General features: G+C 39.1%; 3 protein-coding genes across 3 annotated transcripts in view; 1 reads left to right on the forward strand and 2 right to left on the reverse strand.

The window, feature by feature from the left end:
- LOC133026692 (putative ferric-chelate reductase 1) overlaps positions 1 to 6,266 on the forward strand; it is a 17,698-nt gene extending 11,432 nt beyond the window's left edge. Inside the window, 8 exon segments of the mRNA XM_061093612.1 lie at positions 716 to 823; positions 1,775 to 1,890; positions 2,313 to 2,399; positions 4,907 to 4,998; positions 5,523 to 5,581; positions 5,721 to 5,864; positions 6,080 to 6,099; positions 6,180 to 6,266. Coding sequence (XP_060949595.1) covers positions 716 to 823; positions 1,775 to 1,890; positions 2,313 to 2,399; positions 4,907 to 4,998; positions 5,523 to 5,581; positions 5,721 to 5,864; positions 6,080 to 6,099; positions 6,180 to 6,266 — 713 coding nt within the window.
- A 2,156-nt stretch (positions 6,267 to 8,422) lies between these two features.
- Positions 8,423 to 86,578, reverse strand: cubn (cubilin (intrinsic factor-cobalamin receptor)). The gene is made up of 67 exons (XM_061094226.1): positions 86,457 to 86,578; positions 86,149 to 86,269; positions 82,670 to 82,765; positions 82,148 to 82,186; positions 81,962 to 82,063; positions 80,255 to 80,358; positions 79,601 to 79,727; positions 78,737 to 78,905; positions 73,288 to 73,419; positions 72,648 to 72,743; positions 70,533 to 70,657; positions 69,715 to 69,907; positions 68,628 to 68,746; positions 67,434 to 67,668; positions 65,660 to 65,841; positions 65,104 to 65,266; positions 64,059 to 64,249; positions 62,229 to 62,385; positions 61,359 to 61,534; positions 59,490 to 59,655; positions 57,684 to 57,909; positions 56,355 to 56,485; positions 55,308 to 55,497; positions 54,957 to 55,117; positions 54,000 to 54,181; positions 52,775 to 52,931; positions 52,131 to 52,318; positions 51,138 to 51,297; positions 49,394 to 49,575; positions 48,645 to 48,813; positions 46,253 to 46,434; positions 45,237 to 45,393; positions 44,419 to 44,535; positions 44,216 to 44,329; positions 43,952 to 44,080; positions 43,686 to 43,818; positions 42,388 to 42,593; positions 41,669 to 41,850; positions 40,939 to 41,131; positions 39,111 to 39,308; positions 38,841 to 38,987; positions 38,420 to 38,610; positions 36,882 to 37,050; positions 36,152 to 36,323; positions 35,508 to 35,686; positions 34,488 to 34,697; positions 33,731 to 33,871; positions 32,850 to 33,034; positions 30,991 to 31,162; positions 30,426 to 30,629; positions 28,156 to 28,305; positions 27,270 to 27,391; positions 26,860 to 27,085; positions 25,374 to 25,561; positions 23,521 to 23,677; positions 23,092 to 23,241; positions 22,673 to 22,858; positions 22,058 to 22,187; positions 21,398 to 21,615; positions 20,929 to 21,128; positions 20,635 to 20,797; positions 18,796 to 19,004; positions 12,045 to 12,189; positions 11,616 to 11,797; positions 11,045 to 11,210; positions 10,186 to 10,421; positions 8,423 to 8,619 (listed from the first exon to the last, which is right to left on the reverse strand). Exons 1-67 carry the CDS (start codon positions 86,576 to 86,578, stop codon positions 8,512 to 8,514), a joined length of 10,878 nt encoding a protein of 3,625 aa, XP_060950209.1. The 3' UTR covers positions 8,423 to 8,511.
- Positions 86,579 to 93,221: 6,643 nt separating this feature from the next.
- trdmt1 (tRNA aspartic acid methyltransferase 1) lies at positions 93,222 to 117,103 on the reverse strand. The gene is made up of 11 exons (XM_061093902.1): positions 117,014 to 117,103; positions 116,158 to 116,267; positions 110,710 to 110,786; positions 104,051 to 104,122; positions 102,942 to 103,007; positions 101,849 to 101,918; positions 101,664 to 101,741; positions 100,046 to 100,356; positions 98,559 to 98,616; positions 96,338 to 96,467; positions 93,222 to 93,947 (listed from the first exon to the last, which is right to left on the reverse strand). The coding sequence occupies exons 1-11, from the start codon at positions 117,084 to 117,086 to the stop codon at positions 93,847 to 93,849; spliced, it is 1,146 nt and encodes a 381-aa protein (XP_060949885.1). The 5' UTR covers positions 117,087 to 117,103; the 3' UTR covers positions 93,222 to 93,846.
- Positions 117,104 to 118,472: the final 1,369 nt, after the last annotated feature.

Here is a 118,472-nt window from a genome sequence, read left to right on the forward strand (position 1 = left end):
CAATAACAGTCAAAGCCAGAGAGTTCAGAAAAGTTAAACACTGGAGTGTTTTTACTTTGAAATGGGTTCAGAAAATGTTTTAAATACGTTTGTGACATAGACAGATACACATTGTGGTTCACAGCAGAATAAACAGAGAAATATCTGTTGAATTTATGTCACAAACATAAATGGTTGCAACACTTTCTGTATGTGTTTCAAAATAAAAGCACTCCAGCGTTTCTGTTGACGAATCCATTCTTTTGTTTCAAAACGTTTTTTTCTATTGTGAAATATTTGCAGGAGCGGAAGATACACGGCTATATACTGTATAGTACTGTTATTTTATACAAGGAAATAGTCATATTTATGGCCATATTCAAGGCAAAGCCAATGTCAAAACATTGTGCTGCAGTAGCGGCTCCTCTGCAGAACATACTGTTGAACTGAGAAGCTACATATTGTGCATTGGACAGATTCTGTAAATGTGAATTAATATTATTGTGATTATTGTTCATTGAATAGATAAAGTTGCATACCTGCCTTTGTTTGCATATAATTATGCCTGTAGATTCAGCAATTTAACAGAAATTGCAAAAAATAATAAATATAACCATAATGAGTTGGTTTTTTGTAAAATACTGTTTTTTTTATAAAATACTTACTGTACAATTCTCAATTTTAACAAAAAAGTAGAAAAGAATACTCATTAGTCTATTTTATGTTTCTTCTTCAGGAGAAATCCAATTCCATGCAGCTACCTTTATCAGCACTGACAAGATAGACATCTCCAGACCTCAGATTGTAGGAAAAGCTGGATGGTCTTGTGTCATCAAAGCACATGGTGAGATCTTGCCCAGATGGATGTATACTAACTATAAACATACCCTTTGTTCTGTGTCCTGTCAGCAACATGACCTAAGAAATATGTGTCAGAGAAATTGTGACAGTTCATATTTTAATTTATATTGTGTATTACTACAAATGCTGTTGAGCCTTGGACTTCAGATTCAAGATAAACAGCCGCTACTTAACCAACCAGACAAAGTGGTGGAGGACAAGAACAGACAAGGTAATGACTAATGATAGATGTGGTAATCCCAGTGGACAGTAATATTAGGAAAAAGGAGCCCGATAGTAAGTACCAAGGACTGGAAGAGCAACTACACCTATTAAAGGTAAACTTTTTTTGACTCATATTTCACTGTAACTGCAGTCTAACGCAGGGTTAAATAACGCGGAAGCGCCCGGAAGATAATTAAAGATGGGGAAATTTCATCATGTGTGGTCAAAAATCAGGGAAATTAAAGATCCAGGAGAACAGCGGGGATATCAAAAGTATCGGATGCATATTTAATCAGATATATAACATATAATATATCATTTTTATAGTTTAATATTTTCAGTGTGTTTTCTGGCCCTATCCGCTCGCGGCGCTTCCCAGCGCTTCAAGATTGGAGGATGATGGTGTGATGTTACTGCATTGGTTAACATTGCATGTATCACTTCATGATAAATCAGCCTTTTTTGGCACCCTCTCGGTAACCGCCTATGTCGCCTTTGCCAGGAGCCGCCCCTGGCACATTGCATTGACTGTTTAGTTGTTTTAGATAGAAGTTCATTTCATCTTTTAGACAGAACTTAGACAAATGACTGCAATATGTGATAAAAACACAGTTTATGGCTGTGTATGCACCAGTTTGTATCAAATAGATGGTTGAATCTGATCTGACAGACGGACAAACAACCAGGAAACATAATAGATATAGATATTGATAGAACTCTTTGGTTTCAGGAGCACTAATGCTGATAGCCTGGATGACCACAGGATCAATAGGAATGATGGTAGCCCGATATGTGAAAGGAGTGACCAAAGGACACAACCTGTGGGGCAAAGATGTCTGGTTTCTGGTGAGACTTAAGTTCTTTATTAGTCCCTCGGGGAAATTTGCATGAAAAGGGTCTATTATATATGTAGGCCATGATCAGCTTGCCTTTTCAGGATGAGAAAAACCATGAAAACTTAGAATTATAAAATAAAATAGCATTTCAGTTTGCTACAGGTTGATCTTTTCTGTGAGATCTGAATAAAAATATTATAATACAGTAGGACAACCCTAATTCAAACAACAAACTAAACCATCTGATTTTATATTATACTGTGATTTTAAATTGTTTCTTGTTTTTACTAATCAAACTATCATGTAATTATTCTACGAAATTAACAAACCGAATCACCCCTAACTCATAATGCACAATTGAGCCTGCACATCTACTGAGTTCTCTACAGTAGCATATGTTTGACTTGACTTTGACTATTTGTGTTTCTCCAGGTCCATGTAGCAGTGATGTGTGTTACGGTAGCAGCCACAATCATTGCCTTCATCCTCTCATTTTCACATGTCAAGGCCTGGTCTAAAGTCAGTGTACCAGCTCTACTGGGATTCATAATTTTTTTCCCCTCAGCATCAAATAATTGAATCTGCTTATCATTGAAGGGCATTGCCATCACAAGGAATTGGCCTTCACTCAATATTATTGTTGCGGACTGAACAGGAACTGGACCTAAATGCATGACTTAGTCAACATCTTCTCAGTGAATGAAAGGTAGCAAAGAATCGACTTTAAATCACAGGTTGATGGTGGTAGACCTAGATCATCTTTGATGTGTATGATGAGCTTTGTGTTTTGTGCTGCGTGGTCTGAATGAGCAGAGTGTTTTTGTGGAGGAAGCCAGGAGAGCGCTCGCTGACCAATCAGGCAGGAAAAAGGCAGGATTTCAATAGAACAGACTGGCAAGCAGGATAAAGGTAGGGTGGACAGGCTGGCAAACTAATTGGCGGAACTAGTTCTTAAGAATTTGTCTTTGAGACCGGCAAAGACAGAGGGTGTGAGTACACTGGTAAAGTAACACACCCAACCATTGTGTGGGCCTCACGACAGTCTCACCTTGAGTATAAATTTGGCTGAGACTGGTTAATCTGTTTACATCAAACAGCTTTTCTTCAGCCATTAAGGAGCCAGTGAGTCCAATAGTTTAAACAGCTGATCCTAATCTGGAGTTACCATTTATAACATTCAATTTTGTATAGGGTTCTCCTTTTAAGACTATGACTAGTTGTTTAAAGGTGACGCGTGATGTAGTCTTTGCCTCACTGGGCCTGTCCAGTACCACAAGCAAAAAAGCACATTTCCTTAAATTTGAACTATAATCATCAGATACTGCATCATGCGTAATGGTGCACCACAGGTCTCATTATCGCCAGAGGAAGAAAAATTTTAATTTTTAACACAAAACTTTTTTTTGTAGAATTGTAATCTTACGAAAAACAGTGTATCTTTCTGTCAAAGCAGTTCATCATGGAACAGCCCGAGTCGAAACTGCTTTCTCTAGTGCACAAATTAATGCTGGGAGTGACGCAATTCAGTTATGCGTGCAACGTAATTGTAGCATTGAGGTGTTGTAACCACCATTCAAGGAGTAAGTTTGCTAAATTGTGCAAGAAAACACGATATCACACAAAAGGACCCATTATGAGCGTAAGTGATACAAACTTCCCCAAACATTTTTTCAGGTTCTGGTCAGGTCTGTTTGGTTACTTGTCAAATGGTATGACCGCATGTATACGTTCATAATTTATCTTGATTGTAAAATAAGTATTTATTATCAGGAAATATTATTAAAATCCTTACATCAAGACCATGTTTCATGTTTCATGTAGAAATACACCAAACAATGTGCAAACTGCTGCAAACCCCATTTACCACTGTTGAAGTTTTTGCTCCAGCTGTCTCAGTTGCTCTGGGCACTTGCAGTGTCCATGTGTGGTCGCAGCTGCAGCAGAGAGCACATCAGGATGAGCTCAGGTCAGGTCAAAATTCATCATGTAACGGACTGCAGCCATGTCATTTTATTTATTGCCAAATTATTAATTGTTAAATGTTCTTCATGAAGGGCCATGGATTCAATATGTTGCACAACCTTGGTGAGAGGGTCCTCCAACTATCCACTTATTGAATGGTGACAGGTCCACGATGGGTCTTGACCTGCCCGGCTTTTTGGGAATGGGTCCGAAAGCCCTGGCTTTTCTGATCCCGGGGAACTCTGGAGATTGCATTTTCACTAGGAGTCCTGTAGCTTGGCCCAGAGAGCGAGACACTCTTCTCGAGATAACAGGATTGTCTCCAGCCTGTCCATCCAACTGTAGAGTGAACATATGTGCTGGCACTCTGAAAGCAGATGTGCATTTGTTTGTCTCGCCACTGTTGTCGTGGAGACAAGCCAGGCCTCAGCCAGTGTCGTCCTTGCCCGAGTCAGTTTTTTCTCCGTGGCAACCCAGTAGGGGCTCACACCGAAAAGGCTGTGCAGCTGTCTCTGGTGAGCACATCAAACATCCACTCACCCCCAGAGGAGACATGTGACATGACTCAATAAGACTCTGTTCATGGGAAGGCTCATAAACATGACAAGAGGAGTATTTACATGTGATTGTGTGACAGGACAACATTGTTGTTGTCATGATATGAAACCGTGCTGCCTGTTAACCATCCACAGACACATCAACAGCCACGGGCACAGACAAAGCTACAGCAGGGAGGATGCTTTTAGAAGATGCTGGTGTTTGGTACTTAAAAGGGTTCCGTGTTAAGAACTCACAAAGAACAATTGCTGCAAGGGGCAGAGTCATCCGACTCCAAGGCCTGATTAAAGAGGGTGATGGCGTAGTATCTGTGTAATTACTTGCTTGATATTAAACTTTCTCAGTCTTATGCTTTTCAAAATGCTTCCTTTATTCTGGGCTTATATTCCTCAATTACTATGCAGATATATTTTGTAGCCATCTGAACCAAGCACTGGAAATAATGTTAGGTGTATGTGTGGTATCGCATGTCAGTGACAGTCAGTGTTGCTTTGTTCTGTTTGCAGGGAGCCCATCCAGTGTTGGGCTGCATTGTTATGATCCTCTCATTCCTCCAGCCCGTACTGGCACTGATGCGTTGCGGACAGCAACATCCACTGTACGTACCATGTTGTGTGTGTGTGAGAGAGAGAGAGAGAGAGAAACAGAATCACACACTTTATTCAAGCTAAGCACACTTCAACCTCACCATGCCTGGTTGGATGGCTCTGTCTTAACACACATGAATAAAAGAGAAGTTTTGGGTTTGAACCCTCATGGTTGAATGAACTTAATGAAAGTTGCTTTGGATAAAAGATTCAGCTAAATAAAATGTAATAATAAGTAATAAGAGCAGGTATGTATGCCGGCTGAGTTGAATGCCTCTATGTGTTTAATAAAAAAAAATACATAATTATGCCTGTGTGCAGAGGATTGTTCAAACTTTTGGGCAGTGCTGTAGTGGTGCCTGGAGAAGTGGGTATACTCTCCTAACTAACCAACCTGAGTAAGGCAGGGGATTTGGTTTGCAAGACACAAATGTATGGTACTCACCACAGACGATTTAGAAGTATGCGCTATGCTGATTGAATTCTATAGTCAAATACACTCATTTATTTAATATGTTTCTTCTTTTCTTGACAGGAGATTTCTGTTCAAATGGTCCCATTCTTTAAATGCGGTGGTTATAAAAACTTTGGCTGGTAAGCTTTTGTCTTTCATTTTGCATTGACAGACATTTTATATTCTCCTTTGGTACACTCTGTCAAAGGATATTAATTAATTAAACTATATACAAACTGACAACACCTAAAGTGACTTATTTTATGTGACTTCACACAGTGGCAGCCATATTTACCGGTCTGAAGTTGATTGATAGCACACTGGACCGTTGGCTGATGAAAGTGATGGGTGGTTTTGTTGGATGGGAATCTTTGTGCTACATCCTCCTGGAGGTGCATTTAAATTGCACTGTCAGCAATACAGGTAAACACTTTTCTTGACCTGTAATTTAGTATTATTATTTGTTGTGTAGCCTTTGGTGGGGGGAGCATGGGAGTAGATCATATGTCAGTAAGATATTCAAGGGTCCTTTTTGTGTTGACTACGCACACAATTAAATGTAAATTATTTAATGCGGAAAATGTGGATTTTAAGTATCTTGTAGTAGCTTTAACTTTGGCATTTTCTTTGGATTACAGATACTTTGAAATCGAAAAAGGTAAGATAAAATGCCAACAAATCCCAAAAATATACAGACCACACTGCTGATTTCTCATATAAATTGCATTGTTTTAACAGATACCAGTCATCCTGCTGATGGTCCTATTCTGTCTGGGAAACTGTGCTTTTCTTGTGGCACTGTTGGTTGGAATTGGGATGTCATAGGAAGAATCATGATACATCAAAAACATAGTACTGCAGGATTTCTATTGTTTTTGCACTGGGGCATGAAGGGTGTTGGGTGTCATCCATACTGAATGGATCAGAGGTTATAAGAAAACTTTGGCATCTTAAAAGTGACTGTGCTGTCATGATCATTATGTGGCTCATTATTAAATTATGTTGTCTCTTGTATTTCAAATAAGTTCCTGGTGACCAAATCTTTTTGTGCCTGAAATGTTATTTAGTTAATAGTTTCAGTGAATGTTAAATCATTTGAAGTGCGCACCATGGTGAAAAATTCCACAATGGTAATAGACTATGCAGATTATATTGATTCAAATCGAATAAGCTTACAATAGCACATATCACAATTCTCTTGGGCATTGCTCCAGTGACAATCATTTCTATTAAAAAAATTATCTTTTGTTCTAACCTTTTCTGAAAGAGTAGATGAAAGACAACTTGCTATGAGATCAGCATGCAAGTCTAAATAGTACATTTTCATTGGCGACCTCCAGAAACACTTTAAAAATTGAGGAGCAACAGAAGCGCTATTAATGGTTCATACCTCCCTAATGCAGCAGACAGTCCTGGCCTGGCTTCAGGCCGGACTGAGCCAAGGTGTGGAAAGCAAGCCTGTGACCTCCAACTCTCAATTCCATAAAGTCTGGGTTTTCCAAACTACGCAAATGAAACGCTGAGCAATAAATCATTCAATCATTCAAAAAACTCTATTTTAAGGATGTATTGAATGCAGCACACACTGCACGTTGAATTTCAACCCTCCACTGTGCATTCTTCCATCACATGCACAGATAATTCCCAGCATCCTGCACACTACAGCAGGGCTTTTGAGGCCTGCTGTAGTGTGCAGGACTAGTCAGGTAAATTTCGATGATATTACTGAGGAAAATATATTAGCATGCTGATTGAGGATTGTTCATCTAGCCTATTTCTATTCATTTATCCATCAATTGTAAAATATTTTTACAGACGAATCCAATTGTTTGGCTAACTATTTATATCTCTGGCATTGCATTAGTGTTTTTTTTACAAACTTTTTTCTAATCTTATTCTACACAACAATGCCACGTGCACTATCTCATGTGTGGAGACATGTCACCCCATCCAATGTAGAAGGAAAGTCTGTGTACATTTGGAAATACTGTGCAAAGACCTATGTTAAGAAAATATGCAGAAGCATATAGTCAAGTGTCCAAAGTTTCCTCAGGGCTCAAATCAGCCTATGACAAAACAAAATGATTATATTTATGTCTGTATATGACAAGGTAAATACAGTTAGTATAAATTACCCACAACATTTCCAGTTTATTCCCGTTAATTCCCATATATTCCCGTATATTCCCTTTAATTCCTGTTAATTCCCATGGAAAGTTTCCAACTTTGTATATTCCCGGAATTTTGCAACCCTACATAGGAAACACATTTTTATATTTGTGTCCATTACCTATTTAATAACAAGAAGTTTTGGCATTGGTTGATCTTCTCAAGGTCCATTTTAGTCTTTAGAAACTATTTTTCTGTATGATAATTAAACTTTAATAGTTTTTAAGTATGAACAATGCTTGAATGAGTTTGTAAAAAAGTCTGTCTCTCTAATGTGATACCATTCCACTTTTTACAATGTTTCATAAGTTGTGTATGCATATTGAGCTATCTGTGTGTCATACTGGTTAGGGTTAGGAGAAAGTCGTGCCATTAAATTATTTTATTTGTGTGTTATTCACCCTTGTGTGATACCAGGCTGGTCTCTACCGCAGGTCAGTGGGGTTGCTGCAGCATCCACTGTATATAGTACTGGTAAATGTTTTTTTCTTTGACAGTACAGTTTTATATTCAACCATTCACACACACATTCATACAGTGCATCTCTTAGCAGCACTTTCTTGTTCTATGGGGGGCAATTCAGAGTTCAGCATCTTGCCCAAGGACACTTTGCCATGCAGAGTGGGAAGACTGGGGATCGAACTACCGACCTTCAGGTTGGAGGACGACCGCTCTACCCCTCAGCCACAGCTGCCGTTGTTAGTAAAATAACAACATTTAAAAGAATTGAAATTGCAAATGATGAAGTGACCACATTATTATACTGAATCATGTATTTATTATAACAGAATGTATTAATTATCAACATCAGTTTGGTCAAAGATAAATGCACAGTATGATTAGTTCATCGTGTGTCTCTGTGTCTGTGTCTGTGTCTGTGTGTGTGTGGAAGGGAACTCTCTCAGCTGCTCCAAGTGAGTTTGAACCCTGAAGGCAGAGTGGAATACTCGGCTTGGAAAACGATGTAGACTTGATGGGAGGAGGCTGTGAATGGTGCGATGTTGGTTTCCTTAGGAAACAACAGAGAGACAAGTAGTAACTAGTAACAGGCTTCATACTATCAATCACACATATTGTAGACAAGTATCTCTAAACCTTTTGTTTAGAGATACTGTTACTGTAATTTATACTCTATAACTTTCAAACAGATAAGGGTTCCAAAACTTAATATATGCACTTATGTGAATCATTTGGTTAATATAATGTCCATAAATGGACACACAATCCATCTTTCTGTTTTGACAGTTTAGCTCAAGTATATGGATAGTTTGTGCATAGAAGTCCACATGTACATACACTTTTACTCTCTTCATTATTCAACGGTGTGTTTTTGGTGTAACATGCAAGAAACCTTTGAGGGCCATCTCCTATTTAGGGATGCCCACATGTGGAAAGAAAAGGTGTGTTTTGGCTCAATAAGCGCCTATTGAGATCTTTAATGAAAGCTTTTGTTGTGGATAGCCTCACTCTTGCGGTGCATTTAAAAGTGGACAGTGTTTCTCATTAATTACTTTTATTGCAGTGGCCTGTCATAGTCTAATATGTCTGGCCATAATTTCATAATGATCTACATTGTTTTTACGCAACTCATAATAACATAAAAGATGTTTAACTGTTTGCTGCTTCTTTATAAAGCTGTGCACAGAGCCCCTCATATTTGCTTGCTCTCTTCGAAACATACTGATGTCAATTAGCCTGTGAAGCATCAAAACAACCTTAAAGTTGTTACCGTCCTTTGAAATCAAATCCTTGTCAGTCAACTCTTGTCTTGTCGTGATCAGAATCCAGACTAATCACTGATATTAAGTATTTTACAAATAAGGGTTTAACAGAGAAACTTTGTAAGTTCAAATGTTTATTTTTCATTTAGTGGTAATTTTGTATTTTTGCATGTTTATAAGTAAAGTTAATATATTAAAAGATCTTATGAATTGAGAGGCAGAAGTCCTTTCTTTTTTGAAGGCAAGAAGCAGGTCATACAAAGAGCAAAACGATATGATACTAACCAACTTACCACTTATAAATATATAAATGAGTGGTTATTTAAGGGTGATTCAATGAATATCGATGGAACTCAGAATCCTGTTAAGCTTTAAAAAAATATGTATATAAGTATGATTTCAGCCTCCTTTTAGCTGACTACAAGCTGTTTTGCTTTTGCTTTTTTGGTAATTAATGCATCAAATGATGTTGATGGAACGGTTCTGTTACAGATGTTAGTCAACAAAAAGTTCCGTACAGTGTGGCCATTAAAGTGTATTGAAGTGAGGCTCAGCTCATTCAAATCCTAATGTATCATTGGCTAACCTTCGCCTCCATTCACTTGCAATTAGTGTGAACGAGGTGGAGGATGAAACATTTGCTTTCTGTGGCAATGCAAATTGCAGTGCGGCTTCAAGTTGAGTTCAACGTTGGTGAACCTTGACCCATGATATTTGCTTCACATTCACAAGTGTGACCGTGTCCTTAACTTGAAGACATCCCATTTTTATGGCTGTTAATCACTAATGTAAATATCATTCTTCAGTCTGCTCCATTACAGCTGAGGTTGTGACTGCTTGGATAGGTTACATACCACTCCACAGTAAGGTCCAACAGGCAGCGAGGAGGTGTCTGGTCCATCATACAACTTCAAGAAGTTACTCTGGCAATTTCCAATGTCATCAATACTGATCTGGGCAAAGATGATCGTCACCACACGTCCTCTGGATGCCTTAATACTCCATTCACAGTGGGTATTGTTTGGATAGGTGCCAGGGTAATTAGGACTTGCGAATGAGCCGTGGTCTCCAGACAGATTACCACCACAACCTAATACAAATTAGACAAAGATGCTCAAGCTAAAGAAGTGGTAGGGTAAGTTAACATCAAGTCATTAACCAGCTCTACTGTTTAAGAGCAATACTATTACAAGCATTAATAACCATAGAAAAACAAAAATGATCTAACGTAATAATAATCTCTAAACACAAAAGGCATATAAAATAAAATCCTAGGAAATAAACAATCTGCAATCCACTGGTAGACAAGTAGAAATTAAATTATGTTTTTTTTCTAACCTCAGATCTAAAGCTGTTAAAGATTAAATAGAAATAAACACAATATAAATAGTATGTATTAAACTGCAGAATTTGAAAGATGTAAGTGATTAGCAACTAGTGTTGGATCTCAAAGAGGTCCTTGTAAGGTCGATTAGTATTTCTTTGCTTTGATTTTGAAAATTCATTCAAGGCAAATCTTTTCCATCCGTCGTTTGAGTGCCTCCTAACCCTTAACCTATTGCTTTATCTTTAACTTGGGTCATATTTTTATTCAGTTTCAGATATTTATATTGCTAGCAGAAACAGTTTTCCTTTTTGGTTGAAATTACAGCTCTCAATGTATGTATTTTTCATGGAACATGTGAAATACTTTGTAAAACAGTAGATTCTGACCGTGAGGCGAGGATGTCCATGTGACCTCAAAGCCATCTCGTGCGCTGGAGAAGTCACTCTTGAAGCGCAAGTAGAGCAGATTTGACTGTGGAAAGATGGGGCTGGGCAGGGTGCTGCCACAGAACCGACCAATCAGTGGCGAGTCTGCTGTACTGCCGTTACGGATCTGGGACACAAGGATTTGTGATTTACTGAATAACCGACACATCACATATAAAGCCCACAATAAACAAACCCCATTATATTATTTAAGAGGTCATGGCTCCCGATTATCCCACACGATGGCTTCACCCTCTAAATACAGCCTCAATTGTGGTTCCCATACTCTATAAGAGTAGAATATGAGGTAAATCTTCAACCAAAGGCTCCTCTACTGTGTAACCATCTCCCAGTTTGGGTTTCAGACACAGACACACATTTTGCATTGAGCTCTTCTCTTTTTGGGTAAATGTGTGCGTGTTGTTGAGATAAACAAAATCCTCTCAAGTGAGGAAAGTATGGAAAACGTGCAGATCCTAAAAGTTGAATGTAGTTAATATGTGTGTGTCTGTCCATTTGCTGGTTGTTTTACCTCCAGAAAGTCAAATCCACAGTTGCTGTGGCTCTCAACATCAAAACTGTTAAAGAACAGTGAGATGGAGTTGTTCTGTGGTGCTTGCAGGATGATGGTGCAGTCCACGTTGTGGGGGTAGATGTCCGGCCAGCCTGGACTCTTTAGGTAGCCATATTCTTGTTCATAGGTTCGACTACAGCCTAAAAGACAACACCATAGTCAGAGCTCCTATTAGGAACTTGGAATTTCAGTACACATTTTTTTAATCTGTTGATTATCCAGAGAAAAATGTACTGAACTGTTAGAGGAGAAAAGACAAACATCATATGATGTTATTTAGTACTTTCGGTGACCAAACCTTTCAACAGAGGTAGCACTGTTACAACAACATTCACTAAATTAAAAAAATATTCATAGGACTCCAACAGGTAGACTATGTGTACGTACTGGCGATCTGATAGGTGAAACGCAGGCCATTTCCTGACATGAAGCTGTCAGATTTGAAATACACATGGAGTGTTCTGGTGTTACTGTAGAAGTCTGGTGGATGACCATCAGATGCACAGAACTTGAGTGACTGGCCATAGTCTCCCTGGAAAAAGAGGAAACAAACAATGAATGTGATTGAGGTAAATTAGATTGCTTAGAAGATCAAAGGGATCCATTGGAAAAAATGTAATATAAAATAACTCTAGTGATGTTTTTGTGTAATCATCTAAAATATACAAATTTATGTTTTGTTAACCCTAGAATGGGCACTTTATATTTAAATTAGATTAGATTTCTTTATTTATCCACACAACGGGGAAATTCACTTGTTACAGCAAATAAGAGTAAAGAAGCACAATAAAAAAAGATCACAATATGTACACTATTAAACTACACGTAATGAAAGTTCAGAAACAAACAAACAACCTGCAAAACAGACACTGTGCAAAGCAGGTACTGGGGAGAAAGTGGAATGATGTAAGTGTTATTGTAATGAAAACAAAAATATTATAAGTAATATTGCAACAGTAGTGACCATGATACAGAAAATAATTAAAAAGTAAGTGACCATAATATAAATAATACTACAAGATAGCATGATGGAAATATAAATATTGCAATGTAACCATTATAAGTGACCATGATATAAATATAGATGTAAAGTGTTAAATATTATTGTGCATGGTAGTGATCTGAGTAAAAAATAAAAAATAAATAAGAAAAATAAAAATACAAATACAGCTATGGTGAGAGGTTGAGTGGAGATAGAGATAATAGACAGGGACTACAACATTATCAGGTGGTGCTGGTGTTGTAGAGCCTGACTGCAGCCGGGATGAAGGACCTGCGGAACCTCTCCTTCTTACACCGTGGGTGTAACAGTCTGCTGCTAAAGGAGCTGCTCAGGGACCCCACATTGTCATGAAGGGGGTGAGAGGTGTTGCCCATGATGGACGCCAGCTTGGCTAACATCCTTCTGTCCCCCACATCCTCAATGGAGTCCAGAGGACAGTCCAGGACAGAGCTCGCTCTTCTTATCAGTCTGTTGAGCCTGCTCATGTCTCTGTCCGTGCTACCCCCCCTCCAGCAGACCACAGCGTAGAAGATGGCTGAAGCCACCACAGAGTCATAAAAAGTCCTGAGGAGAGCCCTGCACACTCCGAAGGACCTCAGCCTCCTCAGCAGGTGGAGGCGGCTCTGGCCCTTCTTATAGAGGGCATGTGTGTTGTCAGACCAGTCCAGTTTGTTGTTGAGGTGAACACCCAGGAATTTGTAGTTCTCCACCACCTCTATGTCCAATCCCTGGATGTTCACTGGTGTTAAGTTGGATGCTTTTTTCCGGAAGTTCACGATCATCTCCTTCGTCTTGCTGGTGTTCAGCTGAAGCTGGTTGAGCTCACTCCAGCTGACGAAGTCTGTGATGACCGCCCTGTACTCCAGGTCATTCCCCTCAGGAACACATCCAACGATGGCTGTGTCATCAGAGAACTTCTGGATGTGGCAGTGGGTGGTGTTGTGAGTGAAGTCGGAGGTGTAGAGGGTGAAGAGGAAAGGGGAGAGCACCGTACCCTGAGGGGCACCTGTGGTGCAGAGCACCACGTCAGACACACAATGAGCGAGCCTCACATACTGTGGTCTCTTGGTGAGGTAGTCCGTTGTCCATGCAGCCAGGTGTTGGTCCACTCCCACGTTCTCCAACTTCACTTTGAGCAGTGAAGGCTGGATGGTGTTGAATGCACTTGAGAAGTCAAAAAACATGACCCTCATAGTGTTCCTGCTGTCCTCCAGGTGTAGCAGGGATCTGTGCAGCAGGTAGGTAACTGAGTCGTCCACCCCAATCCCAGGCTGGTAAGCAAACTGCAGGGGGTCCAGCTGTGTGCCCACCAGCAGTCGTAGGTGTCTCAGGATAATCCTTTCCATCGTCTTCATCAGGTGAGATCTTCCACAGTGCTGGGACTTTCTCCAGGCTCAGGCTTAGGTTGAACAAATGCCCTAAATACTTAAATTTACATCGGGAGCGAGTCCACTTTACAGACGCCGCTATGTTTTTTACAGTAGTGCAAACTGGACAAACTACAGCTTTTGAGTTTTTATGACAACTGAATGCTACCAAAGGTTCTCTTTCATGTTTTGAAGGGGTGGGTGAGGTGAGGGGTAGTCAGCTGCAATATGCACATTCACCACTAGAGTTCACTAAATTCTACACACTGAACCAGCTCTCTGCTCCCCTTTTTTTTTTTTATCTAACGTGATTGGCCGATCCTCCTAATTTCTTTACAAAAACACCCCATCAAGAAAAAAAGGGGAAAATTATTACAGATTCAGCTGCAAATAATGAGGACAAGCTTATATTTGCTGCTTATCCTGCTCTTGTTATACAAAAAACAGAGTTGGCTAATTAGATCTGTTGTAAGTAATGTATTTTACTGCTTTCCCTGTTGGCAGTGATATACTGTGGACAACGATGGGGGTTTGAGGCCTAAAACATCTCTGAAATATGTAAACGTATGAAAGGTACCACAATCATTCAGACACAATGGGCCTCATTTACTAACAGTGCGTACGCACATATCTGTGCTCAAACCGTGTGTATGAACATTTGACGGACAAATCTGGGATTCATCATAATGTTCCTACTTAAATTTGTTCATACTCTGGGAATACATTTTTTACTTTCTCAGACCATGCGTACGCACAAATGTTGAAGGCCCGTTTAAAAAAAAATTTTGTTAACACACACCCTTTTAACTAAATGCATAGTATATTAAAACTCCATTTATTTAATTAATAATAGTAGTTGGGAGCAATATAAATTTACTAATGCATTGACCAAATATATTAAATAACTATGAAATTGATGCCGTTGTTATGGTTATACACACACACACACCATTTCCTGCTGCATGTTCAATCAATTAATACATTTTTATTTGTATAGCCCATATTCACAAATCACAATTTGTCTCATAGGGCTTTAACATGGTGTGACATCCTCTGTCCTTAACCCTCAGCAAGAGTAAGGAAAAACTACTAAAAACCCTTTTAACAGGTAAAAATTTAAAATACCTAGAAACCTCAGAGAGAGCCACATGTGAGGGATCCCTCTCCCAGGAAGGACAGAAGTGCAATAGATGTCAAGTGTAGGAAAACATCATCGGGATTAAAGTTTTTAGCAGCATCGATGAGGGTAAACATTTTTGAAGGATATCTTCAATACTATATGTCAAGCAGTCCTGCTTCAGTCATAGTCTCTGGTCGGCAGCCAGCAAGATCACGATCCAGCATCAGGATGGGATCCACTATAGTCCACAGTCATTGTCCACTGCTGCCTGTTAGGATCCATCATCAGCTGCCGCCTCGGCCGTGGTCCACCACCATCCGATGCCAACACGACAAAGGATCCGCTATTCCCACTATGATCAGCCGGCACGATACAGAATCTACCAAACTGGATTCCCCTGCATAGACTGGGAGAGAGGTCGGGTGGTGCAGTTGGGAACTAAGTGTGTTAAGGATTGTTTTGCTTCTTATGCCCAGAGGCCGTCCCTATTCCCTGTCTCCCCTGAGCAGGTAACCATGGATCAGTATGTTAGCAAGTCTCTGGCGGCAGGAATCATCAGATCCTCTTTGTTGGAGCTGGATTCTTCTTTGTAGGCATGAAGAATGGTTCACTTCACCCATGCATCGACTACAGAGAACTCAACCGCATCACGGTTAAGAACAGATACCCTCTTTCGCTAATGGCATCTGCCTTTGAACTGTTGAAGGGCGCAAAGGTTTTCACCAAACTCCATTTATGGAACGCTTTATCATTTGGTTAGAATCAGAGAAGGTGATGAGTGGACAACAGCTTTCAACACTTCCAGTGGTCACTATGAGTATTTGGTGATGCCTTTTGGCCTTACTAATGGACCTGCGATTCCCAAGCTTTGGTCAATGAGGTACTGAGAGATATGCTTAACAATTTTGTTTTTGTATATCTGGATGACACTCATATTTTCCCAAAGTGCTACAGAGACTCCTTGAGAACCAACTTTATGCTAGGCTGAAAAATGCGAATTTCATGTCCCCTCCACATCATTCTTAGGTTGTTATAGCTGAGGGTGAAGTTAAAATGGATCCCAGTAAAATCCAGGCGGTTGCTGATTGGCCAGTGCCAAGCAATCGCAAACATGTACAACATTTTTAAGGGTTTTGCTAATTTCTACAGACGTTTCAAAAGACATTTTAGCACAGTAACCTCTCCTCTCCATGATTTCACCTCTACCAGGGACTCCTTGAGCTTCCTTTTCTGGTTTGGACCGACCACAAACATCTTGAGTACCTTTGTTCCCCCAAAAGACCCAGACAAGCTAGATGGAACCTCTCTTTAACCGTTTCAACTTTATTGGTACATGTCAAGCCAAATGCCATGTCTTGCATGTTTTATCCTGACTCTTCTCCCAAGGCTCCCATTCCAGTTCTAATTGTGTGGTGGGAGTAGTCTCCTGGGAGATGGAGGAGAGTGTGATTCGTGCCCAAGAGAACCTGCAGGTTCCTGATGGGTGCCCAGACAATCGCTTGTTTGTGCCTCCTCAGCTTCATTCCGAGGTAATCCACTTTCCATTTTCTCGTCATCCAGGAATCAAGCGCACCTTAGTCAGGGTTCAGGCAACGTTTCTGGTGGCCTAGCATGGAAAGGAGATCATGGAGTACGTGTCGGCCTGCCCTACTTGTGCCAACTGCAAACCCTCTCACCAGGCTCCAGCTGTTCAGCTCCCACTACTGGTCCGACATCGCCCTGGATTTTGTAACCGGGTTACCTAATTCTGAAGGTAATACCATTATACTCACTATCATTGAACGATTTTCGAAGATGGCTCATTTAGTTGCCCTGCCCAAGCTTCCCTCTGCCAAAGAAACCGCGGAGGTGATCTTGTCCCACGTCTTTCGCCTGCATGGATTCCCCAGAGACATCGTTCCGGACCGGGGCTCCCAGTTCTCTTCACGATTCTGGAATTCTGTAGTTGGGTTGGGTCCAAAGCCAGCGTCTCATCCGGTTACCATCCGCAATCAAATGGACAGACGGAGAGGATGAACCAGGAGCTGGAGACGGGACTTCGATAACTGGCCGCACAGAATCCCTCATCCTGGTCCAAGCAGCTCTTCTGGGGTTGAGTATGCACATAATTCACTGCCTTGTGTATCCACTGGATTTTCACCATTTCACTGTGTCTTTGGTAACCAGCCTCCTCTGTTCCCGACCCTGGAGAAGGAAGTCACTGTTCTGTCTGCCCTGTTGTTGATTCTCTGTTGCCGTAACACGTGGTATAGAGCCCGCCAGACATTATTAAAAGCATATACAACATATAAGAAGTTTGCAGAGCTCTCATGCTCCAGAGTACAGGGTGGGGCAGAAGGTTTGGTTGGCTACTAAGGACTTCAACTTCGGCCCCTTTGCAGTGTCCATGTTTTCACTCCTGTGGCTGTAAAATTAAAGCTACCTAAGTCTCCCAAACACGGTGTTGAGTCTATAATCTGCAGGAGGAACTCTTCTGTCTATAGTAGTGTGTGTCTGTGTGTGTGTGCGTGTGTGTGTGTGTGTGTGTGTGTGTGTGTGTGTTCATTTCTGTCCCTCTTCACACAAACTGATAATCAAATGTATTTAGTTATTAATCGATGTCGGATCATGACTCCAGATCGCTCCCGTCACTTTAACCCTGATGTCCTGACTGTCCGCGTCAAGTTACATCTCGTGTTTTGTAGTAGGTTTAACATTCAAACAAACACAAAGTAAACGTCAGTCCTGTACGTGTCCAAATAACTTGTAATCAGTGCTGGTGTTTATTGTTCAAGTGCAAAGTGATGCAGGTCAGAGGAAGCAGGGGGAAGCAGACTCTAACAGAGGCTGGACCTTAAATGTGCGTCTGTCCTGAAGCAGCTGTGTTAGAATTATTCAGCGGAGTCCACCTCAACGTTGCGATGCATCCAAGAGACATGTCCACAGCTCTAGTGCTCAGCTCTGTTCAGGACACAGCATTCAGCGCCATTATTCAAGCCCAGGTTTATTTTTTTTTAAAAACATTGTCACTCTGGAGGACACGCTCCATAAAAGTGTGTCTTTTGCATCTTCCAACTCAAACGCCTTCTATTTCTGCTGTTGTGAGATTCTATAACTTCAACTGTTCAGCACACCACTCTCTTCATGACAAACGGATGTCCTTATATGGAGAAATAGAGGAGTGGCAGTATGCTAATTGCAGAGAGCGGCGATGCGCCTATCCATTTAGAAAGATTCTGATTCACATACATACGCATGGTGGTGAGAACCAAATCACACGTCAGGAATCCGGCGGCGATTTGCGCACATACTTATTTTCTACGGCGAGTAAGAACATATCTGCGCACATGTTAGTAAATGAGGCCAAATGTGGGTACATTTTTCCGGCGGGCTTATCATTGCTCAGCAGCTCGATGAAGGCTACAGGATTGGTAAATTGTGTGTTGTGCTCTTTTTTTAAGGTTGCTTTGCAACTGCGCCTCTCCCCCCAATAAATTGTATTGTATATCATGCTCATTCAAAATGGCAAAAAAAAGTTACAGTTTCCAACTCGGCTTGATCTAGAGGACCTATATAAAGAGCAGTGTTGTTTAAAGGTTATTGACCAAATTACAAAACTGGGGTTGTGTAGATTCAACACCTTCTGGTACAGTCACTGTCTTTACTCACCATAGGCCAGTCCCTCATCTCCAGGAAGTTTGTGGAGCAGCTCTGGCTGGGTTGGAATGCAAAGTTCTGGAATGACAGCTGGATCGTTTCCTGGGCTGGAGCATCCAGGATCCAGCGGCAGGAGGTGTAAGGAGGATAGGCATTGGGGAAGGAGGGTGAGGTCAGGGTCTCCATGGTGGTTGATGCATTCAGAGTCCCGCCACAGAGCACTGGTGCAATGCAGACACATTGAGAGGTTTGGTAAACAGTGTGGTTTATAAATCTATATACATAAATACTGCATCACTGACTTTAGACCATGTTTTAGTTGGTCGAAAGCAGAATTGCTTTCCACTCTCAAGATTGCAGTGTGCCAGATGGGATATTCACAACTGTGTCAATCTTAAATGAGCAAAGATACTCACATACTCAACCATTTTTGACAATGACTCCTCAATTAATTTGTCACTGCTTCTCCCTTTCTCTATTAGACATTTTCTTATGTATAAATACTTTAAACATTGACCCACTTCTCCATTTTGTTACAAACTATTTCTTCTAATCAATTGTAAATATGTTATTTTGTTGATGTGTTCAGTTACAAGTGGCATATATTGCACTTCTGTCCGTCCTGGGAGAGGAATCCCTCTCATATGGCTCTCTCTGAGGTTTTTTCTATTAATATATAGATATATATATTTGAAGTTTTTGTAAAGGGGTTAAAGGCACAGGATGTCGGACTTTGTTAAGCCTGATGAGACAAATTTAGATTTTGTGAATATGGGCTGTACAAAAAAAATTTGATCTATTTTGGTTATTTATTTTTTTTAAATACTGGACCATGTAAAACAGTTGAGTCATACCTTCAAATACAACAGTCAAATTCACTTAGAGCTTTACAAGTTTTATTTCAAATATTACCATTAACTTAAGGACTGCCTTAGGGCCAATAGAGAAAATAAATAAAAATGTGCCCTATTATTGTATAGCCCCTGTCAACTGCACATAAACTGACAGATTAAGGAATGTATGCCACTAAGGCTACTTTTAAACAATAAATAAAAGGTAAATTAAATAGCATGAATAAAAGTTTACTTAGAATATAAACTTTGAAATAAACAAAAAGTAGGCTATGCTTCACTGTTGTTTGCATGTAGGATATGCAAAGCTAGTGCTTGGGTATGTTTAGATTATTGTGCAAAAACAAGAGCTGGTCAACATGCTCTGGGGTGAGGTTGCTCCTTCCCCCCATATATCCACCCTTATAAAACCAATAAATATATGTGTTTTTTTAAAAATTTTAAAAAAAGATTTGGGAGGCAGCGTGGCGATTTAAAAATAGTCATTCACAAGAATCGCGATTCGTAACTGAATCGATTTTTCCCCCCATCCCTACTTCCATCCCTACTCACTACTAATATTCACTTTACTACATCAGTACATACTTCAAGCTTTCCTACTGTACTGAAACTTTGGTGTTGTCCATCAGTTGTCGGCACCTTTGCAGGATACTTTTCAATACTAATAAGTATTGAATAGCAATATAAAAATTACCAACAACAGGATGAAAATATCAGTTTTTTTTTACGTCATGTATTCAATATAAGGTGATTACTGTCATTACAATTATATATTCCCCCAAAAAATGTGACAAAATACAGGACTATAACACAATCCAGTATGTCGACTGTGTGACTGCAAGATACAAATCTGTGTCAAAATTTGACATATTCAACATGTATGTTGCAGCTTGATGGTTGCTCTTCTTGTTTACCACAGCAAAATGGATTTGAACAGGCAGGAAATAGAAGGGGAGAACAATTCTGACAACAGAGAGGGAGAGAAGAAGAAGTATCTTACATGGAACAGCTCTGTAGGTAGCATTGAAGCCTTGAAGCTGCACAGAGCTATCCGTGACAAAATGAATGGTCAGGAAGTTTGCACTCGAAATAAAAAAGGCAGGAATGGAGTTTCCGCAAAATGTCCCAACTAGAGGGAAATTAATATTGTCACCATCATACACCTGGTAGAGATAAACAAATGTTAATGAGAGTAACGGTCAAAGACATAGCATAGCATATGTCGTGTGATAGCCAGAATTAATTTAAATGATGTTTCAATGAAATAATATCACAATGGCTGAGAGTTACACACTTTGACATAATCATAACGGCAAGGAGAGGAGTTCTCCAGCTGGAAAGAGTTGAAGGTCAGGTTGATAGCCCTGTTGACTGGCATCTCAATGGTCCACAGGCAGTCCATCCTTGGCTCATAGCGTCCATCCAGGTTTGGATCTGGAGAACCAAACATGCCCAGCGGCATGGACAGGTAGCCACCACATCCCTGTGCTGCACCTGTAGGCCATTGAGTAACAAACACTAAACTCTATTCTTAATATCTGCTATATTATCTACAAGTGGCAAGTCAATGCTGCTGTACTGAAACTGTCTGAGAGGCTCAAATAATTGAATAAAAATACATATAACCACAAAAGTCAAAATCTAAATACCACAATTTCTACATTACATTTCCTTAGCTTGTAGTTTATTGTGTGACAGAATAGCTGCAGAACCAAAAAAACTTCATACTCCAATGGCATCACAAATACAAAACATACACCTACCAAGTGTCTCACTGTAGGTAGCTCTCCAGCCAATCCCATTCACTGAGGCATCTGTCCTAAAGACAATAAATAACTGGTTGGTAGAGGAGCGCAGATTGGGTGGTAGCACTGCACCACAGTATTTCCCCAGCAAGGGCGACAGGGTGTCCTGTCCATCAAAAACTGCCACAAAGTCATAGCGACAGGAAGAAGATGCCTCCAGATGGAAGGTGTTAAACCTATGGAGATTGGAAAAGGAAAGCATGAAGCACTGGGAGGAAACACTGCTAGGCTTTAGATCTATTTAAGGGTATTACAAGCTCAAAAATCCTGATTCAGAGTCAAAGAGTGACAAATTACTAAAATGACCCTATGACCCCTTTTTTCTATGGTCACTTCTCTGTTCTCCTTGTCCCCTCAGTCTCTCTGCCCTCTTCCTTTCTCTTAACATGGCTCATAGATTCATCAATATCAGTGTAGTCTGGAGTTTATATTGGCCTCTAAGAGGATAAGACTTCAACATTTTAATGTGATGGATATAGATGGATTACACATCCCTACATCCTTCCACAAAAATGACAACATAATATCCTTGTTAAGGTCACTGCCATTGCGCTGGTGGGCCACAGTCTGCAAAAAAGTGATTGTGGTGTGATTTCAGTATAGTCTCTATAGTCTTACTTGAGATCCACCACTCTGTCTGTCGGGACCATTATATGGTAGGTACAGTTGATGTTGTGGTGGTAGTTGGTCATGGAGAGTGCTGGACTGCTCACTGTTCCCATAGTGCTGTTGAAGAGACCACCACATGCTGCAGACAGACAGACACAAACACACAGACACACATTTAAATCTGTGAGAGGGACAAGTTTTTTGTTGCTAAATTAAAATTTTGAATGTTAATATTTCATTTGTAGTGCAAATTAAATTGTTAAAATGTTTACGGTTTTATTTACTTTTCGGCTAAAATCATCTTTAGGGAAAGCAAAATAAATAAACAAACATAAGTTGAACTTATAGAAGAAAGTATTGCTGCCTGCTAATAACATATCTGCTTTAACAGTTATCGTATTTAATTTCATTATTATTAAATGTCATATTGCTCATGCCTGACAGAGACAAGTTTTGGTTACATTGCAACATTACACTGTACAGCTGTAAACAACATGATAACAACATTAGCCCTTAACACACACTTATTGCTGCAATGTTGAGGAGCTGAAACCCAAGAATTTGAATCTTTTATACAGGTATAATGTAACAATAAATCTAACAATATTTTTCTCTTTTACTCACGAATGGCTCTGTATTCTGCCATGAAGCCACTGTAGTTAATCACAGAGTCAGAGTAGAAATGGAGTAACATGGGACCAAAGGTGGAGAAGGACCCTGGGATGTTTGTGCCACACAACGTAGCAATAGGAGGGCCACTTGTAGCCAGGCTGTAGATCTTCAGCCCATCATACTGACAGGTAGAGTGTGCTAAAAAACAGACAGGCTTCATAGTCAAACAACTGCCCGTTGGTTGTCAACATGAGTGAGTACAAACATCTACTTTTGGTTCAATGTCCCAAGGTTGGTCCAGGGTCCCAAGGCAAACAGGCAGATCCTAAAGTTCCCTTTTGATTTATGCATATTGTTTTATTTTTTTGTCCTGTTTCTCACATCTGAAGGTGATTCTGTGTGTATATATATTGTTAATCCAAAACACTTGCCTTCAACTTGGAAGACCTGAAAAATGACGACGACCACTGTCTGTTCTCCAGCATCTATGGTGTAGTTGCAGTTGGACCTTTCAGGGTAGTCAGCTGGATAATTTGGAGAAACTACACGTCCGTTGGGAGCAGTGAAGTTTGCGCCACATCCTGATGAACAGAGGGAATCAGACTTTCTTTGCATGTTGTTGGGCTGGCCGCCTCGTGCCTCCTTCAAACAACTTAGTGACATTAATCAAAGTTCAGCCTGTACATGCAAATAAATCAGACTTGGAAAGTAACTTTCAAGCTATAAAAGGGCCTTCACTATATGTCATATATTCAGCCCTCTTGTGTGATAAAATAATAATTCTAAAGAAACCCAGACATCTAACATTCAATGCCACACCATGACCTCAACATGAACTATCTTGGCTGCCTGGTTCTTACTGGTGCTGTAGGTGGCAGAGAAGCCTCTGCCGGTTGCTTCTGTAGCCTGGAATCGGCTTGTAATGATGTTATATGGAGTAATGATAGGGCCTGGGGCCACCGAGTCACAGCCTGTTGACAGCAGAGCCTCAGGATTTTGGGTCTGACCTGACCACACCTGTTGGAAAATGCACACATAATTGAGAAATTGTTGACCAATAGAACATTGCTTTCTGGATACATGTACTACACAGTTGAACTGTCCAAATTTGTGGGAAAATAGAAACTAACTAACCAAACAACTACTATATTTGTCAGCTTGACCTCTGACATCTACTTGTATTTTCTTCTTTTGGCCTAAATCTCTGATGAAGCCTTAATTCGTCACTTTCCTAATAGTTATCAAAACAGTTTATGAAGCTGTTTTTGCATCATAATGACTTATCATGGCCGTTGGTTACATGCTGGTCAACCTCTGGATTGTTGCCTACATCTCTCACAGTCTCAGTTCTCTCTTTTTTTGGGTAACATCATCCAGATCCGTTATCAAATTCACCAAAGAAGTCACTTGCAACTAAAAATAATAAGGGTAATTATCAAAAAAAAAAGAATTCCCTGTGCCTATCTTGTAATCTATTTTCGTTAATAAAAGTAAACCCTTTCCTTTTGGCCAGTGATGATTGAAAACAATGCAAAAATAAATCCAGTGAAGTCCAAGCTATTATTCACTGTGCTGTTTGCTCTACCCTTCCAAAGCACATGCAGGCTTTACCGCAATTTTGTTCCCAACACCACTGCAATTTCAGTGATTGTATATCTAATTATGAAATTATTAATAACTGTTAATATTTCAAGCAGCTCAAGCAGCTGACATGTGATTTCTAAGTATTGTTCCATATGATGGAGAATAAAACTGATTAAATAAATGAGTAATTCTTACCAGCCGTGTAATCCACTGTATCATCAGTTACATAAAACTTATGCTGAAGTCCCTTCTATCACTCTCTGCTCTGTTACCATAGATTCTCTCAAGGACGCTTGAGTTCCTTCTACTGTCTCTAAGGAGTGATGTTACACACTGTCAACCACAACTATGCTTGATTCTTGTTGTTCTGGGTTTGTACCCTCATGGTTGAATGCACTTATTGTAAAATCGCTTTGGATTAAAGCGTCAGCTAAATGAAATGTAATGTAATGTAAATATGCAACTCTGTGCTTGACTGCATAACAATTTATTAAATAGATTAATTGTCAAACAGATTATTTTGTAAATTACCAAGCGTGCTGGGTAATGACACATAAAAAACAGTCTACACAGTGGCAAAAAACTTTTTTCTCGTATAACTCTCGCAACCATGGTTGTCAAAAAATAACATGGTAGGATCATCAGCATGTCCAAGAGATTCAGAAATGAATCCCAAACTAGTGCATCATGACATGCCATGACATGCCATGTTTGTCAAGTAGATGAAATTAGTTAAAGGAAATGGCAAATGGACCATTGATTTTCACAGCTTTAAATATGCTCATCTATGATAATACATTATATGATCCCATCCAATTTCAAGGTGCACTGCATGTGTACCCTGCCAGCTGGGCCATGATAATTTCACTGTGTGCTGGGTAAACTCCTGGTGCACTGGGCAGTACACACTTTAATGCAAAGTGAGTCACACCACTGTTTTCACAAAGATGTCAATAAGGTTTAATATCCTTCAGTTTGTATTTCTCAAGCTCTGGTCAAAAGCTGTTACTATAACCTTGTGCTGTTCTCACTAAAGTAACTGTTATGACAAGCTTTTAGAATCGAGCATTATCATTTAATAAAGGTCAAACTACTGACCACATGTTTTAGTTTAGCTTGATGCTGGTACCTTGATGTAACCGTTCTGACAGGTCCCAGTGTTGTCTGGAATCTGGAAATCACTGTTGAAGCTCATCTGCAGATGGTTTCCCTCATGGGCAATGATCTGCCAAGAACACTCAACATTGGCAGGGAAGTTCTGAGGATAGTTTGGAGACTTGATTGTTCCAGAGTCAGCATGGATCACCCCTCCACACCCTGGCCAAAAACAAATACATGTGATTGTGTAATGCGCAAATAAAATGATCACAAGTAATATCAAAAGCTTGACAAGCAGTAATCTCCTATCATAGCATTTTTATATTTTATATTTTCAAAACAGAGCTTGTATAAGCCGATGTCTTACTGAAATGTCAATGGATCTCCACTGTGCAACAATGTAATTCATCATAAACATGGGATTAGTACACTACTTTGTCTTGGTGGAATTGGACTGTTACCCCTTTCAAAATATTCTGTCGTTAACAGTATTTTTTTAATGCCAAGCCTTTTTGAAAACAAAAAAAAGGTGTGCCTAAATAGTTCCTAAACCTTTTCTCACTGATGTTGCAGTCAATGTTAAATTAGTCTATAGAGAACATGGACCCTGTGTTACAGTAATACTTTTACTAGTAAAATATTATAAATAAAATTCTAGTAGTATTATTACAGGTACCACTTCAAAAAATAAACAGAGCAGAGCATTTGTTCAAGCAACCGACCTCCACCCCAGCACATCCCAGTGAAGCAATAATATATTTAATTGAATAAAAATGTATTGTAGCTATATGCCAACCGTTTTGATTTGTTTGCTGTCTTGTATCGTCAGTTTTAAAGGCCTGTTATACAGCATGCCCTACTTTTTTACCAGTTAAACTTAGGTTATCTTACTGGTCCCCTCTGTATTTCCTCATTAATAATGATTTGTCTCAGAAATGGTACACCAAGTGGTAAAGTACGGGCCCAGTGGTTTTTACAAACATTTTAAGTTATTAATTACTTCTGTGATGACAGATTTATTTTTGCACCTCTTTTTTGACATGCCAACATTCTATTAAGGTCTACTTTTTGAGCCGTGTTGCAGATTTTTCTTTGGTCTTAATGGCTTGACTCAATAAAAGAATTTATTCAAAAGATGTGCCTTGTCATCACTTTTAAACAGGTGTGCCTTCAATTTAGCCCATAACTATGAACTCCTAGGCTGCAGTAAAAAAAATCTTGCTAGTTTGAAGCCTTATCTGCACTTACCAGTGATAACCCTGAGATTATCATAGCAGCACACATGCAAAGTCTAAATTTGTTTGGGTTTAAAAGAAAAGTTATATTATGAGTTACTTTTGACAGGAAATCAAGTAATAACATTACAGTTTACATATCTTTTTTTTAGTAAAATGTCCAACACAGGCTGCGTTGATGAAAGCATTGAGCTAACTACAGCAATGTTCTAAAGCATGTGCGTTTTGTATGTCAGGGAAAGAACAGGCACGAGCATGTTCATTTAGTCAGTGTTAACTCACCTGACGAATCAGCCGACCAGGAAGCTGTAAATCCTCCTAAGGACACGCTGTGGTCTGCTAGAAAGACGACAGCAAGTTTGTTGGATCCTGACTGGATGCTTCCTGGGGAGGTGTTCCCACAGTACTGGCCGATAATAGGGGAGCCAGGGGATCCTCCATTGAAGATGGTGACAGAGTCCCAGCCACATGTAGAGTGGGGCTCCAAGTTGAAGTAGCTGAAGGTTAGCTGCATTAATACAGTGGAGAAGGGATTATAAATATAATTATAATTATTATTGATATAGATATCCTCTGTTGTTGCATAAGTTTCATGATAAAAGCAAATATGGGAATGAAATGTTTAAACAAAGAACAGTCAGTATGCCAGTCCACAATCCATTTATTCTTTTTGATGGGTGGTACAAACTTACCGTAATCGTGTGGCCCACTGGAGCCTCTAGCAGCCAAGCACAGCGACTGGGGTTGGGGTAGATACTGGGGTAGTTAGGACTGGATAACACCCCTCCCTCACCTGACTGCCATCCTCCACATTCTGCAGAGACATTGATTAAAAAAATCCCAGGGGTATTAAATAAATCATTAACCACAGTGGGCAAATAGCCTCAATGAATTGTATGTATATATTAATCATCAATAAAACTATGTTGGAACTTAAACTTAACAATGCATTTTCAGGAATATATATGTATATATTATTTTTCTGTTTTCCTGTGGAGAAGATATCTGCGGCTTGTCATCCCTCCTCCACATCTCTGCAAATCTAAACACATATATAGCACTTCCCTGCTTTATATGCAAATAAGTCATGACTATCATTTGTGATCGCGAAGACTAAATGATGTTGTGTCGCAGTGTGTGTCTGAGTGTTGGTGCTGAATGAATGAATACTTGAATCAATAAAGAAAGATTTTAAATGTATCAGTCATTATGTGGTGATTCATGCCAACACTATTTATGGTTATTGGCCAAATGGGAGTGTAGAGCACTTTGCACAGAATATCTTCTGTGACACGATTCTTGATTTTACTGTTATTTGTATGACCATCTCGTTATAGTGCTTTACTTAGATGTTTTTTATAAATTTTATTTGAACAGTACTTCAGTACTGTTCAAATAAAATGATCAGAATCAGGTAAAGATAGATAAAAAAGTGACCAGAGGAGGGTAATCCCACCATCCCATATGGCATACCCCACCCTGCATATTAGGATGGCATTATGAGTACAACTGTGATTAAAGAAAAGTAGATATACCCTTTGGAAGATGAAGTTAATCAAGGATTAGCATTTTGTTTACCAGAGAACAAGTATTTGGCCTTGAAGCCCAAGTCTCCCTGGGAGGTGTCAGTCTGGAATTGGACCCAGAGTTCTGGTGTAAAGACCACAATTGGAATAATGGGGGTGGTCTGCCCACAAAACGTGGCCAACAGCTCCCCGTCTGCGTTACCTGAGGGAAGGTGTAGAAGGTTATACACATATACAATACAAAGACTGTGTACTGTAGAAGCCATCCATTACTTCCAACCTGTTCAACCAATGAGTCACTAAATAGTTTAGAATGTTCAGAAAGATGATCTGGACTGGGATTGATTATTCCTTCTTAAAGAGTTAACCAACCAGTTACTAAAATCCTTGAAGCTTTGACTCTTCACTTCACCCTTTCTCCAAATCCAAACCAATATGTGCCAATCCTCTATATAAACAACAGACCTGACAGAACATTTTTCCAGATCAGCAGGCTATTAAGTCATCCTATCAAAAACCACAACACAGCAGTCTTCATTTAGTCTGTGCCTATTACTCATCCAGTGTCTATACAGGGGTATGAACTGTTCATGTTACCACCTCAGCTGTGCATAAAATAACGTATGGTAGCAATGCAGAGTGATAGTAAAGGCTGTACTTCTGCATCTATGCAAAGCTAGCACTGGACTGAAGATCCTTGATGGTATTAGCACCTCACAACTCAAATCAGAGTTAAATTATGATGGATAATAATAGATAATAGCACTCAGGGCTCAGATAGGACTCCCCAGATAGGAAAGGAATTTAACTAAACTACCAGCAAGGAGAGTGATAACTCCAATGTTAACATATAACGTTGCTGATTAATGATATTTACAGCATGGAGTAGAAATGATAAAAAGGTCTTGCAGTTTTGGTTTGAAATGTCACAAGTGGTCAAATTCAGAATTTGTATATGTAAAAAACTTCTTCAGGGTTAGAAACAGTGGAGAGAAACCTCAGTGTTACCACTTGCTAATTCAAATTAACATTATATTTGTAGCTGCTGCTGATAATTTAGTTCTACGTGAGCTAGTCTCCATATTGCACTGGCCTGATAAACTGCTGATAATACTGGAATTTTGAGTTAAACCCATATAACTGAAATTTCCTATTTCACACTCTCCTATTTTATTGGGTGTTAGAAATTGTTATTAAACTTAACACTGCATCTTCGGGCTCTGCATAATCTGCTTTGTGTAAATCTACACTCGACATTTCAGCGTTACCTTTATTCACAACATATTCATCAAACTTTTAGGAATGCTCTTAAATACCAAGTCAAGCGTATGAAAAGTCTTGGTCTTGGCTGAGAGTGCGTAATAAGTCACATTAATCAAGTGACTTATTCCATATACAGCTTAGTGTAAAAGTAGTTTTTAAGAGGGATAAATCATATACACAAGCACAGACACATGCACACTTTGAGCCGACATTGCATATTTATAAAGAAACAATAAATAAATTGATAGCTTTAACAATAATTAAACAGTTACACTGAAAATAATAAGAGACAAGGGGGAAAACAACTAAAAAGAAAGAAAAAAAATAGGAGAAGTCTAATATGGTGCATTTTCTTCGATGTGATGTGTGGGGTTTACCTTGAGTTGTAGGTAGGTTTATTTGTCACTGAAAATATTTTTGGGCTCTTACCCAGATGTCATCATCTAGTTATCCAGATAAGTATTTTGAATTTAGGGTTTAAGCTGTGTGATACCTTTATCTTCCCAGGTTATTAAAATTAAAGTTTTTTTGTCCTTAAAAGAAATATAGATTATCCCAAAGAAGTGTGTATTTGCAAGGTATGTGTGTCAAGTGCATGATTTTATTAGCTTTCCATCAGTTGTCAGACCTGTAGCGATGGTTGGAATCTTGAAACAGTTATGACATTTTATGGAGGTGCTGGTAAACAGCAGGATTGAGATATCCAGTTATTTGCATTATCCTTGTTCAATATCTACACAAACCAATTATCTAAAGAGTTGAACCATTGGTGGCTGTGCTTGAATCATTTAAAGGTTTCCGGTAATATATTTTGGATTATTTTGTCATCTTGATTATTGAAATTCTTCGGATTATTGAGATTGGTAGATTTAGATTTAGTTGAGAATAAGGAGTAAAGTCTGAGAAAACCACGATTGTGAGAAGGGAATGGCACTTCTTAGGAGATGATGGGAGAAACTAAGGCTGAAGACCGGGTGAAGGGAACAGGATCTGATGATAACAAGTGCAGTAATTTCCTTCACTGCATTTTCGTGCCGATGTTGTCTGTGTGGTACTCACCTAAACGGAACTGGAGGTAGTCTGACTCACAAGTCTGATGAGTCTCAAGGTGCAGGTCTTCTATGAGCACCACAATAGAGGAATTAATGTGCAGAGTGTTCCGGATCAGCCATTCACAGTTGAGGTTGTTACTGTAGTTGGACACCAGGTACCCAGGGGAAGTGAAGTTTCCGCCTGCTGGGTTGTCCAGGACTCCACCACACTCTAACAACAACAAAATTAAGTTTTAACACAATCTTAATATTAGAACCTATGGAGTTTTTATTGCAGAGCTGCTGTATTGGACTACATAATGTGCACTTGTATATTTGGGATATCTTCAGATTGAATGAACCCAGACATCGATTTTCCCATGATGTTTGAGCAAATGGCTTCAAAGATATTGTGGATTTAGCTAAATCTGCTAAAGTGCTAAATTTGGCACAACATTTTATTCAATCTATGAAACATGAGTCAGTGACATGTCAATAATCTCTACCATTTAAAATGTAAACTGTTAGCATTTGTATCATGTCATTATGTAGATAGTGGTTAAGTTTTAGTCATATCCAAGGTAGCATCTAACCTGCAGGCTCCTCAGAGGAGTAAAAAGCCATGAAGCCACCATTAGACTCGGACGCGTCCGTGTGGAACACGACAGTCATGGTATTTCCGGAAGAGCGCACCTGGGTGCCTGCTGTTACTGTACCACATAATCGCTGTAGGCGAGGTGCATTGTCTGTCAACCCATTCAGTACCTAGAAGATACATAGGTCATCAGAGACAGACAGTGTAACTGGGTCTGTAGCATGACAGCAGCATTTCTAGGACCAGGGCTACATATATCAAAATGCTTGAGGACATGTTTTCGACTTAACTAAAATATAAGGGTGATAATCAATTTATTTTATTCCTTATAAATACATAAGAATAAAAACAATATATCAAACCCGTTTAACTGAGCCCAAGATATCTCTTCAGCAGATTACGAGTAAATCCAATAAGTGAAGTAAAGCAACAAAGCTGAGGCTGATTTCTGTCTGACATACATCGTCAGCACTTCCTGCAGCATATATGTCCTGGATAGAGACTCCCCTGGAAAAGGCCAGACCACGAGTCGACTGTGCAAGCGGGCCCAAGGGGGCTGCAGATCCTGATTTATATAAGCCAAAGCAACATTAACCACCCAGCGGGAGAGACGTTGCTTCATGGTTGGCCTCCCATGTGAGATTTAGTAAAGGAGACAAACAGCTGATAGCGCCACCTGGAATCCCCCATTCTATCCATGACCAGGTAAGACAAAAAAGCCAGTGTTAAGTTTAGACTAAACCCCCTCTTACAGACCGGCCCCACTAGTTGACAGATGGCCGCCCACATCGAGTCCGGTCCAGCTGTCGCCAAAGTGCTTGGTTGTAGTGGAAAATGTTGGATTTCTATATTATATTTTTAAGTCTTGACCTTATACTACTAAGTGCCTTGAGTACAAAGTATGCATCTGTAAGCATCATGAATTTTTATTTCCTGAGAAATTCACTCAAAGCCCATAATTTCATGATGGGGCAGATCCCATCCTCCTCCCTGTTTGGGGACAAGAAAATACCTGGAATAAATTGTAAATGGTCTGCATTTAGTGCTTGTGTAGTCTTGACCACTACACTCAAAGTGCTTTACATTACAAGTTATTGCCATTCAACCATTCACACACACATTCATACAGTGCACCAATGTAGCACTTTTTCTGTGAGGGGCAACTCAGGGTTCAGTATTTATCTCTAGCCAGAGAGCTCTGTGTTTAAAACATTTCCTCTTGCAAAATGTGAGCTGACTCTCCCCGAGCCGGAATCGGGCTCAATTTCTTCCCCTTGTAGTGGGATATGAGTTCCCAAGTGAGCTAGTGCGTAGCAACAGAATAGGTAAGATGCGTCTGGGGACAGTTAAGCTCTGACGCGAGAGTTGCATGTCCCCCAGTGCTTCTGAGGGTCACAGGGAGGCTTGCTTTCCACAGTGCGACATCAAACGTAACATTATGAAATTAAAGTTTGTCAATTTAATATCTAAGGTTTCTTTAGGTCAGCTCATATAAATCACACAATAAGATCATCTTTCTTCATATCTAACCATAATTGTAGTCTGAGGTTTGAGCTTGCAGTACTGCTGAACCCTCATCCACCACTCAAATGCATTTGAGATGAATGGACCTGATTTGTGACATGAAAAGCTTTATACAACGTAAAATCTTGTGGTGACAAACTACATCTCGTTTAATTTGAATATGACGTGAGGAAACATAAGGAAACACTGGCAGAAAGGAACTCACATCAACAAAGTCAAATATGTTGATTTGAGCTTTATACAACGTAAAATCTTGTGGTGACAAACTACATCTCGTTTAATTTGAATATGACGTGAGGAAACATAAGGAAACACTGGCAGAAAGGAACTCACATCAACATAGTCAAATACACAGGAAGAACCCGAATCTTCTAGCCGTAGGTCATTAATCGTGAGTGTGACCCGACGGCCTGGTGGTACTATCATCTCCCAGTGACACACCCTGCTGTGTGGGTACAGGTTGGGATAATTGGGAGAGGAGATAGTTCCTGAGGGAGCATTCAGCTCGCCTCCACAGGCTGCAAGAGGATAGAGAGGAAAAGGAAAACAAAAAGTGAAGTTCAACATAAAATAATCTCATTTTCCAATGCTAAAACAGGATCTTGGATAATCAGGTAGTAACTTAGAGTATAGAGGAAATAAAGTAAAACACTTTAATAATAATAATAATAATATGGATAATAACAATAATAATGGCAAAATCAAGACTGCGGTGGATTGGTAGATGAAGTGACCTTGACGATCAATGTCGACACAATTCTGCCCTTATATAAGAACTAAAGACACTGAAAGACTCTTTTAGTTTTTCTTTGTGGTTTATCATTTGATTTCCTTGTATACCTTGTACCTTTGTATAACAGTACCCTTTCTTTGGATTCTGCCCTAGTTAAGCAGTAGTCATACAGTAGTTCCTTTTGTTTTTTTTGTCAGTTTGTTTGTTCTTCTCAGTTGCTCCTAAGTTAGTTTGTGGTGCTTTAAATGTTTTATCTATATCTGTTTCTCTATTTTGAGTTTTTAGATTTCACCTTCTTGACCATCACTTTATTTTACTAGTTGACGTGTGTATGCCTGCATTTGGGTCCTGCTTGCTAAAATGTAACAGTGACAAATACTTACATTTGTACTCTATGTATAGAACTGTAAATGTAATGTAACAGTTTGTGATAATGCGACAAGTAATTCTTTACTAATCTTTGAAGAAAAAAAAATCATACCTTCAACGCTGGCTTCAAATGACAGACTAAAGCCGGCTGCGTTTCCACTGGTGTCACTGACAAACCTGACGTAAGCAAAACTGTCAGATGTGTCCACAGAGGCTGGAAGGTGACTGCCACAGTGTCGGCCCAGTAGGCGCCCTACATTAAGATTAAGATACATTTATTATTTATTTATTTGTCCCAAATACATGCACAGACATGCACAAGCACACTCATGCAAGGAGGGAAATTTAACCTCTGCTTTTAACCCATCTGGTGCAGGACACACAGAGCAGTGGGCAGCCATGTACGGCGCCCGGGAGCAGATGTTGGGGGAGTAAGGTGCCTTGCTCAGGGGCACTAGACAGGGTAGGGAGAATCCTCTTGGATTTTTGGACAGATCAATCCTGGTTCGTCTTTTTGTTGTTTCTCCGTGGAGTCGAACCAGAGACGAACCAGAGACCTTTTCTGCCCATAGTCCAAGTTTCTGCCACTGGTCCACCGCCTCTCCCAGATCCCAGAACAGAACAGGAAATTAATCTAATAGTGAGTCTTTGATTTGCATCTCACATGGCAGTGGGTCTAATTAGCAGAACCAGCAGTTATATTACTGTATGCACTGTATCTGTAGAACAAGTCACCTGTAAAGAGCTGTCAAACCTCAATAAGAGTAGTGTGATATAAATGCAGTCCGTTTTATATGTACATTCAAGGAATCATACAGATTCTGAATAAGCACTTGATCTTTGATAAAAAAAAAAAAAAACGTTTGCACCTGAGGCATTGTACTCTCTGATCTCGACATAGTCAGCAGAGCATCCTTGACTGGTCTGCAGGCTGAAGTTTCCGTAGCTAAGGGTGAGGTAGTGCCCTGTGGGTCCCTCCAGGTACCACTCACAGTTGGAGCTGTCAGGATAATTGTACCCTGGGAGGCCAGGGCTGTAGACCATACCACTCTGACCTAAGTAGGTACCCCCGCATGTTGCTGTTGGGGATTAGAGATATCAAATGAGAGTAGGGCCATTGGTATTTGACTTTGTTTTTAATTCTTAATAAAGAAAACCTTTAAAGTCATGTATAATACATTTTGTCCTAACATATCTATTATTTACACAGAGCATTAGTACAACCTAACATATATAGACAAACATGGAGAATTTGATTTAATCTCTTTTCTTTCTTTTTCCTCTTTTCCTTCCAGTGCTACTATCTAACAGAGATATGCAGGCAATTTAATATGTATATATCATCTCTATCTATCTATCTATCTATCTATCTATCTATCTATCTATCTATCTATCTATCTATCTATCTATCTATCTATCTATCTATCTATCTATCTATCTATCTATCTATCTATCTATCTATCTATCTATCTATCTATCTATCTATCGAGGAGAGAGAGGTTATGAATATTAAAGAGTATCAAACAAGGGTTGTTAATGTTTCGATTCAAATTCATGTTGAAGGTGCAAAATAATGTGTACCATCATTGCAATGTGAAAGACTTGATGTGGCCAATATAAGAAAGATCAAGACGCACTCTGTAACTGCAGCTGAATACCCCTCACCTCACCCTCCCCTCCAAACATTAAAGATAACCTGTGGTAGTCTTCATAAAAACTCAAAAGGTGTTAAGTTTGTCCAGTTTGGACTACTGTAAAAATTTGTGTAAAAGGAAGCAAGAGTAAGGAATATAAAATAAATACATATAAATATTGAAACATATGAATGTAGTTAAGACATTAAGACAGGAATATAAATTATTGAGTCAAAATTGGAAAATTGTCCTTACCTTTGGAGTACTTTGCCTTGAATCCTTTATGTGTGACACTTGTGTCAGTTCGAAACCTGAGTAGCATGGAGGAACCTGTTGAATGCTGGGTAGATGGTCGGGTATTGCCACACAGTCGGGAAATTAGGTCAGCATTGGTTATAGAGCCATCACGCACCTCCAAGTAGTCGTACATACATCTGAGAAATGCATGAAGGAACACCAGTTAGTCTGTTTCTCGATCAAGTGGTATTTTTTATAAATTTTAGGGATTGTAATTTAGGGGGTTTGGTGAATGATATTTTACATTAATTGTCATAAAATTATACTTTAAATTTGTTTGTCTACCCGTTTATTATAACTGAGAAAAGTGTGCATTTTATCCAGATGAACACATCTTTAAAAGGATAGTTCATCTAAAAAATGAAAATTCTCTCATTTTCTACTCACCCCTATGCCCCACCATGGTAACCCCACAGCTCCTTACAGTGTGTGTAATCATACAAACCACGTGGTGCAAATCAAATAGTGTAAAGCACGTCAACAGTCTTTGGTGAATTCTGTCACATATCACATATGTCCACTACAATAGTATACTTTAAAAACACTAAATCAAAGCAGGCATACTTTTTAAAATAACAAAGTAGAGAAAGTAGCAGCTTTACTGTGCTGTGGGCTCAATGTAGAATTCATCCTGAAAGTCTATTTGGACAGCTTCTCGGGGGACAGTGATGACCCAGATACAGTCTATGTTCTGGGGGTAGTTTTGAGGATAGTTGGGTGAACTTATGTACCCTGGAGGATCATTGTCATTCAGCTTAATGAAGCCTCCACATGCTGCAGAAAGGGAGACAGAGCAGGTTTGTAGGTTTCCTTTAACACAAATACATACATTTTAGATTTTAAATTATTTTCATGGAAGTGGTAGAATGTTTTATATATGGCAAATGATGCTATTGTCAAATTCACTCCTCACCCCACACATCTCTTCCAGCACTATGTCACTTTGGTTAGTTTGACTGATAAGACCAAAATCACGAGTAGAATTTGGGCATCTGCATAATCATTTCCAAAAGTCTCACTTTCTACCCAAAATGCTGAGTTTTCTAACTAAATCAGCACCAGAGTCTCAGTTTTAGGCACTAGAAAGCTCCAGATTAGTATGGAAACCAGGTGAAAACAGTATTTTAAAACTCCAGTTAGTTAGGGCCCAATTAGTGTTGGTGTAGGCTGGTGGCTCGAGAAACTCCTTTAATATTTCAGGAGTGGATGGAACTAAAATCGATCTGGAAATTTTGAACAGTCCACCTAAAACAACCTAATTATACAATCAACCCAGAACATAAATAAGATACTGGTGAGTATAGAAAAAATATAAAAGTGAGATGGCTTTACCCTGACTGTGGGCCTCAAAGATCAGCTCAAAGCCACTGGCCTCATTACTGCCATCCGACATAAAGTGAATGAAGAGGTGGTTGTCAGTTGTCTGGAGAAGGGATGGGGGACTTGTACCACATAGACGTTGGCCCAGTAATGGAGAAGAGCCATCTGGACCATTCCTAAGCTGTGGAGAAAGCAGCAAGTGAATAATAACTGTAAATAAACAATTTTATTGCTGATCATGAATAGTGGATCAAAGACTTCAGACAAATTAAAAAGCATAACAGAAAAGAAAAGAAAGTTGCATGTACATCAAATACATGTGCAGAGTTGTTTGATAAGGAGAAAGAACAAAATGTTCATGAGACCAGTCTCATGAACAAATTGTTCGTAGACCAAAACCGGTCTACGGCTGATCTTAGAAACACAAATTATTTCAAAACAGACAAGAGCAAATGTACAGTATATGAATGAGTCACTGAGTTACTTTAAATGTAGGAAGCACTCCTCTGCATGATTACCGGAGACCTGGATAACCATGTGAGCAAGATATATCCATTCTAATGCGTCTCATGCATGATCCCCACACCACCATAACCAGAATTTTTTTGCATGATCACCAGACTAGACTGCAATTGGACCATGTTAACAAGAAACAGTGACTTGCAAATGGGAGAAAAATAGGAAGCGCATTATGTTAAAATATTACTATATAGTTGTATCGAATGACTTGTTTAGCTTCCTTTTTAGTGAGGAGGGGCAGACATAGTCTAATAACACTCACCGCATCTAAGATCTCACCTCAACACAGCAATTTAACTCAATACAGATTGTGTGATTTCCAAAGGTTACAGAGGTGCTGACACACACCCTCAAATTCGAAAGAATGTACAGTATACCTTCTACGTAAAAGGAATCAAATACACTGCCAAACAAATACAGGTGACAGGACCGACAAATACAGTTGAATGCCCAATTTTGTATTCTCGAACAGGGCTGAAGTTGGTTATAAAAATTAAGTCACCTCAAGAGAAAAGGATTAATATAAAGTATTTTTAGAGCAATTTCGGGAAGAAGCACGGTAATGAGGAATATTTATTTCAACTGTGATACCACACAAAAGCTAATGATTCAAAAACATTAATGTTGTTGTGTACCAGTGCCATATGCCAGGCTGTGACAACCATCCAAAATTAAACTCATCATACAGTTGAGAAATTGAACAGAAATTATCAATGTATTTGTATAATTTTAACTTAAAAAATTTGGTATTACGTTAACAAATTGGTAGTTTAAAATACAGAAATTTTATGAATATATTGTATTTATGATCAGGACTGATGTTTAATAAAATGTATTTATTAAAGGGGAAAATTATCTTAATACATATCGTTTCATAGAAGTTTTAGGAAGTGGACATTTTTGTCCATGAGTGTGCAGGAAGCAGAAAAACATTTTTAAGGCCCTGAGGGTTAAACGTTCATGGGCCCAGTAAGTGGCCTTCTTGGAACCATACATATTTTAGACATTTTTGCTCTCAATATGTTGTTTACCTCAAGGAAGTCTCCTGAGCTGCACCCATTTCCATAGCCTTGAATCTGGAAGGGGCTCTGGAAGGTGACAGAAACCCTGAAGCCAGGTGTCACCATCACATTCCAGCTACAGTTCAGACCAGGCATGTAGTTCTGGGGGTGGTGCGGGCTGCTCACCACACCCCTGTCTACATGCAAAAGACCACCACAACCTGAAGACACAAAAGTATAATGATGATTATTATTAATAAGGTAATTATTGCCTTTGTAGAGTTGTAGCAGTAGTAGTGTGACAGGAAATGTGTAGGAAAAGAAATGTAATTGTTGAGTATTGAGTGTCAAGTTTTGTTTGCCATCACTCGCTATTGACCATATCTTTTTGTTGTACAATACTAATAGAACCTTGTTTATGACATTTATTAATTTGCTTCTGGTGCTTGACCTCTGGAGTAGGAGGCATTAAAGCCTCGGCCACTGACGCTGCTGTCTGAGGAAAAGTGAATGAACATGGAATCTCCTGTCGAGTGTAGAGGACCTGGGGGGTCTCGACCACACACAGTAGCCAGCACAGGGGATATACTGGTTGCACCTGGAAACAAACACATGCACAAATAAGACCACAGTAGCACGGTGCTTTCAATAAATCTATTTCAGCAACTCCATTCGTGACTTGCTCAGGGTAAGGTCTATAGAAAAGGCTTTCATAAATTACCATCTCTAATAACCAGGCTGTCAAAAAAGCAACTGGGGTAGTCCTCCATGTCCAGGGACAAGATGTTAAACTCTACAATCGAGTCTGGAGAACGAATCAACCAGGTACACTCCTGGTTAAGTGAGTAGTCTTCAGGCCAACCAGGAGAATAGAAGAAGCCAGGAGTCTCTCCTGCTATTAGCATTCCACCACATGAACCTGACAAACAGAAACACACACACAAATGGTTCACTAAGATGAAACACATGCAACACTGACTTATTAAACCTTAACTATGGAGTGAAAAGTTAATTTCTTTTAACAACTACATTAATTTTAATTTTCAGTTAATAAGTGTCACCCCCCTTCAAACGTCAACACTTCACTCAATTAGCAGAGGAAACTACTCTACTCAATAATGTTTAATAGTCAAATAAATAGCAGTAGTCAACTAATGTACAAAAATTGCAGATGATGCTGCTGACCCTCTGACCAAGGTTCAGTCAGTAAGAGATGTTCGTATAAGGAGGAGGAGGAAGGGGTGATCTCAACAAGTTTGCCACCTTTCAAAAAAAATGTTTATATCCATTAAGTTTCCTTCTGCTTCAGAGGCTGTTTTTGTAAACACTGGCAGTTCTGTCAGGTCTTCTAAGGTTTTAGGGCAGTGTTTTCAAACATTGCATAGTTTTAGGGGATTTTTACTCAACACCTTATTTCTTAATGGGCATACACAGATTGTTATTAATATTCTCCCAGACATTCATTGAGTTGTGTAATGTGTTGTTCACTGGACCACGTTCATGTGGTCCATAAAATAAGAAAAACATTCTAGGAGGAAGACTGTATATACTATTCCTGATCCATCAAGATGCGCAGTGTTTTTGTGGTGTTAATGTCTCTGTGTATTGCTGATTGTCGTGCTGAGATTTTGTGATACCCAATGTAAATTTGATATTGATTTCTGACCTACTGTGCCTAACCTCTTAATAAAAATATTAAAAAAAAAAAAAAAAAAATATTCTCCCAGAAAGATTGGCTGTTTAACTTCTCTTTTGGTTTTAACAAAGTGTTGTGGGAATATCTAAAACAAATGCATGTTACACAACTACTAAGTCAGCTACTTCAAATGATGAATAAACAAACATTTCTTGGAAGGCTGGATGATATGCACACAGATTATAACTTACACTCTAAAGCAGGGGTCTAGGCCAAGGATCCCCAAACTGATGGAGATGGAGCAGGGATCCCCTGCTATATATATTGTATAAAATTGTGTTTTATATTAAACTGGGCCTAGTGCCATGTCCATAGCTACCCCGTTATTGTGCATTCAATACTAAGCTATTCAAATAATACCCAGGTTCATATATTCATGTTTTATGTTCAACATTGGCAAGGTATAGGAGCTGCAGTGTGTGCATTGCTGACTGAAAGATAACGTCTTCGGCCTCCATTTATCCGTTCGCTACAATATGTTGGATTCATGTTAATGTGTATTTAAGTACATTTACATTTATACATTTATGACCTCTGCTCTAAAGCATTCACAGCAAGAGCTCTATTTTCCTGAAATACACTTTAATGACTCATAGTAGCTTTATGACAATTGATTACTCTTATTGGGGCCTCATATTCAGTGTGAAAACAGGAATGTCCATGGTTAATGGTGCGAAGCAGTATACTTTTGCAGGCTGTCCACACAGATGCAGACATTCACAGAAATGCGCATGAATTCTGAAGGGCACAATATGAGGCTCACAACTAATTTGTTTAGTTGTAGGAATCATTTTTGAATGTAGGCTAACACAAGTTGAATAATGGCATGCCCAGAAAGAACATTGTGTTTTACCTGGTGAAATAGTGGGTGGTGGTCCAGAGTCCTGGACTGCACTCCATTCAACAAGGAAGCCTCGTCCTCCAATCACTGAATCTGATTTGAACTGCAGGGTGACAGTGCTGCCAGAACTCCTCACGACCAGGGGCAAATCCAGACCACAGAATGTTCCGATCGGATAGTAATGAACACTGGAGCCATCAAAGATCTGGGAACAACCAAGGATTGAGGGCAGAATAGATAAAGTATCAAATCTATGGACACCTCTTTGAGCTGTCATCGGGGCTCTGTTCTCTCTCTGATACATTATGCAAACTAATGTACACTTGACTGTCAACACTGTTTACAGGACAAACAGTTTAAGTGATCCTGTTGCACAATGTCCTACAATTAACAGGTGAAGAATATGATATATGTGTAGTCTATATTAATGTATATTGAAGGCTGACCACTTTTATAGAATTTTATGTAGATTTCATTTAATCTTTAATTTATCAGCTTGTTAACTAAAATGTTCTCAATGTACAGCAAAATCACTTGTGCTCAAAGGAATAGTCTTTCCTGGTACAAACAGTTGATATAAAAGTTAGATTGCATTGAGTGAGACAGCACCTGCAATGCACAATGTCTCACACATGAAACAATTAATACCCCTGAGACACAGTGGCACAAACATCATTCTGACTGTGAATTAAATATGTTAAATCAAGGTTACAATGCGATTTCACAGCATGTAGAATCTTACCTTGAGGTGGTCGTAGTAGCATTCATACTGGTCCTCAATGTCCATGTCCAAGAAACGGATCTGAATGTAGCTGTCTCCCTCTACAGTTATGGTCCAGTAGTAGTCTGCATTATTTGGGTATGTTCTGGGATACAGTGGGGATGCTATCTGACCAAACTCTCCCATCAGATCATTACCATACACTGAGAAACAGTGAGGAAGTCAAGAGTTAGATTTCTTATTACCTCTCTAATTAAATTTGATCTACCAAGTTTTCTATTTATTGATCAGATTTAATAACTGAATAAACAGACATCTTACAAAAAATCTTGCTGTTACTTCATTAAGATGAGTAATGACAATGAGAAAAAGGATAGAGGGAGAATTAGGAAGATGGAATGGAACATTTAAATGGTAAATAGTCTATAACTATATTGCACTTTTCTAGTCTTGATCCCTATTCATAGCAGATCACAGTAAAATGTTCCCATACATCGATTCACATAGACACATTCATAGAGCGCATCTATGTGCAGCACTTCAATCAAAAATCACTCACACACTGCCGGCACAGCCATCAAAGGCAATTTGTGGTTCACTGTATTTCCAAGGACTCTTGGAACCCGGATCGGGATCAGCCGACCATACACACCAACATGTGTTGGTGGCATGGTATGACGGGGCGGCTGTGGCTCAGGAGTTTGAATTTAGACAAGATCATGAATGGTGTTTACACTTACAGTGTGAGAAGGTCGCTCTGAATCCTTCTCCACTAATTGACGCATCTGAGACAAACTTAACCCACAGGATGTGTCCAATCACAGAGGTGTAGTTGGAAGGGAGCGAGTTCCCACAGAAGCGACCAACCACAGATCCAGTGGAGTTGCCCTCTCTTATTTCTAGATAGTCATTGTTACAGTCAGAGTCTCCCTGCAGGTGAAAGATACTGAACACAAAGAAAGATTGTTAGTGGTATTCAGTGGTGAAGTATCTTTTAAAAGCAAAACATCAGCCACTGCCAACAATCACTATGCAGCTCAGTTTATTTTCAATGTCTCTGCCTAGGTTTATGAGGTCAATCACTAATTAAAACACTCAAATTGCCTTTTACATATCAAGAATATGCCATCAAAAAACTAGTTAAATAATTAGTATCTGACCTAAGCTGGATTTTTTGAGTCAATAAAACTATTGGTCAGAAACTATTTAGAATTCTGTAATGTGACATTGGAAAATGCTGAACAATCGATAGCTGATACTGCCCAGCATACTGTTTATGTCAAAAAAATATACTGTATCTTTGCCGAGTTAATAGTGACCAGTATTATCAACTTGGCGATTGCATCACACAAGCCTCTACATATTATACACATCTTACCCAGTGTCGTAACCCTGATGACAACAGACATTTATGTAACCCTCACTACTCCCCGACCCAGAAATCATTTGGACAGTAAGAACTGATGGTTTCTGAAAATACAAAACTAAAGTGGGGTGAAAATGTGCAAAACCAAGCACAATTACTCACCCAACAGAAATGTTACGGACAAAATGGATAGCCAAAAGTTTTGAAAAATTATTTGATTTGAATCTGATCAAGCCAATCAATCTTGACGATTTCCTGCTTTATCTGTTTGAGATCATTTTTAACTATATACCTATTATATATATAGAGACCACAATACAGCATAACAGATGCTGTATTGTATACCGAAAGCTCTCGCTGAACAGGGTAGCCCTAACATAGCCCAGAAGTAACAACCAGAAATAAGAGGACTCTGTTTGCCGCTTTCAAAGTGCAGATGTGTCTTGAGTGTAGAATCTGAACTAAATAAACAGACAGCATCAGCTCTCTGTGAGCAGACTAAAACCTGTCTCCTTCATACGGAGAAGATGTCAGGTGACTGTCAGTTACCCAGAGATAGGTCAAGGAGGGCACCATCTGACAGATGTTCCTACTAAAGTAACCTACAGTTTATAATATTTAATCAGAGATATGCGCCTGAGATCAAGAATCAACCTCCACATTCAAACTAACATAAATGAGAGCTGAAGACGGTTTCCTGGTGAGCTTTTGATGGTCCACACACATTCCACATTAGGCGGATAAGCATCTGGATAGTTGGGACTGTTAAATGCACCACTCTCCATCACCAGATCTCCTCCACAACCTGAGCAGAAGAGGTAAAAATAGTGTTTACTGGAGATCCTTTCAATATCAGTGTATTTGCATGAGAACAGTGAGATTTTTTTAATTTTCAGAAATAAACATATTTTTCTAGAACCGAGCATGGTATCTCTTACTAGATGTGGAAGCCGAGTAGGTGGCTCTGAAACCTTTTCTGGAGACGGAGTGGTCTGAGATGAAATTGACCACCAAGGAGTTACTGAAGGATGTCAGCGGGTGAGGTATTTCAAGGCCACAATAGCGCCCTGGCAAAAATGTTTATATATTTAAATGCCTTTATGAGATTTTCATGTATATGAACAAGCTGTATTCAACTACATAATGCGCACACATGCACATACACACACAAGCACACACACACCCACTGAAAGTACAGATACCTATAGATGGCGCCTGGTAGTTGTCTCCATCCAGGATCTCCACAGCATCATGGGAGCAGTTGGAGTATATCATTTCTAACTCAAAATCCGTAAATGACAGGGTCACATGGTTGACTGGCCACAGAAAGAAAAAACACTTAATGCGTAACATAGGTTATACAACAATAGTTTTGTTTTTGTCAACCTTGATTAAAGCAGCTCACATGGTTCCTGTGCTCTGATGATCCAGCTACAGTTCTGATTGGCTGGGTATGGTGCTGGGTACCGAGGTGATGCAATGGCTCCACCCTCATTGTCTGTAATTATTGTTGAACCACAGGCTGTTGAAAACATACAAAATGATATGGTTAGCTTCCTCCAACCCTCAGCCATCCAACAGAACAGTTCAAACAGTTTGACCCACCTACAGTGGGTTATATGTTTTATAGTGAAACAGACTTACAGAGGGAGAATTCACATAGAAGGTCTGAATGAGAGAAACACTTCGGTTTTCTAAATACTTGGTCTTTCATTATTTGAGAAGAGTTTGCTCTGTCTCAAAAAATACAATTTATTATGGTGAGTATATTGTTATGTAAACTGATTAATGTCTCATTACAATGCTGAGTAAATGCAGAAACAAAATATCAAGAGTGCAGCATTTCGTTAAATTTTGAATGTCAAATTGAGATTTAAGTTTGGCTTCTCTCTTCTTTCAAATTCATTGTAAAAATATTGTTTATTAGTTACAATACATACACAGTAGGTTATTCAGCTTTGTTAACTAAGTTGATCTCTGGATATTTGTGTAGTGCAAATAAGGTGAACTCGTATTTCTTTCATATTTATTGTAATCAATACACCTTGTTTGAGATCAGTTGTGTGCTTTGTGTACGCTAACGTTAACATTACTGTAGACACGCCTGGTGATGTTTTGAAATTTTTACAATCTGAATATAGGACTGATGAATTAAAAAATGAAGTGATGGGGGGAATTTCACCCATGCTCAAGTGATTGAAACTGAATGTAAAGAATACTCACCCTCGGAGAAGTGAGCACTAAACCCACGGTGACTGCGACTGGAGTCAGACCGAAAGCGAACAGTAATAGTATTCTGGGTTGAGGTAATGGAGGGAGGAAGACTGGTGCCACACACACGGGCAAGAAGAGGAGATGATATGGTTGGACCATCATGAACCTAGAGAGGGACAGACATATGATTCTGGAAAACCTGGCTTTAAATTCACTGCATTAACAGTCGACACTGCAAATATTTGGACTGCTACACATTGTCACTCTTCACCACATACAGTTTGAAATAAATAATGAATTCCTTAAATTTCTCCCAATCTCCACAGAATCTCTGGAGCTTAGCCAAAGTGACCATCAGTTTCTTGGTTACCTCTCTTACCACAACCCTTCTCCCCCAATTGCTTAGTTTGGCCACCAGCTCTCAGAAGATTCATGGTTATTCCAAACATTGTTTCAAATGCACCTTTAGTGTAACAGAGATTTTCATAACCTTTCCCAGATCTATACCTCAAAATATCTCTGAACCCAAGACTTGTTTTGCTCTGATATGCATTTTATTGACCACACATGGGCTCTAGACAAGGTGTAGATACATCTCAAAGATGATCAAGAGAAATGGGAGACACCTGAACCAGTGTCATAGCACTGGTTTGACAAGTAAAGGGGTGACCATGTAAGTGCAGAAAAGTATAAGGATGCTTAAAAAGCTAAATCTAACAGCGAAATATAAATGGTAGTTTGTTTTCCAAACTCAATTGAGCTTTGCTGATTCAGCACCTGCTTTACACATGACTAGTTGGATGTTTTTGAAGAAGATGGCACATCTCTGTCCCATCCATACAGATTATATTGTAAATTACAAAAGCCTTAATCTACTGAAACCTGGCAATGACCATCATCATATTATATATTTAGGGCGGTTCATTCTGTAAATTACACACTTTGCCAGACATACTACATTCCCCTTCTTTGACCAGAAGGTCGAACAGTTGCTGTCATCTACAGAATCAAAATAATTTACTCACAACCACATAGTCCCAGGAGCAGTTGCTATGATGTTCAATGTCCAGGTCGGAGAAATTGAAGAGAACACGATGGTGGGAATCTACACTGATGACCCAGGAACAGTCCACATTATTGGGATAACTGCTGGGATACAACGGCGAATGGATTTCCCCTGATGGAGCAGTGACTGGGCCCCCACAACCTGTATTAAAAGACAGTTTATTAAAGGTTATGAAGTGTGCGATCAGTCAGATCCGTGTCACATTGTATCACAATACACTCCTCATGACCTGGTCTCACTTTAACTAATAAACACTGTTATTGGAACCTGATCAGTACATGAAGTTTACTTAGTGTTTGTTTGATGCCCTCCGGAGTTTATGACGTCATGTGACGTGACCAACAGGACTCAGTGTTAAAGGGGCCAGAGCGACATTTACTAAAAATGTACTTGTTCATGTTCATAGTTAATTTTTTCAAATTATTTGATTGGAATGGTTATGATAGAGATGACAAAGCTACAATCAGGCTTTTTGTTATTAATCGATGTTGTCGGATCATGAATCCGGATCATGAATCCGGATCACGAATCCGGATCTCCCCGGTCACTTTAGTCCTGGCTGTACGTGTCACATTTCAAGTGTTGTACAGATCGCGCACAAAATGTTGAGGACTCATTTTTCATTATGTTTAAATGCAGCCTTGTAAACTCACACAAACACTATGTAAACTTCATGTACTGATAAGGTCCTAATAGCTTGTGATGAGTGTTGGTGTTTATTCGTTGAAGTGAGTCAAGGTCAGCAGGAGTGTGGAGGGAGGACACAGGAACCTCCAGTACAATACAAACCAACCTTCCTATCATGGTGCAGCTGTGGGCTGTAGGATAAACTATTTCCCATTTTTCTTGCCACTGTTCTTCAACAAAGTAACTTTGCAGCTGGTTCATGTTAACAGGTTCGACTCCTCTCATCTTACAGTGTGTGCTGCTCTTCAACAAAAATAATTCATTCAACTCGAATACCTGTGAAAAATCTGTGCAGTGCCAGTTTTTTTGTCTCCATACCCATGATATGAGGATTTGGAAACATCCTGTGGCTAGTTTTGATTAATTATCCTTCAGTTGACTGGAGGGACTGGTCTTGTTTCTTCTCCCTCTGTTCGGTTTATTGGCGGGTGGCAACCAACGTAAAGTGCATTACTCCCATCTAGTGTGTTTTTGCACCATTCCTTGAGGTCCTGGGATACCAGGTCCATGCTGAAGCCCCCCTAAAATGATCTTCAGCCCCCCCAAATAATTATTGGGATTTTTTTTTTTTTTTAATTTAAAAAAAAAAATTAAACTATTGTTTTACACATGGACAAGTTATTTATAACTCTAACATGCTACATATGTGAGTGCGTTTCTGGTTTTTTATGTTTTCTCCCCCTTCAAATTACAATCCAATAGCCTCTCATCATACTTAACAATAAAAGACCGGGCACTAGGACCTTGGGGAGTTTGCATCGCTGCTGCGCTGGCTTTCTCACCCTGCCAAGTATCGTCTCTCATCAAGACAGCAGGATTACAGCCAAGGGGTTTAGCTCATAGTTAATGATGCACGGAGTGAAATTGTAAGTACAGGTAGTTACAGAATGTGAAAACTAGTATATCCGTCTTTCCTTTACAAGCAGGAAAATTATTTCTCTCTATTTGAGAAAAGTTCATATTTGTGTTGTCAAATTTCACAATGACCCTGAAATTCTGTCTCATCTGTTATCTTATACTGAATGAATGCAAGCAAAGATACAGAGAAAAATCACACTCTTTCTGATTGAACCAATCTATGAACTATCTGAAACAATGGATATCCGCAGCCCCAAATGAGCCCAAAAAAATTGGCGCGCGCTGCAGGCGCAAACATTCAGCATCCTTAGGGGCTAAGCCCCCCCTTTCTTTCAATCCTAGAAACGCCCCTGTCTGAGCAGCCCCTTATTCTGTCTTTCAACACTAACATACCCGTATGTACATTCCAATAGTTTATGGTCTTAAAGGTCCCTTTTAACCCCATTCCAGTGATGAGGGGAAATGTTTATAGTCTTAGATGGGTGTAAAAATAAATTAAAATGAGGTCATTTGAGTACTGGGTATATGAAGACAAATTTGATGAAATGTTAACATACCATTTTATGTTGGTTTACATTGCTTTTTAAAGCATTTTTACTTTTTCTATTACTTGTTTTGTAGTTTGCAGTGTTAACTTTTTCTAACAACACAATTTGGCACTTTTTAGTTTGCATGCCTCCCCAAGGAAACTTATGAAGGTTTTACTTGTAAAAACGAAATGTTCACCACTCTGCCCTCCAAATACTTTACCTCCTACTATAATGTGTAGTATTGTGTGGCACAGACGGACAATAATTTCCACCTACCTCCTGGGACTTCAGCCCAGCTTGCATTAAAACCTCGACCACTGACATAGGCATCAGACATGAAGCGCACTGTGAGCAGGTTACCAGTGCTAGAGACTTGTATTGGGCTAGATGTGGTGCTGCAGAGTTTGGATAGCTGAGGGGCTGACAGGTCGGGGCCTCCATACACCTGAGAGAATGTCACAGATGAAGGTCAAAGGGCCACAACTGCAATAGTGTTTAAAAAGCAATCCATGACATATTTATTGTGTTGCTGTGTTTAACAATTGTAACTAATGACCTTTTAGTGGCATCAGATAATGGACTTGTGTCCATACTTGTCTTGCTGGATCTTAGAGCCGCATTTGAAACCATAGATCATAAGATTCTGTTACAGAGACTTGAACAACATGTAGGGATTACAGGAATGGCACTAGGCTGGTTTAAGTTGTACCTATGATATAGATTAAAGTTTGTTAATATTAACAATCACTCCTTCACTACATTAATCACTACGTGTCACTCAATTCAAGAAAAGTTGAAGATTTTAACAGTTTTGATGAACTATTTAGGGTACACTAGAACCAGAGCTAAAACTTAGAGTGAGACAGGTCCACATTCTATATTTATTTGTATTCAGGTTTTTTTTTTTGCTTGTGTCATATTTTGAGCATTGCTAAAAGAGAGCCTGTGTCCCAAGCATTTCATTGCCAGCGACTTCTAAACGTAATTGGTGTGCACATGACAAACTCTTGAATCTTGAATCTTACTTCCAGCACATCGTAGCTGCAGTCTTGGTGGAACTCCACATCAAACTCATGGATGGTGAGGGTTATGCTGCTGCCAGGTGATGTGTTGATATACCAGATACATTCTCTGTTTTCTGGATACCGGTTGGGGAAGTCTGGGCTGTTAAAGGAGCCACTGGGACCAGAGAGCTCTCCACCACAACCTGCAGGTCAGAGGGCACAAAAGTGTCAATGTGTCCATATCTTTAATACAGTGATGATCCAGGCTCAACAACTACTGTTATACAGGAACAAGCAACAGAGGTCATACAACTGTTTGACCTTAAATTCTAACAATTGCATGGGTGAAGATTCCATTAAACTAAAAGTGTCAGGGAAGTGGTGAGGCAGATGGACCCAGGGTGCAGAGTTTTAAACAAAAGGTGTCCTTTTAATAGGTTTAATAGGTATTTAACAGGAAAAAACAACCAAAAGCACACAGGAGAAAACACTGGAGGCTTAGACAAAGATGCAAAGGACGGGAGCTCAGTAGCCAAGGCAAAACCAAAAGCACAGGAGATCACGATAAACACTTCGACAACGAACCGACGAGGACAAAGGGGAGCACAGAGACTACAGACACAGGGAAGGCAGGGCCAATTAGACACAGGTGCAACACATGAGCACTGGCGCAGACAATCACCGACAGGAAGTGAAGACAGAAAACACACAAGGAACAGAGACTATTTACTGCCGAAAACAGAGACAGAAACACAGAGTGTGAAAACATGAAACAACTCAAACATACACAACAGAGATTTACTAAATAAACAGAAAACACTTCAAACAGAGGGAGAACCTAAACAATAGAAAATACAAAACCGTGACAAAAAGAGGATTCTATTTTAACTCTTAGGGGCTCTGCATTGTTGCCATTGCATAGAAGCTCTGTGTTCTACATTTTCCTTGGGCCACTGACATAACTTCCTTTTACATTACTTTTTACTTGCCTGTGTCTATTTGATATTTGGGTGACTAACCAGGCACCCAAGTGGGAAGAGAGCTGCAGAGGAGGGTCTAGTGCATTCTTACTCTTCTAGTACATACAATGACAAAGATAAGTTCAAAAGGCAGTGTAATAATTTTTCACTTTATTCGATGAGGACCCACCATGTAAACCATTCTGAAATACTACAAACCATTTATATTTGGTTATATGTATCGGTATCATTCAAGTGCTCGTCAACCAGTTGGAAGTGGGCACAAAGATGAATAATTTATCCCAATTCTGACTATAATACTCGAGAAATAAAATAAGCAATGACACATTTTTACAAGCCAGTGCCATCAATGGCTGAAGGTAGCCTTTAAACAAAGTCTTTAGTCTGGTAATTCTTGCTACAACCATCTGAGGTCAGAAGGTATCGGTTCCATACTCTGTCTCTGTGTCTAATTGGGGAAAAGCTGTCTCGGCCAGGATAATGTCACTGGAGTAAGCTAGATCCGCTAATTCAAATTTTGTTGGACCGGCACCAGACTGTTACAAAGTCAGAGGAGAAACAAATTTACTCTCCTGTTTCCCAAACTGTCAATGCCTCATGACAGGAATGCAAAATATGCAGAGGGGATGAAAGTAGGGAATGTGGTTGGCCACATAGTGTCGATAGGATGCTCCTCTCTGAGGTTTGTTACTTGCAGTGTATCATATTTAATCCTTTTGTTGTATATTTTGAATCGTATAGATCTCTGCATGTAGTGTCTTATTGATGTGGTCTGGCTCACTTACCATTCTGGTACCACATCATCTGGAAGCCAGACATGGACACAGTGGAGTCTGTTCTGAACACCATTGTGATGGCTGAGCTTGAGGTGCTGTTGGCGGTGGGAGGGCGGTATCCACAGAATGTACCAATAAGAGGAGCATTCTCGTCAGATCCATCATAGAGCTAGGGCAGTAAATATTTTGAGGAAGTATGAGTGGAGAATATTACACAAAGCCGCACATATTACTATGACCATATAAAATTGTGGACTTTGAAAAGTGAAGATTTTAAGTCTAGAAAGGAAAGATTGATTTAGATGGACTGAACATGCAACTACATCAATACATAGAGATAACCATCAGCACAGAGCAAAATATTATGGTTGTGTATTTGGAAACATATCTGATTTTAAATGTGTGATATCATTCAAATACAATAGACCATAGACACATATATATATATATATAGAGGCTACTTTGACCGTTTTGGCAGCTTCGGTTGTTTCAGCCCATTGCTACATCAACATCAGACACCACATTGTTCTGTGCAAGACTTGCTTAGAAGCATAAAAGTAGACGGGTAGGTGCGTTTTCTTTCTTTTTTTAATTAAAAAAAAAAGGCTTATGTAGGTGTTGTCTCGCAACATTTTTAGGTTAGGCTAAAAGATAGACTAAAATCACTGAAGAGATAAATGTGTATCATATTTCATTGTAATAATGAATCGTAAAAACTACTGAGTAAAATAAATTAAATAAAATGTTCCATTTTGGCCTTTTTGAGACTGTAGCTATGGGTTGTCTAATTGTAGGGAAGAAATTATTAGCTATACTCTGATTTCTGGGCTGTTTGTTAATGATGTTGTAGAAATGATTCTCCAGAGCAGGGGAAGCTTCCAAAGATTGTTGGAAATGGGATAAAAGAAAGGGGTAGGGTGTAGATATGTGTGTATATATATATATATATATATATATATATATGAGGATAGTATGGTTTGGTAATGGCATGCATATGTGTACCTTGATGTAGTCAAAGTTGCAAATGTCAGAGGCCTCCAGTTGAAAGGAAGTAAAGGTGTAGTTAATGGTGTTTCCAATGCTGGCCTGGATGGTCCAGCTGCACTGAGAGTTGGGTGGGTAGTTGTTGGGAAAGTTTAGTGACTCCACCACTCCTGCATGTTGGCCTGAAATTAGCATGCTACGGCATTCTGAAAACAAACACAATCATACAATAGTAGGACACAATGTAATCCAATGCATTTCATTTGAACCAGGTTTTTGTTGTTTTCTTACACAGGTATGATCTTGGACTTATTTATGTTGCTGTCTCAGGTATATTCAGTTGCACCAACCTTGATCAACATGGACGAAGTCATTTCACATCTGTATTGCAAACTAGTTTTAAAGTGTATCATTAACGCAGAACATTATTTCAAAAGCCAATAATGTTTCCTGCATGTCATCGAGTTACAGTACTTTTCCTTGAGTGCAAACTTTAGTTACTCTACCTTCCTCTACATAGCTAAATGGTACAAAAACATTCTTATTCAACGTAGTTCAGCAACTACGAAGCTTATGAAGCAAAACTTCCAAAGTTTAACAGTATTGCATGTTTAGACATTTAGCAGTATCCTGCCAGCCTGTGTGCGAGTGTGTTTTCATACTAGAGGTGTAGGATGCAAGGAAGCCTCCACTGCTGATGCTGCTGTCAGTGCGTAGTTTGATGAAAAGCTGATTTGTCGAAGAGTTGATGATGCTGGGCAGCTGATTGCCACACAACTTGGCAAGCTCTAGAGCATTGCTGTTGTTACCATCATATACCTGAACACACACAGACATACACATACAACTCTTTGTTAATTTGAGATCTGTCAATGTGAGCTCTACTTTACCAAACTAGGCTGATGGTCTACAGCACATGTGTATTTAGGATGTGTCCAAATTTATTTTTTATTGTTAATTAACCAGATGCATTACCATCTTGATAACCACACCTCGTTTTAAGACTAACTCACAAATGAGAACTCGGAGAAGGCACAAGAGTATATTTTATTAAAACAATGTAGGATCTAGATGAAGCATTTGACTGTATTGGTCTGAAACTATAGCAAAGACACTTGGCTTGTGCTTGGTGCTGCTTGTGCAACATGTCCTTATTGTATCGGTTCTCTTCTGCTGTGAGACATTTACTTCATCATAAAACCAACTAATATTTATACGTCTGTGTTTGGCATAATAATAGCAGCTGCTATCTTGTGATTTGTTGGCTATAAGGTTGAGTTTTTTGGTGTGAACAGTGTACTAATTAGAAGTTATAAAATATATAAATTTGTGGCCCTCAAAATAATGTTAATCCTAATATTACTGCAACTGCACTACTGGGACAAAGACAGTCAAACTATAAATTGTATTTCTTTGCACTATATCGTGACCAACTTTAAACCAAGTTAAACTCAAATGACTGTGGATCACCGATGTGTGTGTGTGTACAGGCCTCAAAATAAGCCTCCTAACAAATCCTAACAAAACATGGGCCGCTCTTCAAAAGCATTGTGTACAAGTAATAGGCCTTATGCTGAAGCCTGTAGTAGCTCAAATGTCTATCTTTCCTACATTTTGAAATGAATTCATATGTATTAATAAATCATATTATTTACTTATATTTATCATAATTATTTACATATGTATTATTAATTATTCTAATAAATATTTAAATAAATATGTTCTGCCAACAATATATTACGTATTACGACTAGTGGTAAAAACTTAAAATTCTCCTTGTGCGTTTCAGCAGGTATCCTTACATTCTCTTGAGTATTCAAACTGATAAAGGTAAGGGCTAAGCCTGAAACTATAATGCACACACACATTTTGAGGTAAGGCACTCACAGCAAGGTAATCGAAAGAGCAGCTGGAGCTGGACTCCAGGTGGAATTCGGAAAAAGAGAGAAGGAGCTGGCTGCCTTGGCTCGTTCTGATGTTCCAGTAGCACTCAGCATTAGGGTGATAGGCCAGGGGGTAGTTAGGGGAGGAAAATGCCCCAGATGCAGTTGCCAATGTCCCTCCACAGCCTTGGAAAAAAGGGACGTCAAATTGTAAGGTAGGTGAGTGTGTGTGTGTGTGTGTGTGTGTGTGTGTGTGTGTGTGTGTGTGTGTGTGTGTGTGTGTGTGTATGTGTGTGTTTTTGTATATTTACAGTTCCCTTTACCGGGTTAATGTTAGCTCCTCTTCCTCATTCAGAGAACGGAGGCATAACAAATGTTTCCATGATCATATATAAAAGAAACAGAACGCTATGGTGTGTTACGTTTCAAAGGATGATGCTCTTCTAGTGTTGTGCTACAAGAGATGCTTGTATCATTCTCCATCAGGGATGAAGGAATAAATGGACATGTTATAGCTCAATTTAAATATATGTAAAATAAGTAGTATGTTTTATTTAAGTAAGCAGAGAGTGGACATTGTGCTAAAGATACAAAGAAAAAAACAACTTCAACATAATATAGGCTGAACATCACTCCATTTTTAAAAAAAATAGGAGGCTTTAATTCGGAATTTGACAGTAAGCAGTTTAAAAAAACATAATAAAATACTACATATGAAGATTATTTCCTTCTTTTGTCTGTGATATCTATTCTGCAACAATGTGCATGTTTCTTTTAAATATAATTGATAATCTAAAGTGAAAATGTGTACTCCATGTCTTTCAGAGACTTTTTTTCTTTTAACCTAACTTTAAATTATTTTTGGCAAATGATGCATTTGTATTAAACTGCAATACTATACATCCTCAGCCTAAACTGTCCAAAGAGTAAAGTCTAACATCAGAACAGTATTAACACTCACCAGTCTGTGAGCCATCCCAGTGGGCTATGAATCCACCACGTGTGACAGTGGAATCGGAATGGAATCTAATCCAAAGGCGGTTGCTATGGGATACCAGCACTGGAGGACTCTGACTGGCACAGAACTTACCAATTAAGGGGGATGTCTCATAACCACCATCCCTGCAAAGGACAGTTATAAATATCAGTCGTAATATTGAATAAAGAATAACAGATTTAAATCCTTGTACAGGCTGCTTATATATCACTCTGCTTTGCAAACTTCAGACTTCAGGATAAAATGTTGCCACGTGAAAATAGGCCCCTTTTCTCTATTTACAGTCAAACTCTCCTACTTAAATGCTTTCCTTACCTGATCTCAACAAAGTCATAGCTACAAGAAGGAGGTGAACCCTCCAACTCAAAGTTGGTGAAGTTCATCAAAATCTGCATGTTGACCTGCACAGTGATCTTGAAGATGCAGTCTCTGTTGTTGGGGTAGTAGTTAGGGTAATTGGGTGAACTGAAGGACCCTGTAGTTGTGGTGAAGGTGTCACTACAATCTGATGTGAGAGAATATTAAAAATTTAAATTAAAATCATTAAGTGAATTTTCATTTTTTCTAGATAAAAGTATAATTTTACTTCATAGCAAATTTATTTGGAAAGTATTAAAAAGAATTTCATCCAATTTTTGTGTCGTGGAAAACCTCTTAAACTTCAGCCAGAAACATAACCCCAAAACCAGATTACTTACCTTTTTGCTACTCTTCAATAGTTGCCTTGGTTTAGATGTTAGTTATTTTAGAGATTTTGTGATCATGGAGGCACAGTAATTTCTACAGTACAGCAAATATTGGAAAAAATTACTTAAAATCAAGTTGTCCTTTTTAGTCTTGGGTGACATTTTTTTTGAATGGAAACCTCCTCACAAACATAGCACAATCAGATGTTTTGTTTAATGCCTTTATCAAGTATCAGAAATATTACTATAAATTAATTATTATATTCACTGGTTGGGAGAATTGTTTATGTATTTCGTTTACCTCTCCTTTAATTGACCACTGCAGCCAATGTATATCACAATCCAAAACTTTTACTTTGAAGACAAGCTTTCTGTTTCCGTTTCTTGATTTTCTTGTTCAATTTTCATTGTCCAAGTTAGAAAAACCAACAAGCTGACTCTGAGTTGTAAAGAATTGCATTTTAAACCTTCATTCAATTCAACAACAGCGCAGGCAAACGTGTTTAGACATCACTGTCAAAAAATAAGATCACTCCCATCAACATTCATTTGAATATGTACACAAAATACAATGAAATAAGGTCATACCCCCCTCAAAGGCATTTTTCAATATAAAATGTGAACAACTGCTGATAAATTATTCTTAATGCACGGGCTTGTCCAGTCTATTGTGTACCTGTGGTAGCATTGAGGGAGACATAGCTGGCAGAAAATCCCTCTGTGCCTAGACTTGAATCAGTCACAAACAGCAGGGTCAGCAGGCTGTCAGTACTGGTGATGGAAGGAGGCACTGAACGCCCACAGTACCTGCATGAACAAAGCACCCCAGGTGTTGATTTTGACCAATTACAACAAATGGAGAATGTCATTCAGTAAATAATCGGTGAGACATCTGAATGCAAATAAATAATAATTCATATACATTGAATAAAATGAATAACATATATAACATAATTGGATGGCAGTGGCTGAGTGGATAGAGCGGTTGTCCTCTAACCAGAGGGTTGGCATTTCCAAACAGGCTTCCCCAATGTGTAATGTGTAATTCCTGTTCCATATGTGTAATTCCTCTTCACTCATGACTTAGCTAATGCCATACGTACTATGAAACATGGTGTAGGCGGCACCTTTCTTTGTGGGGGAAGCAGGGATGTAGGTAAGATTTGTGCAGCAAAACAATTAGAGGTCCTTAAAGAAATCTTCAGAGAGAGTGCACGGGACAGGGACAAGAATTTGCTTTCCAAAGCATACATCTAATACGCTCAAACTCCCATAAACCATCTTTTGAGAGAACCGAAGATGCCAGTTCATAGATCAGTGGCATGTAGTCAAGGCAAGCAAATCAAGAAGTGCTTGACCTGTTAAAGCTAAAAATAGTCATCAATTAAATAATACCGAAACAGAGCTGATACCTCTCCTTCCATCTGATCTCAGAACAATATTCCGTCCCATAATTGATCTTATATTGCCTGTTTGCCTTAATTTTATAAGGTACTCTCCACTTACACGTTGGCAGTAGGCTATGATATCTGAAAGCTATTTTTACTACCAGCTGATGCATTGTTTCAGTCAGTTTTGTGGATATGACCGTCCCTCTTGACAAAATCGAACACCTCTGCAGTGGAGAAGAGAGTAGCTTGTTTTGGACTTCTAGTATATTTTTGAACTAGCAACACAGTGTATGGGCAGTTTAGGCTGTTTGTAGGTACAATAATGCTACAACCCGTCTAGGCCAATTTCCTAAAAGTCACAGCACACCACTGTCATAGATTATTTCCATCCAATATGATTGACCTTGAGAGTATATGATAGAAAGCAAAAAAGTGTATAAAAAACTGCCAAAATTCAGGTGTAAAGCAAGGGTCTGAGGGTTAAAGCGATTTCTAAAAAACTATTTTATTATTTAGGTTTCGTTTGGTATCAAGTGTAGGGGGAAAAAAGCAATTTTATCAATGTAAAATTACACACACACAGGTTTTAAGTATATGTACACCATATACTGTACCTGCCAATCTTGGTTCCACTCTGCACAGTGCCATTGTCATAGACCTCCAGGTAATCAAAGTTACAGTTACTGTGGTACTCCAAGTTGAAGGACTCAAACGACAGCCGAACCAGGTTGCCTGGAGAAACACTGATGTACCAGGTACAGTTGGCACCGTGGGGGTAGTTGGTGGGGTGGCCAGGGCTTGTAATGGTGCCTGAGGGACTGGTCAGGGTATCACCACAGCCTAGAAATGAAAGCAGGACAAATGATAAACACTAAAGTTTGATACAAATGAAAAGCTTGTTGCTTTAGAAGACAGGTAATTAAATTAAATGCTGAAATTAATTCCAGTTCTTATGTCATGTTAAAAGCCAGAGTTGCAGTTTCAAAGGCCTAACGGTCCCCTTGAATTAAAACAAGCAAGATAGCTATGGCCACATTGGTTTTCTCAGCTACACATTGGTGGCAATTAGAGGTTTCTAATCCTAGTTGTTACTATACACTAGCTAGAAAAATCCTAGACCACTATCTAATGTTTGGACTGTACGGACTAGGATGTTTTTTAGGTGTGCTACTAACATTCTGGATGAGTTTACAGAAACTGTGACTTCATATATTCTGTCAGGACTTGGAGTTACAACATCGATAAATGCTGGTTCCCAAGCCAACTCAGACAGTTAAGGTTGGAGAAGAAAAACGCATTTAGGAGTGGGGACAGGGGCAGTTTTAAAGAGTCAAACTACAAAATTGGCAGGGTGGTAAGGGATGAAGCCTGCAGAACAGTACTGTGAGAAACTCCAATATCAGTTCAAACCCACAAACTGACAGCACCCGACTCCATTTATGACCAGCACCCCGCCAATGATTGGTTCTGTCAATTTTTGCTGCCTTACATTACATTCTGGAGCTTTGCACACGGAAGGACATCAAATCCGAATAACCTGAGTTGATAGTGTTCCAGTTGCATAGGAGCTACGTTTATGTTAGCCAGCCACCCATTGTTAGCAAAATCAGTTCATAATAACACACTCCTTCACTCCTGTTGATACACAGTACAGCCATGTTGGATTTCGAAGTTGGGCTTGGTGAGGTTCCTCCGACTTGAGCGAGAGTTCCAGTTGCAACTTGCTACTCAAAATTGGAATGGAATAGAATGCGGAAAAAATTTAAAGATAAACAGAAGAAAACATACATATCCCCTGAAAAATGGATGTCATACACAATTGTGTTGTGAACAAAGCAGTGTTCACAAATAAAACAGATGCTGAACTTTAAAAGTTTGTCTTCTTATTGCATAACATTGGTCGCAGAGGATGGTTAGCAACTACAGAGACCTACCAGGCTTCGGCGAGGTAAAGCCTAATGAAAGCTTGAAGAATGAGGTTTTAACTTGAACCAGAGTCATGGAGCTTCGCAAAGACAAGCAAGCAGTTGTTGTGGTCTTGGCACTGTCTGGGTAAGCAAGTGTGTTCTTATCGAGTACCAAAATTCCCCTTGATAACTGTGATAGAGAAGCACTATTTTTAGAAGCACTGTGTGAATGTGACTTGTAGTGTTGAGAACATGTGGTTAAGACGAAAAAAGTATGATATCCATGCAGATGCAAAATAACAATTTGATTTCCTTCTCCCTCTTAATTTTTGCTTCTCCCTGATATGCTAAGATGTCATTTTAAAAGCCAAACAGTAGAAGACTCATGCCAGTTTGGTACTGTAAAAACTGATATTTTACAAATAACGATATTCTATGCTGATACACAAATATTTTTTTCTAACCTAGGGCAGTCAGTCTGAATTTGTTGAAAAAGGTTGATATTACTCTCACCCTGCAAGCCAGAGCTATAGGCTGCTTCAAAGCCATGGTTGCTGACGGACGAGTCAGTCTTGAATTTGATATACATAGATCTTTGAGATGACTGGAGCCTGGGGGGAATCTCAACACCACAGAATGTCCCCAGCAGAGGAGAGCTAGATGTGGGACCGTCTCTCACCTGGAAAAGAGAATAACAAAGCATCATTACAACTGATATTCTGTACAGTTTTATGTCCATCCATCAATCTAGAAAATATGTGTAGAACTGTAACATGCCGTGTTGTGTTTTCTGAAGCAGACGGCCAGCCCCAGTGGGCCATTCCAAGTGCTAGCATGCAAGCTGTGTGTGTTGTGGGAGCTCCTCTGCTTAAGTCGTGTGTGCTGGTGCTGGCAGCGTGACCATTTCGTTTGTTTCAGGTTGTCGTTTTGAGTTCAATAGTTATTGCTGCCAGTCAGTGTTGCTTTCCCTTTTAAGAATTTTTTTTCAGTTCATTGTTAATAAATTACTGTTTTTGTTTATTCATTAATTTGCCCTGGGTTATTTATACATGAGTGCTCAAGTAAAGTACTTGTAGCAAATGTACTTTTTTTCCATCACTGGTTAATATATAATGACAAATGACAAGGACATTGCAGTATGGCTGTTTCTGCATTGTGGTTGTGTACACTATGTTTCCTGCATGATTACAGCAACAATAGCTATGAGAGGCTCAATGAGAAATAATTCATACTTTATTTCACACACAGCATCATAATCACAGACATACACCAGTATACAAACACTACTATATTCTCTTACATGCATCACCATACTTTCTCACACACTATACTATGCAAGATAATTCATACTTCATACACTTAACACCATTATCTCACACATACGTACACCACTATGCTCTAGTTGTGTTTGTACAAACACAACTATACTCTATTACATTCACAATCATACCCTCTTTTATTTACCATCATACTGAAAATGATATATGTGAATGAGAATAGTAGTGTGTGTGAGAGAGAATGCCCTCTAACTCTACAAGGAAAGATGGGGGACCGGTAGCAGCACTACGCCTCCTTACGAATATTTAAAACTCTCCGATCATTTAAACAATGTCAGAAATGGTGGATCCACAGAGACCTTCAGCACTTCACACTTGAGAGGTCCCTCTTCAGGGACCTCGTTAAATGCGGCCGAGGAGGAATATTATATATATTAGTTATACAGACCTGGTTAATCAGGTGTTAGTTATCAGAGAGGACCAGGGGCACTTCCTCTGGAGCTCCATGACCCTTGGGTCTCACTGGAAGCAGTAGTGCCACGTAACGACCATGGATCGGCTTGCTTTACATTCTGCGATTAGAGTGTCTGACTTGTACAGCCGTGGTTCAGCCACAGAAGCCTTGCTGCGCAGTTCCCTGAGTGCAGGCTTTGTATTCAAGACTGTAAGCCAGTCGGGTTAATATTTGCGACCTTAGTCCTTCCTGATTGGTCAAACTAACTTCCTTTCTCATCATACTCTCACACAGAGGGTATAGTACTGTGTGTAGGACTATAGTGGCAGGCATGTGAGTGTATGATGGTGCTTGTATGAGATTATAGTAGTGTGTGTGAGACAGTAGGATGGTGTATGTATCAGTATATAGCAGTGTGTGTGAGAGAGAGAATATAGTAAGTATGAATTATTTCTCATAGGGCCTCTCATAGATAGCAACGTCTTTTTTACTATTTTCATCATAACAATTACCACCATTTGAAAACACCACATCATCAATAATCATAAACATAATAAAGGGAAGGAGAACAAGGGTGTGGACATTATTTGTTATTTGAAAGAAAAAATTGCATTTCCAACAGATAGTATGATTTGTTTAGGATGTATTTACCTCAACGAAGTCAAGACGACAAGTCCCTCCCTCAATGTCAAATGACAGGAAGTTGAGGGTGACCACATAGCCCTCTGCCTGGTTGATGACCCACTCACAGACCTTGTTGTGGGGATAGGCATTGGGGTGGTATGGAGAGCGTATCTGCCCAGTCCCAGACAAAGTACCACCACAAGCTGGGGAGAGGGAGGATTCATGGAATAGACAAAGCTTAAACTGTGTGGATTCAAATCAGTGCCTGGGCCTTTGATATCTCCTTTATTGTGATTTACTTGTGCTCTTCCTGTTTCCAGTCAAGTGTTCACTACAGAAATAAACAGTGAATGGTGAATATACTCCTGATTTTAGTGTGCTGGGTGCACATATTTGCTCGTGCCCCGACATCATCAAAATACAGTTCTTTGCATTTTGCATCTAATTCTAAGTAAAAATTAATTCCAGTTTGAACTTCTCTGTTAATATGTCAGAAATGTTTTGTTGTTACATTTGTGTTTACAGCTGATCCTCTTGATGCATTTTATATATTTTCTAATGTCAGCGTAATACATTGCATGCTTTGGGTGTAGCAACTTATGAGTTTTCTGTGGCATTGTCAGATGTTATGCCAATTTACAAAAGTAAAGAACTATGATGCAGAGTCATTGAAGTACTCTCGTGCTTATGATTAACCTTAAGGAAATTTGGGGTCCTTTGATATTAGTTTTTGAATTTTATTTCCCATTCATTGTTGAACAAAACATGAGAAACCAAAACATTAATGAAGGCTTAATTTTAGACAAAGTAAAATATATTACAAAAAAACATGCATCACAGAGCAAATAACACATAAACATAATGTCCTATCAGGTGTATCAATGTGTGAAATCTCACCAACGGTATAGACAGCCCTGAAACCAGCTCGGCTGACTGAACTGTCAGACCTGAAGCGAATCCACAGAAAGTTGGACGATGAGACCATTGGAGCCGGCAGGGAGCTCCCACAGTACCTCCCTATCAGAGGATCAGTCTCCATCCTGCCATCACGAACCTAAGAAGAAAAGGGATGAAGGAGAAGGATTGTTAGGGGGTAGACTTTACTCAATATCAATGAAACATGGCTGTTGCCTGGCCTGTGCATTTGAGACCAGATATGAAAAAAGGTTGAAGGCTATACAGATAATGCACTTTGCATTCTATTGTAGCCAGCTAAACTGGTAGATCATGTCGGATCGTCTCATATCAGCAGCTAGGTTACCACAGCTTCCATACAACATAACTCAAGGCTACACGCTGAGCTGAGTTGGCTAATTCAGGAAAGAAGTAAGATCAAACTAGAAACACTAAATGTGAATAATTTACATGTGTTTACTGACGTGTTGTTATATCAACAGAGGATGACATTGCTCCGCTTGTTTTGAACCTTGTTGATCAACCACCATTAAATACAACTAGGGTGTAATCTATAAAATCATCCAAATCATCCATTTCTATCACTCTGCAAACAATGCTTTCATTGTTTGCATTAAAATTCCCTACCCAAACCACCAGTATGCCAACCTTATCCATATTATCCTGATAATAACTTCAACCAGGGAAATTGTAAGTACAGGTAGTTACAGAATGTGAAAACTAGTATATCCGTCTTTCCTTTACAAGCAGGAAAATTATTTCTCTCTATTTGAGAAAAGTTCATATTTGTGTTGTCAAATTTCACAATGACCCTGAAATTCTGTCTCTTCTGTTATCTTATACTGAATGAATGCAAGCAAAGATACAGAGAAAAATCACACTTTTTCTGATTGAACCAATCTATGAACTGTCTGAAACAATGGATATCCGCAGCCCCAAATGAGCCCAAAAAATTGGCGCACGCTGCACGCGCAAACATTCAGCATCCTTAGGGGCTAAGCCCCCCCTTTCTTTCAATCCTAGAAACGCCCCTGACTTCAACCAATCAATCAAATTGTATTTGTATAGCCCATATTCACAAATCACAATTTGAGGGCTTAACAAGGTGTGTCATCCTCTGCCCTTAACACTCAACAAAAAAAAAAAAAAATTTAACGGGGGAAAAAGAACGTGGAAACCTCAGAGAGAGCCACATGTCAGGGATCCCTCTCCCAGGATGGACAGAAGTGCAATAGATGCCTCGTGTAATGGAGAAATACGAGTATTGCATTGGTTAGAATAAACAGTTTGTAGCGTAATGGCAGGTAGACAAATTGAGTTAAATTAAAACATTTAATCTTGGTTTTAACCACGTCTCCTCAATGCATGTTATTTCTGGCTTTTCTTTTAGCTTGTCTAAACATGTTTTAAATTCTTAATCATTTCCAACTAAACTTCTCGAATTAAATTGTGTAACATAAAACATGCAGATGGCACTAATCGTCACCAAAATCCCCTTCTCTATAATGTATCACATACTGAATTGAGGTAAATTCAGGTTTTACTGTGGGTATATAGTTCTACAAAGGTGATTTACTTCTTTCTGGGTTCACTACAGTAACATACACTTATTCTGACTATTAGTCTGCTCTGGAGTAGTGGTTAAACCGACTCTGCTTAACTTTGGGTTAAACAGTTTAAGTAAGAGTTTTAAGTAAAGTGATGAATCAAAAAGAACGGTTGTTTACAGAGGTTTCCCCTGTGATAAAGCAAAATAGTTGTCTATCTGAATGTACATTTTTAACTTGATTTTAACTCCAAAACATAGCATACCTCCACATAGTCAAAAGCACATCCACTGTGACTCTCCAGGTTCATGTGAGTGAAGTTGAGGGCCACCCTCTCACCAAGTGGCAACCTTATCAAATAGATACACTGGCGGTTATGGGCATAGTCGTTTGGCCAGTTGGGGGAGATGATGATGCCCTCACTGTCGGTGAAGGTACCACCACATCCGGGGTCACCTAAAAACACACACCATGATAAGCAGTTCTATTACTTGTGCAGCTCACTACATAAGGCAGGACATCTATGCTCAGAAAAGCGTCCTGCTACTTTAAGTTGAGTATTTAAAGATAAAGAAAGATAATTTTTGGAGGTTATAAATGGACACAGACGTGGGCTGATTTTTTTATAATTACCAGTTTGACAGAGCTTATATATGATGGTAACACAACTGTTCTCTCCCTCTCTCTCTCTCTCTCTCTCTCTCTCTTTTCCACCCTCCGCTCTCATTTACCCCATTTTTTCTCCATTTACCCAGCCAGTCGAAGCATATGACACCCCACATTGAGTCTGAATCTGCTAGATTTTACTTCCTGTGAAGGGGAGTTTTTCTCTCCATAGTTGCTAAGATTTTTTCAATTTGTGCGAACTTTTTTTTTTTTTTAATGTTGTATTCAATTGGATTGAATTTACTTTTTTATCACCTCCATATGGATGTGTTAGTGCGTGATGTTAAAGTATTAGTGAATGTGTAAGTGGTATTTAACACTGCATGTACCCAATTTAAGCACCTGTTCACATTGGTTTACATCGGTGATCTTTTCTCTACTAATCATTTAGTATTTACAAAAAAAATTACTTAAAAGACTACATATTTTCCTTTGTTGAATCCTACCAAATCAAATGCCTGTTCCTTGAAGGATGTAATGCAGGGAAATTGAATGCCAAGCTGGCTGTATAGCTGACAATGTATCTAGTTGAGGCGATAGCCAGCCATTTCACCTATGAGCTGAAGAAAGTAATATTTCATACAAATATTCAAAAATATTATTTTAGAAATGCATTGTCATATTTAGGATGCACGCTTTCTTACTTGGCGATGTTGTGTATGTGATGTGGAATCCTCTGTCAGAGACACTGAAGTCGGAGTGGAAGTGGATCCATGCAGCTGGACCGGTTGTCTGCAGGGGTGGAGGTGATGCAGTACTGCAATATTTCCCCAAAACTGGGTCTTCAGGTAGTAGACCGTCCCGGATCTATAATGTTTAACCACAATAAGACAGTAAATAATATAGACAATAATAACAATAAGACAATAAATAGAACATCTGCAAGAAGTTGTAGATGTAGCCTACACTATGCTTTTTGTACGGACTGGGGCCATTTGATTGGATTGAGGATTGGGTAGACCACAGTGCACAAGCCTGACATAATAGAACTAGCAGTCATACAAAACAACAGTGACAGCGTTTCAGTACGCAGTACTAAGCCAACTTCCCATAGATATAGATATTTTGTAAAGTAATTGTTGTATTTGGTGAGGAAATATGGTAAAAACTTGAACAACTGTAATCTATTTTATTCTTGGTGATTTTAATGATTGATTTGTTTGAAATAAAAAAATATTGCGGTATGGTAGTCTTTCTCACCTCTAAGAAGTCATAGTTGCAGTCAGGGTGATGTTCCAGACTGAGAGTCCCAAAAGCAAAAGTAATTAGCTTATTGGGCTCCACTATCACCGTCCAATAGCAGTCCCGGCTCGGTGGGTAGTTTCCAGGGTAACCAGGTGAGTTAAGGTTGCCATAGGGAGAAGTTAGTTCACTTCCACACACTAAGATGACAATGATATTTCAGGGAACAATTATTTCACATTTAATTCTTGAAAAACCTTGGCAGGTTTCAACACTATTAGAGTTTTTCAATAGTACGCTCCTGAGCCATGACTGGCAGAGACACATTGCTCTATTCCTCCAAAGCCTTAACAGCACAGTTGATTAATCTTGTTGTTCTATAACTTGATCACGTCTTTGGCCACGTAAACTGGTCCAAATCTGAGATTCTGTTTCTCCCAAAATCACATCTCTATCTGGAACAAAATGCTGAAATGTACAACCTATTAAATCCACCTCAAATCTCCTGAACTAATTTTAATACTTTCCATTAGGAAAAATTATCAGTAAACAATTTTCACTGCTATGCGGATGAGATCAAGTTATACTTATTAATAAAACCAGAACAGAGTAGTCAATTAACTAAAATGTTTCAATGACATAAAAACCTGTATAACCTTTTCACTTGACCCTAGAAACCTCAGAAATGCATTATCAAAAAATGTAGCAACTCTGGATGGCATTGGCCTTGTTTCCAGTAAAACCATCAGGAATCTAGGAGTTGTCTTGAATCCTGAGTTCTTCTATGAGTCGGATTTAAAACTTATTTCTAGGACTGAATTCTTTCACATTCTTAACATGTCCTCTCACAAAAAGATGCTGAAAAATGTGTCCGCACCTTTGTAATATGCAGACTTTATTACTGTTATCCCTTATTATCAGGATCCACCGGTAAGTCTTTAAAGACTCTGCATCTTGTCCAAAATGCTGCAGCATATTCACTGACAAGAACTGGGAAAGGGATCACATTTCAACAATATTAGCTTCGCTACACTGGCTTCCTCTTAACTTTAAAATAGAATTTTAAATTATCCTCCTTAAGTACAAAAATGTAATAACACTAATCGTGGTGGCAGCTGATTGTAGTGGTGGATCGTGATTGTGGTTAGTGATGGTGGATCATGGTGGCAGCTGATCACTACTGCTCCATTCATCTCTATCAGACATTCTCTTGTATGAATATCTTACACATTGCTGAAGCTCTCCATTTACATTAGACGCTAACTTTTCTCATCAATGTTGTTGTATTGTTTTTTTGTTCATGTGCTCTGCTACTGCTAACATACCATGTTTACCATGTTACTCTGGATTTTCTTTTGGTAGTTCTTCCTTACTCTTGCTGTAGGTTACAGACAGAGGATGTAATATTTGTTTAAGCTCTATGAAACAAATTTGGAATGCCGATATGGGCTGTACAAATAAAATGTAAGTGATTTGATTGAATATGTTTTCTAAACTTTCAAACTTTCTTAAACCATGATTTAACTTTATCATTATGAGTGAGTGAGTGAAGTCTAAATGTAGGTGAATGTACCAATTTAAAATGAAATCTACAACACAAAGTAGACAAAACACTGTCTGAATATTTCCTGAAGATGTTTGCATGCATGCATGCATGGGACTTGTAAGTCATATAGGAGAAGAAAAAAGTAATTTATAAATTCGATAATTCTTTCATGTGTCTATCAGTCAAATCCCATTCAATCTTAAGGATTACTTATTAATCAACCCAAAACAATTGGTACAACCTTACCTGGTTCATGAGACTGCCAAGTAATTGTGAAGCCACCAGCACTGACAGAGTGGTCAGAGCGAAACCAGAAATACAAGGAATTGTGGGAACTGTAGACCTCCTGGGGATTATTTTGGCCACAGTATTTGCCAATTATGTAAGCAGAAGCACTGTCCCCATCATGAATCTGAAGGAAGTCAAAGATGCAGTTGGCACTGCTCTCCAGATGAAAGAAAGGAAAGGTAATGCGCAGAATCTAAAAATGAGAGCACACAGAATAAGCATCTCTGTCATACTTGGAAAATTATCACACGCTAGGAATTATTATTTCTTTGTTGTTCTGGTATTAGAGCAGACATTTTCAGCAAATGAAATCACAAGCGCCTATTCACCACCTGTCTAGGGGCCTCATTTATAACCATTGCGTAAGCACAAAATGGGGTCTGAAAAAAGCATTCTTTCCCAGGCAAGAGCTTGGATCTTTACAAACAAACTTGACAGGAAGTGCACAAACTGTGAACAATGTGTAATAAGTAATGCAGATATGAGGTAGTGACCTAAGATACACTTTATCATATAAAGTTGCTGCAGAGTTCACGTGTGTTTGTTTAGCCTACAGCACATCAACTCCAGCATCAACCCTTATGACCCAAAGCTATCTTGATTTCTTGTCGGGATGTTCTATGTGTATGCAACCGGTTTTCATCCGGAGAAGTTTGTTTTCTATTTGTTTTTCAGTTGTTGGTCTCTCTCTTTCTATCAAATGCTGTAGCCCTTTTTTCGGCTTGTGTGCACAACAACACTTTTAGTATGAATCCTACGCACTGTTTTATAAATGCGACCACAGAGATGTTAAAGAACAACTTAAAAGCCCAGTATCATCTGATGATCAGGAAAAGGTGTCCAATGGGTTGGTAATCTTGCTCCCTACTAGATGAGATACCTCCAGCTATCGATAAAGGTAATGTGATCTCAGCAATGCTCACAATATCATGAGGTTGTCTTCTAGACCATAATTTATGGCCCTATGATTGTAGAGAGATACATAGTGAGACTGAAGGAAGACTAATTTTTTTCATTAAGAGAAGTGCTACTGGTGAGTATTTTTTTATCTAAGGAGCTCAAAAAAGCCAAGTGTACACTAACTGTCGAGAGACAAAATAAACGTATAACAGGCAAAGGCATTTCTGCATAGTAAGAAAGAAAACAACGGACCTGATCTGGGTCAGTGCGGATCACCCAGGCACAATTGACTTGGTGATCGTATTCATCATGACCTGGAGTGTTGGGATAACTGAAGGAGCCTGCAGGGCCAGTCAGGTATCCTCCACACTCTGGAACACACAGAACAAGTTAGAAGAAATAAGAGTGCAGAGAGTGCACAAAGAATAAATTCACAAACACAACATTTTCATAATAAAAATCACTTGTGTTCACCATATATATTGAACATCACAATGTTGTATCTCATATTATGTATCATATAGCTTTGACTATAGTTGTGAATTCTAAAAACACTTAAAATGAACCAGAAATCCTGCTCTGTCTCTCTGTCTCTGCTCTGCCATGTTCAGCTTCTTTACCTTTTTCGAATATCATCTCATCGCCTGCCCTGCTCTCTCCCTCACCCTCCGTTATCCCAGTGAATTCAGAGACTCTTTACTTGTTCTTCTCCTCCTCCACGTAAAACTGCCTTTGAGTCAGCCTTCTGCATTTTTTGGAACCTAAAGTGAATCTTTATGGCACTGGCAGAGTGTGGGTCTTCATGTTCCTCAGAATGGACCAAAGGAAGCTGATGGCATGTTCTTGTAGGCACAGAGCTTGTGAAGCACATATCCTGGCATTAGTGTAGGTGCATATGCGTGTGGGCCTTTTTATATAAAGCAGAGATTATATTTTTGTGAAGCATTTTATCGCATAGAAGGATACCGCTATCATGTCAATATGAAACAGTTTCACATTAACAGCAAAACATTTCGAAAATCCACATTGGCTCCTGAATCATCTACTATGAATATAAGCATTGAAGACGAATAACTGAATACAGCTCATATTCTGTCATGACATGGGTGATAAAATATTTAAGAATAATGTCCCCAGTCCCTAATCACAGTCCCCAAATCTGTTGACCAGCCCCTCTAGTCCCTTCACTTCTTTCTCCCTTTGTATTTATTTAACCTTGCTTTTCCCCCACCTAATTTCAACCCATCCCTCCCAACTTCTTCCCTCCACCTCTTCAACACCCAACCATTATTTCATTTTCCCGGCCCCTGCATACAGGATATTTTTGTCCTGCCAATACCTTGCTGTGAGGTCTGGCAGATTGGGCCAGTCCATTGGGCAGTGCAAGTGCATGTGAATCCATTCGTGCCATCAGTGCAGGTTCCTCCGTTTTGACAGGGATTGCTTGAGCATTCATTGATGTTCTGGTCACAGTTAGCTCCTTGCCAGCCTGAGTTGCAAATGCAGATGTAGCCAGGAGCCGAGGTGGTGGCCTGTGACAACAACAGTAAATTAGTCCGACATTCTTGAATTTAAGGGCTCTGATTTAGCATTTTCAAATTTTGGAGAATATCTTTGACACAAAATTAAGCCAAGTCTCCTTCAAACCATAAAGAAATGCTTTTTAAATGTTTGTGTAAAAATTCTTCCTTGTCAGTTGATAAACAACTGTGTATTACAACCATAATTTTGTATGAGTGTGATAGACAATGATGTAACTCTTCTTGGTCTTACCAAGTTAGGCCTCAGTTCTGTTAGCTTCTGTTTTTTATGATAATTTACTGGATAGTCTGCCTCACAAATTCTTAAGTAACAAATTGACAGGTTTTATTCATGGCTTGTACAAGGCTTCACTTTATCCAAGAAGAGAAAAAACTGCTCGAAATCTCCCTGGTAGCAGGACGATGTTTGTGGGAATCAAAACAAAATTGTGAAAGTCACTTAGTGCAGTTGCTCATTGACAATTGAAAAAATAAGGTATCTTCTATATTCCCGGATAAACACAACATAGGCTAAATTAATTGTTGCCTTATCAATTAACATGATCATTGTAGATAAAGACATTATGGCCAATAACAAACACCGACTGAACAGACATAAATAGACTCAAACACTCACCACACACTGTCCATTGACACAAGGGTTGTTGGTCTGACAGATGTTGCTGGTCTGGGTGCAACCTGTTGGTCCATAACCATTGCCTGTGTAGCCTGAAGGACAGTTACATATCGGGAAGCTTGAACCTGGTGGATGTGGGAGGGTTGGGTAAGAAGAAGAATACATGGTCACTGCAACAATCATTCTTAAATCTCACTTGTGTAAAAAAATTATTAACAAAAAACCCCACTGACACTACTATCTGGCAACAGGGTTAAATGAAATCTCCTTCAACAAAGTAGAGCTAATGAATTTGTGCAATACTGATCAATCCTGAATAGACAACTTAGTTTACACACAATATTATTGGGCCGGGAGGGTGGGTAGACATTTATTAATATATAAACACACACATGGATTGATGCTCTTGTCTGTGCAGAAAACCCTCCGCTGCATTGTGTGCATGTGTGAAAGGCAAACTACAGATATCTCTGAAGCCAATTTTCCAGATTTTACCTAAAGGTCATGTCTTCAGAGTACTAGAAGGGCACTTGGATTGCGAATAGGCTACCTCTGCTAAGGCTGCACAGTACTCTTATGAAAAAACACTTAAATTCAATTGATTCAAATCTTCATTTGGATAGGCAACAAATTGCACTCATTAATATATCTCAGTCTCTTACCACATCCTTCCACCAAGTTTCATTGTAATCTGTTCAGCAGTTTTGTGTAATAGCTATTGCTTGAAGCAAAGTTTTATTTTCACCCCTCTTTTTCACTGATTCTTGAGACATGGGACTAAACACATGTTTGGTATAACATTGCTAGGCCACATCTGTCACTGGAGGAATGTAGAAGAAGAAAATGAGAGGGTCAAAAAAGTGGAGAAAGAAAACCAGTACGCAGCCAGAATTAAAAGAAAGGATAGACAGAGATGGAGGCAAAGAGTTAGTGAAGGAAAAATAAAGCAAATACAGGATTTGACTGAAAGAGAACAGAGGAAAAGCATAAAGAATTGGAAGCATTGCCTACCGGCTGCTGAACATTATTACCAATTTGGTCTGACATACAAAATTCTGAGGTCAAAGGAATCCTTAGTCAAAATGAAATGCACACTTAAGTGTGAATAAATTTTTTTTAAATAACCTATTCTTTTTTTTATCTGTTTGTTACCTTCCAGTATGCTACAAATTGTTTATTCTAACAATTGCTGTAAATAATGTGACTGTCCTGGGAGAGGGATCCCTCACATTAGGCTCTCTCTGAGGTTTCTCGTTCTTTTTACCTTGTTAAAAGTGTTTTTTTAGTAGTTTTTCCTTACTCTTGTTGAAGGTTAGGGCAGAGAATGTCAAACCTTGTTAAAGCCCAATGAGACAAACTGTGATTTGTGAATACGGGCTACAAAAATAAAATTTGATTGATGGATTGTTTTATTGCTGCAATTGTTTGAGTCAAGGTAATTGAGAGCTAACATGACAAGTTGACCCATATCTGACAACTCTGTCAGATATGGGTCAACAAGAATATTTTGGCATGAAATTTCATATTTTCTGAAGAATTGTTGTTCGTATGTTAAAATGTATCGGTCTACTAACATGAGAATGTGTTTTTAAATCTCAAAATATTTTGATATCTTTTGAAGGTAAAGTTAAAATTCTATTATACAAACAATAATTAAACACAGACGAACATCCTTATAACATAAATATATATACATATTGAAAGTAATTTTATTGATGGCTCTGTCAGCATTGGTGAAAAAAAATGTTGGGGTTTAGTTTATATAGGTCTAGCATAATGGGAGTGAACATTCATTTGGGTTTTTGGTGTCTGATGGTTATTGTACTTTTTATCATTTAAGTCATACTAATTTAAATTGCATAACAATTTATATAATATCAGTTTAGGAATTTGCAGCAGAATAAGTAGAAAGAGGTTATGGAAAATAATACTATCAAAAAGACATATTATGGAACTAGGGCAGAATAGAAAATGAAAAAAACCCATATATATATATATATATATATATACACACTTTACACCATGGGAGACATAAAGGCAGGTTTGCCACAAAAAAAATCTCAAGTAATATTTTCAATATTCCTCTTGATGGTGGACATACAATCTTCGTTTTACCTGGGTTGGAGGAGCATGTAGCTAATGGGTAACATCCTCCATTGTTGGTGGCACAGATACTGGTCTGGGTGCATGTTCTCCCATCCCCCTCGTAACCTGCATTTAAAGGTGATCATCAGAAGTTATACAATAAACTGGCTACCACATTAGGTCAATTAATTCTCGTAACACTCTTTCTGAAAACTTCACTTGTTGTATTGTGTTCAAATATCCATCATCTGTATACAGAGGACTTTGTGACCAAAAGACACAATCATGAACTTGGTGAAATTAGAGACCAGCAATTTTTTAACATTAACCGTGGTTCATGGCAGTGAATCCTCTCTCACCGTCAGCTGAGTGTGGAGATGGTTGTTGGCACTTTGACACAATTTCAGATTTGATTGCACCAAGGCCTCGTTGTAGTGATTTACTTATATGTATTTTATTTATTTAATATTGTCTAGTCAAGTAATGAAATTGCATTAATCACTGTGGGATGTGGTGTGTTGAGTTTATTGCGCCCTGTGAACCCAAGCTGATTTAATATGTAAACCTCTATGCATGCACATGATGGATATCCAGGTATTACTGCACTACGGTTTTCCAGAGTTCATAGAATTGTAGTGGTATTCATTGTCTTGTTTTCTGCCCCTCTCACCTTGAGGGCAGGAACCACAGTGGAAGGATCCCATAGTGTTCAGGCATTGCACCATCGGAGTGGTGGAGCAGCCGGCATTATTGGTCAAACATTCATCCAAATCCTGACAGCTGTAACCATTGCCTTGCCAGCCTAAGAAAAATTAATAGTAAAAAATTAAAAAAAAACTTGTTCAGGCTACACATGAGACCATAAATCATATTCTAATCTGGCATATTTCTTATGTTTGACTATGGTGCTTAATTGGCATGACAACTTTGTGCTGGACATCGGTTGTAAAGATCTCAAAAACAAGGACTCACACAATATCTGGGTAGCTATCGTCTCCTAAAGATTTCCAAAAAAACAATTTGTATATTAATTTAACAGATCACATGTCTCTGAGTCTGCGTGGAAGAAAACACAGAAAGTCATTACCTGGAATGGGCACTGCTAAATTGTAAATACATGGAGGGCATTTTGCAATAATATCACAGTGTTGGATAACTGCTTCATGGACAGACCAAAGAAAGGTTATGAATGAAAGGATAATAATGATGGTAATAAGGTGAGAAGTGAGGAGGAAAGACATCTCTCAATGGAAATCCAAAAAATATTTAAGGAGCATTTATGGTGAGAGAAGAGAGGTAAGGTGTAATTTTTAAAATAAATAATATTCAGAATCAGAAAAATATGTAATGGTTTGGGCTGAGTAGGGTTTAGCTGACTAACATACAAAATACATTCATTAGAAATTGATTTTGATAAAGTGGAAACCTGTTATTTGGCTACAAGAAAGGTGAGGCAATCACATAACGTCATGGTGTTGATATCAAAGAAGGGGGCGGTGGAATCAGAGGCCCACCCCTTGGAATTGCATGACAAGGTCAATGACGTAGTATTTGGATCAACATTCATGTTAAAGATATAAATCCGTCATAAAGTGGACAATGCTCCTAATCGTATTAAATTATGCTTGTTATGTATACAAGCAACAAAATATGCATTGAGTTGTTTTAAATGTTATTATAAACATATATTTAGTTTATGAGTTTAAACATTTTTATTTACATGAATAGTTGTCCCACTTTATCAAACATGATTAATAATGTGGGACAGCATGCTTTGAGTAATCTTGGACAGTTATTTAAATTCTCTTAATGGGGGAGATCTGCATTTAGGGACTTCCTGAAACAAAAGAGATGTTATATATCATATTCAGTCAACGGTAAGTACAGTCTGTCCCTGCCTGTTTAAACTGATCTGGTTCACAAACTAACACATAATCAGTTAGCTGATCCAAAAAGCACACTCTGTCCTGTGGTCTGCAGCCTCTGGTTTCACTAAACATGTGGAGAAGACAATGGGCTGATCGATGATGATGGTCTCTCACCTGCAAGTACTGTTTGTTCCCAGAGTAGCCCCAATACAATAGTGAATTATCGAATGAATAATTTGTTATTGTAGTTGGCTGTTGATAGAAATTTAATAGATTTTTTTTATGTGACACACCTTTAATAGAATGTTTTAAATAAATGTCAAAGTTTCTTTGTTAATATGAATTGATTACATTTTATGAATAATAATCTTTTTGTTATTCAGTTCTCTGTCCTTTTTCCATACTGCTTTTTTGAAAATTGGTAATATTGAGCTTGGTCTTCATAAAGCAAGGTCATTACGTTTTTTTAAAGCATAATACAGTTGTCCCTGATTACAAAGTAACCTGTCCCAGGTTATCAAAGTCAGGCAGAATTTTCTTTTTTAACACAAAGAACACTAAAAGCTGTATCATGTTTCCTCTGGATATCTCCATTCTGTCTTCAGGTGTGGTTAGAAAACATCTCTAGGATTACAGACAGGTATAATATGTTGATCTAATGTGTAAAACAGATAAGTCACAGAACTCAAAATTGCAGAACAAATCCCAGATTACCCAAACTCAATCAAAAGGCTTCTTCAGTTCTTACTGACTAATATGAATTTTCAGGTACTTAATCTCTGGGGGTTTGTACCTGTGTTGAGATTTGTTATGTTCAACCGGCAGATCGCTGCCCTCCCCAGTTGTGGGTCATTGGGGTCCTTGGTCAAGGTGTGAATTGCTGTTGATACCTGCAAGTTGTAGTCCACACCCTACGGTCATTGGAGTCACTAGAGTTTCCCTCTACACAACTGTTGGAGGGGGTAACCTGCCTGTTTTAACATAACGACTGACAATAATGTATATCTGACAATTGCAATGATTGAGGTATTGCCGATAATGGTATACGTGAGTGGGCAGGGGTGGACTGGCCATCTGGCATACCGGGCATAATCCCGGTGGGCCGTTGACCCAATGTGGGCCGGTCTGGTCCGCTATGTTGTTGTTTTGTTTTTTTTCTCTTCTTCCTCTCTAAATTCCCTCCAATTGGGCCGGCCAATTGGCTACAGAGGGCTAGCAGTGTGTTGCCAGCATCGACACATATTATTGGTCTATTGTTTGTCATTGTCAATCAATCATGGGCTGACAGGCTCAGAGAGCCCTGACAGTGCTGTCAATCACAATACAAACCGGGGGCGGGGGGGGGCGGGACCTCATGGCATTGGCGGGGGGGAGTCGCGGGACTGGCTGATGCTGAGACAGAAACTTAACTTAATGGATAATAAGAGTAAAAAAACGCCCGGGTGGCGCTGAGAAGCATCGGGAAAAAAAGCTGAAGTCTCTGGAGGTGGAGGCTGCTAAATGTGCCAAACTGACGGACCTATGTGGTGCCGGGTTCACCAGCCCAGCAGCAGCAGGTGCGCCGGGAGACGAGCGAGGAGGACTCGACAATGATGAGCGAGTGGAGGCAGACATGTGAGCGCGCATTTTCAATTTTCAATACATTCTCCAAACTGGCTCGTTACTTGAGCAGCGGAGGTTGGCGTCGCACGCCTCTACCCACGGCGCACCCCCCCCCCCCCCTCTCTCTCTCTCTCTCTCTCTCACTCGCTGCCCCCTCCCTCCTGAGATGTGCAGGTCCGGTGGCGTGTTTGCCGTTGGGGGGGGGGGGGGGGGGGGTGCAGCGCTCCGCAGGTTCACCTTCAGAAATCTTGTTACGACTTTTACTTCCTCTAGAATAGGATAAGAGATAGTGTCTTATTTTGTGTGCCTATAGTATAGTGGTTATACTGTGGTTTATTAATGTTCTTGGGCAGACACAAGAGGCACTTGTTTATAGTTAATTAGAAGTTCAGAGGCACTGGTCCATTACTATTTCAACCTCAGCATCTAGGGTTCAAAATTGGTAAAATTATACATTATATGCATATTGTTGTTGTAATTTTTCAGTCAGTTGAGATAAATCTTGAGGAGAAACATTTTGGGTTGTTTTGTGTCTGTATAGACCTACTATAAAAAGCACTTTGCATTTTTAATTTTAGTTCTTGTACTTTTGATACTTAAGTACATTTCAACACCAGATACTTTTGATACTTAAGTACTTTTAATATGAGCTACTTTAAGACATTTAGAAGACATAAGTTACGTCAATTTAATGGCAGATGTGCTCGGCTAATTATGTGGGCCGGTCTGAGCCAAAAAATGCCCGGGCCGTTTTGTTCTCCCAGTCCAGCCCTGTGAGTGGGCATATTGTATATCTAAGCAATCTAGTTGTAATCATAATCCATGATCAGCTGCCTTCTTACTTACAATTAAGGAACTAAGTGAACTGGAACAAACCCACAGGATCCTGAGCACTTTCATTCCACATACATGTTATATGTTAAAGAATTGCCTCTCTATCAATTGTTCTGTGTCAAAGTGTGATGCACTGTTAAAACATACTTCCAGTTAAAGTAAATCCCAGTAAAATCACAAGAAGAGGGTAAATATCAGCTGGAGAGTAAAATTTGCAGCCACTTCAGTGGTGAGGTAGTGTTTTTCTCCTGTTTGTTCTGGACCATCCTGTTGTGTAAAACCATTTACAGTTTTAAAATATGCAGAAAAAACACAGAAATTATCATAGTTTATTTCATTTCATTTAATTTCTCATTAGTTCTCTAATTAGGTAGATCAGCAGATGGTGGTTTATGTGTTTGTCAGAGTTGACTGGCTGGGCAAGTGAGTAATGTTGGTAGGCCAATGCTGCTCCGGCCGATTACTGGCAACAAGTCTGTTTGAATGCCACTTTCAATTCTAATAGCCTCTTGGAAGGGGAGTGAAAGGCAATAGGAGTTGCAATATGCAACTTCCTCTCTAGGTACCGGTAAATCCTACACATTCAACTGTTAAACATTGAAACATAAATTGAAACCAGAAGGGCACTTAGAGAGTCCATACGTCAGCCAAGGCTAATGCCCTATATTGCAATGTCAAAGAAAGTAAAAAAAATAATCCTGGGTCCACAAGATTTTAATGGGTTATTCCTTGGTTCATCTCCCATTTCGTGGAAATCTGTTCAGTAGTTTTTGTGCAATCATGCCAACTACAAAGCGAACAAACACTGATGTGTCCCAGTAATGACACAGCCTGCAGCAGCTTTGATTTGTCCACTTGGTAGAATATATCATCCATGTCTCTCAGTGGGCAGACAAGCATACAAAACTCACCCGCAGTATAGACAATGTATGGAGTGTACCATATATCATAGATAAAGTTGTTTTTAAAATAGCTGCATGTAAGTACAGTTGGTACCTTTTAATTTTCCTTGACCTCACTGATGTAAAAAAAAATTGGGGAAAGGAGATATTTTTGACTGCAATCATAATTTTCAGTAGAATAAAACAGACATGGAGCTTAATTAGACTGAAAAGAAAACATGAAGGATGGAGGCAGAGTCAGAAAGGAAAGACACCTGTCTCAAAAACCTACCTCAGGAAACTGAAGGACATTTTCACTGGTGACTAAGGAGGAAAAACTTTAACTGTTTTTTTGTTTTCTTGTAATGCCATTAATAGTACCTATTCTAGCAGTGTAAAACATTTTTTTCACCTACCAAAAATGAACTGAAGAAAAGACAGTTACAGGCTGGTAAAAACTAAATATCCCAAAACAAAAAAGTAATGTGATGTTTCAGAGAATGATTTATGCAACATGACAAGTTCAACAAAAAGTGTGCCTAGTTGTAAATTCAAAATATTAGCACAATGGCTACTTTCTGATTATTTTTGCCCAGTCAGTTGATCTTCATAACATGTTGCCCAATTATTTTAAACTCTTTTACACTTCTTGTGCAACTGATATATTTCAATTGTAGAGACAAAGGCTTAGTCAAAGATGGTAATATAATTAGCTTTCAAATAAATGTTAATATTAAATATGTCTAATAGTGACCGCACACCTAATTAGTAGGTGTAGTCCTTAATTGCTCCTGCTCTATCCAGATTTTCCAGATTTCCCCAAACTGTCTTAAGACATTAGCTTAATCACAATTTATAGTTAACCAACCCCTGAATTTCACACAGTGGCCTGTTTAAATTAGAGAATAGAGTGAGTGGTGTTATTGCATATTACCAGCAGGACAGGATCCGCAGTAGAAGGAGCCTTGAGTGTTGTAGCAGTTAACTGCTGGGTTGGTGGAGCAAGGCTTGATGGGCAGGTTACACTCATTAACATCAGCTACACAGGCTGGGTTCCCAGCTGGAGCTTCCCAGCCACTTTCACAGATGCACTGGTATCTAGGCTGTTTATTTAGGATAAAACAGTCACAGTGAGAAAAGTCAATCAAAATCAATCTATCTACAGTAGAATCATAACAATATGAGAACTAATGTCCAAATGGCTAAAGATACATTTTTTGCGATGAATGTTTTTCCAATGATATGTGAGACTTTTGCAGACTGATATTGCCCAATCGGCATCACAAACTAAGAAGGTGTATCAAAAGTTAAGTTCATTTTAAAACACTTGTTTTCTGTAAAACACTACTAGACTAAAATCAATTAATTACAGAAATACTGTTGAGTTTGCTAGTTAGTACTCGTAACCATGGACGATGGAAACCTCAATATCATGTCTCCATCGTCCATGGTAAAAAAAACAGCTCCATTCCAATATCCAAAATATTCCAAGTCCTATAAACAGTGAACAGTATATCTTCTCTGTTGACCTCTGCTGATAGGAAATCTGGTAGTTATTTATCTTATACCCTTACAGCCCAGCATTCATTTACAATTGTAATAGCATTATTCTGAGTCAGCAAGTCTACTGAGTTTTATTTGTTTCATATTTTTGCAGTGGAAATTATTGTAGCGAGATAACACAAACCACCTTCAGTATTATTTAAACCTAATACTGTGAACTCTGTTCAACTCGTACAGTGGTTTTTTTTATAGTTGTTTTTAAATGTTAAGGTTAACTAGTACAATGTCTAGTTACCTGTCCAGCTATAATCCGGTCTGCATCAATACATATGCCACGCTCACATAAGTCCTGGCCTGCATTTCTGCAATCATCATAACGCACAGAGCATAGAACCCCAGACCACTCTGGAGAACAGTTACAACTGCAAAGACACAGAAATATCATTCAATTTCAATAATTGTTGCTTTAGCCAGCAGTAATTTATTAAAAGTTCAGAGTGTAAGATAAAGGTGAAAGGGATCTATTGGCAGAAGTTGAATGTAAAATCATCCTAGTGAAGTTTGTGTGTTTGTGGACCCGGAAGCGACGTGACGCGCCCCAAAATTTGTATCCACTCACCGCAAGCAGATTGGGCCAGAAGAAAATCGATTTAAAACAATATAAATTATCCCATACTTGTGATTTTCCTGCTGTTCTGCTAGAGTTTCACTTTCACCAAATTTTTTTGAAATTTCCCCATTTGCCCATCCACTTTCGGCTGCTACACTGTTTACCCCTGAAACTCCAAAAGTGTTTTGTGAACACTTCACCCACCCCTCCGTCGGAAAAGTGTTGCTTGTACGAAAGTAGCCACCTGTCTTAAGAGTCCACAACTATGTTTCGTAATTCCAACAACATACAATACATTTTAAAATGAAATTAGAGTATAATAAAAAGCTTAATACATACGTAAAAGAGCCAGCGGTGTTGACACAGGTTGCTCCATTCTGACAACCCTGAAATGTCCCTGAATGCATTTGACATTCATTCAGATCTGTTGCACAGTTAGGACCCTGATACACATACACACAAAGTGAAGGGGAGAGAGAGAGAGAGAGAGAGAGAGAGAGAGAGAGAGAGAGAGAGAGAGAGAGAGAGAGAGAGAGAGAGAGAGAGAGAGAGAGAGAGAGAGAGAGAGAGAGAGAGAGAGAGAGAGAGAGAGAGAGAGAGAGAGAGAGAGAGAGAGAGAGAGAGAGAGAGAGAGAGAGAGAGAGAGAGAGAGAGAGAGAGAGAGAGAGAGAGAGAGAGAAACACAGACAGTGGGTTAAGTATACCATTTGTTGCATAATGTTTTGATATATTTTGTACCGTGTTCATTCTAAAGATATAGCTATCATGGCGGTGTGATGAAGGTATGATGGTGTAACGATGATGAGGATTTAACAGAAAGAGAGACAGGATATGCCGAAGCAATTAATGCCAGTTTCCAAGAACTGACCTGTGTCCTTATTGTGATGTTTATGTGTATTGTGAAGAGTGTAACAGTATGTGCTAATATTTATTGCCTATTTATTGCTGGTTTTCCCTCCTAAATGCTAACAATTTATAAAAGCTCTCAAACTTCACTGTTAACTCTATCATTGTTAAATGTCTAAGGATTAATGTATGGATAAAGAAAGAACAATTCTGAGGCAGGATGGCTGACCATATAATGTGTCTTGCTTTTCTCCAAGATGTGAACTACATGTTCTCTAGGAAAAGTAGGCAATAAATGAAAAGTACTTCAGTTATGATTGAAATTAACTAAAATAAGTTATATGTTTATATTGCACATATTTTCTTATACATGCTCGATACAAAACCAGAAAAAACTGAAGACTGAACTTGGAATAAATTGGAAAAATGTTTGCTGATGATACAGGGGACAGGGCCACGTACAGTGCCTTGTATCATAGGGCCTAGAGTTTGATTTTATTTGATTACCCTGGAATACAGTTTAAAATATGTTACAAGTCTTTATTATATATTGTTTTGGTTTAATGGAGAGTAGAGCAGCTTTGCTAATAATTATGAATTCATGATCACTCTGTTCTCACAATTTCAGCGGATCTGTTGACCTTTTACATTTAAAATTGGTTATTTAAGCCTCAGCCTGCCCTGTAAAATTAGAAGAGTAAAACTATAATTTTAAAGGTAAAAAGAATTACAGGTTCAATTTATACTCATATCCGTGCTCTAGGTTGAAGGTACTCTGGTTCTAGATCATCATCTGCAGGGACTGAATCTTCCTCTAATCATAGGCTGGATGCTTCACCACAGTTTTGATCCAGGGTGTTTGGCCAAGCAGAAGACTCCCTCTGTACACCTCAGAAAGATTCCATAATGTTGTGTGTTATTATAGTTGATGTGTGATTGATGGAAGGAAGTGTTTTATTTGCTTTGTGCTCCATCCATTGATTTTTCTTCTTTCCCTTAGTTCGTTTTGCTGTAAATAATTTTTGTAATTACTGTACAATAATCTGGATGAATTTAATCATGGTTTTAATGTTGAAATCTTTTTTTTTTTTTTTTTTTTTACAATAAACATTATTCTAAATGTTAAATCAATCAAACTACAAAAAGAGAGCCAATTTAAATAACCAGCCCCATAATGTAGCAAAACAGGATGGAACTCACTGCCCAGTTTTCAGGACACAAACAGTGGTATGAGTTGAAAAGATTCAAACATGACCCTCCATTTTGACAGGGATTACTGTTGCAAGACACCCTCTGCACTGCCTGGGTGAGAAAAGAGAAGAGAAAACGTGAAACATATGTGGTACAGTTCAAGCCATTACCACAAAGAGTTCCAAAATGTCTCACCGATTCAAGTGCAGTTACTTTGTTCTCAAGTGTGGCCACCTGGAAAGCATGGAAAGAAGCACTGAAAATGAGTTTTAATGCATTGTCAACATATATACTGTTTTCAAAATATTAAGAAACGTTTATTTGGACAGATACATTTGTAAAAGCTTTTATTATGAACACATAAAGATTTGTTTGACTCCATCAATAAAATCCACACTTAAAGAAATGGAGGGGGCATACATATATACATGCATACATACATACATACATACATACATACATACATACATACATACATACATACATACATACATACATACATACATACATACATACATACATACATACATACATACATACATACATACATACATACATACATACATACATACATACATACATACATACATACATACATACATACATACATACATACATACATACATACATACATACATACATACATACATACATACATACATACATACATACATACATACATACATACATACATACATATAGCTTTTAATGTCCTACCGTAGTATTGAGGTGGTGTAGTTTGTTGGTGATATCAGGGGGAACTCCACCTCCATGAGACTTAATGTTATCAATGTCCTCTTTGTTAGTTTTGATCTGAAATCAAAGCATTCACAGAAATTAGTGCAGCCACGGAAATTCCCAGTCACATCATCAGTGTGCAAGAGCATAATGTGAGGCATGTGCCAAAAGCATAACATACAATACATCTATTGATGGTGTAACACGACAAGTGCTGACAGAATGCACAGAATGGCTCGCTGAGGTCTTTTGACTCTTCCTGTCTAGGTTTACTATCCCATCCTCTCTGAAAAGTTTGCGACAATCATTACTGTGCCAAAAAGCCTGTCAGCTGTCTCAATAATTAACATCCAATTGCTTTCATTAAGTGCAGGGATTCCCAAAGTGGGGTGTGTGCGCAAGCTGCCTCTAGGGGGTGCGCGAGAGGAAAATGTAATGGTGCTCCCTCTCCCTCTTTCTCTTGAGCTGCAGGCTGAGCACTGCTCTTGAAAATCCTCAAATGGATCATCTTTTTTATCCACATCTGTTTCTGAGCCTATGCATGTGCCACTCTTTGTCATTTACGTGGTGGATCGTGTGTAACTTTATTGTAATTTGATTCAGATTAATGGTTTCAATGGTTTTAATGGTTTCAGATTAAACAAATGCATAATTGGCCCTTAATAATATGGCACCATTATACTCAGGGCCGGGCAATGTTGGCGGCGTAGGAAAGATTTCAGATTGGCGCCCCCCAACATACACACGTAAACTGTCATGCATCCCCAATAACTTTTGGACTGTATACAGCTTCACACACAGGCAGACAAAATTGTAAGCTATAAAAAATAATAAAAATATAAAAAGAGTATGAAATCAGCTGTACTGACAGCATATCATGTCATGTCGACAAAAATAAACATTAATGATGTCCACAATCGGGGTGATTCTTACCGCTATATTGTTCTTTCTTCTCCTCTACTTTGCGGCGCTCTTGAATTGTGCACCTGATAATTTAATCTTTTTTTGATTCATCTTTGACTCTAACCGCAGTCTAACACCGCAGTGTGTACGTCAGGGACACACCTGAGGCGGAAGTGCAAATTCTCATGGGTGCCGCTGCCTGGCTGTTCACACAGGAAGCGCATTTCTCCGCGCTGGTTCAGGGTTAAATGATGATGGTCTTCACAGGTGACTGACCAACGCAAGCCTGTAGCCACCAACCCCCCACAAGAGATTATGTGCTTGTGTGTGTGTGTCTGTCTGTTTAGACACAACTGACAGATATGTGGATTAAGCACATATTTAAAGATAGGAAATTTCATTTTGTTGGGGCAAAATCAGGGAAATTAAACTCCAGGAGTAGAGCAGAGGAATCGAAAGTATGGGATGCATATTTAATCATTTATATTATATATAATATATCACTTAAATCGTTTAAAAATGATTTTCAGTGTGTTTTCCAACCCGATTTGCTTGTGGCGAGCGAAAAATATATAAGAGACCCCAAAACCATCGCTGCAGATCCCGAGCTTATCACATCTTCTCCCTCCTTATCACATCTTCGCCCTCCTTATCACATCAAAGAAATGAATATCTCATCAATACATGTTACTGACCGCAGTCCCTTTGCCTTATTGTCCGCAGATCCAGGGCCACGGCTGCAGCCAAATCTTGGATTATGATGGTGGATCACGAATCAGAGATCATGATCATAATGGTGGATCCTGTATTGTGGATTCTGTATCGTGCTGGCTGATTGTGTTAATAATGGCGGATCCTGATGGGGGCAGTGGACAATGACTGTGGATTTTAGTGGCATACGATCTCGATGATGGATCACGATTGTGGTGGCTGCTGACCATGGACTATGATTACAACAAGACTGCTTGATATACAATATGTCTCCTCAGATACTTAACCATTAATGACAATAACCCATCAACTCATTGATCTTCCTTTATGCTACAGAGTGTTTATTCTAACCAATGCTGCAAATACCCTTATCTTTCTGATGCTCTCCTTTACACGTGACATCTATTGCACTTCTGTCCAAACTGCTGTGTCCGCTTCCATACATGTTAATCATTCATTGTCTCACATGAGGAGCAGCAGGCTCTGACCTGTGTAAAAGCTCATAAGTAGTTGAGACCAGTAGTGAATATTTCCAGCTTGTTTGGATAAGATGATTGGTTTACAGTAGTTTTTATGATGGTGATGTTGAGAAGAACAACCAGGTTGTGTTTCAACAAGTAAAATTAAACCGTATAGATTAAAATTAAAGCATCAACATAACTAAACATACCAAGACCCCAACATTTGAGATAGCCTGTCCCAATCACAGAGTTGCATTGTTCACTTGCAATCATTTGTATGCATGTTGTACTCATTTTCTTATTTACATACATTTTTTGGAGGTATTAGAAAATTGATTAAGTGGCAGGGCTGAGAAAGTTTGTTATGAATAACAATGTTAAAGCTCAGATGCATTAAGGAGCAAAACAAAACTTTAATTTCCCTTTTTCTTTTATTCACACATTAACCCGACAAGGAGTAAGGATTAAGAAAGTGTGAAATACCTTTGTCTGGACAATCTAAATTAAGGGCAGTGATTCTAACTTACACTCAGTTTTTTTTATGCATGGAGGAAGAAACCTCTGTGATTTAATGCTTCTGTCACAATGTGGAGGTGGAGGACCCAAAGGCAAGAACCAGGTTCAGGTGAAAATAACAAAAATGTCCTATATTGCAGACAATCATGAGCCAAAGGAAAACAGGAGGGGAACAAGAAAAACCTTAAAAGCACAAGTCATTGGAACAAGAGAAACTGACAAAGGAAACACGGCTGTGTCCGAAATCAGCCTCTCATACACTATTCCCTATCTGACGTCTATGTAGAGAATTATATAGTGAGCTCATCAGGAAAAGAAAACAACTCTCTGGGACACCGCTCTGCGCATTTTCTCTGCGCCGGCAATGACGTCATTGTCAAAGCAACAACGTTGGCCAGTGGAAATTCCCTAGGAAATGTTATACTCTTTATACTTAGTACTTTAAGGTGAAAAAACATGTAGAATGACAATCTTTGTTCGCACAAATAAACTTCTACCCTGCAATTTGTGCTGTGATGTGCTGCTTTTGTCATATTCACATTTATACAACAGATCAGGCTTTTCCTGCTGACCTCGCTCCTGTCGGCTCTCCACCACGAGCGCAATGCATGATGGTATTCTTTGCATGGTTAGCGACCAGTTGTACACTATTTTTCATTATGCAAAATTCCCTTCAGATCCAAATCTATTTCTGTTACTGACAAAGTTTCAAGTTTAAGCTGTTAACTGTATTGACTCATTATTACTAAAATATCCACATATGGAAATGGGAGCAGCAGTGTTTGATCATATGATCACTGCACTATTGCGTTTAGCTTATCGCTATAAGAGTGTCTCTGTCATATAATGTAAATAGTCATTGCTTACCTGACTCAAAAGTAGGGTTAGGTCTTCATCACCCACTTTAACTTGGCCTGTCTGGAAGCGGATCTCTTTATTTTCCCCAGTGATGAAGACAAGGTGACCGTTATCCGACAGCATGCGTGGTCTACAGAGTCATAGGAGCCTGCCTTAGGTATCAGTGTTACTCACTTTATATACTAAAGAGCTACTTATATACCAAAGCACATCTGAAGTTTAAACATAACAAACCCACATATTTAAGATGAGTAACAGTAATTTTGATTCATTTCTATACTAATACATCCTACATGTGCTCTGCTAACCCCACTCACTGGTCATTGCTGAGGTTCATTTTGTTTCGTCGTTGTGCTGTGTCCCTTGGCTCTCCTTGTAGTTCCACCAGAAGAAAAAGAAGAATGTAGCACAGCCATGATAGTTGCTGTGTCCCAGCCATCGAAAAGAGATGTGTTGCCTGGACACTCAAAATGCTTTCCTGAGCTCTTTTGAGCTACTCACTGCCAAGACTTTGACCTGATACCTCTACCATAAAGCACATCATGATTTACCAAAGGTGGTTAACTTTATTATTGAGTGAGGATGTCCCTCACATGATTGTAGGAGATAAATAACTTGTTTTGTTTGACATGGCAGCTATAATGATCTTCGAAGATTTTTCATTAACTTTTTCCTGTCATCAAAAGAATATAATGAAATAAATGTATTATCATCATGCACTTTTTCAACACAAGTTTTAAGTGTAACCGTTTGAAACTATTAATTTACTCCTACTTTTTGAATGAGATGTAGTTTTCAGTTTATTTTTTTTCTCTCTTAAATTGGAGGATTAAACATAGCTATATTTAATACTAACAAGCATTTGAAATTGGTTCTGCAGTCAAAATTCTAAATGCATTTTAACTTCACATTTATTTCGTGGCAGTCGTCTGTTCTTCCTCGTTTTAGCCCAATTCAAATCTTTTCATCACCTTTTCAGGTCATTTGGCAGAAGCTTTTATCCAAAGCGACTTACAATTAGTGTATTAAACATCTATGTGGGGCAATTTACTGAGGTTCGGTATCTTGCCCAAGGACACTTCGGTATTGTCACAGCCCGGCTCAAGGATTGTGACAAGTAGGGAGATGACACGAGTGGACTGTTGCTCTTTCAGATATTTATAAACAAAATCAATTATAATCAACAACACAACATGTGTCCAAGAACAAAAACAGAAAAGGATGCCGCAGTCAGGAGTCAGGGAGAGCCAACCTCGTCCCACAGAGAGCGCAAGAGACCAGGCATGAACGTGGCGAAGCCTTTTAAAGGGCAGACGACACCTGGCTGAGGTGTGCACTGATTAATGCTGACGTCACCTCCACCTATAGCTTCAGGGGAAAGAAGAACAGGGACACATAGTGTCCAGGTGAGGGTGGAAGGGGTCGTCACAGTATGCAGATGGGGACCAAACCACCGACCTTCTTGTTGGAGGACAACCACTATACCCCTGAGTTACAGCCGTCCAGCAATGAAGTTCCGGTGAAGTGAGTGAGGGTTGGTTAGGTGCCGTTGCTACAAGAGGCAGAGGGCAGAAAAGATGACCGAGAGGGAGAGAGGCATAAAGAAAGAGGGGTAGAGAGTGAAGGTCCTAGAGAGGGAGGAGAGATAGGAAGAGTTGTGTAACCATCATGTTTCAGCCTTGTCTGACTGGCTGTAAATGAGAATAATAAGAGTGATAATTATAGATGTTAATATATTTTTAATGATAAATAACAATAATATCAATAATTATAATAACAGTAGCATTATGAGCTCAAGGTGCTTCTATAAGGAAATGTCACTATTTTAGATGCTGTGACAATAGCATATGAAATAAAACATTTGCCTAATGAGATTGCTTTTATAATCTGTTTACCTAGGTTCTCATTCAACTGATAAGGGGTTGATGCCTTAGGGAGCCAGGCCTAGTTTGAACGCCCTGATGATGCACAATATCCAGCATGCTGCCCCAATATTTTCTGTTGTATCCAGGTGTACATGTGGGAAATGCATGGAGATGACAACAGACCTGGTAAAAAAATGCTGTGGCCAGGACCACTGCATTAGCTCGCTGTGAAACTTCATCCTCTACTGTCTTGAAGATGGCTATTTGCGTTTGGACCAACAGTACAGAAAATATGTTGTGATTGGTAATTGGGGAAGCAAGGCATATGCTGCCTATCTTCTGGTAGCACGGACAGGGAGTCCAACGTGTGATCCCACTCGCTGTGTCTGGCGGATCAGGGACTTGTACCATGATCCTCAGGGCCAGTACAGGTTTTGGGCCTTGCCTCAACAGCAAACCCTTTCCCTCTGTTGGCATTGCCTTGCAAACCTCCTGAAAACAGAAGAGAAAAAACTCACTTCCTAAAATGTATTTAGGAAGCAAGGAAATGTACATTGCTGTGAAAAGGTATTTGCCCCCTTCCTGATTTTTTATTTGTTTGCATATTTATCACACCTAAATGATTCAGATCATCAAACAAATTATAATATTAGACAAATATAACCTGAGTAAATACAAAATGCAGTCTTTCACATCGCTGTGGAGGAATTTGGGTCCACTCTTCTTTGCAGAATTGTTTTAATTCATTTTTTAAGCCTTTTGGTGGACTTGATGGTGTGTTTCAGACCATTGTCCTGCTGCGTACCCCAAGTGCGCTTGAGCTTGAGTTCACGAACTGATGGCCGGACATTCTCCATCAGGATTTTCTGGTAGAGAGCAGAATTCATGGTTCCATCAATTATGGCAAGTCATCCATGTCCTGAAGCTGCAAAGCAGCCTCAGACCATCGCACTACCACCACCATGTTTGACTGTTGGTATGATGTTTTTAATGAAATGCTGTGTTAGTTTTAAACCAGATGTAACGGGACGCAACCCTTCCAAAAGTTCAACTTTTTTCGCCAGTCCACAGAATATTTGCCAAAAAGTCTTGGGGATCATCAATATGTTTTTTGGCAAATGTGAGACGAGCCTTTGTGTTCTTTTTGGGCAGCAGTGGCTTTCGCTTTGGGAATCTCCCATGGATGCCATTTTTGCCCAGTCTCTTTCTTATTGTTGAATCATGAACACTGACCTTAACTGAGGCAAGTGAGGCCTGCAGTTCCTTAGATGTTGTTCTGGGGTCTTTTATGACCTTCTGGATGAGTCGTCTATGCGCTCTTGGAGTAATTTTGGTAGGCCGGCCACTTCTGGGAAGGTTCACCACTGTTCAAAGTCTAATCCATTTGTGGATAATGGCTCTCACCGTGGTTAGCTGAAGTCCCAAAGCCTTAGAACTGGCTTTGTAACCCTTTGCAGACTGATACATGTCAATTACTTTGACATGTATTACTAAATGAAATCATCATTTAAAAACTGCATTTTGTATTAACTCGGGTTATCTTTGTCTAATATTAAAATTGGTTTGATGATCTGAAACATTTAAGCGTGACAAATATGCAAAAAAAACAACAAACCCGGAAGGGGGCAAATACTTTTTCAAAGCACTGTAAATGCCATCAGGGTCTCCCCGCAACAGTCAAAGACCAACCAGTTGCTTTTCAGCATTCTTTATTCAGTTGATAACAATAATCAACATAAATAGCATACAACCACAATGAAAATACGAGACATGCTGAGAATTACAATAAAATATGAGGCCTCTTTGCAATTTCTCCTTCTGAATTTTTAGCCATTAGCACACTCACTGAAGAAACAGCTTGTATAATTGCTAAAAATGCTCTGTCTTTTGAAAACCTTTTGTGATCTGTGAAAACTTAATGATTTGTTCCACTAGCAAAACTTTTGCAAGAACTTGAAGACGGCCCTGTCCAGTAGGGCTCAGAGATGGGACAGCAAGCATGGCCTTTCGATGAACTTTTTTTGTATCAGTGAAAATTGCTAGTTTCTCTGCAATTTTACTATTTAATGAACTTTTTTTATTCCTATGTCATGGATGCAGACTTGTGTTATGGATTTGTGCTCTGCATGTTGGAGGAATGCCATAACTGAAATATGGGTCAGACATTACAGAATTAAGTGATGAATGTGTCAGGAATGAAACAAGTTAACTTAATGATAAAGAGGAAGTGAAGGTTATTTTTTTAACTACTGAAAACCATGAAAATCCAGTTAAGTGAATGTTACTAGTGTCGCAACTCCGAAAATATCTGTACAGCAAGTACAGTGACAATCCCTTAGCAATCACCCCAATAATATAGTTCTATACAGTGGAAGTCATTCCTTAATAAGCCAACTAGACAAATCGACATAGGAATTTCACAAAACTGTAAAAAAAAAATTCAGACTGACAGCAACAAAATAAAAACTGATAACAAACTTTTAAAACTTATTGCCAAAATGGTTAAATCACCTTTATTTTGTTACTGTAATGCTTCATTTCAAGCTGAATTACAGACCTTATATTTCGAAAGGTTGAGAACTTGGGTTTGCAGATTTTGTCGATTACTTAAAAGACTACTAAAAAGGTTGACGTAGAATACCAGTGTTTCCCCTACCATTATAGGTACCCCAACGGCACCTCCCGCCCCCCCTGGAAGATCAAGTTAATTATTTATTTTATTTTTTGATATAGCGCCAGATCTCTACATAAATCATTTTAAGGTTACATTTCCTATAAAACAGGTCTATAGCTTGCATTTCTGTCTCGACATGGTCGCGCGGTTAGATTTCTCCTCTGCTCTCTGTATCGCGCACGGCGGAGTTCCATCCAGATGCGCGCACACAGACACGTGCGCGCACACACAGGTGAGCAACCTCCCACCAGCGGACAGAGAGCATCCATCTGAAAACATGTCGCATGAACCACCTGAGAAGCAGTTAAAAATATCCGCGTTTTTTAAACGCTCCCAGGTGAATGATGGTAACAGCCACTCTCCTGTGAGGAGCAGCCGGAGCAGCTCTCCTGCTCCGGGTCCGAGTTCAGAGAAGAGCCTGAGTGCTGCATGCCCTGCCCCAGACAAGAATCTGTTCAGTCACCACCGGATGACAGGTTCTGACCCAGCTTGGCTTTCAGAGGGGAAATACTCCCCCTGGTTACAAGACTGATCTTGATAACTTAAGTATTACACCAGACGCCGAAGCGCTGCGCCGCGCAATTCTCCAGCGCCCAGGCGCCTGGCTGTTGTCACGGGAAATGCGCCGGTCAGCCCGCGATTCTGCTTTCTCCGCTTGTTGTATTTAACCGTGAACACACCTCGCCTCGCAACCTCAGTCTGAACCAGGGGTGCCCACACTTTATAGGCTTGTGAGCTACTATTGAAATGACCAGCTCAACAAGATCTACCCCCCCCCCCCCCCCGCGCACGTACCCCCTCTTTTTTCGAGCCAGGAAACACACTGAAAAAAGACTTTAAACGATATTGATAACATATTTTATATTTAATATGATATAAGTGATTAAATATGCATCCCATAGTTTGTATTCCCCTTCTGTTGTCCTGGAGATCTAATTTTACCAATTTTACCAATCACATTATTAAATGTCCCCCTCTGCCCAGCCACAAGCAGTCATATAGATAAAAAGAGAGGGGGGGGGGGCTGGGCTACGTATTCTCCACATAGGTTTGAGTGGAGAATACGTAATTTACCCTCCACACCTGACATAGCAAACAGCGGACAAGTTCTTGAAGATGGATGATATTAAATTAATAATTTAAGTGGAGAAGTACAGTGAGCTGTATGATCCTCAGCACATATGAGACAAAGAAGACACATGTTGGGCTGTGTTGCAGTTAATGTTGGAGCAACAAGTAAGTATATGCTTGAAAAAAATGATTAAATGCCGTTTTTACAGAAGGCTGATAACAGCAAAAGTATGTGATATTATTAGCGCGGCGCTTCAGCGTCCGCTGTGAACAGCCCTGCGCCGGCGCTCTAGGGATTAGCGCGGCGCGCTTCGGCGGCGCTTCCGCGTCCGTTTTGAACCCGGCGTGACAAGCAGTCCGCCGCGGTTGACGTTCGCAACATCGTCCTGGGCGGGGGGCGTGGCGGCGGCGGCGGCGGCGGCAGCGGCAGGGGTGGCGGCGGCGACGGCAAAAAAAAAAAAAAAGTGGGTACGTGCGCCGGAGCGTCCACGTGACTGCCTCTTGTCCAGTCGTGCGATCGACCCACACTGCCTTCGCGATCGACCGGTCGATCGCGATCGACGTATTGGGCACCCCTGGTCTGAACCATTATTAACCCCGCTGCATCACTTCCTTCTATCACTGTCTAATCTATTTTCATCGGACCATTGTTCAAAACCGGCAAATCTGACGTGAATTTTTTTTTTATTATTGACGGAAGTTTGAAAACGGTAACTTGACACAAACGAGGGTTATGACGAAGTGCTCTATTCTAACTAGTCCTGTTTGATTGCTGTGGTAACAGTGATTTCAGGTGGTAGAGAAGTCGTTATGGGAGGATTGCTAGTAGGATCTCGTCTTTAGTCTTCTTTTACTTTATGCGCATGCTCTATGACGTCTTTACAGTGATTTCAACCACTCCGCTGCAGCGTTTCCGTGTTTTCGTGACAGGGCTTCGTGTGGACGCGATAAACATAAGTACCGGATCCAAAAATGTTTCTGGATTCAGGCAATCCAGGTTACGTATGGTAGTCAGTGAATACATACATTACATACATACATGTATACATGCATGCATAAATAAATAGATAGATAGATAGATAAATTACAATTCATAGAGAATGAATAGGGGATTATTTCAGTTTTCTTTTTGGTTTTATGAATGTTCTGTCGAATACGTAGACAGCATAGACAGGCAGTTGTGACAGGAAACCAGACCCGGCCATTTATAGAGTCTCCCTGCCAGTCCTACAGAAAGGACAAACTGGACAAACACATGATGTCTGAGCATCACAGAATAGCCTGTCAGCGCCGGTCAGAAATCCGATGTACAGTTCAAAATCATTAAAAGAAACACATTAACATCATGATTCCTTTAAGTTTTTGTGTCCTTGTCGCCCCCCCGCGCTGCTCTGCCGCCACCGACGCCCCCCCCCCCCCCAAAGCTGTAAACCTAGGGGAAACACTGAATACTAAAAAAATAACACCAGTAAATCTTTCAAACCTATATATAAACCACACATGTAAATAGTAATACAGCTAATTCAGCTCATTTTATGAAAAACATTGACTATAAAATCCTCATTGCAGATAAAACAGGTAGGATGTACAAAACGTTTACTAACTTAAGCCTGCATCATAAAATATCTATTAAATATATGCAAACAATGTCCTGCATGTTACCATTGAAAAAGAGTCAGTATATTCTGAACGGTTCGAGGAGGGCTCACTAATGACAAGGAATAATTCCGTAAGCTCTGAAGCGTTTCCACAGGCCAAGCAAACAGCCCCTTTCAAACAGGCATGTTTACAGCAGTCACTGCACTAGTAATGATCAATCAGGATAAATATAAAAACTACATATGTCATAGGTTGTCTTCAAGATTTTCTAATTTTTATGGAAAAAAACAAGAAAAAAACCAATAACCAGATCCAAGCAAAAATATGTATGTACTGATAAGTTGCATGTAAGAGACATGTAACTTTATATAATAGTGATGTCACAGAAGTATTTTTGACCATTTTGATCAGTTAACATAGCTAGCAATGATTACACTATACATATATTTAATTAACAATGACAACAGAATGATCTTCTCCAGAGACACATCCCAAATGCTAGGAGAGTAGCGTTTGTAAGAGTTTGGTCACCAGCACAACATTCAGGCTGTTTCCTAGAGCTTTGTACTGCTGCCTGGTTGAGATTTGTTCTGGAAAGCCTGCAAAATAAAAAAGACAATTAGACACCTTGGTATGTCATCATTCCAATAGGGTCATACAGAAATCAATATTACAGAATTGGAAAAAAACAAAATTTAAGCATTCATCATTCGGTGCGTTTTTTATGCCATTGCTTTGGCCTAAAATGCCAGATTTCAGAGACAGCACACACAACATATGTTTCTGATTTATACTGAAGGCTAACCATACACATTTCATCTCACTTATCAGTAGGGATGGGTACCGAGAACCGATTCCAATATGGCAGCGGTTCCAATACAACCGGTATCTACCCGGACCGAAATGCAACGCAGATTTCGGTGCTTCATTTCGGTGCCTGAGCCAATTGAAGACTGAGGTCTTCGTTCCTCCCGCCTCCTCACACTTCCACTCCTTCTTTCACGGGAAGGGTGCCTCTCGTCGGCCCCCGCATGACGCTGGGTTTACACCGGACGCTGACGTGATGCGTAAGCGCTAATCCCTAGCGCGCCGGCGCTTGGCTGGTCACACTGGACACACTTAACTCCGCGGCGGTCATCCTGCGATTCCTCTCCGTGATCACAGATACAGCTAATATTTGTCGTTAACTGCAACGGCGTCCCAGCATTTGTCCTTTGTAATGTTGTCTTTATACAACATGTGCCGAGGATCATACAGCTCACTGTACTACTTCTCCACTTCAATTATTAATTTAATTTCATCCATCTTCAAGAACTTCTCCGCTGTTTGCTCCGGTCAATGTCGGGTGTCGAGGGTAAATAACGTATTTTCCACTCAAGCCTATGGGGAGAGTACGAGAGTACTTTTTTTTTTTTTAAGTATCGGTTCAGGCAACGTTCAGGCACCTGTATGATTTTAAAAGTATCGATTAAGCCCCGGTATCAGGGAAAAACCAAACGATACCCATCCCTACTTATCAGCACATGCAACAAATAAGGATGAGGAGCATCTGTAATGGTGTTTTGCCTGTCCATGTATTACTATCATTCTCTGTCTGACGGGTAGCAGCAGCGAGCTAACCCTAGCTTAGATCAAGATCTACGCTAGGGCAGCTCAGCTTGGGAGCATTGGAGACTTCCCTGCGATGTAGTTGGCTGAAGGTAAGCGGTGAGTACACATGCGGCAAAAGCCACGGGGGAAGCGGCGGTGACACGATGCGATCCGCGGGTGTCCGTTGCAGTGGCGGATCTGCTGATGCGATAACATAGCGGCTGGGATCGGCCATTAACGAGACTCCCTACATGGGCATGGTTCGAGAATCACTTATCGGTCGTAATTACGTTGGACGCACTCAAGCGTATCGTAACATATCGTTTCTGACAAGAGTTTTTGGGTTGGGAGAGATGCCAAATACCCAAATGAATGTATAGAAGCACCAAAAAAGTGGATTTCATATTTCATACTATTTCACCTTTAAGGCTGAATTCATATGTTTGGTTAAATTTGTCTTCACTGTTGTGACATGCTTGAGGAACTCAAATTCAAAGCTACATCCACAATAATACATGTTTTAAAACTGAAAGAAGTAGTGAGTAGTGTAGATGTTGTAAACAGGGAACAAATCATCTTCACTGCAAATGGTTGGTTTGTTCCAGAAAATTCTGAGTGAGGAACAGCAATGCTAAAAAGTGGGTGACAAGGTGATAAGTGTTGGCAATGTCCAGACTGGTAAGAAGCAATCAGGAAATTAATGTGGGTGGCAGCGTTATTGTTCAAAAGTGTGTGTCCCGCCAGACTTAAACGCATCCCTACAGTTTTCAAACTAAACAGGGCCACAATTGTTTCCTAAGCTCTTCACAAAGTAGTGTGGACACCAGCCCTTAATATAGCAAAAGTGATGCATTTTAAAACTAAAATGTACTAATGTGGATGTAGACTCTGTCCAATACAACTACTACTAGACTTAAAAGGTCTAGATTTAGGTTAAAGGGATCTATTGGCAGAAATTGAATATAAAATGAACCTAGGGGGAGTGGATCATCTCTACAGAGGCTGCCATGTTTTTTACAGTATCCCTGACTGGAAAAACTAAACACCCTTTGAGTTTCTATGACAAATGACGGCTAACACAGGTTCTCTTTCATATTTGGAAGGGGAGTGAGGTGAGGGGTATTCAGCTGTAACATGCAAGTTTACCTTGAGGTGTCACTAAGTAAGTAGTGTGGTTATGTAGGGTACAGGGGTATCAGGCAAACCTGACACTGTCAAAGTATTACTCAAGCAGCCGTACAATAGTTTATATATATATATATTCGAATTGTGTATCATGTAAAATTGGTTAAAACTTGATTCATAGGAATGAGCTAAACACAATTTTGGATACACAGGCCAAACTTATTGGTTGAATAAAATATCTGGCCTTACAAGGGCTGACAGGTTAGGGACTTACAGAAGCTCTGAGGGAAACCCATGAGGTTGGCAACTTCTCTTGGAGTAAAATATCGGAGCTTCAATTTCATTAGCCGCTTGAGTTTTTCTTCTTCAGAGCACTGGTCCAGATGAGTAAAGGCAAGCTCCATCTGCAAAGTACACAAATCAACATAGAAAAGCAAATTAAAATTGAACAAAGTTGAGATGTATTAATCACCAAAATTTGGGGCATTTAAACCTCATAATCTTAAATCAGACTGCAGATTTTACTATCTATTCCAATAACCTGCTGATGGAGGTATTTGCACAATAATACTATTAAAAAACCTTGAATCATGTATTTTTTATTAATTGAAATAAATTCATCTAATAAAAATACAAGTAGCTAAAGATGTGAAGTTTGACTATCTATGGTATCAAACTTGCAATATTAAAAGGAGATTGGAAAAGTGATATGCAAGTTTTTAATTCCTTTTTAATGTCAAAACAGTGCCACAAACATCCAGTTTGATAAAAACTCTTTCACAAAGCGTGATAATCAATGTATTAAGTCTCTTCTGACCAGATTTAAGGTGGATGTGGTCAACCTACGAGGAGAAGTACTCAAAACTATGTAAAATTGTCACTTCTTGTTGCACGGTGTACTGCTCAGCCGGGGCGGTTTTATTAAAATAATCAAAGGGGTCCCCTCATCTGGCCACACCCATGCTCAATAAACAAATAATAAATTAAGTTGAGCTAATCTTGATTAAGATGGAAAGTTCTGTGACTGCCCTCAGCCATCCAATATTGAGCTGCTGTGCCACACCCATGGACAACTGTGATAATAAAAATCAAAGAAATTACTACTTAAAACATTGGTGCACAGTTTTGTGAGTTTTCATGCAAGATACAATGTATTACCACCCCTTCTTAATTTCCGGCCAAAAATAACCCTGTATAATTTTTTGCTGGTATGTTGCTCTTTATTGCTTACAATTAATCTCAAGAAAGAAATACATCCCTTATAAAAGAGAGACAGGTTTCAGTGCAGGCTTTTATTTTTGCAAATATATATTAAATTCTTTAGGTGACTTGGAGATTTTAAACACAGGGCCAAACTGAAATGGAAAACTTTGGTTTCGGTTATTAACACTGGCGTTTACATAAAAGTGTTGCATGTACCATGGTGTTACAGCTACATATTTTTGAAAAATGTTCAGTCGAATAGTATAAAGTATAAATCCTGAAAAATGTATTTTCTAAATCTGAGACGAGTGATTACCCAGGCAATGCAACCTCACCGCACCTGTGTGTCAGACAGCGGCTGTATTTTTGGTCTGAAGCTCTCAGAGTCCAAGAGAAAACTAAAAGAGCCCAACCCAAACTTGACAGCCATTCTTTTTTTTGTGTCCAAACCAAATGCAGAAAATGTAAGCTGCAATGACTTTATGTTACCTTGACACTTATTTAAATGCTTGTTTTCTAGCAAATTGTTATGTCTAATGACACACGGAGCGCAACTTCAGCTCACACAGTTAACTTTAACAGCTCTCAATGAACAACAATACACCCTTTCCGGCAGCCTGTCGTACAACTGTTGTGCATACTGCATACTATAGCGACAACAGTTGTGGCTCATACACAACGCAATTATCATGTAAAATTTTGGGGCTGAACCCGGCCCAGCCTGTTGGGTCCTGACAGGCTCGCCTAAGGTATCCACAGTCTAGCCCAGATGAAGCTGAGAGTGCATTGGCAGAGCAGTGTTTTCAATGATGGCCACTGTGCACTGATCTGACTTTTTTGACTACAGATTTGAGATCAGACCTTTTTTTTTTTATTCTATCAACAGTGTGTCATTCACTGAACATGTGGCTGAATACCATGTATCGTTTTGTGTTATTTTATATCCACTTTGACACAAAAAATTTAACAGATGTTTTATGATTTAAGTCAAGATTGCCACAACTTTGAGATTTTCATTATGGCATTCTTGACTTATTTAATGTTCTTTACAATTTCTGTGATTTCTGTATGCACACAGCCCTGCAGTCTCATGCCTTTTTATGGGCTTTGGTATTGTTGCTAAATGTTGGAATAATTGGTGGGCTTTCAATTTACGAAGACAAGGGGCCTCATCTATATAATAACACAGGTGAGAACAATTCTGCAATTTAAGAACATGCCATGAATCTGATGTAGACAAATCTAAGAATAAACTTAAGAAGATATTCGTGAATGAGACTCATTGTTCTTACCTCTGTTTCCATACAATTTGTCAGTACTGAGCCAGTTCCTTCAACATAACGTCCATAGCTAGGGATAGAACACATTAACATTGTTAAATAGCAGAATTACTAATTCATCATTTTAACAGTGGATCAAACTGGACAGATATAAAGCAGTGGTGAGATACGATCAAGCACTCTATAGATAGATATAGATTCTAACAAACCAGTTTGAAAAAGTAACCAGCTATGGTTGTCTGGGAAAATTAATTTTTCTCTTAATGCCCAGATTTGGTGCCTCTTTTACATTCTAATTCCACTGTTCATTCAAACTGATCTTAAATGATCAGTATTTATTTAGCATTTCTCTAGTTTTAATGACCACTCAAAACAATTTACAGCAGTTTTGCCATGCACCGACATACGGCACTATTTCTATCATACATTAATCATACAGTGTCTGCACAGCCGTTAGGGGCAATATGGGGTTAAGTATCTTGACAAAGGACACTGTGGCATATGGAATGGGGGAGACAGGGATCGAACCGCCGACCTTCTGGTAATGGATGTCCTGCTTTACTGCCTGCCTATCCTGATGTGCCCCTAGCCCAGGGGTCGGCAACCCGCAATTCTGGAGCCGCATGCGGCTCTACAGCCCCTCTCAGTGGCTCCCGGTACAGTGTTGTGCATGTCGCGCATCTTTTTCGCGAACGTGAACTTAATGACTCAGTTTTCATATGATGAACGTGAACGTAAGGGAACGTCACGTTAATTTGTCAAATCATCATCGTATCAGACAAGCATGAAATACCAGGACCAGGCAAATGCGTGTGTTCCCAGACAGCGGGGACACACACAGGCCCCGGGGCTCCGCCCCCTCGTCTCCGCAAACTCGCTCAGAGAGACATAGTGAGATCAGAGCTCGTTAACGTGAAGCAGCCGCTCAGTGGAAAGCCCACCGAGTTCCTCTGGTCTCAGATGCTCAGAGATCAGCGCCACAGCTTCTTGATCAGAGCAGAAGCTGCAGTTGGTTTGAACCGAGCTTCAGTTTCTGTGTCAGCCTCCAGTCTGACCTGCTCTCACTTTTTGTTTTAATATTTGTCAACTAAAATATGCATCACATCCAATTACGTCTACGGCCCGGCGCTCTTCCCTGCAGGTGGCCAAGAGTTTGGTGTTTTCCTTTGTTGTAACAGGTAAAATTAGCAATAAAATGTCAACAGTTATTGTTGTTCTATAATTTCATAAATGCAAAAAACTATAGTTTTTATATTCAGTTCAAAGAAAATAATCAAGATCTTTACATTTCCTGCACATTTAAGTGTGACGTGTCTTTAATTATTCTTTCTGTCAAGAAGCTACAATTTCCTTTCCCTTGTGTCTTTATAGAATGCAGCCCCCTTTAAGGGGAAATGGTGGTAGAGATCGCATCTGATACCTCAGTTGTAACTTTCCTGGGTTGATAATGACTCAAGTGAAAAAAGTGATATTAAAATGAAGATGGGTACCATACCCACCCTTTGGTAAAGCAGACGGACCTCCTGGATGAAGGCTGAACAATGTCTAAGAGCAGAGCATATCGCAGTAGGGTTTTAGGAGGAAGAAGAAAGTTCGCTTCCATCTGTGGTTCCAGGAAGTCTTGGATCTGCCTGACAGACAGATTGTTGTTCTGAATCATTTTCCGCTGCACATCAGTTGCTGTCTCCAGTTTATACAGGACATGATCCCCCTGCAAGTCCTCTTCTGGCTGGCAGGTACTTGTCGGATTCAAGTCTGTGGGCGGCTCAGACGAATCATACTCAGAGGGATGTAGGTGGGCATCTGAAATCTATGGTTAGATTCTTTGTCAAAAACCTTATATATAAGCAAAAGAAGGGTGCAAATCATCAACTTGAAAACAAATGTGAGTATCATTAGAGCTGGTTAGCATAGAACATCAGGACCTGGTTAGATATGCCATCAGGTCCGGCAGCTCTCACAGCACCATATTTCAAAGAATTTTGTAAATCTTCAAAGTACATTGACCCAGTAGTTCATGCAGTTATTCAGGTAGTTAAAAAACCGTTAAAGAGATAACTATAAAAATGATATTGCTATTATTTTTGAATTATTGTGTGTAGAGATTAACAGACCACAAGGTGGCAGTAATGTTGAGTTCAGTGTTACAAAGAACGATTAAATTCAATTAAATTCTATTTGTATTGTGCCAAATTATAATTACATTATCTCAAGGCATGTTCCAAAGATATTACATTCAGAAGGGAAAATGTGTTTGAGAACTCACAGTGACCTTGACCTTTGACCATCAATTTCTATTCAGTCTAATTAAATGTTTGTGCCAGATTTGATGAAAGTCCCTTTGAGCATTCCTGATATATTGAGGTCAAAACAATGCAGGACCAAGTGACCTTGATCTTTTGACCTTTGTCCACCAAAATGTAATCAGTTCATCTTTGAGTCAAAGTGAATGTCTGTCCCAAATTTGACAAGATTCCTCGATGGTGTTCCAGAGATATCACCTTTACAAGGCAAAAAATTTGCTCTGTTAGGCCACTGTGACCTTGAATAAAAAACATTGTGAATGATGGAAACAGAGAAAAGCAGTAAATTACAGAGTTAAAAAAACAGTGCAATGTCATATGATTGTCAAATAACATCCAATTGTTCAGTAAAAGGTTGAATACATAAACATGATGTTACAGTCACTTTTGTTGATAGAGCTCAGTACCAAAACCTGACTCCTCATTATCCCTCATTATTGGGTTTGCCAGTTGTATTTTTGTGTTGTCTGTCCTCTTCCAAGGTCTTCATGATGGAGGAGTCAGCATGTCCTCAGGTTCTTTCTGTTTGGCGACACCTGCAAGTTTTTCGACTTGCTCCAGTGTAATATTCTTTGTAAAAAGTTTGTATGCTCATTGTGGTAACTTTTGAGTTTCTGTGTGATATTGTAAGGTGTTACCTTACTATTTAAATTGCCTTGAGATAATTCATGTTGTGACAATGTTTGCAAAAAATGTAACTTTTTCTTCAGTGCAGGTAGCATTTATACAATATTTTGCTCTTTGATGTTAGACCTGTTATTTGGAAGGTACATCGAAATAGTTTTACAATTCACAGGACACAAGCAAGGCTTACCTTTGTCTGGGTGCTTAAGTTATCTGTCGCAAGCTTAGCAGTCAGGAAATAACGCAATCTTGAATTAGGAATCCCAACCTGGATTTGTGAATATAAAAAAAAAATTGTTGTAGATATATTTAGAGCTTTCACAGAACAGATGTTCTGTATTTAATGATATCAGCCATAGAGTGAGTATGTCTTACACTTGTTGGTGAGACCATGATCTCCTGGAAAGTATATCCACACTCCATCAGTGTTTTCACCAAAATATTCCTATAGAGCAGAAGTATAATACAAGGACATAAGATCATAGAGCTCATAGTTCTTAGATTCGAAAAGTTCTAAAAATGTCCCCTTTGAATTTGTTAACAATGTGAAAGTTATTGGTAATTAGCTGATAATACCTAATTTTCAGATCCAACTCCAATCAATATCACACATTAACACCATGTTCCCTGTTCAGCATTTTAAGTTTCTTCGACCTCGAAACTGTAGCTCCCCATGCTTGAAAATTTAAGTTAACAAAACATAAGGTTAAAGATCAACATTACTACAAGAGTTAAAAATCCAAGTTAAATAAACTTAAAATATGAGTTTATCAGGTTTAGTCACATGGTCATTACAGACTATTTAAAGTCCCTACACTAGGATAACCTCTTCAGAGCTGTTTTTAATGTTTAATTATGTGTTTTTATCTGAAGTGTGTCTTTCTTGAATATTCTATGTTCATTTTCTTTGAGTCTTTTGAAAAGCGACTTACGAATTAAATGTATTATTAAATTTAATGAAGATAAATACAATAATAGGTGAGACTGTTCCAACTGGCCTAAACCATCAGTGTATGGGGGTGGAGACTTAATTTTCTACAAAGCAAAAACAAAAATTCTGTGAATATACTAGTTTTGTTTCATTAAAACTCATTTCACATTAAAAGATCACAATTAAAAACAGCTCAGTTATATATATATATATATATATTTGAGGACAGGAAGGAAACTGTCATGTTGTTCAGAAGTTTTCTAAAAATGAGACAATTATGAGAAAACATATTACACTGAATACTGTTTTACGGTGTTGTAAGAGGGGCAGTGAACCACCTTTTTTTCTAGATACAAATAGAAATACACATGTCTGTGGACATTTCCTCACAGGCTTGATTTACCTATAAAATGATAAACATTTCCATTATACAGGAAAATAAAAAAAACATATTTGCAAGAAATCAGAACAACCTGCCTAATGTACATGTTGGTGCATGCTGACAAGGTGCTTAACCCTTGCTGTCTCCATCATTACCTGGCAGAGGAACTCTCAAAGCCTTTCACGTTCTCCAGCAGAATGAAGCGGGGCAGCCTGTGCAACCTGGACACCATCACCATATGTAAGTTGGGAGGAGAATGTTAGAGGCTATACTGACAAAAAACATACTTTTAAGAAAGTACACACACAGAGACACCTTATAAAGCTGTGTGTGGAATCAACACCTTGTACCACTCCTGCTACACTCCCATATTGCATAAAAGCTTAGAGCAAAAACACTGATGGGATGACTGAAAGGATAAATACAGGTGAAATGCTTTATAATTTGAGCTTTAGCAGCGATATCACAAACTTAAGAAAGTGGGATGGCAGCAGGATTTATGTGCTCAGTCAAAGAGAACTTTATCAAGATGCCATGCTATAAACCTTCAGAGTATGGACTCTTTAAGTATTTCTTACACTTTTCAGTCACAGTAATGGCTGCCATGTGTTCAGTGAGACTGGTAACCCCTGGTTGCAAGGCCCTATGCTAGCAGAAGTTATTTTGCACAAAAATTGAAAACGTATCACAACCCAAAATGGTTTGACGCATATGGTATCATTTTTTACTATTGAATTATTCTACATTTCTTTAAAGATATCTAATATAATTTCAGACTCCTTTAACTAGTTCTGTAATAAAGCAGAGATAATTAAAAGAAGCTCCCTACAAAAATTGAAAGTCGCTTAAGCAATCCTAGACACAATATAACAAATCTAGCCTGACACCTAGTGACAACACAAACAAAAACAAAATGGAATTCTCAAACATTTATTTTGACATGTTATGGTTTTGAGTAACGTGTGTCATTTTGAAATTTTGATCGATCCATAACAATTTTTTTACCCATTAACGGCTATGTGACCAAAGATTATGTCAAATCAGAAATTCAGGAAAGGATGCAGGTTTATGAGATATACACTTTTCAAAGTTTTAATGTCCCTTTCATGTTTTTCTAATTAAAAAAATATATATATTATATTTACATGGAAAGCATCTTTAGCTGCGAGTACATATCTCTTGTGGCTAGACAATTTTGCAAACTACAATTTTTGATTCAGGCCAACTAGAGGGCAAATAAAAATTGAATATGAAAATTAAAGACCTTGGCAAAACATCGAGGATGTATAGGAAGCTCTTGGTTCTGAGGTCATGAATGTCACCCTGAAGACCTATCCTGCATGGAGAAACAACAAAGATTTCAAACTGATAGAAGACATTTTATACAGTGATTAAGAAAAAAATACTATAATTTTTAAACAAAGATGATTACATTCCATTTTTTATTGTGTAATTAAAAAAAAAGAGAAATGATAATACAAACAAGTGAAACATGATGCGTGAAGACCCAGAAAAGGACCAAAGAGATATATTCAATTTAATTGTATTTGTATGGCACACAATTAGGACAAACATTAACTTAATATAGTGGGATTGATACTTTACAGCAATATAGAATAACTAAATTTAAACAATACACGAAAGTACAAATAAAGATCCAAAAGTTAAAAAAAACTTTTTATGGGACACTGGTGACAGTTTTGAAACTATTGATGATCTACCTAATTGTTGAACAGGTGTTTGATCAAGCATTTTACAGGGTTTTGAATTACAGTAACGAGTGTAGATGTCATGTGTGTGTGTGTATGTGTGTTGAGGAAAGAAAAAGCTGTAATTTATTGTTTTTGAGTCAAATATAAATCTAGGTGCCTAAACAAAGTAATTAGGGCCCGAGCACCGAAACGGTCGGCGGCCCTATTGAAATTGAAATGATTCTTCTTCTTATTATTATCTTTCAGGCAAAAGGATGGGCTTTTTGAGGGCTTCAACGTGCTCAAAAAGTTTCTAAACTTTGCAGTAAATAAGAGATTGGTGAAAATGTACGTATTCTGGAGTATTTGGAAATGGGCGTGGCAAAATGGCTCAACAGCGCCGCCTGGGACCAGACCTTAGGTTTCCCCTTAACCGATCTTCACCAAAATCGGGACAAAGGTGTATCGTGACCAGTCATGAAAAAAAGTATCAAGGAGCATTATGAAAAACGCAACGGGAAGCCCGCCATTTTGGATTTAGTGGCCATTTTGGCGATTTTTACTTTGACGTACTTGTCCCAGGGCTTTCATCAGATCAACTTCAAATTCAGATGAGTGTCATCACAACAAGATGGAGATAAAAACTGACTTAAAAAAATCGATTTTTCGTCACACCGTGTTGCGTCAAAGTTTGATTATACGCCATCAAAACACAAAGTTCTGTATCTCTGACATACACGGTCCAATCAAGTCCAAACTAGACATGTAAGAAAAGAGTCGAGACCGCAAAACGCATGCAACGCGGAGATGTGCGCTTGGTCATCGATCGCTCTCTCCACCGACAGCAACAGGCTTCAACCTGCGGGTTCTCGGGCTCGCCAGTGCTACAACGTAGCCCTAGTTTACATTGTGTCTTAAGACTATTTCACCATTAACTTAAATTGTATTGGATTCTGCTGCAACATTGTTTACCCCTGATACTCCTAAAGTATTTTGTGGAATCAAACACTTCATCCACCCGTCCATCAGCATAGTGGTGAGTAGATGAGTGAATTTTTATTTTTGGGTAAACGTGGACGGATGAAGCGACCAAGTGAGAGGATGAAGATGGTGAAAAGCAGGGGGCCCGCCCAAACCTAAGCCTTGCGGCACACCTTGGTTGACCGAGGCTGGAGTGGAGCTTGAACCTTTATATAGAGTCTATGATGTGAACGCAACTGAATCCTGGGCCACATTAGAGATCCATTTACTCAACTGACATCTGAGGGATTAGAGTTGAGGTGGGCTGAGTGAAGACTGACAGCTGAGCCACACCGATATAACTCACTGTTACCTGGTAAGCTCAGGCAAAGGGGCTAAGCTACGTGCTACCAGCCGTTGCTAACAGGCTAGCGCTGCATTGTTGTTGATTCGGGACAGATACAACAAAACTTATTGATCCATCTATTACCTATACTACGTATGCTAGCATGCTTAGATTTGTCTTTAATATGTGATTATGGTAATTTACCATTTATTTAACACGACTAATTAATCATTTGAAGCAAGTTAACTACATCAGTCTAAGTTTTTATATCACTTTAGTGAAGAGCTGTGTGTTTAGTTGTCACTTGATTATAATTTGAATAAGTTAATATTAATAAGCCAAAAGTTTAAGTTGCATGTGATAGTAACTATATAATGTTTCACAATTGGTCTGATACAGGCTCGTATAACCAGCATTACTATTACCACATTGTTTATTTAGCCAGTTACGGAATTTACAGTGAATTAGACAGTTTAGATACGATTATAATCTCCACACATAGCTGTTGTTTACAGTTCTCATATTTTTTCTGTATTTATCTGTTTTCACACAGAGAAATCGGGTGACTTGATATGGACTGTCATCAACAGCTCTGTGAAAGATTATCACCTTGAATGTTACAGATGAGGTAGAAAGACATTTTTTATATTTTTTACAATGTTTATTTCTTTCAGTACATCATTTCTTAGCGAGATCATCTGTGGTGCCAGTCTTGGCTGCTTAACAGAGCTGATATGTGTCAAAAGGCCAAAAAAGTATTGACAGGCTGTCTTTAATCTGAGGTGTTGCTTCTTTGTTCCATGTTATCCTACAGATGTGACATCCACATTTCATGAAGCACTGCAGCACCGGATGTCCTCAGCATCCACTGTGGCAGCAGCAACATGGTGGAGATTGGCAACTTCAGGCTGGTTAACATGAGGACCCAACAAGCTTTTTCGGCAAAACACTTCATGTTTTCCTCCCTCAGCTATAGATGACCTGCAACTGCTTACAATTGTCAGTCATTGCTAATTGTCATGGATAGTAGGGTTAACTTATATTAATTATGGTTAATAAAAAATGTATTTAAAAAAAGTCTGTGGCCACCACACTGTTATCAACAATGTTCATATTTTACTTCCTGATTTGAAACACTTGAGAAAAACCTAGTGTTTAATTTTTCTTCATTGCCATAAGAGACAGAACACGGCCGGTACAGCTGTGTCCTTCAGCTTTTCCGTCCCTAACAAAATGACAGGAAACATAAAAGTATGGTATTATTGCAGAGGAAGTGTTACCTACAAACAAAGCTTGTGTTGTTATATTCAGTGGATATTCAACTATGTATTTGAATATGGTTTAAGATTAAACAGTGTACTACCATGACAATAAATGTGCAGTATGGAGTTTTTCACATTAAAATGATTGCATATATATTGCAATGCATTATGTGTAATACTTTGCTTTGATTGTTTGTAAGTTATGAAAAACAGGTCTGTATCTGGATTCAGTGAGGAAGTGATTACTCTCAGTATTCAGTCTTGTTGGAGTGCAGCTCTGTCTCTTCATGTTGGACATCCACCGGTGCAGGCTGTCTAAGTCACCTTGAGGAATCTTTATTTAAATATATAATGTGCCAGGTTAACACTTTCAAAGACTTTTACATGATAAAAATATGTTTATTATGAAAGTTCATCAGCTCATAATCACTTCAATTGAGCTTAGGAAATAGGTAGACATCAGCCTCAGGTTCTCTCTGTGACATCAACGCTAATACTCTGAATAAAGAGCTTTAGGAGACGTTATGCTACTGTAATCAGCTGCTTTTAAAATGCAGATGTGAGGTTAAATACTCACATTTCAGTGGATCACAGTAAATCTGTTTCTGTAGTATGATAATTTGTGTTTGTGTGGTAGTATAATTAATCAAACTATTTAAATTCAACGTTACTTTACCATACAGCCGCAATGTGAAATCTAGCTCAACGAGTTTTATCACTGTAACAGCTTCACTAATGTTATTTCAGGTACAATAATCTAATATGACATTAATACTGAGGCTACTCACATTAAAGTAAAGTCAAGCCAACTAGGGTGGAGAGCAAAATAACTTTACAGAACGTTAGATATGTAACATGGTGGAGCTTAACCTCCAAACACACCTTTATTTTAAAAGTATTTTTAGCATAAACTCTAACGCTTCTCTCTGACACGTGGACCGGCTCATGTCGGTTTAATAACTCCCGTATGGTCCCGTTAGCATCATCATTACTGCTGGTATCTTGCCTGAAGGCTAGCGGAGCTAAGCTTACAAGCCAGGTACAGAGACACAGATACCTGCTTATCACTACTCACACATAAATAAAATAGTATTTTTTACTTACCACAGAAGCTGCACCACAGGTGCCTTAAACTTCTTCGTCAGGACAACCAGCCGAACAACACACCATTTTATTCATCCGGTATGTGACTGAGACCCAGACTCGGGTCCTGTTCAATGAAGGGGATTAACCTGTTAGCTCAGGTGAAGCCGAGCAGGAAACAGGCTAGTAGCCGCAGTGACAAGCTAACGGTGACGTCACCTGTCCATCAAGTGATAATTATGCATAATTTCAAATCTCTACATTACCTTAACGATCAAGTTAAAACAAAATCCACACCCTGTACAGTTGTCTTGAAGGAACATTTTTGAGATTGAGGTTTAATTTAGCTGTAAATTGGCCTTGTTAACATGGTAGTCAATGGGAATTGACTCGTTCTTGGAGCCAGCCTCAAGTGGACACTCAGTGGACTGCAGGTTTTTTCATATCCACATAGGCTTCATCGCTCAGCCCGGGTGTTTGTGATCCATAATCCCATGGCTAAGGAGGATCCAGCAGAAATGTCTTCGAAAGAAATTGTGATCGAAGGCAACCAAGTGCTGAGGAGGGGGTGGAAATCAAGGCATTTATGCTGTTGATGGGATTGATCTATGCCCTCAACCTTGAGTATCCATATAAATTCAGGAGCTTGTTGTAACTGATCTTTGTTTTGTTGCCACTGAGTGATGTTGGTTGAAATGTGATCAGCCTAATGAATCTCCCTAAAGCAGTCAAAGGAGAGTGGATACTTGTTGAGTGTCTATTGACATCAATCTTTCAGAGTCATAAAATGCAGAAAGGTTAAAAAATATATACAGTACCGGTCAAAAGTTTGGACACACCTTCTAATTCATTGGTTTTTCTCAATTTTTATTCCTTTCTTCATTGCAGATTAATATTGAAGACATCCAAACGATGAAGCAACACATATGGAATTTTGTGGTAATCCAAATAAATGCTCAACAAACCAGAATACGTTTTATATTTTAGATTCTTAAAAGTAGCCTCACCCTTGCTTCGATTACGTCTTTGCACACTCTTGGCTTTCTTTCTATCAGCTTCATGAGGTAGTCACCTGGAATAGTTTTCCAACAGTCTTGAAGTCTTCCCAGAGGTGCTGAGCACTTGTTGGCTGCTTTGCCTTCACTCTGCGTTCCAACTCATCCCAGACCATCTCATTTGCGTTTAGGTTGGGTGGTTATGGCGGCCAGGTCATCTGACGCAGCACTCCATAACTCTGCTTCTTGGTCAAATAGCCCTACCGCGCAAAACAGATCGGATGGCATGTCGCTGCTGAATGCTCTGGTAGACATGCTAGTTAAGTATGCCTTGAATTTTGAATAAAATCACCAACAGTACCACCAGCAAAGCACCCCCACATCATCACACCTCCTAGTCCATGCTTCACAAAGGGAACCACACATGTAGAGACCATCCGCTCACCTTTTCTGCGTCCTACAAAGACATGGCGGTTGGAAACAAAAATTTGGAATCATCAGACCAAAGTACAGATTTCCACTGGTTTAATGTCGTTCCTTGTGTTCCTCTTCTTCTTGTTGTTCTTCCTCAGTAGTGGCTTCTTTGCAGCAATTCGACCATGAAGGCCTGATTCACGCAGTCTCCCCTGGAGAGCTGATGTTGAAATGTGTCTGGTACTTGAACTCTGCAAAGCATTTATGTTGCCTCTAATCTGAGGTGCTGTTAATTTGCGGTTTCTAAGGCTGGTAACTCTCATGAACTTATCCTCGACAGCAGAGGTAATTCTTCCTCTCCTGGGACGATCCTCATAGGAGCCAGTTTCATCATAGCGTTTGATGGTTTTCGCGACTGAACCATCGCGAAAACCATCAAAGTTTCAAGAACTTTGAGGATACTTTCAAAGTTCTTGAAACTTTCCGGATTAACTGACCTTCCTGTATTAAAGTAATGATAGACTGTCTTTTCTCCTTACTTAGTTGAGGGGTTCTTGCCATAATATGGATTAGAACTGGAGTCTATTAGCCTATTCACTGTATAGAACTGTGCACCAACCCTGCCTCTGCACAACACAACTGATGGTCTCAAACACATTAAGAAAGCAAGAAATTCCATAAATTAACTCTTGACAAGGCAAACCTGTTAATTGAAAACCATTCCAGGTGACTCCCGCATGAAGCTGATTGAAAGAAGGCCAAGAGTGAGCAAACCCTGTCATCCAAGCAAAAGGGGGCTACTTTGAAGAATCTAAAATGTAAAACATATTCTGGTTTGTTTAACACTTATTGGTTTACCACATAATTCCATATGTGTTCCTTCATAGTTTTGATGTCTTCAATAATAATCTACAATGTAGACAGAAAGAAAAATGTAATGAGAAGGTGTGTCCAAACCTTTAACTGGCACTGTATATACATATATTGATCAATCTAAAATACCACCAAATGTGTTATCCAGTTGTTGCAGAAACTATGGAACATTTGTCGCTGGTAATGGAATGACGACTGTGTTGAGAGATTGGGGGCAGAGCCCTCAAAGCCACAATTGAAGTATTCAATACAATTGGATTACAATGGATTACAATGCATGCGAAACATATGAGACCTACCTGGTGAAAGGTTGGCATGGAGGACTCATCAAAATCACGTCAAAAGATAATTTATTAAAGTCATCTAGTGGTATGCCCTAAGAGTCAACAAAAACAAAATCAGCTTTTAACCTTACAAAGTTAAAAAATGAGCCCATACCATCGCTTTGGAATCATGAGCCATTACAGCCCTATACAGTGTCTTGCATAAGTATTCAACCCCCTTGGACTTTTCTACATTTTGTCATGGCATAACCACAGATTACAATTTATTTAATTGGGATTTTATGTAATGGACCATAATAAGGCGGCTGTGGCTGAGGGGTAGAGTGGTCGTCCTCCAACCTGAAGGTCGGCAGTTCGATCCCCAGTCTGACCCATCTGCATAACGAAGTGTCCTTGGGCAAGAGGCTGAACCCTTAATGGCCCCCCACAGAATAACAAAGTGCTGCGAATAGATGCACTGTATGAATGGGTGAATGTAAAACTGTACTGTAAAGCGCTTTGAGTGGTCATCAAGACTAGCACTATATAAATACAAAACCATTTACCAACACAAAATAGTTCATCATTTGGAAGTGGGGGAAGTATTACATGGATTTAAAAATTATTTACAAATAAAAATCTGAAAAATGTATTTACCCCCTTTACTGTGAAACCCCTAACAAAGATCTGGTACGACCCAGTGTTAATTTCGTTGACGATAACGAAAAATATTCGTTAACGCCCCTTTTCCCATGACTAAGACGATACGAAGACGTAACAAAATTGGATCTTTGAAAATAAAAACTATGACGAAATCTATTTTAATTTTCGTTAACGAGACGAGACGAAACGAAAATGTTGGCGGTTGACTAAGTCACAACAATTTCTAAAAACATAATCGTATCAGGCCGTCATGAAGTACCCGGAGCGGCGAGTGTGTGTGTCTGTGTGTGTGTGCGTGTGTGTGGTGCCAGACAGCGCACCGGCCTGAGGCTCCGCCCCCGCGCACTCGCTCAGAGAGACACAGTGAAGCAGGCCGGTCACTGACTCACCGGCTGCTTCTTAACTATGGAAACAGTGAAAACACAGAGTTCCTCTGGTCTCAGCTGCTCTGAGATCAGCGCCGCAGCTTCTGGATCAGAGCAGAGGCTGCAGTTGGTTTCTACCGAGCTCCAGCTTCTGTGTCCGCCTCCAGTCTGATCTGCTTTCAATTTTTGTTTTCACATTTCGCCAACGCCAACTAAAATATATAGGCTGCAGCTATATGTTTTTATTTATTTCAAAATAGGGTACTTCTTATTTCATACATTTCCCACAAATATGGGGATGACTCAAATAACCCTACATAGTTCTGCGTTTAATTTATTTCAAAGTAGGCCTACACTTGCCTGTGTATTTTCTTCTCCTCTTCATAAGCATTTGGTGTTTCCCTTTGTTGTAACAGGTAAAAATAAATAAAATGTCAACAGTTTTCTTTATTGTTGTTCTAAAATTTCATAAATGCAATAATCTACAGATTAGTATAGTATAACTTTATATAAAATTTTATCAGCTTTGTTATTAATATGTTTTGCGTCTCCAGACAAATTTTATTTGGGGGAAGAGGGGGCAAAATGGTAGCCTGGCTGCCAGACGAACTTGAGCCCCGCCCACAACATTTGTTGTTCGGGAAGTTCGGTCTGGAGTCGCTCCGTTGGGGAGAAACTATGCCCGATCGGGAGCTGATCGGATCCAATCAAATCGTCAGGGCGGGCTTTATACGATGATTGACAGATGATCTACAGTGACGTAATCAACCACGTCACCAGAGAGCGCTGCCTGCAGAGCTGAGACATAAACATATATAGTGTTTATATCTATGGAGACAGACATATATAGTGTTTATATCTATGAGCTGAGATGTGTCGATGCTGCCATCGAGTCTGTTTCAGAGACATCGACAGCGCATTCATTTTGAAAGAGGAACAGAGGAACACGATCAAGGCATTAGTAGATCGAACAGATGTTTTGCCGTTCTTCCTACGGGATTTATAAAAAGTTTAATTTATCAGCTGGCCCCGATGCTGCAGCCACACAAGCAGTCATATAAATAAAAAGAGAGTGTGGGGGGGGGGGGGGACACGCATAGGTTGGGACGCTGTTAATGTTGGAGCAACAAGGAAGTGTATGCTTGAAAAAAACGATTAGCTGCAGTTTCTCCTCCTCGCTGTTCTCCTGCAGAGCCATGACAGCGGAGCTCTGCAGCGCGGCGTGCGGATCAGCAGCTCCGTGGAGTTCTGGTAGCGACGGCATCTGGTTTCCTGGTTGAGTTGAAACACGCCCCATAATCACAGCCCAATGGAGCGGTCTCAGACTCATATTCTGACTAGAATAATGAGTCTGACAACGTCAGGCTAGCAAAATGGCTCTTTTGATAGTAAAGGTTGCCGACCCCTGCTATAGATCTATAGGAGGGACATCTAATGGACAACCTAAGTACTGCAAGCTAGACTAGTATGCAGTTGTAGACACAACACAGGGGGTCCCTGGACCTGAGAAGGGAAGATAAGGAGTTTAATGTGGCTATTAAATGTGACTAAAACTAGACTAAAATGTAATTTGTTTTCGTCGACTAAAACTAGACTAAAATGTCATTTGTTTTCGTCGACTAAAACTAGACTAAAATGTCATTTGTTTTCGTCGACTAAAACTAGACTAAAACTAAGAAGGATAAAAATGACTAAAACTAGACTAAAACTAATATGCATTTTCGTCAAAAGACTAAGACTAAATCAAAAATAGCTGCCAAAATTAACATTGGTACGACCAATTGCCTTCACAAGTCACATTTGCAAGTCACGTAGTTGGTAAATAGGGTCCACATGTCTGCAATTTAATCTCAGTATAAATACACCTGTTCTGTGAAGGCCTCAGATTTTGCTAGAGATCAATACTGAACAAACAGCATCTTGAAGACCAAGGAGCTCACCAACAGGTCAGGGATAAAGTTGTGTAGAAGTATTAAGCATGGTTAGGTTATAAATAAATATCCCAAGCTTTGAACATCTCAAGGAGCACCATAAAATCCATCATCTTGAAATGGAAACAATATGGCACAACTGCAAACCTACCAAGACAAGGCCGTCCACCCAAACTGACAAGCCTGTCCACAGAATCTGTCCACAGGACAACTAATAGTCGTGTACTGGCTATTATGAAAGAGTGGCAAGAAGGAAGTCGTTTTTGAAAGTGAACCATAAGAAATCCCGTTTGCAGTTTGCCAGAAGCCATTTGGGAGACACAGCAAACATGTGGAAGAAGGTGCTCTGGTCAGATGAGACCAAAATTGAACTTTTTGGCCTCAATGCAAAACGCTATGTGAGGCGGAAACCCAACAATGCCCATCACCCTGAGCACACCATCCCAACAGTGAAACATGGTGGTGGTAGCATCATGCTGTGGGGATGCTTCTCTTCAGCATGTACAGGGACACTGGTCAGAATTGAGGGGAAGATGGATGGAGCCAAATACAGGGAAATCCTTGAAGATATGCTAAGATATAAGAAAATCTGATGCAGTCTGCAAAAGACTTGAGACTGGGGCGGAGGTTCATCTTCCTGCAGGACAATGACCCTAAACATACAGCCAGAGCAACAATGGAATGGTTTAGATCAAAGCATGTTAATGTCTTAAAATGGCCCAGTCAAAGCCCAGACCTAAATACAATTGAGAATCTATGGCAAGACAAAAATTGCTGTTCACAGATGGTCTCCATCCAAGCTGTCTGAGCTTCATCTTTATTGCCAAGAAGAATGGACAAACATTTCCATCTTTAGATGTGCAAAGCTGGTAGAAACATACCCCAAAAGACTTGCAGTTGAAATTGCAGAGAAATAGGGTTCTAATAAGTATTGACTCATGGGGGTGAATACTGATGCCATAAAAATAATTTTGCACCTTCAAAGTACTATGCATATTGTGTTGATCAAATGGGAAAAAGTATATTTAAGTCTATTTGAATTCCAGTTTGTGACAGTACAAAATGGGAAAAAGTCCAAGGGGGGTGAATACTTATGCGAGGCACTGTATATGTGTGCATTGCAGATATCTTGATCATCCATTTTAACAATGATTTTAAGGATCACAGAGTGGCTGGATTGGTGCCGCTCTGTATACCTGATCATCAACATACAGGTATATTTCCCACATGGTATGAATTCACTACCACAATAAAACAGGTAAAGCAGCAGCTGTAAAGTTTCACTAGGAAGAATATTGTAAGGAATTGTCTGTCATCACCAATAGTACATGGATTGTTTTGAGACAATAATTCATTACCCACAATTTAGTCTCTTTATGGTTTTGTATTTATATAGTGCCTTTCTAGTCTTGATGACAACTCACGGCTCTTTACAGTACAGTTTTACATTCACACACACATTCATACAGTGCATCTATTAGCAGCACTTTTTATTGTTCTATGAGGGGCAATTTGGGGTACAGCATCTTGCCCAAGGACACTTCGGCATGCAGATGAGTCAGATTGGGGATCGAACTACCGACCGCTCTACCCCTCAACCACAACCGCTGTTAACTTTAACAGGATAAATCACCAAAGGACACACACAACATTTGTACTTTGCAAAATAACATAACAGAATGGCAAAGTGGGGACAGAAGTCTGGTGCTCTTAATGATTTTTAAAAAATATAATGATTTAAAGTCATGATTTGGTATTGGGATCAAAACAAAAATGTTGGTATCATCACAAGACTAACAGAGAGAGAGAGAGAGATGGAAATATGGATAGACAGACATACATACAGACCATTTCAATTGTCATTGATGCTCCCTTTATATCTAGCAGACATTTTCTGTTGTATGAATTCTATGAACATTGACACACCTTTCCATTATGCTAAAAACAGTTTCTTCAAATTAATGTTGTAAATAATGCTATGTTGCTGATGTTCTCAGTTACATGCAGCATCTATTGCACTTTTCCTGGCAGAGGGATCCCTAACTTTTGTGTCTACCCTTGTTAATAGTTTCTTTTAGTAGTTTTTCCTCAGACAAATTGTGATTTGTGAATATGGGCTGTAAGAATACAATTTGATTGATAGATTTATTAATTCTAAAACAACTAATCTGGGGTCAAGTTGCACAACTAAACTACACCTGAGCCTGCTTGCTGATTAAAATGATACTTGATTCTTACTTACCTACAGTAAAAAGAAATCCCTTCATCGTATACTGTAGGATAAAATAATTTTAATTCTATGTACTCCTGAGAGTAGACTAAGCCACAATAAATTATGAAATCATCCAAATCTTGAAAAAGTACTATGCCTTAAAATTGTTTGGTTGTCATGACAAATTTGTCTGAGAGGAATCCGTATACTGGCAAGCTGCTGCAGGTTAACAGACTAGTTGGGCTGTGGACATTTGAAATTCTCTTTTGTTCAAATGCAAGTCGCCATCCCTGAACCCTCTACTATCACGCACCTCTATTGTCTTGTTCCAGAGCGGGGTGTCAGGGAAATTGTGCCTGTAGATCTGATTGGTAGTGGTGTTTATGTCAATAGCAGCCACCACCTGGCCAGGTATGCCACTCTCTGGAGATAGAAAAAAAAATTAGATGTTACAGAAAAATATTTTATTAACATAATTTAGCTTTGTTTAATTACATCCCTACAGCTTCACAACAAAACCCTGTGCATTAAAAATGTCCTAATTTATAACTAGTTAAATTTTCAACCCGAATGAGCGACAACGCATGTTTAGTGGGTTGTAGAGATGAAACGTATCACGATTATAGTTCCCAAAATTAACACGGTTATCATTATTATTGCGGTGTTGTTAAAATGTACTCTAAATGCTCAGAACTTACTGATACACAAGCTATAGTAATTTCACCAAGCGTTATATTGACATAGTATGTTTAATCGGTGCAATGATAATAGCTAATTTTTATTATTTATTGATTCCGACAAAGTTGTTTCTGCTAGGATTTATTTACATGTAACATGTGTTCCAGTCATTTTATTCTATGGATTTAGCTAACACATAAACAGAGTAATATAATGCTATGTAGAATGCTGCTGTTAGCCTACTAACCAGCTTCTACAAGATGTGTTTACAACCACTCTAACAACAATATTTCCTGGCCCTCCTGCTTTTGTCCACACCGAGTAAACTAACTGACTTAACCGCAGTGGTTAGTGTAACTAACATACAGTGTGTGCTTGGTCCTGGACACTCAGCGAATGGAAATGTGCTCCAATAAAAAACAACGTAACGTTAATCTGTTTCCAACCAATCTAGCGTAATACGAGATAAAACCGTGATGACATCAGCTCACCCTTTAATGCATAATGCATCCCTCCTATTCCACTGTATAGCTCGAGAACTCGCAAACTCTCCACGGTACACATGACGGCCTCGCTGTCCACAGCTGTTATTCTTAATGCACAATTGGTGTTGGCAAACAACGAAACGGTGCACGACCGCCAACTAGTGGCGTGGAGCACTTCCTCTCTCAGATTTACCTCACCACTGAACAAACACACACACACGTAAAAAGAAAGACATAAACACACATGTGATTCTATCTTAGTAGGGACACTCAGTGCAATAATACATTCTCCAGCACCTCACACTGAACTTCACCATCACCACTAAATGCCTAAAATAAACTTAATTGTAGTCACTTCTGATTTGCTTTGGCTTCAGATTTACTGAGTTAAATTTCCATCTCTTCATGTTTCAGAAAATGTACCTGTAATGCATTCACAATTTCACTGGTCTTTATGTCTTTGTGAATTGGTATCTACATGGTTGCAAAGACAAGAACAACCTTTTAATCTGTAACTTTTCTATCCAGTGATATAACATTACATTACATTACATATCATTTAACTGACGCTTTTATCCAAAGCAACTTACAAGAAGAGAATTCAACCATGAGGGTACAAACTCAGAGACTTGTACGGCTGGAAGACCAAAAGCTAAAACCTGTAGACCCTGTAATAGCATACTTGCTTCCATCAGTGTAAACTGATGTTTGATGCAATGTATCTTACTAATCTTCACCAAAGATGACGTATTGAATTTTTTCCAGAATAAAGAAAAACACTGGATGTTATCACAGGTAATCATACTGCAGATATGTCTTCATGTCATGTCTTTAACTTCTTTCTCACTGCGACATCACATCAGTGATGACCTAGCTTGGACTAACTACTATTAGCAATTTTTTATTATTATTTAGTTTATTATATTTTCATTTTTGGTTTTTCACATATTTTGAGCATGGCTAGAAGTGACACAAAAATTTGATTGCCAGCGAGTGCTGTATGTAGTTGTTGTGCACATGATGAATCAAGTTGTGAATCTTGCATCATAAAAATGTATAATTGTTTTACTTTTTTTATCTCTCAACATAAAAGAGGTAAATTTGTTGTCGGTGTCAATCTTTAAAAGATTGAAGATTTTTACCATTAGTTAATTATTAACTAATTGTGTTAATAGTAGATGCATGTAATCCACCTCACCCTGATGTGTGAACACAGGAGCCATTATGAAAGCACAACAAAGTCTCAAAGCCTGTGACCGTGCACCACCTCTAACATCTTAAATATAGTCTTTGCTGCTGAACCATACCTAATACTTCCATAATTTAAGATGGTTCTAAGCAGCACTACATTCCTATTTGTATTGCATATCTGGTATGGTTTGATATGATTATACATTTAATCACACTTAATATATTTTTAGACTGTATCATTATAATGTTTATATGTTCATCTGAGAGTATATTA

Source organism: Limanda limanda, chromosome 20, assembly GCF_963576545.1.
Source record: "Limanda limanda chromosome 20, fLimLim1.1, whole genome shotgun sequence".
NCBI lineage: Eukaryota > Metazoa > Chordata > Actinopteri > Pleuronectiformes > Pleuronectidae > Limanda > Limanda limanda.

Bases quoted from the DNA above. Each gene is read 5' to 3' on its own strand.
- cubn (XM_061094226.1), bottom strand. From the start codon at position 86,578: ATGGCTGGGACACAGCAACTATCATGGCTGTGCTACATTCTTCTTTTT. The intron at 82,766-86,148 runs GTAAGCAATGAC...CTTTGATTTCAG, and splicing joins TAACCCTACTTTTGAGTCAG to ATCAAAACTAACAAAGAGGA. The intron at 41,132-41,668 runs GTAAGATTCTAC...GGTTGTTCCCAG, and splicing joins GCTACTACGACCACCTCAAG to ATCTTTGATGGCTCCAGTGT.
- trdmt1 (XM_061093902.1), bottom strand. From the start codon at position 117,086: ATGTGTACCGTGGAGAGTTTGCGAGTTCTCGAGCTATACAGTGGAATA. The intron at 104,123-110,709 runs GTAGGTCTCATA...TTCTCCATGCAG, and splicing joins CCATGCCAACCTTTCACCAG to GATAGGTCTTCAGGGTGACA. The intron at 101,919-102,941 runs GTAATGATGGAG...TCTGCTCTATAG, and splicing joins TTTGAGAGTTCCTCTGCCAG to GAATATTTTGGTGAAAACAC.